The 144,179-nt window shown below is 42.7% G+C and overlaps 1 protein-coding gene across 4 annotated transcripts; it reads left to right on the forward strand.

Moving 5' to 3' along the window:
- The first annotated feature begins 2,879 nt into the window (after positions 1-2,879).
- FAM234A (family with sequence similarity 234 member A) lies at positions 2,880-103,738 on the forward strand. 4 transcript variants are annotated; one of them, XM_033914740.1, is made up of 12 exons: positions 2,880-3,182; positions 18,269-18,549; positions 35,173-35,286; positions 37,614-37,802; positions 46,262-46,392; positions 47,954-48,086; positions 61,917-62,058; positions 68,446-68,586; positions 78,465-78,540; positions 92,983-93,135; positions 96,868-96,967; positions 101,874-103,738. In XM_033914740.1, the coding sequence occupies exons 2-12, from the start codon at positions 18,285-18,287 to the stop codon at positions 102,083-102,085; spliced, it is 1,656 nt and encodes a 551-aa protein (XP_033770631.1). In that variant the 5' UTR covers positions 2,880-3,182; positions 18,269-18,284; the 3' UTR covers positions 102,086-103,738. The 4 variants fall into 4 exon arrangements, with proteins under 4 accessions (XP_033770631.1, XP_033770630.1, XP_033770632.1 ...); XM_033914739.1 differs by having other exon boundaries at positions 2,880-3,203; positions 101,874-103,737; XM_033914741.1 differs by lacking the exon at positions 2,880-3,182 and adding an exon at positions 3,287-3,547.
- The last annotated feature ends 40,441 nt before the right edge of the window (positions 103,739-144,179 follow it).

Below are 144,179 nucleotides of genomic sequence, written 5' to 3' on the forward strand. Positions count from 1 at the left end.
ATTCCCATGAGATTTGTTATAATCCAATAAGATATCTCTAGGATTATATAAAGCTCTTTTCTTTGCTTTTTTAATTATAGGCGGTGGATATTTTCTAGATATTAATCTTTGTTCCAATACTTTTGCTTCTTGAAGAAAGTTTTCTTTACTATTACATATTCTCCTATATCTTAAGAACTGAGCAAAAGGAATGCTGGTTTTCAAATGTACAGGATGCATACTATCAAATCTCAATAATGTATTTCTGTCTGTTGTTTTTCGAAACACCGATGTTGTTAATCGAGTTCCATCCCATTGCACTAATACATCCAAAAAATTGATTCTGTTTTTACTAAATGACATAGTAAATTTAATAAACTCATGACACTGATTCAAAGCTGAAGCAAATTCTTGGAGTTGTAGTTGAGTCCCTATCCAAACCACAAACACGTCATCTATAAAACGCCACCATTTTAACACATACTGAAATCCTGTTAATTTATAGATGAAAGTTTCTTCAAACCACGCCATATATAGATTAGCTATGGTAGGGGCAAAAGACGCACCCATAGCAATGCCCGAAAGTTGTTTAAAAAATTCCCCATTAAAGATGAAATAGTTATTTTTCAAAGCTATGGTACATAGTTCTTTCAGGAACTGTACAAAACCGTTCCCAGGATCATATTGAGTATTCCATAAATTGACTAGGACTTGAAGAGCTTCATCTTGAGGTATGCTGGTATATAATGCGCATACATCAAAAGTGACTAATATGCAATCTTGCAAAGTGTCAGGTTCGATGTCGTTTAATATTTTAAGAAACTGTGTGGTGTCTTGGATATATGATCTAATGTCTTTCAAATGACTATTCAATTTCATATCTATGTATTTACTTGTCTTCTCCAGCAATGAATCGCGAGCCGAAACTATCGGGCTTCCAGGGGGACATTGTATGTCTTTATGAATTTTGGGGAGAAGATAAAAAATAGGAATTTTAAAATGTTGAGGTGTCAAAAACATAAATTCCTTCTTTGTTATGAAGCCTTGTTTTAGAGCATCAGAACTTATTTGAGCGATTTTTTCAAAAATTTCTAATGAAGGATCACAATCCATTTTTAAATAAGTATCTCTTTTAGAGAGTTGGTTATTAGCTTCAGTTAGATATAACTCTAAACCCCATATCACTATTGCGCCCCCTTTATCGGCCTGTCTGATAATTATTGTAGGATCTTTTTTTAGGCATTGTAACGCTGTCCATTCTGCGGGGGTCAAGTTGTTATAATGTCTTCGATGTTTAACATTTTCATCGATTTGCTGCAAATCTTGAATCATCAAATTTTTAAAAGCTGTTATTATAGGATTTAGAGGACCAGGAGGGTTCCATTTAGATTTCGGACGAACACAGGATATATCAGGTTCTATATTAGGATGTTCATGAAAATAGGAACACAAATTTAGCCTACGTAGAAATTTTTCTAGATCTATGCGGGCTTGAAATGAATTATGAGGTGCTGTTGGAACAAAGGTCAGACCTTTAGATAAAATGGTTATTTCATCAGTTGTTAAATTACGATTTGATATATTAATCACTATTGATTCCTCTTCCTCTGGGGTCGAGTTCGTGTTCGGCCTCGATGTATCCCCCTGCCTCGAGCGCCTCTGCCTCCATGTGTTTGGCCTGTAACTTGCCTGTTTCGACCTTGATCCCCATCCAGATCTTCAGATGTAGAGGTTCCTTCATTACTTAAATTTTCAGATGAATCTCCTGATGTAGTGAATCTCACATTTTTAGTTTTATAATTTGTATTCATCCATCTATAAACATATCCAGATTGATAGTCTTTTTCATCTCTTTGATATTTTTTAAGTTTATTGGTTCTGATTTCCCTTCGTAATTTATCCATTTTATTATTTGAATCAATTAACTTATTATCAAAATCAGCGTTTTTACGTGCCTCTTCCAGTAATTCTTCATAGACTATTTTATTCTCATTGATCTTACATTGTAAAGTTTTAATCAATAGAAGCATTAGATCTAAAGAGCAACGGTTCAGAATCTGATTCCAGATTGTAATGAAATTATTATTATCTGTAAACATTTGTGGGGCTGTTCTCATTCTAAGGCCCCTCGGAATGATTTCATGTTTGCAGTATTCAACTAAACTCGCACTCTGCATCTCCATTTGAATTATTTGTTTCATAGTTTTATCAATATCTAGCCAAGCTAGATCTGTGTCATGTGTTTCTACATTTGTAGATAAGGCTGGTGGCCGAATTATAGAAAATTTATGGACGTTGAAATTCAAATCCTTTGAGTATCTTTGAACTTTGAATATTATCCTTCTAAAGAGACATTGAAGTGTGAAAGTAATTTATGATTGTACGGAGTTTTTTTTATAAACCCGTGATGAGGTGGGGAGCTTAGGGCACTTGTGTAGTCCCGGCGACCCACAATTGAGGTTTATTTTTCTCCGTTTATTTATGATTTTGTCAACTGTCCTGTACTTGTTATTTATTATTCTTTTGGTGTGAATGAATCCCTACTACAGCTTTTTATAGAATTGCATGTAGTACCAATTTTTCAGGTGCCCTGTGTAGAATGGGGCCCTAAATATACAACTATTCCATTCTGGGGACTTTGCCTAGTTTTTCATGCCACATTAGCCACTAGAGTGGGCCCACTTGTGTCTGATGAGTGGCCCAGTACCCCTCCCCTCCCCTCCTTCCAAAGCATTTCCCACAATCTATCAACTGTGTTTCTTTTAAAGAGCCACTCCTGTAGTAACGTATTAGAGGATATGGGGGAGGAGCTGCCAGTGGGAGTATTTATTTTTATTTATGTACCGTATTTATACAGGTATTAGTTTCCTTATCTGTCCCGGTGGCCTCACATCTAACGAATGTCCCTGGGGCAAAGGAGTGTTAAGTGACTTGCCTAAGGTTACGAGGAGCAGCGCAAGACTTGAACCTGCGAGTTGCCACCTTAGGGTGCTGAGATTGCATATGTAAAGTAGGGTGCAAATGCATGAGTTTACACTAGGAGACGCTGCGTAGGCTCGTCATGCCCTTCTCGCCACACGCAAAGTCTATAGTAAAGTGAGGCTCGACTAGACACAAGACGGGAATTCTCAGCACACGTCTTACGTCCTTCCTTCACTCCAGACAGTCCCGGCCGACATCAACGAGATCGAAGTTGGCCCGAGGTATCAATGTCTCCAAGCGTTGTGCGTGGCAAAAACAGACATTCAATTGTCCCCTCCCCACCCAGCACCTCTGCCTCTGTCAACCTTCTCCCATTTCCGATCTCTCTCCCTTATTCTTGTTCCTTCCCTTTTCTCTCTTTTTGAGGTCGACGTCCACAGCAGCGATTCTTCTACAAAGCTAAAGCTTTCTGCCGCGCCCTAACCCCTCCCCCCTGACCATTTCACTCCCCCCCCTCCCACCCGGTGCCTCACTGAAACAGGAAGTTGCGTCCGACGGGGGGCGGGATTCGATCATAGAAGGAAAGCTTTGGGGCTGCCACAGGTTGGTCCTCCTGTTGCCGGCGACTTCGGACTCAAGCTTGAAGATAGTGGCAGGTGAGAGTTGGCTTAAGAACGAGAGAGATAAATCGGACCGTGGATGGGAGAGGGGAGAGACTTACAGGATTGAGGAGAGCAGAAGAACAGGATTGAGGAGAGTAGAAGAGTGAGAGAAAAGGTCAGACCCCGGGGAATGGGGTCCTGGGTCTTTGAATTCGCGTGCAGAGGGGTTGCTCGGTGTGTAGACGAGCCTAATATGTGTCTTAAGTGAGCGGATAAACACGTAATGATATAAATGGGGTACTTAAGGGCATTCGTGCGAAGCTGGAGGATCTGGAGAACAGGGTGGTCTTAAGGTGCTGTGGGGACAGGGCCTTCGAGAGATTTGTAAGGTATAGAAGGTGTTTGAGATGGAGCACAGAGTAGCTGTTTGCGTTGTAAATACAGCTGGTGATGGGGGCGGGGCCGTGGGGCGATAGCTGCTTAATCTAATTTTGTTCCTTTAGAAAAATCAGGGATAATGAATATCACTATGGAAGTCAGAAAGACAATTATATACAAAAAGTAAACTGACTCCTATTGAAAACCTGTCTAAAGAGAGTGATCTAATTCTGTAGCAGGACTTTACATAGTACTGTACACGAAGAGGAAAGTGACACTGCCTATAAGATTAAATACAGACGAATAAGATAAAGAGTTTGTGTTTGGGGAATGATTAAAACATGAATGTTACTCGGGGAAATAAGGGGTTAAGATTTAAAAGCTACCTCAAAACCGTGATATACTGACTTAGGAAGTCTATCGGATGTACACCAGAGCAAGGAATGAAATATGGAATTAGCAATATATTTTTTCTATGGATTTAAATGAATTACTCTAAGAACTGTGCCTTTATGAGTCAGCAGTCAACTTTAGCTTAAGCACTAATATAAACTGACATTTGCATAATTAAAATCAGGAAGGTGGGGGCACAAGGAGGTTTTTTTGAGTGGATGAGGTTGATTCCCTTTTCCAGTGTGCATGCAAGACTTATTCTGGCTTCAGATGGGGATCTGAGGCTTTTTCCTCCTATTGTAAATGCTAGTGTACCAGATTGATTTAACATTCTACAAAGTTCTGTGGTGAAATAATAATAAAAAAGGATATAGAAACTTCTAAAAAAAATTTCTTAATGAGGGGGGTGTATGTTATGATAAATCAATTGTATTGTAGCTTAAATAGTGGGGTTCCCCAGGTATCTGTGCTGGGACTGCTGCTTTTTAACATATTTCTCAATGATCTAGAGATGGGAATAACTAGTGAGATTATTAAATTTGCCGATGACCCAAAGTTGTTAAATTGCAAGAGGATTGTGAAAAATTGCAAGAGGACCCTGGGAGATTGGGCATCAAAATGGCTCATGACATTTAGGGATCCTTTTACGAAGGTGCGCTAGCATTTTTAACGCATGCACTGGATTAGTGCACGCTAGCCGAAAAACTACCATCTACTCAAGAGGTGGTAGCGGCTAGCGTGCGCTATTCCGCGCGTTAAGGCCCTAGCGTGCCTTTGTAAAAGGAGCCCTTAATGTGAGCAAGTGCAAAGTGATGCATGTGAGAAAGAGGAACCCAAACTATAACTAGGTGATTTAGGGTTCCATGTTAGGAGTAACTTCCCAGGAAAAAGATCCAGGTGTCATAATTGAGGATATGTTGAAACTCTCAGCTCAATATGCAACGGCAGCTAAGAAAGCAAATAGAATGTTAGGAATTATCAGGAAAGGAATGGAAAACAAAGATGAAAATGTTATAATGCCCTTGTATCGCTCTATGGTATGGCTACACCTCAAATACTGTTTGCAATTCTGGTCACCGAATCTCAAAAAAGATATAGCAGCATTAGAGAAGTATGACAAAATTGTTAAAAATGATGGGAGGACTTCCCAGTGAGGAAAGGCTAATGTGGCTAGGGCTCTTCAGCTTGGAGAAGAGATGGCTTAGGGGTAATATGATAAGAGGTCTATAAAATAATGAGTGGAGTGGAAGGGGCAGATGAGTCACTTGTTTACTGTTTCCAAAAATATTATATTATAAACCCATGTAACTAGTTTTTAAAGCCTAGAAATATTATAATTTCCTCATTTCTTGTTGAGGAACTTTGAGCTTCTCTCATTGAGTCAATAGAAATAATTGTCATTAGGGTCTAGAAATACCATTTTACTTAATAACATTTTGTCAGTGAGAGCTGAAAGCTCCTCAATAATGTGAACATGGGAAAAATTGATATTTACTAAATGATAAAAAAAAAGAATCCAGTGGCACTTTTGCAGAATATAAACACACATGACATGCCAAGTGGTACCATTAAAGATGTTTATAAATCTTAGAGTTTTACTGAAAACATCACCTAGGTTGACAGTTCCCAGGTAATTTCTCCTAAAACAAGGAAGTGCCAAGGCTTGAAGCTTTTACAACCAGTATGATTCCCTTATCCATACTACTTTATTATTTGTGAATATTAAGGAGATCATTCTGTAAAGTGTGTGCTAACATTTGCATGCCAGATACATAAATGTTTAGAAAGTGCTGTGTTGTATAGTTGGTGTTGTATAACAGGGATGGGCAACTCCAGTCCTCGAGGGCCAGAATCCAGTCAGGTTTTCAGGATTTCCCCAATGAATATACATGAGATCTATTTGCATGCACTGCTTTCAATGCATATTCATTGGGGAAATCCTGAAAACCCGATTGGATTCCGGCGCTCGAGGACCAGAGCTGCCCACCCCTGTTCTATAATCTGTGGCCCAAAAAATGGCAAACCGCTAGAAGACCAGAATGAAAAGTAAACCATATAACTTTTAATTATCACAATGGTACTGTGAGAACAAAATTTGTTTTAGTGAAATAACAGAAAACATAGAAAAATGACGGCAGAAAAGGGCCATAGCCCATCTAGTCTGCCCACACTAAAGATCCCTTTCCTTAAATTTATTCTCCCAGATATCCTATATCTCATCGAGTCTACCTATTCCGATGACTCTCCCCCCACTATTACCCTCTTAGAGATCCCACAGGCGCATCCCATTTATTCTTAAAATCTGGCACACTGCTGGCCTTGACAACCTGCACAGGAAGTCTATTCCAATGATCAACCACTCTTTCGGTGAAGAAATACTTCCTGAAGTCGCCATGAAATTTCCCGCCCCTGATTTTTAGCGGATGCCCCCTTGTGGCCGAGGGTCCTTTAAGAAAGAAAATATTTACGAAAGAAATTGTACCACTTTAATCACATATAGATACTGTAGAACTTGATGTTATCCCAGGACAAGCAGGCAGGTATTCTCACTAGTGGGTGATGTCATCCGACAGAGCCCCGATACGGACATCTTGAAAGCATGTCTTGCTTGAAGAAACTTAGAAGTTTCGAGATGCCCGCACCGCGCATGCGCCAGTGCCTTCCCGCCCAATGTACCGGGCGTGTCTCCTCAGTTCTTTTCTTTCCGCGGAGCTGAGAAGTTATCTTCAATCTGCGCTGACTGAATTTCAGTTTTTCTTTGCCTTCTTAACCCGCGTTTTGGTTTATTTCTTTGAATTCACTTTACTTTACTTTATTTGAAAAAAAAAAAGAAGTTCAAAATTATTTCTTCCGGCGGTTCGGCCGGCCCGGCTTCGTGGCTGCGGCCTACCTCTTTCGACATTGCAGCGTCGATTTTCCGGCCTATGTCACGGCCAATCACCGGTTTTAAAAAGTGCAGCAAGTGCCAACGTGCGATTTCGTTGACGGACCCGCATCGACGCTGCCTCCAGTGTCTTGGTCCGGACCACGTTCCGAAATCGTGCAGGCCTTGTTCCACGCTCACTGCGCGCTCGTTCAAGCGGCGTTGCTTACTTTGGGAGTCGATGTTCAAGATGGAGACTGCCAAGGATCTGTCTGCTTCTACATCTGCTGAGGTTTCGCCGGTCCGCTCGAAACCTGCATCGACGACTTCCGCATCCAGCATCGTGAAGCCGGCATCGTTTACACCGGCTGCGGCTTCCAGTTCCGCTGCGGCGCCTGCCTCTGTCTCTTCGGTTCAGGTACCGCCTTCCACTGTCCCTCCCGTGGTCATCAAGGTGCCCAAAGCTACTAAGCAGAAGCACTTGGCCGCGAAGGAGCGCGAAGACCGTGCTGGAGGACCCCCTTTCGGTGCGGATCCCTCCATATCGGCTTCGCTTCGATCCCTGCTGGAAGCTCAGTTTGTCGAGCTTATGCAAACAATGGGACCCCGGCTTATCGCCAACATTCAGGGTGAAGTCCGAGCACCGGTCCCTGAGGGCGGCCGCCCCCCTCCCCCTCCCCCTCGCCGTTCGATCTCGCTGCTCGACGAGGGGGATCGGCGGAGGGCGGCGGATGCCTCCAGGAGGGCTTCCCTTCCTGATATGCCACCTTTAGAGCCCATTACTCCTCCACGGCAACAGGGCGCTGGGACGGTCCCTGATATTCGGAGTCCTGGGCATACTGCATCGCAGGAAGAGTTCTTCCGCACTCCATACCAGACTTGGGTGGCGCTGCGTGAGTCCGCGTCCTTGCCACCTCTGCGATCCACCGCTTCGAGCCCCATCCATTCCTTAGAGGCTTCAGGGGATCGTGCGATGCACAGAAGTTCTCGCTCCCCATCCCGGCACCGGGAGGGGCATCGTTCTCGTCACTCATCTCGACACTCCTCACGTCATTCGGAAGTGTCTCCACAGAAAAAGATGCAACGTTTGGGATACTCATCGTCCGATGTTTCCCAACCGGAGGGACCAGAGTATGAGGAACCATCTACCTCTTATTCTCCATGCCGGTCTCAGCTCTCCCTAGACCCGGAGGCTTCCACTTCGTCTAGTCCGTCTCGGCGGCCGGCCTTGGCGGACCAATTGTCTTTCTCATCTTTTCTCCGACAGATGGCGGATGACTTAGATGTGACTTTGGATACTGGATCTAAATATTCTAAAGAGTATTTGGATACGATGCATTTGCCTCACCCTCCGGCGGAGACTCTTCGGCTTCCGTTGCATAAATTGCTGGACCAGACTTTCATGCGCTGTTTTGAGACACCGTATTCTATCCCTGCGGTTCACAGTAAGCTGGATGCTCGATACCGCATCGTTCACCACAAGGGGTTTGAGGGAGCTCAACTTTCTCATCAGTCTCTTCTGGTCGAGTCTTCTCTCAAGCGTTCTCACCCTTCCCAGGTCTACGCTTCTGTGCCTCCGGGCAGGGAGGGGAGAACGATGGACAAGTTTGGTAGACGAGTTTACCAAAATTCGATGATGGCGACTCGAGTGCTCAATTACAATTTTTTCTTCTCTTCCTATTTGGATTTCTTCTTGCCGGTCCTCCGCAAGTTCGTCCCTTTCATCGATGCTGAAGCTCGTTTCCAGTTTGAGGAGGTGGTGGCAACCTTGTCCCAGTTGCGCCTGCAGCTGATGCAATCCTCCTACGATGCCTTCGAGCTCTCGGCACGTGCTGCGGCCTGCTCAGTCGCCATGCGTCGCCTGGCCTGGCTTCGCACTATTGATATGGATCCGAACCTCCAAGACAGATTGGCTAATGTGCCTTGTGCGGGAGCGGATCTGTTCGATGAGTCTATCGAGACTGTCACTAAAAAGCTTTCGGACCACGAGAAGTCTTTTCAATCCATTCTGCGTCCTAAGCCTAAGCCTCAACAGTCTCGTCCATCTAGACCGCCTCAAATCTACCAGAGGCGTTATCAACCCAGACAGGCTCCCCTAGCGAGACAGCCTGCGAAGAGGCAGCCTCCACAGAAGTCTCAGCAGAAGCCTCAGATGCCGGCTGCACCCAAGGCCACTCAGCCCTTTTGACTCTCTTCCAGGGAGCATAACCGACGTTCTGTCTTCCCTTGTTTTTCCCATCGGGGGTCGACTCCACCATTTTTATCATCAATGGGAGTCGATCACCTCGGACCTTTGGGTCCTTACCATCGTAAGAGAGGGATACTCTCTTCATTTCCAACGGGTCCCCCCGGACCACCCGCCAAGAGAGTATCCTTCCAACTCGATGCAGACCGCTCTTCTTCTACAGGAGGCGCAGGCTCTGCTTCGGCTTCGAGCCGTAGAGCCGGTGCCAGTAGATCAGCAAAACCGGGGGTTCTACTCCCGGTATTTCTTGGTTCCGAAGAAGACGGGCGATCTGCGTCCCATTTTGGACCTTCGGGTCCTCAACAAGTTTTTGGTCAAGGAGCGGTTCCGCATGCTGACCCTTGCCTCTCTCTACCCCCTACTCGAGCAGAACGATTGGTTATGCTCTCTGGATCTCAAGGAGGCCTAAACTCACATCCCGATACATCCGGCCTCCCGCAAGTTTCTCAGATTTCGGGTGGGACATCTACATCTGCAGTATCGAGTGCTTCCATTCGGCCTTTCCTCGTCTCCCAGAGTCTTCACAAAGTGTCTGGTGGTGGTGGCCGCTGCACTCCGGAACATGGGTCTCCAGGTCTTTCCATACCTCGATGACTGGCTCATCAAGGCACCGTCGGCTCCAGAGGTCATTTCGGCGACCTTGACCACAATTTCTTTTCTGCAGAGTCTGGGCTTCGAGATCAACTTCCCCAAATCACATCTTCAGCCCACTCAGTCTCTCCCCTTTATCGGGGCTGTTCTGGATACCATTCAACTTCGAGCATTCCTTCCTCCTCAACGCATGAATGCTCTCCTTCTACTCTGCCAGTCGGTGTCTTCTCGCCCGTCCATTTCGGCGAGACATATGATGGTCCTCTTGGGCCACATGGCCTCTACAGTTCATGTGACACCTTTTGCCAGACTACATCTCAGAATTCCTCAATGGACCCTGGCATCTCAGTGGACTCAGGTGTCCGACCCGTTGTCCCGTCACATTGTCGTCACTCCTGCTCTACGGCAGTCTCTTCTCTGGTGGATGACCTCTTCGAATCTCTCCAGAGGTTTGCTGTTTCACTCTCTTCCCCATCAGAAAGTTCTCACGACCGATTCATCGAACTATGCCTGGGGGGCCCACCTGGATGGCCTACGAACTCAGGGGTTCTGGACCACTACGGAACGACGCCATCAAATCAATCTTCTGGAGCTCAGGGCCATCTTCAATGCTCTCCAAGCTTTTCAGCATCTGCTTCACGACATGGTGGTCCTTATTCGCACAGACAATCAGGTCGCCATGTATTATGTCAACAAACAAGGGGGCACGGGCTCGGCCCCTCTTTGTCAGGAAGCTCTTCGAGTCTGGGATTGGGCGGTTCGCCACAACACCTTCCTCAGAGCTGTCTACATTCAGGGGAAGGACAACGTCTTGGCAGACAAATTGAGTCGTCTTCTCCAACCTCACGAATGGACGCTCCATTCCAAACCCCTTCATCAGATCTTCGCTCAGTGGGGAACGCCTCAGATAGACCTCTTTGCAGCGCCCCACAACTTCAAACTGCCTCAGTTTTGCTCCAGGATCTACACTCCTCTCCGCCTCGAGGCAGACGCCTTTCTACTGGAGTGGGGGAATCGCTTCCTTTATGCGTTTCCTCCCTTTCCTCTCATCCAGAAGACTCTGGTCAAGTTAAGATCAGACCATGCCACCATGATCCTAATTGCTCCTCGGTGGCCCAGACAACCTTGGTTCTCCCTTCTACTTCAACTCAGCAGCAGGGAGCCAATACTTCTTCCAGTGTTTCCTTCACTGCTTACTCAACATCAAGGTTCACTGCTTCATCCCAGCCTGCAGTCTCTCCACCTGACAGCCTGGTTCCTTTCAACATGACCCCTCACCAGTTCTCTCAAGCTGTGAGGGAGGTCTTGGAGGCTTCCAGGAAGCCTGCTACTCGACAATGCTATTACCAAAAATGGACGAGATTCTCGACCTGGTGTATTTCCAATGCTACAGAGCCTCAGAAAGCTTCTCTATCGTCTGTATTGGACTATCTTCTACACCTGTCCCAGTCTGGTCTCAAGTCTACCTCTATACGAGTCCATCTGAGTGCTATTGCGGCTTTCCATCAGCCTCTAAAGGGGAAACCTTTGTCTGCTCATCCTGTGGTTTCCAAATTTATGAAAGGACTTTTTCATGTCAATCCTCCTATCAAACCTCCTCCTGTGGTTTGGGATCTCAATGTTGTCCTGTCTCATCTTATGAAGCCTCCGTTTGAACCTCTCAAAACGGCTCCTCTTAAGTATCTCACCTGGAAGGTGGTTTTCCTGGTGGCCCTCACGTCAGCCCGCCGAGTCAGTGAGCTTCAGGCCCTAGTGGCAGATCCACCCTTCACTGTATTCCATCATGACAAGGTGGTTCTCCATACTCATCTGAAATTCTTACCTAAAGTGGTCTCTGAATTTCACATCAATCAATCCATCGTGCTTCCAGTGTTTTTTCCAAAGCCTCATTCTCATCCTGGGGAATCTGCTTTGCACACTCTGGACTGTAAACGTGCTCTGGCTTTCTACTTGGATCGCACAAAGCCCCACAGGACTGCACCTCAACTTTTCGTCTCCTTTGATCCAAACAAGTTGGGACGACCTGTATCGAAGCGCACCATCTCTAACTGGATGGCGGCTTGTATCTCTTCCTGCTATGCCCAGGCTGGTCTATCCCTTCCCTGTAAGGTCACAGCCCACAAGGTCAGAGCAATGGCAGCCTCTGTAGCCTTCCTCAGATCGACACCGATTGAGGAGATTTGTAAGGCTGCCACTTGGTCCTCGGTTCATACATTCACCTCTCATTATTGTCTGGATACTTTCTCCAGACGGGATGGACAGTTTGGCCAAACTGTATTACAAAATTTGTTCTCTTAAGTTGCCAACTCTCCCACCATCCCATTGGGGTTAGCTTGGAGGTCACCCACTAGTGAGAATACCTGCCTGCTTGTCCTGGGATAAAGCAATGTTACTTACCGTAACAGTTGTTGTCCAGGGACAGCAGGCAGCTATTCTCACGTCCCACCCACCTCCCCTGGGTTGGCTTCTCAGGCTAGCTACCTGAACTGAGGAGACACGCCCGGTACATCGGGCGGGAAGGCACTGGCGCATGCGCGGTGCGGGCATCTCGAAACTTCTAAGTTTCTTCAAGCAAGACATGCTTTCAAGATGTCCGTATCGGGGCTCTGTCGGATGACATCACCCACTAGTGAGAATAGCTGTCTGCTGTCCCTGGACAACAACTGTTACGGTAAGTAACATTGCTTTTCAAATGAAGCTAAATGTAGAACTTGATGTTTCAAATGAAGCTAAATGCAAATAATTCTCACATATATAACAATTCATCAAACTAATAAAACTGTACAAATAAATACAAGAGTTAAAATACTTAGTCAAAATAGGCCACTATTGAGATGGCTTGGGGAAATCTACCTGCTTATTCTTAAGATAAGCAGAATAAAATCTGTTTTATTACTTGGGATCTAGCTAGGTGCTTGGAACCTGTGTTGAGTGACTGTTGGAAACAGGATACTGGGCTTGATGACTCTTTGGTCTGTCCTAGTATGGCAATTCTTATGTTAAATGATAAAACATTCATCTATCTTTGTTTTGTTTTCTCAGTGCTATTGCTCCTCACAAGACCTGGGTAGGGCAAAACTTGTCCATATTAGGCACATATTTTTAACTCCTCAGGTGTTGTGATAAGTAGTTCTTTGGATTACTTTTCATCCTGCTCTGCTCTTCTGTCAGTTTGGCATTTGTGGATCGGTTGCTGCCTTCTAGGCTTTGGGGGCTGACAATGGCAAAAGACAGACCATAATCAACTATGTATATTTTATATCGTATTCATTTTATATTATGAATGTGGGTGCTTTGTATCTCATTGGGGAATGAGAAGATATCATACAGTTGAAATTTTATGAAGTGAAATGCTAGCAGTTTTGTTGATTTTAATCATATCTTGATAATGAATGTTGCTGTGCTATGGCCATAATAAAGAAAAATGGGGAGACCCAATGATCCACCGATGAAAACAAAAACTGTGGATACAGATGTTCTGGAGATAATTTATTAAACACTGACATATAAAACCATGAAAATTCAATTTAAAAAGTACAATGATAAAAAATACTGTGATAAAAATCTAACCGGACCCTACGCGGTCCATGTTTTGGCGAACACGCCTTCCTCAGGGTTCCAATGGTTTTCAACCTCACATATAAAGAATTGGACCGAAAACAGTCTATTGTCTTTAAACATGTGAGCAAAGAACACCGCAGACAAGCTGAATTAGCAAAAAAAAAAAAAAAAAAAATGCTAAGAACGTAGGGTCCGGTTGGAATTTTATCACAGTATTTTTATCATTGTACTTTTTAAATTTAATTTTCATGGTTTTATGTCAGTGTTTAATAAACTATGGCCATAATAAAGCCACGCTGGCATGTTGTGGAAACTATGCAAAGCAATTTAAATAGCCTGGAGAGGCTCCTGGATGTCTAAATTTTGTCATTGGTGAATATTCACAGTTTAGATTCTGAGTTGAAACCTGCTAGCTTGAGGTGGAGCTGGTACTAATGGAGTTAAGTGTCAATATTCAACCAATAACTGCATAAATTGGGCTGTATAAAAAGCAGTCCTATCTTTTGCAGTTAGTCTGATGCAGTTAAGGGCTAAATATCGCACTTAACTGAATAAGGTTTATCAGCCAACATATAACTGGATATGGTCCGGCTTTGAATAGCCGGGAATTCACCCAGTGGTGGACAAAAAATACTGACTTCCACCAGCAGTTATTGGCCTGTATAAAAATGTGCATATCTTAGTGCATATTGGTAAGATAACTGGAAGGGAGGAAGATGCCCGGGGAGGGGAGAGAGGAACAGATGCCGAAGGGAACTGGGGAGGAGAGAGAGGGGAGACTATGTCAGAGGGAAGTGGAGAGAGAGGGAGGAGCAGATGCTGCATGGAAGTGGAGAGAGAGGGAGGAGCAGATGCTGGATGAAAGTGGGGAGGGGAGAGAACGGGAACAGACGCTGAAGGGAAGTGAGGAGGCGAGCACATGATGGAAGGAGGGGATAAAGAAAAAAGGGCACATGCTGGATTTGGGAAGAGGATAGAGTTAGTGAGATACTGGAAGGAGTGAGAGAAAGAGGTAGCAAGCTTGTAGGTAGATACAATGAAAGGGAAATTGAGGACTGGAAAGTAAGAAAGTAAACAAGAGGTAGAAAACAAATTGAGAAGGAAGAGCATAAAAGGAAGGGAAAGGGGGAAGAGAGAGAAATGCCAGATCATTGGGGGAGGGGGAGGAGACAGATATTAGATCTGAAGGGAGGAAAGAGATGCTAAAAAAACACCTGGGGGAGGGAGTGAGTGATGGAAGGGAAGAAGCTAGAGATGCCAGACTATGGGGGGGGAACAGAGGGAAGAAAATGGGGGTGGGGGCAGGGAAAGATTAGAAAGGAGAGGCAGACAGTTTCTAGTAGAGGCATAGAAATAGAGCAGATGCCATATGGAAGAGGCAGAGAGAAAGCAGATCGTGGATGGAAGGAAGAGGATGAGGAAAGCAGAAACTAGACAATAAGGTTGAAAAAATAATTATATTATATTTTCTTTTTGCTTTAGGATAAAGTAGTATTGTAGCTGTGTTAATAAACATTTGTAAACAAAGCCCTGCCAGCTGAATCTCTTCCTCTAGTTTGGCAGCCTGAACTCTAATTTATAAAATGACAATTGTACAGAATATTGTTTCTTTTTATACTTTAATAAAATAAGTTCAGTATAAAACGATTTGAGGCTTGTGCGGATAGGTTCATATGGTTTGCGGGGACGGAGACCAAGCTCAAAGGGACTGGGCGGGGATGGGGACCAAGCTCATGGGGATGGGGCGGAGACGGGGACAAACTTTTTCCCCGTGTCATTCTCAAGGGCAGGACTTAGCTAGAAAGAAGGGTAAAATGCCTTATTGGGGAGTTAATCAGTGATGTCCTTATGGAAAGAGAGGTCTCTGAAGGAGAAAGATCAGAGGTAAAACACTTCCCTAGTCTTGGGTTGCTACAGAACCCTGGGAAGACTTGGAATTGTAAGTAGGATTGTCCAAGTGAGATAATTGAGAGCTGGCCTAAGGTAAACCAGTATTTTGGGATGAATAAATTATTGGAGTGTGGCAAAGGTTGACCATAGCCATAGACTGGCATTAATAAGTATATGAAAACATGAGAATTAGTCTGCTAGAAAAACTGCTATCATTTGAAGTGAGAGTTATGTTGAAATCCCTGAGTCTGTGAAGAAACAGAATCGGGAACTGTGAGAAATAAAGCTTTTGTTGTATTTTTCAACCGTATCTGCCTGGCTGTTTGTGTGAATGAACAGAAATCCTGGAAGGCATACAGTCCTCTTTGCACATATTGCACACTCTTTTACAAAGAGTGCACACTCTTGATATTTTGCTCCTGAATGGGGGAGGGGAGAGAGGAGCACAGAAAAAGACAGTCTGCCTATTTATGCCTGCCTGGCTCCTCTCCTAACTATTTATCTAGTCATGCACAGAAGGACTAACATCAGCTGCTTGTTTTGCAGAAGGACTTGCTTACTACACAAACTCTAGCTGAGATCAGTGGCATGTGCCTTTTTTTTAAACTCTACATGCAGTTTTTCCTTACGTTAGTCACCCTATCTTCTATCTAAACTCTTCTTTGTCTTAGCTGTCTTTGGCCCTTATTTTGTAAGTTCTATTCATATTTTGGATGTCTGAAAACAGGCATTTGGACATCCATGTTGCATGGACATCCAAATTCCAATCTTACAAAGCCAGGATATGGGCATCTAAAACTTCAGTATGCCCATATGGCATGGGGGCATAATCTGAGCATGTTTTGGGTGGGACTAGGTAGGTGTCAAAACATGGATCTCCAATTCCAGTTTCAGAAGTAGAAGGGACATGTAAAAAAAAAAATAGGACATCCATATTTAGACGTGGTACTTGGCACATCCAGGTTTTCAGAACTAAGTTCCCTTACTCCCTCCAGTAGAGGTCTACTCAATTGGAAGTCACGGAAGGTATTTTTCTGTCCCTGGAAGGCTTGCAATTAAAAAGAAAAGGAAAATTATAAAGAACTGCAGTAGGATTTGAACAACCTCCTTTGATTCTCTTCCCTAGTTCTCAGCTGGCTGTTTTTATAACATGGCTGTTCCTTTGCTGCGACAATGACATTCATGTCACTTGTTTTGCCACATTCATAGTGTGGGCATTTCTGTTTGTAAAACAGATGTTCTTGCTGAATGTAGCTAGCACTTGGGGTGACGGGATAATCGCGCGCGAGACACCAGCGTGCCGACAATCCAGCGCTGACAATTCAGCACAAGACAGAAGCGCGCCGCCGAAAATCTTATTTTTTAAGAGCTCCGACACGGGTGTGTGTTTGGGGGAACCCCCCCACTTTAATGCATAGTGTTCGCGCTGCCGTTGGGGGTGGGGTGGGGGGTGCAACCCCCCCACATTATAGACAAAACGGAACTTTTCCTGAACAAAATTGAAAACTGTTCCGTTTTCTCTATAATGGGGGGTTGCACCCCCACCCCCAATGACAGCGCAAACACTATGCATTAAAGTGGGGGGGGGGTTTCCCCCCACGCCCCCTTCAGAGCTCTTAAAAAATAAAGCTTTCAGCGGTTCGCTTCTGTCTTGCGCTGAATTGTCGGCGCGCTTGTGTCTTGCGTGCCACTGACTATGAACCGACACTTGGACATCCATTTCTCATGTATTTTAGAACAGGCTGAATTTGGATAGACTTCTTGTAAAATACATGAAGACTAGGCATCCAGTATTTTGAGTTGTATGTCCTTTCTAAAATGCCATTCCATATGTTCACCTGCATGTATCCCTTTTGCTGTGTAAGATGTTTCAATTTGTGTTGACATTCTAAGTAACCTGCTATGCTGTAATGTGTGCTATTATTGAATGTTGTAATTGTTTGTCTAGGTCTAGATTATATCGTATGTCTTTGAATATAAACCGAGATTTGTGTAAACAGTTAAAAAAAATATTAAAATTTAAACCTACCTGTGGAAGCTGGAGTCACTAGTCAGGGGCAGGCCTGACGTCTGAAACAGGCAGCTAGTTTCTCCTGGCGGCAGCCATGGCAATTGTCCAGGCTGTTTGCCGGCCACTGGGAGGAGCGAGGAAGTGAGGAGTCAGTGGTGCCTACTTATTGCTATCAGCCCTTCCTTTGATCCCGGTCCGCTAAACCAGCTGGCAATAATGAAGACGGAAGCTGCGGGATCTTCCCCTCTTGCCTATGTCACTATAGGCTGTGCTGATCTCTATCCCCCCCCCCCCCTTCTGAAGTTACTTCTATTCTTGAGGGGCAGGATCTTGCTAGCAGCTCAGTTAAGGAAGCAGCAGATATGAAAAATGATGCATAAGTGATAAAGTTAGACCAACATCAAAAAACATAAGCAGTGAAAAATAATTTGGATCAAGTTGTGATAAGTGTAACAAAGGACACAAATGCATACATAGTTTGTATTTATATATTTATTTAGCTACCGCCTATCAAAATTATCTAAGTGGTTAGGAATCAGGCACTCAAATGTGGCCAAACCTGCATTATACTGTCGTTAAATCAATGAAGTCTTTATCTTCTGTTCAGAAAGTTAAGACATCTGACTATAGTGAAAGTTAAGCTTTAGGCTAAAATACTACCTTTTATCCAAAGACTAGCAGACAGCCTTTGAAAAGAAGTAAACTGAATGAGTCACAATTGAACAGTCCTGAGTATGTTTCTTCCCTTCTGGTCTTGTGACACTGATGTCACTCACCTGTGCTAGACGGTCACCTCGCACACTCACTTCATTGTCTCATTTCTTTATTCACAGGGCCTCTGAGCTCATCATGCATAACAAAGACTTAGAAGCAGAGATTCATCCTTTAAAACATGACAACGAAAAGGCACAAGAGAATTGCGAGCGTGCAGGAAACAATGAAGTGCTATCTAAAAAGAAGTCTGGATTATGTCAGCCTTCCCAACTGCGCACAGCTGCGTTCTTCATAACATTGTTCTTGTGTCTGGCTATGGTATTTGCTTTCTCATTTATCATACCATGTCCAGTTAGACCTGTGTCAGAGAAGGCATGGATCAGACAGTACAATGATGCAGGTGAGCTTAATGCAATGAGCTCAGCTTGCATTCTTGATTTCCATTCTTGCATGTTTTTATCTGGTTATTAGTTGGTGTGGAAATCTATTTGAACCTTAATCTTATGGCATGCTATACATGTCACTAATACTTAACAAGCTCTAACAATGTCCAGGGTGAGAAGATGGGCTGCTGCTATTTGGAGTTAACCTGACAAGTTGTACAAGTAGACTGCCTAACAATGAATAAATTACATCTCAGAAAAAGTTTCTCTGTTAATGCAGATAACTGTAGAATTGCATGGAGGTTTGTCCCCTTCCCCCTCCCTTAGATTGCTTAGTATGGTATGGAATCAATAATTGGGGAATTTTTTCAATGTGTCCAAAAATAAAGGACTGATTTGTATGTAGTGAGATCTTGGCCAAATGTAGGCAATGGAAATGAGAGAGCTGGAAAACTTTAAAGCAACAAAATGTTATAGGAAAAAACAGATGAAAGTTGGGTAGAATGCGCTGAAAGGGTGAGGGAGACAGAAAGGAAAGAGAATAAGTGGATAAGGAAGGGGAGAGGGTAGGAAAGATGGTTAGAGAAAGGGGTGTATGAAGGGAATTAGAGGCATGCTATTTGGCAAAAAAATTGGAACAAAACCATATGAACAAAGAAGGGTGAACAGGATAAGGGGTGAAAAACGTGAGATGTGGAGTGCCATTTTAGAAAGGATGTTCAACTCTGAATGTCACAAATGGATGTTCATATTGCATGTTTTTTAAAACAGGATACAACCTTAAATATTAGAGTTTTATAAATACCTATGGGAACAATGGATGTATTATCACCGTAATAATTATACACCAGATGTTAATTCAGTAGTGTATTGGGAAACATCCAAGATGGTTATTGGAGGTTACATTATTGCCTATGTCTCAGGGAAGAGGAATAAGCAGGAGGCAGAGCTCCTGCATCTCTCCGGGGAACTTCAAATGTTATGCAGGCAACATGTTGCTAGCATGGATGAAGCTGATAGATGTTAATTAAACGCAGCAAGGAGGAAAATTTATATATTTTTTTTAGCATCCCTCTGGACCGGCAGAGACAGATGGGTTTACCAGCAGGTGGAGACTGAGAACACACTGAATTCTATCAGCAGTACAAATGGGCTGTACAGTCCTTCTTAGAATCAGTCTATTCTCAGTCTCCAGGAGGTGGTAAGCCTGTGCAGTTCTGTTTAGGCCTTTAGGTTATGGCTATTGGAAGGGATAGGAGGTGTCCTTTTTTTTTGGTCCTGTTCTTGTCTGGACACAAGTTGGGTCTTGGGGGGGCCCTTTTTGTCCTGGGGGGGTCGCACTCAGGCAACTCAGGTCCCTCCTCCCCTTTCCCCCACTTCCCTCTCCGTGTTAGTGGTGCCTCAGCTGTACGCCTTGCCTGAAAGCACTGACTACAGCTTAGAGAGCCAGTTGGGTTTGCTAGCTGACTGATTTTGTCAATTGGGCCTGCCTAGCGGTTTTCACCACGAGCACTTCTTGTCTGAAGCCGAGGCTCAAGCCGAGGTTTTCAACGATGCTGACGTGTAGTTTCTGCTCGCAGCTGTACGAAAAGGAATCCTCATCAAGGTTGACTTCACAAGCCGGCAAGAGGGATTCCCCGGCGGCCGTGAGGGCAGAGTTGGCTGTGGGCAGCCCTTACCACTGACAGCTCTGAGGATTCCCTGGCAATCGCATTGGCCAGTGGTTTGGAGGCCCGGGGTTCCCTTACCGCTATAGGCAATAAGGATTCCCCTGCCATCACAATGGGGTTTTCTGGGGATTCCCTTTTCACGGTTTTACCTTTTTAGACCTCTTCAGCATGTTCGATCTTGGGTGAACTTTTTTTGGCGGGTTCTTCTTCTTTGGCGGAAAACTCTGCCATTTTGGCTGAGTCTTCTGCTGAACTCCACCTAGATTGGAGAGACAGGAACAGGTCTTTCAGACCTCTTCCTTGGTGGTGGAGAGTGATTCCTCTCTAGCCGTAGTGTTTTTCCCAGATTTTGTGCTTGCTATGTACCAGACTTACTGCATGCATTTGGCTGGTATCTCGGGGCAATCTATGCGGGTCTTGGCCACATTCAGAGGTGGGGGAGGGCAATTCCTTTGGCACCAGCCCTTTTTTTGCCCCCTCTGCCCTCACCTAAATGACAGTGTCTCTCCTGGGAGGACATAGAAACACCCTAGTGAAACTATCCTCTATCATACCTCTGTAGCGACCCCACATGTTTGTCCCATCGTCTCTTGAAGTTGAGCGTGCCACTAGCCTCGACTACCTGACATGGAAGACCATTCCATCTATCAATCATCCTCTCGGTAAAGAAGTATTTCCTGGTGTCCCCATGAAATCATCCTCCCCTAAGTTTTAGCGGATGTCCTCTTGTCACCATGGGAACCATAAGAGTAAAGATTTCCTCCTCCTCCTCAATGCGGCCCGTTATGTACTTGAAAGTTTCTATCATGTCCTCCCTTTCTCTGTGCTGCTCGAGCGAGTATAAGTGCAGACTGCTCAAACGATCTTCATATGAAAGATCTTTAAATCCTGAGACCATCCTTGTGGCCATTCTCTGAACTGACTCAATTCTCTTCACATCCTTTTGGTAATGTGGCCTCCAAAACTGGACGCAGTACTCCAGGTGCGGTCTCACCATGGATCTGTTTAATGGCATTATAACTTCGGGCTTTCAGCTGATAAAACTTCTGATGCAGCCAAGCATTTGTCTAGCCTTTGCTGAGGCTTTCTCCACCTGATTTGCAGCCTTCATGTCTTCACGGATGTCTTTCTACTTCAGTTTTTGTTAAGTTTTCTCCATTTAGGGTGTATGTAGTGCAAGGATTCCCGCTGCCAAGATGCATCACCTTACATTTTTTGGCATTAAAGTTTAGTTGCCAAGTACTGGACCATTGTTCTAGCAAAAGTAGGTCTTGTTCCATAGTGTTTTGCGCGGTTGTGCTGTTAGGTTCTGTTGCCCTGCCCACAACGTTGCATAGTTTAGCATCGTCGTCAAATAACGCAATTTTGCCTCTAAGTCCTTGAGTCAGATCCCTTACAAAGATATTAAATAGCATTGGGCCCAAGACCGAGCCCTGTGGCACTCCACTGGTCACTTTTGACGTTGTTGAGAGAGTACCGTTTACCATCACCCTTTGAAGTCTGCCGCTAAGCCAGTCTTCTACCCATGCAGTCAGCGTTCCTCCTAGTCCCATCGCATTCATCTTGTTCAATAACCTGCGGTGTGGAACACTATCAAAAGCTTTTCTAAAGTCCAAGTACACAATGTCAAGGGCCTCCCCCGCATCCAGCTTTTTTGTTACCCAGTCAAAGAAGCTTATCAGGTTGGATTGACAAGACCTTCCCTTCATAAAACCATGTTGGTGGGGGTCCCTTAATTTTTCCTCGTCCAGAAACATGTCTAATCTGTTTTTGATCATTGTCTCCATTAGTTTACAAACTATTGAAGTGAGGCTGACTGGTTTGTAATTCTCAGCCTCTGACCTGCATCCCTTTTTGTGAAGAGGAATAACGTTGGTGATTTTCCAGTCCGAGGTTTGTCTGGTGAAAGATTTATCACCAGATGAGGACCTGGGTCTTTTGGGTGACCTTCAGGACTTTCGAGGAGAGGGGGGCGACTAGGTGTCAGAGTTGCCCATGGGGAAGGACTCTTCAGTGGTCCGCATTTTTCACCAGGAAGAGTAGCAGGAACTCATTCTCCAGGTGTCTTCTGTTTTGTGTTTTGACGATGATGCTAAAGAGATCCCCCTGAATGGTGGATCCTCTTCTTCATGGGATTCGGGCAACTTCACATTCCTTTCCCATGGATCAAGATACCTGGTATATTGTACAAGCACAGTGGAAAGTCCCGGATTCTTGTTTTTTGGCTTGCGCGTTCTATGACCCGCTTGTATCCTATTCCTGATGCCAATAGTGATTCTTTACGCCTTCCAATAGTGATTCTTTACGCCTTCCAGTAGTGGATGCAGTGGTCTTAGCCATTGCTTTAAAGGCATACAGTTCTAATGGAAAGGGGCTATGCTCTGAGAGACCACAAGGACCAGTAGATGGAAACTCATCTCAAACAGAGCTTTGACGTAGCGGCTTTGGTGATCCAGGCAGCAATTTGTGGTGGTCTGGTAGTCAGGGCAAGCTTTAGGTGGGCTGAGCATGTGTTAGATAGGGATTCCAATCATTGGGCATTGGTATACCAGGAAGTAACAAAGATCAAATTGTTGTGGGCTTCAGCTAAGTCTGTGGCCTTGGGAGTGGCTACTAGACATACTTTGTGGCTCCATGGTTGGTCGACGGACCATCAGCTGTTATAGTAGGTCTCAATATGGAAAAAGCATTCAATAGCATATCTTGGCAATATCTGTTTTAGATGAATATGGGTTGAAAGGGAGATTTCAAGACTGGGTGCACAGCATGTATTTGCATCTGCAGTGCAGGTTCATCTTTCCCACCCTAGACTTTGGGGACTGTTTAGGTACATCCCTATGGTTCAGCATTCCATCTCTATTGCACTGGAAAAAGAGATTAGGTTCTTACCTTGATAATATTTTTTCCAGTAGATAGGGATGGTAGGCTGAACCCCCACCCAGCAATTTATCTGATGCACCTGCTTTATGGTCAAGCTCCATAGATAAGATTTGTTTGTCAGACTATTGGATTATGAATAGTTTGTATATAGAATTATTGTTCCTTATGGTTTTGAAGCTTCAATAAAGATATTTTAAAAAAATTACTACGAAGAAGGATTTGAGCTCCATACATGTTCAGGCTGTTTTTGTTTCTTATTTAAATTGCATTTTCTTACATTTATTGTTCCTCTAGAGCAGGGGTGTCAAACTCAATCACATAAGGGGCCGAAATCTAAAACACATGCTAAGTCGCGGGCCAAATTTTTTATTAAGATACTTAGTCTTAGTAGACGTATAGATCCTTCTTCACCCTGAGACACCATTCCATCAATTCACTTCATAGATGTTATCATATTTAATCCCAATTTCATTCAAATAGTCATTCTAGGCATAGGCAGCAGAACACTTTTTTGTATGGGGGGGCCCGAAAGTTACGCCCCCATAATAGTAGTAATTGTAATACCAGTTTTCCATTCATTTTTTATATAGGCACACAATATAATCTTATTAACAACCCATAATGGTTAACCATAGACTTAAACTACACAAAGTACACTGTATGCTTCTCAACATTCATTCCTACCAGAACACAGATAAACCCTATGCAAATATGGGACCATAAATGAATCCCTAAGATTCAAGACTCTGCATGCAATACAACCCCAGAGAAATAGAAACAAATGCATTTCTTCCTGAACAGTGCAAAATGTAGACAGCAGGTGTAAATTCTCAAAACTAATTTTAGAGTTTAGCAGGGGGTCGTGGTAGGTGGGTGAGTCAGGACTTAAGGAAGTTCCTGGAGAGTGTAATGTCAGGCGCACAGTCACCGTGGGATGCATAAAAAGGCCAGGCGGGCCGGATTTGGCCCGTGGGCTTTGTGTTTGACACGTGCTCTAGAGGCTTGCTAATATTTTTAACTACCGGTACATATTGATTGTTTTAAAGTCATCTAAGCAGCTCAGCAGATCAGACTCCTGGTTTTGGGGTATTCCCCATATGCCTCCTCCTGTTTTCTGTAGGGTTATCGCCAGCTTTCGTTTGAACTGAAGGGGGTAGTAGACACTGTGGAGAAGGAGGAGGAGTTGAAAAGCTCTGATTGACGACATCTACAGTATGCTCGTAAGCATGCCATCCTTATCTACTAGAAAAGATTATTATCAAGGTAAAAAGAACCTAATCTCTCTTTATGTATCTACTAAAAAGATGTGATGCAGAACTGTGTTCCAGCCCAAAGCACTTGCCTCAGGAGTTGCTCAATATCTTGAAGAGGCAGTGTGTTCCTACTGTTTCTGCTATTTTTACTGTCTCTTCAAGATATTGACTGACTCCTGAGGTAGGTGCTCTGGGTTGAAGTGCAGTTATGCATTGTGTCTTTCTGGAGGATATATAATAAAACGTTAACCGTGTGTTGAAATTAAAGAGGGGAACCCCACCCCCATTTTTTTTGTTTGTTGAGCAGGATTACAAGCTTCATTTATCTAGTCCTGCTGGCAGCTCCGACTGTCCTCGCTAGCTCTGGTATTAGGATCTTTAGCGCCTTCTGGTGGAGAAGCCTGTTCACTGCCCAGAGGTTGAGGCCTGCTCCAGCAGAGGCTGAAAGAAATGGAAGATCTGGATGCCTTCTGGCTTACATCCTGGCCATTAAGAGGAGATGTTTAGAGAAGTACAGTTTCTCCCTCATGTGCTGTCTATGCTGCTCGGCTCCAGGAAGTCTTCTTTGTCACTGGTTTATGTCAGGGTTTTGGCATGTTTTTGAGTCCTAGTGCAGAGAATGATCCTTGTCTCCCTGGAGGACTCTGATCTCCAATATTTTGGGATTTCTGCAGCAGGACCTGGATCAGGAGATGACTTTGAGCTCCCTGAGGGTTCAGATTGCCACTGTATCCAGTTTTCGGGGGAAAGTGATGTTCACCTTTCTGGCCTGGCATAGAAAGGTGGGCCGATTCCTGAAAGGGGTGGCACATCTGTATTCCCCTCCCTCCCCCCTTTCTTCCCTTCATGGGACCTCAGTCTAGTTCTCCGGTACCTGTTGGAGGCTCCTTTTGAATCTCTGTGCTTAGCCTCCATCGAAGACCATACTCTGAAGACAGAGTTCTTGGTGGCTGTCACCTCTTTTGTAGGGTCTCCAAGCTGCAGGCTCTGTCCTGTCAAGACCAGTATCTTTTCTTCATGGAAGACTCGGCATTCTTGTATACAGTTCTCTCCTTTTTCTGCCAAAAATGGTATCTCTATTCCATATGAATCATGAGGTATGCTTGCAGACTGGAGGCTCCACAAGTTGGATGTCTGGAGGATGCTTTTCTGGCATCTAAAAGAGATGAGGTGTTTCATCTCTAACCATCTCTTTGTGCTTTTCCATGGGCCTCAGAAGGGACAGGCGGCCTCTTAAGTCCTCCATTGCAAGTGGATTAAGGCAGCTATTAAGTCCACTCACATCTGCCAGAACCGTCTAATGCCTCATAGTCTGAAGGCCCACTCTACTAGAGCTCAGACTGATTCCTGGGTGGTGGCCTTTGAGAAGATTTGCAGGGTGGCGACTTGCTCCATTCCTTTGCTAAGCACTACAGTTTGAGTATTCCTCCCCTGCCTTCTGGCATACTTTTAATGCTTATATAAGAACATAAGAAGCTTCATCTCTAGATCAGACCTTTGGTCTATCAAGTCCGGCGATCCGCACACGCGGAGGCCCAGCCTGGCGTAATTTTTAGTCACCCATATCCCTCTATGCCTCTCATAAGGAGATGTGCATCTAGTTTGCTTTTAAATCCTAGGACGGTTGCTTCCGCTATAACCTCCTCTTGGAGGAAATTTCTTAAACTGCAGTGTGAAAAATGTAGCATCCACATAAGTATATGTTGTTAGATTTTTTTTTATTTATTTTTTTTAATTCTCACTTGTAACCTTTTAATTCCCAGTGCTTAAAGGACTGCTGCCATGCTCCATTCCATGCAGGAATGCCTTAGAAACTCAATTCAGCTATACCATTGCTGTTAGAGCTGCCCTGTGCCTTCATGGAAGTTGTTCTAACCTGTTTTCTCTCTATAAAAATGTGGGCATTCCATACTACCAATCCCAGGGCAAATAGTGGCTTCCCTCATGTCTGTCTCATCCTAATTCCTATAATTCCTGCATCATTCATGCCAGTTTACTCTTAGCTGGACTTTCATCCCTCTAATGGGCAACTCGCCAGGCAGATTAAAGATTAATCTCACTTGCCATTCTCTTACTACCTTACTCTTTTATAATCTGCACTATAGTTTCTGCTCATCTAGATTTCTCTTTTACAATGTGTTCACTCCCTCAGCCTCTCATAAGTTTTCTAACATGGGAGCTGTAGTTGTGGCCGTATGGAGTCTGCTCTTATGTTCTGTTAAGTGCGTTTTGATTTTTCTGAGTGTGTGTCCCATATAAATAAGCTGGCACGGGCAGATTATAATATAAACGGACCAGGTGGTGGTACAAGAAGTTTTCTGTATGAGAATATATGTCTTATTCGATTGTGGATTGGTCCACCTGGTACAGGTCAGGGAGGTGTTACACATGACACAGGAGCCACAAGGTTCGTGACCCAACACGTACTACCTTCTTGAGATTGCACAATGGCCCTCTTATGATTTAACAAGTTCCCAGCATATCCATATCCATAAATCATGTACATTCATTGAAGCAATCCCGAAACTCTGCATATACCCTATTTTGCATAAATGTGAAACTGTTTAGTTCCCCAACCCACTTATTGTCTCCCCTCCCTGCCATATTCTGCATAACCTCCCTCTTCCATTTCAAGATGCAGTCAGAATTCTTGGTGTACTCTTCGACTGTAAGCTGTCATTCAAGGCACAAATTGGTTCAGTCATCTACTAGGCATTCTTCTCTATGCATCACATTCATTCTTTCTGACCTTGGCTCTCACCGTCATCTCTTCGCACTCTTCTTGCTCTTCTGATATCACATCTACATTATTGCAACTCTCTCAATGCCGTTCTTCCATTATCCTTACTCAAACATTTACAGCTCATCCATTCTAGTGCTGTTAAACTCCTTCATTGTGCACAACTTATTTCTAGAGTTCTACTAGATGTATGCACTGTAGCGCTGTACATTAAAACATTCAAGAGACAGTCCCTTCTCAGTAGAGCTTACAATCTAAACAAATAGGACAAGTAGAGTTTCTCAGGCATGGTTACCTTATAGTGAGTGGGGATTAGGAGCCAAACACAGCCTTAAAAAGACAAGAACTTCTCAATATGGCAAATTTTACTATAAGCTTTAAATAATTTATTAATCAGAAGAAAGACCATAAAGTAATTTATAAATCAAACAGGCTATCTTAAATGTAATCTGAGGAATAATAATATAATAACTTTATTTTTGTATACCGTAATACCAGAAGCAGTTCAGAGTGGTTTACAGAGGAAGAGACTACACAGACAGCGATGTTACAGAGAATATTGTCAATTACATTGGTAGAGTAGTTGGATATGCAATAAGTATATCGGAGAACAACAAGGCAGGGGGGGAGTCAGAGAAATTTGTCAAAGAGATAGGTTTTGATTGATTTCTTGAAGGCTTGGTAGGAGAGTGTGTTAGAAATGAGGGTGGTTAGACATTTGGTCTTAGCAGCAGCCAGTATAGTCTCCACTGTTTCCTCCTAAGCTGAGTGGAAGTCTTCCACCTACAGCCCTACTAGTGAGGGGTGCTGTCACACCATCACATTCTCAATAGTGAAGGACAGGCAAGCCTCTCCAGTACTCCAGGGAACTCCCCGTTTCTGCACAAATTCAGTTTGATTCTTCTGTTTGTATTTCCACATAGTCTGGCCCTACATATGCTCCTTTCTTACTCTCTTCACATTTTCTGTTTTAGAATGATATTGTAAATAATATAGCTACCTTCACTGGTCCTACTGTATTGTATCAAGAATTGTGAATAAATAAATAAGGGCTCAACATTGAGAATGGGATATCCAGGTCAGGAAAGCCAAGTTTCCTTAGAGACTTTTGTAGAATACATACAGTCTGTTCTACCGTGAAAAAGGAATATGGTTCCCAATAATGATTGCGAACTGCGAAATCGTAAATAACAAAATGCTGAGTCTATGGGAAAATAGAGGTTAGGTTCCAGCAGTACATGTTATGCCTCAAAGCCGCAGAAAGTGAACAGTGGATCATATTGGTAAAATAGGGTTAGGTTCCTGCCTGGGACAGCACTTGGAGTTGTAATTCACTCTCTGAACGTTTGGAGACCATATCTGGAAGCAAATGCCTTATTGTGAGGTGAAAGCAAATAAAGCAGTTTTTTTAAAGAATCAGTCCACAAATATACAAACACAGAGGTGCGAATGGGGAATATTGGTCACAATTGATGCAACCAAAGATATGGTAAATTTTACAATAGGAATGTGCAAATAACAAGAGTGAACTGTAGAAGGATGCCAATATACTCGCATGTGTATTTAGCAGCACATACAGTGGAATAAAGAAATTAGGTTCTTACCTTGCTAATATCTTTTCTAGTAGATAGGTGTGTCAGTCTGGACGGTCGGGTAATCTCGCCATGCAGAAGGAAGCTACTCCATGTTTAGATTCCTCCTTCACCAGAAGGTTCTGCTGACCCCTTCAGTTTGCACCAAAGCAGGCAATAGTCCTATAGAGAAACATATGCAAAGGAAGGGGTATGGGGAACTTCCCGTACTACAACTCTGTTCTGCTCTGAAAATATAACAAACATGTTGAACATTGCCATTGAACAACTGAAACATTGAAATAATCATACCAAACAAAAACATTTATGGAGCTCAAATCTCAGTGTGTTATAGCAATGTGTTAGCCCCAATTTGTTATAGCAGTAGTCTTCACACTCTTAAGGTCTGACTGACATCCAAATTTCAGTATGGACTCAAACTTAAGAGATTGAGACAGTAAACAGGCGTGGGAGATAACTGACAGGGCAGGGCTCCAGAATAACACAACTATCTGCTACATAGAAACATGATGGCAGATAAAGGCCAAATGGCCCATCTAGTCTGCCCATCCGCAGTAACCATTATCTCCTTCCCCAAGAGATCCCACGTCTCTATTAGCAAGATAAGAACCTAATCTCTCTTTTTCTAGTGCAATAGGTGTGTCATTCTGGACGGTTGGGACATACAAAAGCAGACCCAGAAATCTAGGTCTGTGCCAATTCATAACACTGAGGACCCAAAAATGGAGTCCTCGTTCCTGCTACATCCACTCTGTAATACTTGGAAAGGTATGTAGAGTGGACCAAGTCACTGCCCTACAAATCTCCTTGGGGAAGACTGCCTGAGCTTCCATCCATGAAGAAGCCATGCTTCTAGTTGAATGTGCCTTCACAGAGACTGTTGATTTCCATAGGCAATGTATGCTGACAAAATAGCCCTTTTTGAATCCATCTGGAAATCGTGACCTTGGTCTGACTGGTGAACACAAAAAGATGGTCAGACAGCATGAACTCATTGACAACCTCAAGATATCATAGAAGCACTCTCCTCGCATCCAACTTTTTCAGAATCCGGTCCTTCTTCCTTGATTTTGTGGACTGGAACACCATCAATGTGACTTCTTGATTGACATGGAAAGCTGAAACAACCAACCAACAGAATGATGCGCATAGAAACTCTGGCCTCTGTGAACTTGGGGAAGGGCTCTGAAGGAAAGAGGCTGTAGCTTCAAGGTTCTTCTCATTGAAAAAATGGCCATGAGAAAGATAGTCTTGAACATTAGGGATGCTTCCTTCAGTGGATTGAATAGGGCTTGACTGATCATGTTAAGGTTCCATGATGGAAACAGATGTTTTACCAGGGGCCTGAGCCACAGTGCCCCCTTTAGAAATCTGTCTATGTCCGGATGAGACACCGAGGAACCTTTATGCTCTCAAGCCCTTAAACAAGAAAATCCCACTACTTGAACTCTGTGGGATGCCAGTGTAAGACCCTTGTCAAGGCCTGCCTGGAGGAAGGCTAACACCACCGAAAGCGGAGTAGAGAAGGGCTCTGCCTACTCAATGCACCAGTGCTGGAAAGTTTCCCATGCCTTAGCATAAGCAGAGATCATTGTAAGCTCTTTGACTCTCGGAGGAGTAGCAGTCACTGCTTCTGAGTATCCTTTCAAGCAAGAGCCGTGTCATAAGAGCAAAGCAATCCGTATCTCCTATGACCTCTAGTCCCTGAGGAAAAAGGTCCGGCTGCACTGCAGTCTGAGACCTGCACCCCTCTGCAGACGCACTAGATCTGCATATCACTGTCTGCGTGGCCAATCTGGTGCCATGTGAATGACTTTTTCCAGATGGCCTGCAATTCTGTGGATTATCTGGCCTGTCATGGGCCACAGAGAAAACACACATTCAAGAGCTTGCTCTTTGGTCAAAGCTGGACCTGTACCGGGGCCGGTGTTATTTAACTTATTTACAAATGATCTGGAATTTGGAACGACGAGTGAGGAGGTTAAATTTTGCAGATGACACTAAACTGTTCAGTTGTTAAAATGCATGTAGACTGTGAAAAATTGCAGGCAGATCTTAGGAAATTGGAAGACTGGGTGTCCAAATGGCAGATGAAATTTAATGTGGACAAATGCATAGTGATTCGCATTGGGAAGAATAACCCAAAATCATAGTTACCAGATAGTAGGTTCCACCTTGGTGGTTAGCACCCAAGCAAAAATCTGCGCATCATTGTAGACAATACACTGAAACCTTCCGTCCAATGTGAGGTGGTAACCAAAAAAGCAAACAAGATGCTAGGAATTATTCAAAAAGGAATGGTAAACAAGACTAAGAATGTTATACTGACTATGTATCGCTCCCTTGAGTACTGATTTTGTATCGACCTCATCTTGAGTACTGTGTTCAATTCTGGTCGCCCTATCTCAAAAAAAGATATAGGGAACTAGAAAATGTTCAAGGAAGAGCATCCAAGGTGATAGAGGATAGAATTCCTCTTGTATGAGGAAAGACTGAAGAGGTTAGAGCTCTTCAGCTTGGAAAAGAGACAGCTGAGAGGTGATATGATTGAAGTACACAAAATTCTGAGTGGTGTAGAACAGGTACAAGTAGATCAATTTTATTTGAGATATATATTTATTTTACTCCATCAAAAATTACAAAAAACTAGAGGACTCTTGAAGTTACAGGGAAATACTTTTAAAAACAATAGGAAGAAATGTTTTTTCACTCGGAGAATAGTTACGCTCTGGAACTCATTGCCAGACAATGTAGTAAGAGCAATTAACCGTAGCTGGTTTTTAAAAAGGTTTAGACAAGTTTCTGGAGGAAAAGTCCATAGTCTGCTATTGAGACAGACATGGGGGAAACCACTGCTTGCCCTGGATCGGTAGCATGGAATTTTGCTACTATTTGGTTTTTTGCCAGTTGCTTGTGACTTGTATTGGCCACCGTGAAGACGGGATACTGGGCTAGATGGATCATTGGTCTGACCCAGTAGAGCTATTCTTATCTTCTTTACAGTATGTTCTGTAATCCAACACCTTCCCTTCTAACCTCCTTCCCTATGGGACATGAGGAGGAGGGAGAGGCTAAGTGAATAGAACAGAATCGGATAACTTTTTTGGCATAATCAAGTGATACTTGTTGACAGTGTAATAAAAGCAGGCAAAAAATTATAGAATATTGTTAAGAGAAAAGTAAGGGTAAGGGAAGGACAACAAGGACAATAACTTTTAGATTCTGGTGCCAGTCTGTATTGTCCCTAGTCAATTTTTGGTCTGGTGGCAGGATAATACATGTTGCTGTTCAGATTCACATATTTCCTGTGTTTTGTGTTTGTAGGAATACCAGATTGTTCTTTCCAGATTGAGAGCTTTCATAACTCTTCTGTTGGTCCAGGTTTCATAATAGTGGAGAAGAGAACACTAGAGCTCCTGTAGGTGGGGAGAGTGAATGAACAAGATGATCCTTAGATTGTTCCCTCTTCTCAGCTATCAAATTATCTTTGTAAGGAATAAAATCTGCTGTAGATGATGTATTAGTAGATGGAAAACAGAACTAAATACTGCAAATACCTAGCAGTGCACGGTAGTATTAATAGTCCAGAAAGTTGAAAGGACTATGGCCTCAGAATCGGAGCCCACGCATAACAGTCACAGACTGGAAGTGATCTGCGCGGTGTATTTGCTCCTGCTCCAATCATCGGCCCACACACCTGCAATTTTTTAAAGATTTTTTTCAAGCATTTAAAAGAAATTACCACCCCACAAGACTCACTGAACACAAGAGTAATATTAAAAATAAAATAACTGGGGCTCCATTAGCTAAACATTGTCTTGCAAAATCTCATGAGTTCGGATCTTTGAAAGCCTTAATTTTGGAAGTGGTTAAGCCAAATAGTAGAGGGGGGGGACTTTAGGAGGTATTTGGCACAAAGGGAGCAAAGATGGATAAATAGGCTGGACACGCTGTACCCTGGTGGATTGAATAGATCAATGGAGTGGCACCATTTCTACTAAGAGTTACAGTGTGTCTAGTTGGCTGTTACGTCATGACGTTTGTTTACGTAATGGCTATAAAACGTAGCTGACTGCCATCTTAATCTGCTTTGAAATCTTATGACCAAGTGCAGTAATGTGAGTACTGTTTTTGCTGTTTTCTTATGGCATATGAACACTAGTGACGGTTCTTCTCTGTACAATTAATTATAAAGCTAAGTTGCTTTTTGGTCTTTTATATATATATCCTGGCTTGCACTTATCTACATACAACCCCATAGGGGTGGTAATTTCTTTTAAATGCTTGAAAAAAATCTTTAAAAAATTGCAGGTGTGTGGGCCGATGATTGGAGCAGGAGCAAATACACCGCGCAGATCACTTCCAGTCTGTGACTGTTATGCGTGGGCTCCGATTCTGAGGCCATAGTCCTTTCAACTTTCTGGACTATTAATACTACCGTGCACTGCTAGGTATTTGCAGTATTTAGTTCTGTTTTTCATTATATATTTATATACTGCTGGGTGATTAGTTTTAGGTTATGTATTAGTAGATGGGTCATGTTTGAGATGTGATACTAAAGGGTCATTCCATGTCAAGTGATCAGATTCTTGGAAAGTGCCCTGCATGACCATCACGGATTTTGATGAAACTTCATATGCAGAGTCCACCATGTCTCAAACGAACTTTGGTAAAGTTTTAGTTTCGCCTGTGAAATATTTGTGGAGATATAGCCATTTGTTTGACCCCATACCACAATGAAATACAGTACGACGATGACATTCTGACAACTTTGAGACACAATATCTCACGAGCTATGTTTCCAAAATAACTGAAACTTAGCTACCCTGCACAACTTTTGGAGCTCTATTCAGTGCTACCAATAATAATTTTTGTCGAGCGCTGAGTGAATGGCTGAATTACAGTAAACTTGGCCGAAAAAATTAGTGCTCCAAAAAAAGTCAAAGTTTGACATTACTTAGCTCCCACAATAATTGAGTAATAAATGCGAAATTTGGCGCATAATGTCTCAGTACAACGTTGTTTTCAAAAGTACAATTTCAATCTCCAAGCTCTTTCCATTAGTTTACAAATTAAGTGTAAAGTTGCTAATTTGTGTAAAAAGGCCAAAAATAGAGTATTTTCAGCCTGCTTTTACAGAAAAATACCTTTTAGAAACTCTTTCAAATCAGTCTCATTAGAAAGAGCATATTTCAAACCCCCTAGAAAAGTGGACTTCATTTTTCAACGCAGGTTAATAATGGCTGAAAAAGGGGGACAAAGTTGGGAGACGTTGCCATGGCAACAACGCCTCGCATTTGGTTTCTTTGTCAAGGTTCCAAAGCCTTTTGTTGGTATCTTTCTGGTTCCAAAGCCAATGATTAGGGTGTCTTATCCTAGGTTCCCAAGCCTAAATTGGGTATCTTATATGGTTCCCAAGCCGAAGTGAAGTCCACTTTGTTGGCATCGATTCGTTGGTATCCATTTTAAACTGAATTAATAATAATGTGGATCTGAAAAAGAAAACAAGTTGTAATTTGTGATCTGCATGCAACAAAATTATCACCTCAATTTCTAGTTAGGAATAATCATTAATTAAGAACACTATAATTGTACCCAAAGCTTGAGTAAAAATAAACAGGGAAAAACAGTGTGAAAAGTGACATAATTGTAAGTTGAAACGTAGGCCGTTGCCATGGTGACATCTCCCAACTTTGTCCCCCTTTTTCGGGCATTGATAACCTGCGTTGAAAAATGAAGCCCACTTTTCTAGGGGGTTTGAAATATGCTCTTTCTAATGAGACTGATTTGAAAGAGTTTCTGAAAGGTATTTTTCTGTAAAAGCAGGCTGAAAATACCCTATTTTTGGCCTTTTTACACAAATTAGCAACTTTACACTTAATTTGTAAACTAATGGAAAGAGCTTGGAGGTTGAAATTGTACTTTTGAAAACAACGTTGTACTGAGACATGCGCCAAATTTCGCATTTATTACTCAATTATTGTGGGAGCTAAGTAATGTCAAACTTTGACTTTTTTTGGAGCACTAATTTTTTCGGCCAAGTTTACTGTAATTCAGCCATTCACTCAGTGCTCGACAAAAATTATTATTGGTAGCACTGAATAGAGCTCCAAAAGTTGTGCAGGGTAGCTAAGTTTCAGTTTTTTTGGAAACATAGCTCGTGAGATATTGTGTCTCAAAGTTGTCAGAATGTCACTGTCATACTGTATGTCATTGCAGTATGGGGTCAAACAAATGGCTATATCTCCACAAATATTCCACAGGCGAAACTAAAACTTTACCAAAGTTCGTTTGATACATGTGGGACTTTGTGCATAAAGTTTTACCAAAATCCATGATGGTCATGCAGGGAGCCCTTGATCACTTGACATGGAATAACCCTCAACTCTTATCTTTATGATGAAGCTTACATTACCGCATGACTGCATATGTTACATTTGAAGTGGACCTATAAATGACTTATATTTCTACCATATTCTTCAGAAAACATGTTTTATTTTAACAGTGACACACAAGTTTTTGGCTGTGGAAGATGTGAATGAGGATAAAGTGAAGGATCTTATTTTCGTTTTCAGCGCTTCCAGTGGCAGCAACTTCAATAAATCTTGCTCAGATAAAGGTAACACATACTCAAGATTTATTTTTAGACTTAGAAATGTAAATACTAATTTCTGGTTATTTAATATAACCACTGACGGCTCATGTGAACTGAGTGGGGCAAAACAAAACTTACGGCTTATTTTGCCTCCATTAAAATGTCTTTTTGATCTCCAAAATGTCACGTTATCAGATTAGTATCTAAACTCCAACCAGGTCACTTCACTCGCCAAGTTGTCTGAAAATGCCAGAGGTCAGAATTGTGCTTTTATGATCTTTGAGGGCCACAAACTAATTTTCCTCTGCAGGTCAGATCATTTTTGTGCTATAAAAAGAGTTTTTAAAGAACCTGTTCATGGAGAAGCTCACCAAGTTGAGAACATCCTACATTCTCCTATTTCCTTGTTGTTAAATTGATATCTCCTTTACCTATCATGAGAAGGCTTGGTCACTGATAAAAGTTGAAAATATTTTTGCACAGCTTCCCTTTTTTACAGTTCAGTAGGTTTGGGATTTATTAGCATTTGATGGGGAAAAAAACCCTGCTTCATGACATCACTAAAGTGTTGTTTTGTTTTTCTTTTTTAGAAAGCCTTCATTTATTCTTTTTCTGGATCAAATTGTAGAAAATGTCTTCATGTATTTGAGTAATGTCCTTTTTGTTCAGGTTTCCTTCTGTGTTTTTATTTGTATTGTTTTTAATTAATTTTATTTATTTATTGCCTGGCTCTCTTACTGTGGCAGATTCCTCCTGTTCTTATTTTCTTCCAGATTAATTGGAATCAGGGCTAGGATTTGGCACCATGAACTTTCTTTCACAAGTGCATAGGACATTTTTCCCCACTATTATAAGCTTCTCTCTCCCTTGCATGATCATAGCAGCAACAGCCCTCAGCAGGGAACCCAGCCACCAGATGTCACCCTTAAGCAATGACCATCACTTCCCCTCCTCGGGGCTGGGAACTCTCTGCAGCTTCCCTATCCTCAGCCAACTCCTAGAGTGGAGAACCTGACTCTGGGACTGAAAGCGGAACTCTCTTTATGGCAGGGTACAGCACTTGCCACTAGAGCTGCCAAGCTAATCCATCTTTGTTTTTGCTTGTTTTTATTTATCGGATGTTTCTTCTAGCGTATTTTTGTTTTTATGACCCTTACAATTCTGTTGAAGTTTGTAAAACAAATAATGTACTTTCCTCCATGTTTGTTCAAATGTGTGCCCTCTAGCTGTCATCCCTCGTATTACTCTGCTTCCCTGTATGATGACCACATCTCCCCCTCCATGTTGATGCAATGTTCCTCTACCATTTTACTGGAGACTATGTACGTTAACCTGTAACCCGTCCTAAGCTTTCTGGGAGGACGGGATATAAATCTAAATACACTTTTAATAAATACAAACAAATGCAAAGTTTTGGGGTTTCGTTGTTTGTTTGTTTTTTAATTATATGTCTTCCTCAATGTTGATGTGGCTAAACTTGGCAGTGGAGTTGTAGGTTGTAAGCAGAAGGGTGGCAAGTCAAATGTGCGCAAGACAAACGTGCGTGGACAAGTGAGTGCAAGGCAAATGAGCGCAAGACATAAGCGCGTGGACAAATGGGAGCAGACAAATGATCCTTTTTTATGTGCTTGGAACAGCCCGCCCTCCCTTCACTAGCATCTTTGTGATTGGTTAAATTTGCTCCTTTTATACTTGCTCAGAATAGTCCACCTTCCTTTCGCAGAAGGGAATGTAATTAAAATATAAATGAGGAAAATGTTATATCCTGTTGTGCTTACTCGTGCAATTGTGAAGTAATAAGTAAAGAAATTAGCCATTTGGTTAACTGCTCATCTTTGTTTTATTTACTGTAAGAACTAATCATGCTTACTGTTCTCTACAGCCCAAAGGCCCACTCACTTAATGCTGGAGGATAGAGGCTACACTATTATATTGAAGGAGCAAGAAATAGAGGCTACACTATTATATTGGCTGTTACTTGTTTGAATTTATCTCACCTCTCTTCTCTGGTAGCTCAAGGAGAACTCTGTTCAGGTTCAGCAAGTATTTTCCTGCACCCAGCTTGCAGACTGAAATCACTATTGTGGGACTTATTTAAATAGCAGTAATATGCAGTAACTTCTTAATGTAGGTTAGTAAATCTAATTCCGAGGCAATGGAGGGTTAAGCTAATTGTCTAAAGGACACAGGGATTATCAGGATTTGAATCCTGGCTTCCTTAGTTCTCAGCCCTACTGCTCTATCCACTGGGTTACTTCTCTACTCTGAGAGATGCTGTAGTACCATATTGTCAATGAATGTAGTGCTGTTGGGGGCAACAAGTTAAACAAATATTTGCTTCACTTTTGCAGGCTTTTCATCACCATGTGCCTTTGTAGCTGCTTTGTCAGGTACCAACGGCAGTGTTCTTTGGGAAGAAGCAGTTACTGAAGATATCACGTTTGTTGAGTGTAGCATCAAGAGGCTTCGTGGGAAACATTTTCCTGGGTGCCTTGTCATTGGAAAAGAAAATGTGCTTATTGCACTTGATTCTAACACTGGTGAGGACTTTGTTCAACAGCATACATTTTAGGTTTTCCTAGCTTCTTAGTGCTGCTCTGTACTTGATTTCATTGCAAGCTTTCCTAAGGCATAAAATGTTTACAAATGGGATCCCAATGGTATTTGCAAATCTAGTTCTGGAAACAGAAATTTCTGGACCCGGTGGCGTACCTAGCATATGTGACACCCGGGGCCCATCATTTTTTGACCCCCCCCATCTATATCAAAAATATGAATTTTAGTAACAATCCACATATCGCACAACAAGAGTGTACCTAGGAAAAGGCAGCATCTTAAACACTGCAGGGAGCACTAGAACACCAACACATACATTGTAAAACTAAACAAGCCAGATCCCGTACAGTCAATTGATCCTGTAGTCAATGCCAACTGAAAATGTCCTTTTCATACACACAGAACAGAGATAATCACAAACTAAAAATAGAAATATGTAGACAAAAGTTAAACTGAACCGCCAAGAAACCATACTCTGCATACAATGCAACACCACAAAAACAGTGACACATGTCCCCTAATACTGTGCAAAATATAAAGACAGTAGATGTAAATTTGAAAAAACTGATGCATAAGAATCACCACTTTACAAATAAAAATAAAACAAATAATGAGAAATAAGAAAATACCATTTTATTGGACTAATCTATTTTTCAATTAGCTTTCAGAGGCCAAATCTTTCTTCAGAACAGTACAGTATACTGCTGTTATGGTATCCTGTCCTAAGGAAAGGGGTTTAGTCCAAAAAATTGCCTTATTTCCGTTTCCTATTTATAAACTTTTATCAATACAGTTACAATACTACTTGATTCTAAGTAAAGCAACAAAAAAATCTTTCTACCTTTTGTCGTTTCTGCTTTAATCATCTTCTCTTTGCTCTCTTCTTTCTGTACAGTGTTTGTCCTCTCTCCCTTCCATGCAACATCTGCCTTCTCTTTGACCCTTCCACCCAGCTTCTGCCCTCGCTCTCTGCCCCTTCCATCTACTGTCCACCCTCTCTCTCTTCCATATGGGATCTTCCCTCTTTCTATGTCCCTTCAATAAACTGTTTATCTGGGGTCCCTTCTCTCCTTTGCACATGATTCATTTCAGCTTCACCCCTCTCCATTTTTCTGTCTCCACCCCCTCCCCTATGCTTTGGCATCTCTCTCTCTCTCTCTTTCTCTTCTCCTTTCCTTCCTTCCTTCCCACTCCACACCATGGTGTGGTATTTCTATCTCCTTCCCGTCCCTCATGCCATGGCATCTCTTCCTCCCCCTCCATGGTCTGGTATCTCCTTTCCTTTTTTCCTTTCCCTCCCTCCCATGGACTTGGCATCTCTGGTTCCTCTCCCTTGTCTTCCTTCTCCCTTCCTTCCCTATCTCTCCCCAATTGGGTGCTGCTGCAGCAGCATTTCTCCCCCCTTCCCTGTGCAGCATCAGCATTTCTCTCCCCTCTTGCCTGTGCAGCATTTCTTCCCCCCCTTGCCTGTGCAGCATTTCTTCCCCCCCTTGCCTGTGCAGCATTTCTTCCCCCCCTTGCCTGTGCAGCATTTCTCCCCCCCTTGCCTGTGCAGCATTTCTTCCCCCCCCCTTGCCTGTGCAGCATTTCTTCCCCCCCCCTTGCCTGTGCAGCATTTCTTCCCCCCCCTTGCCTGTGCAGCATTTCTTCCCCCCCCTTGCCTGTGCAGCATTTCTTCCCCCCCCTTGCCTGTGCAGCATTTCTTCCCCCTCCTTGCCTGTGCAGCATTTCTTCCCCCCTTGCCTGTGCAGCATTTCTTCCCCCCTTGCCTGTGCAGCATTTCTTCCCCCTTGCCTGTGCAGCATTTCTTCCCTCCCCCCCTTGCCTGTGCAGCATTTCTTCCCTCCCCCCCTTGCCTGTGCAGCATTTCTTCCCTCCCCCCCTTGCCTGTGCAGCATTTCTTCCCTCCCCCCCTTGCCTGTGCAGCATTTCTTCCCCCCCCCTTGCCTGTGCAGCATTTCTTCCCTCCCCCCTTGCCTGTGCAGCATTTCTTCCCTCCCCCCTTGCCTGTGCAGCATTTCTTCCCTCCCCCCTTGCCTGTGCAGCATTTCTTCCCTCCCCCCTTGCCTGTGCAGCATTTCTTCCCTCCCCCCTTGCCTGTGCAGCATTTCTTCCCTCCCCCCTTGCCTGTGCAGCATTTCTTCCCTCCCCCTTGCCTGTGCAGCATTTCTTCCCTCCCCCTTGCCTGTGCAGCATTTCTTCCCCCCCCTTGCCTGTGCAGCATTTCTTCCCCCCCTTGCCTGTGCAGCATTTCTTCCCCCCTTGCCTGTGCAGCATTTCTTCCCCCTTGCCTGTGCAGCATTTCTTCCCTCCCCCCATTCCCTGTGCAGCATTTCTTCCCTCCCCCCCTTGCCTGTGCAGCATTTCTTCCCCCCCCCCTTGCCTGTGCAGCATTTCTTCCCTCCCCCCTTGCCTGTGCAGCATTTCTTCCCTCCCCCCTTGCCTGTGCAGCATTTCTTCCCTCCCCCCTTGCCTGTGCAGCATTTCTTCCCTCCCCCTTTGCCTGTGCAGCATATATTCCCTCCCCCCCTTGCCTGTGCAGCATTTCTACCCCCCCTTGCCTGTGCAGCATTTCTACCCTCCCCCCTTCCCTACCCAGCATGTCTGGCCGGTTCCCCTGCTGATAGCCGCGGGCGTATACACCTCACCGATACGCTGCTGCGTCGGAAGCCTTCTCTCTGACAGATTGCGCGAGGAGCAGACACCCGCGGCTTTCAGCAGGGGAACCGGCCAGAAGCTGAGCAACGTTGGTGAGCACCCGCAGACACCCCTGTTTACTGCCGCTGGTTAAGGAAAGGCAGCAGCGACAGAATAGGGAGGGTGGCCAGCTGTGCACCCCCTTGGGGAATGCACCCGGGGTGGGCCGCCTCCCCGCCCCCCCTTGGTACGCCACTGACTGGACCATCCCAGTGCCCCAGTGGTTGTGCTCTTTTTCACTACATGGGTAACAGAAAAATATATTCACATGGGTATTCAGTTTCCTAAAGTCAAATCTAGTGGCCAACCAGAATAAAACACCAAGAGGATAATCTTATTTATTATTCCAGAAGATTGCACTCAGCCATGCACATCATAAGACAAAAATAGAGAAAATCACGACATCTGTACATAATCACCCTAAAGGGGATGGATAAGAGCAAACCTAAAGGAGAAATAGTCACAGGATATAGCTGCTTATGGGGGTGAAAAAGGTAGAACTTTGGGCTAGATGCACTAAAGTCAATCAGTAATACCAACTGGATCGCTTTTGGCCGATTCTCTGGCTGTGTGGAGGAGCGTTCGATGCACTATCACATTTGCATGCAAATGATTTGCACGGAGGTGCATATCATTTCTATGCAAACCTGACAGATCAATAAGCAGAACCCTAACAGCAGTGACAGGGGAAGCAGCCTCCTGTCACTGCTGTTAGGGCTTCTGTTTTTTTTCTTAATGGCACAGATGCGCATATGTTACACACGCACAATCTGCCCCATTAAAAAAAGAAAAAAAGTCCCCTGTGCTGATGACCTTCCTCAAAGACCCCTTCCCCCAAAGAACTGGCACTGCAACCCCCACAGCAGCAAAAATGGCAGGAGGGATGCTGGAGGGCCGCTGCTTGAGCGGACTGCTGGGCATGATGGACCACTGGTCTGACCCAGCAGCGGCAGTTCTTATTTTCTCCCTCCAGCCTGGCCGAATACCTCCGTACCATCCCCTACCCTCTCCCAGAGAAAATAAAGGCAGGAGGGATGCCCACTCCCTCCTGCCACTGGATGCTACTGCTCTATATAGTAAAGAGTGATTATAATTCCGAGAATAGTTTACACCATGACATAGATTGCAGGAGGACCCCTAAAAGAAAGGGCAGGAGAAAATTATAACAAGAATGGTTCATTATTTTTCTATCATCACCAAGCTAAGAGAAAACATGTTATCCTCAGAATGCTGTAATTTAATCATGCTTCTTTAAATAGAATGCAGGAATTTAAAAAAACCTGTTACTGGCACATTACCATTGGAATTATTTCTTTAAGATAAGTGGTCACAAAAGACAAATTTATCTCTCCTATTATATGAGACTTGTAAAAAGCGGCACCTAGGCTGACCACATGCTGGTGTGGCTGGTAAAAAGTCTTTCTTTTAATCTGGGTGGATCTAGCCACATCCAGGAAGATTCAACCATAATTACTTTCAGCATATAGTTCCGAAGCCATGTGCAAACATCTTCTTTAACTTCAGTAGAAACATAAGACCATTACAGCATGATAAGGTTTTCAGTTTTCTTTTTTTTTTTTTATGATAAGGTTTTCAGTTTTGTACTCCCTATAAATTCCTGTGGCGCTTGGGCACAAAAATTGTTTTAAAAAGTCTTCAAAAGAATTTTCGTGCCCAAGCTCCACAGGAATTTATAGAAAGAGTGTTTCTGGAGATAGGAGGGTAAGCAAGCATTTGTGGCATCATGCCATTCTTTGATGTAATACAGTGCATGAGCATGCTCACAGTGTTCATGCACAGTGCTCCTTCCTTTTTATTTTAGATATTGTAGACTTTGTGAAGGCCATTCATATATTCCAGAAGCAGTAGATATGTAAACCACTTTGGTTGGTGGTATATCAAATGCATGATCCATATCCTTAGAAGGTAACTCTGTAACAGGGTGTCTAGGATAAACTTATTCTATACAGAAAAATGTGCACTTATATTTCTTTGTGGAATACTAGTGCAAGTGGCAGAAAACTCACATGTACCCTATAACTGGTGTAAATGTCTATGCCTACCTCCTAGTCAGACTGCACATATATGAAAGAATACTATAATTTACACACTCCACCCAAACTCTGCCCATTTGTAAGCCCGCTGGCAAAGAATGCACCATCAAATTGCAGGTTTCCTTATCATGCTCTTATTTAGAGCTATATTCACTAAGCAAACCGATCATGTACTGATCGGTTTGTGACCACTTAACTATCAAATTTCCCTCTGGCTTGATTCACTTACCTCTCCTTTGATCTGCTTGGAATCCTTGCATGCAAATGAGGTGAAACGCATGCAAATTGGACAGCGACTCTATTCACTACACCAAATTTCCGATCCGACTGGGCTGGCCGATCACCTGAAGAAGCGACTGCTGGGGGACCAGTCGAAAATGTCTTTCTGACTGGAAGCCCTGCAATCTCTCCTGCCTGCTTGCCCCGAATGCTGCCCTGCTATCTCTGCTGCTCGCCCTCATGCCGCCCTGCTCTGTCTTGATCTTCCCCTGCCGCATCGCCGTTCTCCTGCCCTTCCCCGCCCAGCGAGCCCTTGGTTTTAACCCAAAACCACGGGCTCCATTTATCTTTTTGTGAGGGCGGCAGCTGGCAAAAGCGGGACCAGCTTTTAAGAGCCACGCAGGTTTGGGTCAGTGGAGGTGGCAGCGTTTCCCTGAAGTCAAAAGTTTAAAAAAAAAAAAATTGCTGCTCCTATGGTCTGCGCGTGGATCGCGCATGCGTGAGCCGTGCAGGCAGATGGAGGCATTCCTCCGATCGCCCTCATCTGCATGTTTAAGTTTACTGAATCAGTCGGACCTGCCGGGATCGGGACCCGATCGGGCAGGTTAGTGAATCCAGCCCCTAGGTCTTTCCTGCGTGCTAAGGCCATTTTTACCTCCACTGGAAAACTGCTGATTTTTTTTTTTTTTTTTTCCGTAGTTAATGGCCATGTGCTAATGTTTCAACCAGAAAAAGGACTTATAAAGAAAGAAGTCTATAGTATACAGCAGTACCCTCAGATACCTGTATTGTTAAATCATTATTGATTTCTATGAACAGCGCCATTTTCTGCCAGATAAACTAGAGAGCAGAGCTGCCCACCAATCGATACGACCCCCGAGGAAGCCGAAGATTCGGCGAAACGGGTCCCATTGGGCTTTAATGATATTACACAAGAATTGATAGCACTTCAAGATAAGTTCTGTCTTAATCTTTTTTCAGTTACACTGTAGCACTTTATATTTTGGATTGTTTGCACTAAGCATTTGCACTTTAAACAAACTAACGCAGAACCCAATGAATGATATCTTTCACCTGTGTAACCTGTTCATAGAAATCAATAATGATTTAACAGTACAGGTATCTGAGGGTACTGCTGTATACTATAGACTTCTTTTTTTTTTATTCTTTATTCCTTTTTAATCATTCAACAGGTGTACAAGAAAAATCATACATAGTCTCAGAAACGACACTTGATAAATCCATCAAAACAATAACAATTGTATATATATATATAAATAAAAACCCATAACCCACCCTCCCTCCCAACACTATTTTTCTTAATTCATTTTACCCTCTCATAAAGTGTACAAGAATTATAAGAAACAACACTTAGTTAAACACTTGAAAAACTTATCATTATCCTCTATTGACTTAAAAGAAATCCTTACCCTACCCTCCCTCCATCCCTATTATTAATTTTATTTATAGACTTCTTTCTTTACAAGTCCTTTTTCTGGTTGAGATATTTGATTTACGGACTTGTTTCCATTGTAAGCTTTTTGCATGTGCTAATGTTGCCATTAGCACATGAGCTCTTACTGCCATCCGTTTTGTAGGTGGTAAGAGCTCACATGCTAATTAGCACATAGTAATGTAGTTGTACTAATTGATTTGCAGTGTCAGACCAACTCTTGCACTCCCCCCTCCCAACACACACTGCGAAAAAGTCAGAAATATGGTTTCTAGTGCAAAAGGGATAGTATTCTGAACCAAGAGTCTTGCATCCACTTCTCAGTTATTCCCATACACATTGGGCTAAATTCAAGAAAGTGTGGCAAAAGTTTGGGTGCTAAGAATCAATTCTATATCGGCAATTCTATATGCTGTTTTGAATTTTGCAGACCCCCTGTCCTGTTTTCTTAAGATTGCCATTGTAGAATACGAGCATATATCTGCATTTGCTGCCCAGCTTTAGGCACAAGCACTTGAGTCAACCAGATGGCTGGTATAAATGAGCGCATCTCAGAGCAGTAGTCTTTTATATGCCTTAGACCTGCCCCTGTATCTGATCCATTTGCAGTTACCTGCTATTAAACTTAGATGCTAATTTTCAAGAATAGCACCTAAGTGCAAGTACATGTAAAACTGTAAATTACTGTCAGTTAAGGTCCATAATTCAAATTAAACATAAAATAAAACAGAATACAGATAAGCTGCAATTCAGAGATGAAACGGAGTCATGTGAAATTTCCAATTAAATTCTTACAGAATTCATTTAATGTGCCCCATTTCCTAGTAAAATTAGCAATATTGTTTTGTTTGAATGCTATTATTTCTTCACATTATCTAATTATACACAGATGATTCCATCATTCGTGAAAATTAAGTTTAGAGTTATCCTTCCAATTACAGGTAATGTGATGAATAGCTAGAGCAATTATAGTATCAAATATTTTGATGAATATTCATGGAATCGAGATATCTGGGTTTCAGGAGCGCAATATGATGGATTTATAGGCGATAGGTAAATTGTTATCCATTTGAGTTACAGAGAGTATTCTGGTCCATATGCTCGACCAGTATAATTGTACGTTAGGGCATTCATAAAGGAGATGTAAACAGTACCGACATAACCCTGAAGAAACTGAATGTGTAATCTTGGCAATTTTAGCAGGGGTCCAATAGTCCCTATGCAAAGTAAAAAATGTAGATTGACAGATCGAGTCATCCTTTCTGATGCTGGACATGCTATGAACACTATAGGGTACCAATAATGGCATTTGATGGCCAAGTGCACACTAGAAACCTCCTATCATATGGCTTTTTCAGCTGCATACTGCTCAAATCAGCAGAGTCAGGGGTCATGCATTTTATATACCACCTTTCTATGGGGCAAGCAAAGTGGTTTTAAACATTATATACAACTCGTATTGACTCGTATTGACTCTGTTCCTATTGGGCTACCAGTCTAAGTTTCATTTTTTACCTGGGGCAATGGAAGATTAGATGACAGGGAGCCACAGTGGGAATCAAACCAGGCTCCTCAGGCTCTTAGCTCACCAAACTATTAAGTTAGTCAAGTACAGGTAAGAGTGATATCCTATAACCAATCATACTCTATGGCTGGCAGCTAGGATCCTTCACACTCCCCTGGATTCTATAAAATTGAGCACACAATTGTATGCATAAGTTATTTAACAGTGTTCGTTACATGCCTAATATAATTCTTAAATTAGGCATTAATAGGCTTAAACTAATAATATTAGTATTATTTTGTGTAAATTTGATGTATTATTTTTGAAAAATAAAAAACATATTTGAAAGAAAAAAAATAGAGAGGATGACTCACTTGCAGGTGTGTATTGGTCTCCCCCTTCCCCAATATTTTTCAGCGCCTGGCAATAATTTTAAAACAGTAATGTTAGACTATTGGAAGACAGAAAAGAGTAGAGCAGAGTGAAGTGTGCTCAACTTAAATAAATCTCTTTCAGGTAAAACCTTATGGAAGAAGCCTAGTCATTTTGGAGTTTATTCCTCTGTAATGTCTCCATTATTAAGCATCCCAGATGTGGATGGGGATGGGATCCAGGATATACTGATTTTTACTACAAATCAAGACAAGGTAGTTAATTTTTAACTAACTGAGAACTTTTTCCCAAAAGTTTCAAATATGGAGACATTGAACCAAGTGCCAGTATAAGAACATAAGAACATATCTAATGAATGTGATTATAGTAAGGGAAGTATGTGGAATTACAAGCTCCATGCTTTAAACTAAACCTTAAGTTTAGGTACCGCATCCTCTCCATAATTATAGAGCGCAGCACGGTTTACAAGAGTTTAATAAAGGAAGGAGTAGCATAGAAGGGTTAGATGTTGAATCCAGGGGGGAAGAGAACATTACAATTTTGTGAAGAGCCTAGTTTTCAGATGCTTACGGAATAATTGGAAGGAACCCAGATTCCGTAGTGGGGCAGTAAGATTATTCCAGAGCTCTGTGATTCTGAAAAAGAGAGATTTGCCCAATTTTCCCACATAGAGATACCTTTTAACAAGGGGAAGGATAGTTTAAGTTTTTAGGTGGGCCTGGTGGTGGCAGGGCTTGAGGAGTTCCAAGAAAGAGGGATTAGTGGAGGGAGGATGCCGTGTAGTATCTTAAAAGCTAGGCAGGCGCATTTGAATGCTTTGTGTTGTAGGTACCTATAGTGGCATATGCTTCATCCATGTCTTTCTCTTGGTTTTGCATGCTTATACAAGCCAAGTTTTGGAAATGCAGAAAAGCTTTACACTGCTTGGGAGTATGAAAATGTAGGCAGATAAAGCCTGTCCAGTCTGCTAAGTCACAAATTAAGTTCTACATACCCTTCCTATCCTTTAGAGCAGTGGTCCCCACCATGCCAATTGGGTTTTCAGGATAGCCCTAATGAATATGCATGAAGCAGATTTGCATGTCTGTTGCTTCCATTATATGCAAATCTCTCTCATGCATATTCATTAGAGCTAGCCTGAAAATCTGATTGGCCTGATGGTCCTCCAGGACAGGGTTGGGGACTACTGCTTTAAAGCAGGAAAATAATTATTCCTAAACTACTACTGTTTAGTATACATGATGCCTAGGTAGAAGGTCAGTACTTGAGAGGTTGGAAAAACTCATGATCATGAGCTGTGCATTTTCCAGCAGTCAGGGTTTGTCAGATTGAAGCTAAATGGGAGGATAGGGAGTTCAGAAGTTGAGTCAACACTTTGCCTTTTTCCACAATTTACAGAGTTGTTGTTAACACAGTCTGTGATCCAGTAGATATCTTTTACCTGTGGGGGAAAACTCTTGGATTAGGGAGGGATTTACTTTTTAAAATTATGAAGAGGAATTTCTTCAACTAACTCTACTTGAAATTAACTTTTCAAAATACTGTACTGATATAAGAACATTGTGATGTTCTATTTACCAAAATGTAATGTACATTTACAATCTATAGATGACCTGTCTGACATAACCAAAAAAAGCCAAATGAAATAACTGATTATTGTTTTGCAGTTCCTTGTGTTTTTATATGTCTTTCTGATTGGCTTACTATTTTGGTAGTCTGTAGGAGGAGAGCAATTGTCTTCATCCTTGATGAAAATTGGTTGAAAAATTAATGTCTTTCAATCCATTTATTTCTTTATATATTTTATAATTGTAGATTCAAGGATACTTCTATTCAGGAGGAAATGGAGATATCATAGGGCAGAATGGAAGCCTGAGCCTTAATGGAAAAGCTGGATATTTGCTGCATGTCACCAAGTCTGGCTCTCACTACCTTCTCTTTTACAAGGGTAATTGAACCATTCCATTATAGTATCTCTTTTCACCAAAACAGAACTGTTTCATTCTGTAGAGAAAGATTTTTTTTTTTGCTATCTCTGAAGAAAACTGAAAATGAATTTTGGAGGGGTGACTGTAGTTTTTGAGTCTGGCAGATAGCTGAGCACAGCATAGGCTCTTCCTTTTGCTGATGCTTTAGAACAGAGGTGCCCAATAGGTCGATCGCAATCGACCGGTAGCTCGCCAAGGCAAAGTGAGTCGATCAAACCAGGACTCACTTTGCCTTGGCGATCTATCGGGCCGATCAGTCTTCCTCTCCCTGACGTCCCTGAGAGGAAGTTCAGGCCAGCCAATCGCTGCCTGGCTGGGCGGAACTTCCTCTCCGAGGGCAGAATTGACGTCGGGGAGAGGAATGCTGGTTGGCCCGAAGCAGGGAGAGCATGGGGTGTCGTCGACTTTGGGGCCTGTTATCCATTGGTGGCAGTTTGGGTCCTGTTCCCCGATGGCAGTGGCTTGGGGAAGGGCAGGGAGAAAGAAAGAAAGGGGGCAGGCAGGGAGACAGAAGGAAAGAAGAGAAACAGAAAAAAAGAGAGAAAGAAAGAAAGGTCAGGGAGAAAGGAAGAAAAAGTTGGAGGGAATGAGGTGAGGAGGAGAGAAAGCATAAAGGCTGAAAGAAAGATTGGATGCACAGTCAGAAGAAGAAAGTGCAACCAGAGACTCATGAAATCAACAGACAAGGTAAGAAAAATGATTTTATTTTAAATTTAGTGATTAAAATGTGTCTGAATTTATATCTGCTGTCTATATTTTACAATATGGTCCCCTTTTACTAAACCACAATAGTGGTTTTTAGCGCAGGGAGCCTATGAGTGTCGAGAGCAGCGCTGGGCATTCAGCGCAGCTCCCTGCGCTAAAAACTGCTATTGTGGTTTAGTAAAAAAGGAGGGGGTGGGTATTTGTCTATTTTTGTATGGTTGTTACTGAGGTGACAGTGCATAGAGTCATCTGCTTTGACCTCTTTGAAAAAACCCCGGAATAGGAATGATAATTAACAATTCTATGCGTACAGTGTGCGTTGTGTTTGTTTAAAATTTTATTGTTGGTAGATCATTTTGACTTGGTCATTTTAAAAGTAGCTCACGAGTCAAAAAAGTGTGGGCACCCCTGCTTTAGAAGTACTCTAAGAACACAGCCTGTGAGCAGAGCAGAAAAAGGAGAAAAACAAAGTTCTTTATGATCCCTCCGTCCGGCACAGAACGGATGGGTTTATGCTCCTCTGCCAGCAGGTGGAGCACATTGACTTTGGACAGTAGTACAAGTGGGCTGTGCAGTCCCATCTACAATCAATCTGTTCTCATTATCCAGCAGACCGAGGTGGTAAGCTTGTGCAGTCTTTCCCTTTTTTAGTGACAGCCTGTTGGATTTGATTAGTGGCCTTTGTTGTCCCTTTTTGCTGTTTGGACAGAGCTTGGGGTGATCCTTTCAGGGGTCCGTCTGATCTTGGGGGTGCCACACTTGGATGGCAGAGTCACTCCTCCCTTTTTTCTCACCTCCACAATTTTTTTCTTAGTGGTGCCTCAGCTGTACACCTTGCCACAGTCGGGCAAAGACTATAGCTTTGAGAGCCAGTGGGGTCTTCTCTCTTGTCCATTAAGGTTTTTAGTTTTTTTTAAATTTTTTACGAAAGTCCTGAGGCAACTGGTCTGTAAGGAAGCTTTCAATTAGCTTTAATTGCTTTTTATTGCTAACCAGTGGTTTTCTTTTCTCTCCATAGTGGTTCGCAATGAGACTTTAAAGAGACTGAAAAAGTGCTCATTGTGTGCCTGATGAGCGGTGGATGTATGAAGTGGTGCATGAAGTGTTCCGGCTGCTGCAAGGGGAAATTCTCGTCGGCTTTAGGTGCCTGTGAGCAGGGTTCCCCTTCGAGTGCACCGCTCATCAGCTGTAGGCAGGGGGGGAAACCCAGGCTTCCCCTACCACCTACACAAGGATTTCTCCAGTTGTCGACGGTCAGGGAAATAAGGTTTCCCTTACAGCTACAGCAGCTGCTGCCTGCTGGACCCATTCAGACGTCTTTGCTGCTATAGACCTTGGGTGAGATTTTTTCGACAGGCTTTTCCTTGGTTTTGGCGGGAAGCTCTGCCTGTGGTCTCAGGTGACCTCTGAGTAGCGATTCACGTGCGTGTGCTGCGCTCTGCGCCAAGAGGTACTTAGGAGTAATGTCAATCACTCATAAATTACCAGTTCAATATTAATTAATTTATTAATGTTAATTTTGCATGTCTCAGAAATCATATGTGTGATGGAGTCCCATCAGGCGTGAAAATTGCACCTCTCCTGATGGTCTCTCTGAGTCTATACTGGTCCGTTCTTTTATATTTTTCAGTATGACATCACACTTGTCAACCAATCCATTAACAGAGGTTGTCCTTAGATTTGGACAAAGGAAATTCCTTTACATGTTTTTCAAACTCAAAACAAAGTTTTTAAAGTCATATTTTTGTTTACATTAATTTCCAAATATGCATAAACCCATTATTACAACATAGCCAAAGAAAACTTTAAATCTAAACCTGCTTATCTGTTTTAAGAGAGCCTGAATTCAAAAATGTTGAAAAGTTCTTGTCTCTCCCTGTCAGCACAGAAAAGGAGGAGGAGGGGCTACCCCCCCTGCTCTGAGCTTTGCAAAAACTAGTACAGTGCCTTTGGCTCTAACTTAACCATTTCCAGATGTTGCCTCAGGATTTCTCCTTAGAGTTTCTTCAGGTTCAAAATATATAAAATATTAGAAATTAAGTACACACCATTCTTTCACACATCATTCATTCGGGGCCCCATTCACATACAACACAGTATATTACATTCATACTTAATACATGTTATATCTCAGTTTGGAATATGGAGTCTAATATGCTCTTCCTAACCAGCCTAAGCACATGTGTTATCAATTTGCCCATGAGGCGTAAGGCGGGAAACTGAACAAAGAACCAGAGAGGACAAAGAAAAGCAGAGAACCAAGATGGAGTTCTTAATATCTCTATGTATGTATGTATGTTACGCATTACCTAATTTCCTCTATGATTCTGCCCCACCTAACACCTCACACAAATAGTGAATTCACCTTTTCCTATGCTATATATCGGTTTCCTGGTCTTTTGTTTATTATCCTGATTTTTTCAAAGTTTTAAATTTGTTTGCATGTATATAAGACCTTCTGATCAGAACTAGGCAGGTCTCTGTCATGTCCTGCTAACGCTTCTGTGTAGTATGTGGCAACCCAGGCCTCTTCACCTCCCTCCTGTTTTGGAGAAACAGGAACAGGTCGTAGGTATGCATTCTGCACCTGCAGTGAGTACTTTTTTGGCGGCGGGGGTTTTTTGCCACTGATTCTGTTTTTGCTACTTGCAGGTAGCTAGGGGTCCTGCTTCTTCCCCAGGGGTCTCTGATTCTTCAAGGGAGTCTTTCCCTCAGCATGTGCCCCCATGTCGTCGTTCCCTCCCCCCCCCCCAGCCTTCATCCAAACGTCTGTGGGTTTCTTGGGACAAGGATTTTTTTCCTTGCTGACCTGGTTTCGCCTGATGAGGATTTGGACCTTTTGGTTGACCCTCCAAAATCCTCTTGGGACAGATGATGCAGATGGTGGGTTTCTGAGATGCCAGTTGGCGAGGATGCTTCGGTTGTGCACATTTTTCTCGATCTGGTTCTTTCCGTGCTCGTTCGTCCTCCCTTTGAGCCTCTTGGCTCCTGCACATTGAAGGACCTTACTCTTAAGGCTGTGTTCCTGGTGGCCATTACTTCCGTTAGACACATCTCTGAACTGCAGGCCTTTTCGTGTAGGCCTCCCTTCCTGGACTTCTCTAGGAGCAGATCGTGCTATGGCCAGTAGCCTCTTTTTTTCTTCCTAAGGTCGTTTCTCCTTTTCATGTCAACCAGTCCGTTGCCCTTCCGATCTTGTGTAGTTGGAAGGGCTCTTTGGAGCAGAGGCAGTTGCGCAAATTGGATGTTTGTAGGGTCCTTCATACTTAGATTCAGCAGCCCCAGGAGTTAAGTCAGTTGGATCATCATTTTGCCCTTCTCACAGGTCCTCGTAAGGGGGACAGTGCTTTTAAAGCTACAATTGTGTGCTGGATCAAGGAGGCTATCACTTCAGCATACCTTCTTCAGAAGAAACCTGTTCCAGATTTTCTCAAACCTCATTCTACTCAGAGTCAGGCAGCTTCTTGGGCTGAGTCTTCTCTTGTTCTTCCGGTGGATATCTGTAAAGCTGTGGTTTGGTATTGTCTCCATTCTTTTGTTTGCCACTACCATATGGACGTTCAGGTACGTCAGGATGCGGTGTTTGGTGAGTGTGTTCTTGTGGTGGCCGATTGGGGGTCCTACCCATGATGGATACTGCTTTGGTACGTCTCATCCATTCTGTGCCAGTCTGGAGGGACTAAAAGAAAGAAAATTAGCAGGTAAGAACCTACCGTATTTTCACGCAGATAACGCGCACCCGTGTAAAACGCGCACACGGGTATAGCGTGCAGAAACCACGATTTTATGTACAAAAACTTTTGTATACCGCGCTCACGGGTATACCGCGCATGCAGCCCGACTGTCCTTTCGCCCGCCCCGACTCTCCTCTGGCCACCCCGACTCTCCTTTCGCCCTCCCCGACTCTCCGTGCGCTGTCCCGACTCTCCGTTCACCCTCCCTGACTTTCCGTGCACTGCCCCGCCTCTCCGTGCGCTGTCCCGACTCTCCATTCACCCGCCCTGACTTTCCGTGCACTGCCCCGCCTCTCCGTGCGCTGTCCCGACTCTCCGTTCACCCGCCCTGACTTTCCGTGCACTGCCCCGACTCTCCGTGCGCTGTCCCGACTCTCCGTTCACCCGCCCTGACTTTCCGTGCACTGCCTCAGGCCGCGCCCTCAGGTGGGACCTAAGGCTCCAGGGCCTATTCTGATTGGCCCATGCGCCTTAGGCCCCACCAGTAGGCGGAGCTTTGGGACGGATGGGCCAATCCGGCCTCATTCCGTCATTGGCTGCCTGCCGGACAGGCGGGTTTGGCTTCCGTCTGTCCGGCCAACTACCAAAGGTACGGGGAAGGGGGGTGGGGGTGTCGTGGGAGTCGGCCAGGGGGGTCGCGGGTCGGCTGGGGGGGCGGTCGGAGGTTCTTGGGGGGGGGGCGGTCGTTGGAGGGAGGGGGGTTTGCGTCGAGGGCAGGAGGGCCTGGGATCCCTCCTGCCCGTAATGTAGTGTGGGGTGGGGGTAGGGGGTCGCCGTGTCCAGGAGGGTTTGGGCTCCCTCCTGGCCCGATATTGTCGGGGAGTTGGGGAGTCGGCCGGGCAAGAGGGCTTTGGCTCCCTCTTGCTCCGATCGTGGGTGCGGGTGGGAGCGCGTGCGAGCGGTCGTTCAGGGTGGGAGTGCGAGCGGTCCTGCTGGGGGGGGTGAATCGGGCGTCGGGCGGGGTGGGAACTATGTAAAAAAAATTTTGTATACCGCGCTCACGCGTATAACGCGCGAGGGGTATGCGCGGTAGGTAAAAACGCGTATAACGCGCGCGTTATATGCGTGAAAATACGGTAATTTCTACTTAGCTTGCTACAACAAAGTACTTTACACTGATGGAGTACGGGATAATTGGGTTGTGCTTCCAGAGAAAGTTTACTTGGCTGTAGCCATGGACATGTTTAAGAGGAGCTTAGATAAATTCATGAAAGATGTACAATTGCCATGATGATTTTCTTTCTTTTAAGCACTAATCTCGATATTGCCTCTTTGGAGCCATGAAGGATATTGTTCTTTGGTACAAACTTAATTGCAGATCATCACAGGAGAGTTGCAAGAAAGCTGACCAAAGAAGATTTACCAAGATACATTTGTCACCCTTCAATCTAACATCTTATGATAACTGTATTAATAATACTGAAATATTGAAGTTGTTTTCTTGCACTTTTTTTTTTATGCCCTGGCAGTTCTGTTTGCTACTTTTTCTTCCACCTCAGTCAATACTAGGCTGGAGGCTCCATGGGTATGATTTAAGTTTAGCCTCCCATATATCATTTCAAGCAGCCAACTGTAAATAGGTGGGACACATTGTAAAGGAGGACTAGTCTAGTCTGGGAGCTCTCATTCACATTGCTCAGGGATTTTTGTTTCCCTTAATTTGTATCACTCCCCCATTCTTCCCAAAAGGCATATAGATGGACCAGTATATCTACAGTCTTGGGTTGGAGGGTATATAATATAGCTCCTTTCAAAAGCTAACAACCTTGAACTTATAATTGGCTGTCTAGGTGTCACTCCACATGATGGCCACAACTCCTTCCTACCTTCTGGGGCTGTGCATCCCTAGCCTCGGCTCACCTGGGAATCAAACTGGGGCCCAGATGCTCTAAAATCACTGTTACAATCATGTGGATTGCTATGATGCCAGTAAATTGTCAGATTTGAAAGTGATCGGTGTTCAAACAAATTTGCATTCAAATGTGGTTGACGGAGGCCGACAGAAATCCCATCTGATCAGTCGTTGGAGTAAGCGATGGGACAAATGTGCAGAATAGTCCATGGAAAAAGGCATGAATGTGCACATGAGCCTTGATCATAGGTGTACCTTATAGGAGCGCATCATAGGTGCATGTCATAGGAGGGGCAAAATGTGAAAACTTTTTTACACTACTTCAGTGGAACAAGTGTTCCTTTCATGCAATCGACAGCCTGCTTCAGCAGAACAAGTGCTCCCTTCATGCAATTAGTAGCCCCCTTCCAAATATGATGAACTTCTACCTCGCATACGATGGGCAACCTAAGCTTTGATGCAAGCATCTCAGATGCACCTTCAACGCATGTGCCCAAACAGAGCTGTATTTTTTAACACTAAAAGCACCTCCCAGACCAACTGGTAATTTTGGAGCATTAATTCAGCACTTCATTTTGTGCATCATCAGGTGATGTCAGAGCATAGCTCGTAGTTCTCTCTTAAATATTATTAATGACCTTGTTCTACTGCATTTACATAGCAGAGTCAGAGACTGCTAGGAAGCATATAAAAAATCATGGTGAAGCCATTATCCCAGGACAAGCAGGCAGCATATTCTTAACGCATGGGTGACGTCACCGACGGAGCCCCGGTACGGACCTTTTTAACTAGAAAGTTCTAGTTGGCCGCACCGCGCATGCGCGAGTGCCTTCCCGCCCGACGGAGGAGAGCGTGGTCCCCAGTTTCTTCGTTTCCGCGGAGTGAAGAAGACGCATGTGTTTTCAATGGCCGTTGAAAAACTAATTTTTGCCTTCCCGCTCGCGTATTTTTTCACTTTTTTTCCTTTTTTCTTATCGGATTCCCTTTATTTTTGTTTAAAAAAAAACCCAAAACTCATCGAGTTTTCCTTTTTGATAAAATGCTTCTTCACTAAGGTTTAGCATCAATCGTTAAATGCACGGTAGGTTTAGAACATCGGGGCCTGGGAACCTTCCACATGGCACACTAGACTGGCCTGTCACTTTTTGAAATTAATACATTTAAAGGAGGTATATGTCCATGAATGGTTATCCTTTAGATGGCCCGCAGGGCAAATCCGGCCCATCGCTTCTTTTTGTATGGCCCGCGAGCTAAGAATGGATTTTGTAATTTCAAATTCTTTAAAATTTCAAAGTACGTGCTATAACGGCTGACAGCCAAATTTCAGAGTTGCAAGATACTGCATGTGGTGCTCCTGTAGCTCCTCTTTCTCTCACTCTTAGTGGCCTCTGCTGTGATGCCATATGGACGCAGTTACAATTTGGCAGCGTTTATAGTACTACGTGTATCGCTATTCTGCTCGTGCTGTTCTATTGTGAATCTGTAACAGTTCTCTGCATCGTTTATCATTCTCATTTTATGACCAGTGCATATCCATATCCAATATTTCATCGCAACACAATTTCTTTACGAAAATGAATATCTCATTTATTAGCCAAGGAAGGAAAGCCGTTCACTGATGGCAAGTTAATTAAATCATGTTTAATTGTTGCAGTCGAAGAAATGTGTCCAGAGAAAATTCCTTCAGATTCGTCTCCTCTGCTCCCAGACGAAGATCTCTGGAGGGGCTATCTTTTACCAAATTCATCAGAAATATGGGAAAAGACTTGCCTATTAAGTTGACCTTGAGCCTAGGGTAGAGCTCTTAAAGGCTTTGGATTTTGACGAGCCTCCTAAAGAATTTCTTAAGTTGCCTCTTCAGGAAGCTCATTTTAAGAACTGGGAAATTCCTCTTTCCACTACTATAGCCCCAAAGAAAATTGACACTCTTTATAGGATTCAGTCTGCTCCTGGATTTGATAAACCTCAATTATCACATCAGTCATTGCTGGTTGAATCTATTCTTAAGAAATCCTCTAGCTCCAGAGTTTATATTACTGGGCGTGAAGGTCGCACCGTGGACAAATTTAGTAGATGTCTGTATCAGAATTCTTAACGAATAGAGTTATGAACTACAGCTTTTACATGATGTTCTACCTTAAACATCTTCTTAAGAAGTTAGCTGAATTTCAACAGTGCATTCCATCGGACCTAAGGGACTTTCAAGATACCATTCACAGTTTATTTCAAACACAAAAGTTCATGGCATGATCAACATTTGATGCTTTTGATGTATCATCCAGAGCATCAGCATTGTCTATTGCCATGAGATGCCTGGCATGGCTAAGAGTGTCTGATATGGACATTAACGTTCAGGAACGTTTGGCAAACATCCCTTGTCTCAGGGAAGAACTCTTCGGAGATGAAGTTGAGGATGCCACTCAGACTTGCATGACATGAGCAGAGTTGGACTACTCGCACTAGCTCCAACGCTAAGCCACAATCATCTAAAAAAACATCTCGGTGGCCTGCTTAATATGCTCATAAGAGGCATTATCCCACCACTTCAGCTTCTTTCAAGCCACCACCACAGAAGAGGCAGAAACAACAAAAGCCTCAGAAATCTCAAACTTGCAGCTCCCTAAAAACCAGTCAAGTCTTACTGACTTGCGTTTGGAGAGCACATCCAACATTCCCTCGTCTCAACCTCTTCCACAACTCATCGGAGGTAGACTTCTGTTATATTATCATTGTTGGATTCTAATCACCTCAAACAACTGAATGCTCAAAATCATTCAAGAGGGCTACTCTCCATTTACCATCATGCCTCCAGACAACCCTTCAAGAGAGTCCTCTTTCACATCACAGCAGATATCCCTTCTTCAGGAAATCAATGCTCTACTTCTAAATGCCATAGACGTAGTACCCTCTTCTCAGAAAAATCTGAGGGTTCTACTCCCAAGTATTTTCTAATTCCAAAGAAGATAGGAAGTCTTCGTCCCATTCTCGACCTCCGAACCCACAACAACTATCTAGTCAAAAGTTTTGCATGCTATCTTTGTGGGCTCTGTACCCTCTTCTAGAATGAAATGACAGGATGTTGTAACCACACTGCTGCCTTAGGGCTCGGCAGCACCCTCTGAGGTTACCAACGAAAGTACAATAGCGTGTGACCCAGGCTAGAATCACCCTGCAGGTTTTCCACAAAACTTAATCAATGATTCAGACACAGTGGGTAGTATGGCGAAAGTGAAAACTTTTACTTGCTCAAAATCAAAAAGTCAAGAATGGCATTCAGTTCAAAATAAATAATCAATGTCCCAAATGAAAACAAAAATAAAGTCAGAGGAAAACTCGGACAGCCTTCAGGATTTGTCTTTCCCAAACAAACAATTCCCTCCGTGTACTGCCTTATCACAGAGCAGCTTTATTTTACAACTTTCTTTTCCAACAACTGCTCAGCAGCACTCGGGTAAGTTCATAGTGTTCAATGATTCTCAGAGATAATCTTATTCACTCCCACTCTCTGGTCAAACATACACAAAAATAAAGCCTCCAGCCTGAAATCTGTAACAGGACTGGGTAAAGAGGAGTCTCTTAAGCTTGCCATCAAAAGCATACCAAATCGCTTTCAAACTTCCCTCCCAGGTCTTGGCAAGCTTCTCCCCGCTCACTCTTAGCTTCAAACAATAATTGTACAGTCCTGAAAAGTCTTTACCAGTGACTAGGAGCAGAAAAGAACCTAGCCACAAAAATGAGGAAAACAAAACTCACAGTGACTCAGCACAAACTCAGAATCAGGAGCTGCCAATCCTCATGGCGTCCCTTGCAGCAGAAGGTGGTGTGGACCTCAGCTTCTTCCACACCGGGGTCTAAGGCATTGCCCCACCTTGACAGAAATGCCTAACTTGGGAGACTTCTTATCTCCCTCTCACCTCCTTTCCCAAGAGCAAACTACTGGCTTTTTAGGAGAAGGAGCCACACCCTGCTCTACCTGAGCCTGTTCACAACTGTGCTACTCTCCCTGGCTCCCCCCGGTGGACGCCAAGGAAATAACATGGACCAGAACAGACACGGAGCCTGGCTGGTCACAATGTGCTCTCTTGACCTCAGAGGCCTACACGCATATATCCATTCACCTCAAACACAGAAAGTTCCTACGGTTTTGGATAGCTCATTAAAGCTTCCATTACAAAGTTCTGCCTTTCGTCCTTGCTTCCTCTCCAAGAGTGTTCACAAACTGCCTGGTGGTGGTTTGTCGGTTTAAGGTCTTACGGGTTGCAAGTATTCCCGTATCTGGACAATTGGTTGATCAAAGCTCTATCACCTTAAGCAGAACATTCAGCAACTTGGTTAACAATAGCTTTCCTTCAACTTCTAGGGTTCCAAAGTCTCACCTTCAACCCTCTCAGATATTAGAATTCATAGGAGCCCTGCTAAACACTACTCTTATACAGGCAACCTTACTTCCAATCGAGTGTCCACTCTCCAGAGCATCTCAGCAAGACAAATGATGCATGTTATGGGTCACATGGTATCAACTGTCCATGTTATCCTCTTCGCTTGATTTCACCTAAGGGCAGCTCAGTGGACCTTGGCGTCACAATGGTCTCAGGCCACGGATCCCTTGTCCCAACGGATCAGTCACCTCACCACTTTGTTGATCTCTTTGCTGGTGGTTGAACTCAGCAAATCTCTCCAGAGGTTTATTACTTCACGTTCCACCACATCAGAAGATTCTCAAGACAGACATGTCCATGTATGCTTGGGAAGCTCACCTGGATGGTATCAAAACTCAAGGTCGGTAGTCTCATTGAAAACAGGTATTCCATATCAACTTGTTAGAACTCAGAGCGATCACATTTCAAGATCACATTTCCAACCAAGACTTCCTTGTTCGAATAGACAATCAAGTAGCAATGTACTACATCAACAAGGAATCCAAGCACATTTGGAATTGGGCAATTTCTTGCAACATATTTCTCAAAGCCATATATGTGCAAGGCAAACAGAATGCCCTTGCTGACAAACTCAGCAGATTTCTCCGACCTCACGAGTGGTCTTTCAGCTCCGCAGTCTTGCGCCATATCTTCTCTATTTGGAGGATGCCTCAGATAGACCTGTTTGTGTCTCCCTACAATCACAAGGTACCTCGCTTATGCTCCAGATAATACTCTCCTTATTGTCTCGAAGCAGATGCTTTCCTTCTGGACTGGACTGACAAGTTCCTCTATGCATTTCCACTAATCCCATTCATTCTGAAGACATCAGTCAGGCTCAAACAAGAGTCAGCCATCATGATCCTGATAGTTCCTCGGTGGCCCATGCAACCTTGGTTTCCCCTTCTACTTCAACTGAGTGCCAAGGATCCAATTCCATTGCAGATCTTTCCATCTCTACTCAAACATCTCTTTTTACATCCCAATCTGCAGTCACTGCACCTAACAGCTTGGTACCTCTTGGTCTAACTTCAACAGAATTTAATCTTTCTGACTCGGTACAAGCCGTCATAGCTGCTTCCAGAAAGCCGCCTATTCAGCAATGCTATCAGCATAAGTGAACACGCTTCATGTCGTGGTATAACCTCCATGACTTTCATGCTTCATCCTCGTCTGTTCCTTCAGTGTTGGACTATCTTCTCCATTTATCCAACTCTGTACTTAAGACTATTTCAGTCAGAGTTCACCTCAGTGCTATTAGTTCTTTCCATGCTCCTTTCAACAATAAACCTCTTGGCACTCATCTGCTTGTATCCTGGTTCATGAAAGGCATTTTTAACTGCAAACCTCCGCTCAAGCCCCCTCCATTTGTTTAGGATTTTAATATAGTCCTAGGCACTGTGATGAAACCTCCATTTGAACCACTGGCATCTACTCATCTTAAGTATCTCACTTGGAAAGTGGTCTTTTTGACTCTATCACTTCTGCTTGTCGAGTGAGTGAACTTCAAGCATTAGTTTGCAACCCGCTTTTTACAGTATTTCACCATGATAAAGCGGTTCTCAGAACTCATCCAAAGTAGTCATGAAATTCCACCTGAATCAATCCATTGTACTTCCAGGATTTTTTCCAAAGCCTCATTCTCATCCTGGAAAAATTGCTCTTCACACATTTGACTGTAAGCGTTTCTTTGCTTACTACAACATTCAAAGGACTCAGCCACAAAGGGCTTCACCTCAACTGTTAGTCTCCACAGATTGTGCATGCCTGTAACTAAGAGAACTATTAGCGGCCTGCATTTCCTTTTGCTATGCTCAGGCTAGGCTGCAGCTTGAGGGTCGTGTAACAGCACAGAAAGTACAAGCAATGGCAGCGTCAGTAGCTTTCTTATGTTCCACTTCCATTGATGATATTTGCAAAGCAGCTACTTGGTCCTCAATTCATATATTTACATCTCACTACTGTCTGGATTCCTGCTCCAGATGAGATGGTCTTTTCGGCCAAGCAGTGTTATAGAATTATTTATTTATTTATTTATTTTAATTCTTTATTTAAACACTGCATTTACAACCCAAAGAACAGACATCTAGACAGGGCACAGTCCATCAGCAGAACTCATGGCCAACTTTCCATCCCATTTCAGTATGCCAGGGAGATCCACATGTGAGAATGTGCTGCTTGCTTGTCCTAAGATAAAGCACAGTTACTTACTGTAACAGGTGTTATCTGGGGACAGCAGGCAGATATTCTCACATCCCTCCCTCCTTCCCTGGTTGGCTTCTAAGCTTGCTTACGGAACTGAGGAGCCACAAGCTGACGTCGGTTGGGAAGGCACTCGCGCAAACGCGGTGCGGGCAGTCTTGAAACTTCGCAAAGCTTAAAGTGCCAGTACACTTTGACACTGTCTGTACCACATGTGAGAATATCTGTCTGCTGTCCCCGGATAAAACTTGTTATGGTAAGTAACTGTGCTTTATCAGAGGATGGTATGAAACACAAAGACCATATAGCGCCATTGTGTGCATCGGAAGCTAAAATACTTCCCTGCTAAACCAATTAGAACTGGTTTAGCATCGATCATTAAAAGCAAGGAAAGTTTAGAACTTCGGGGGATCAGTCCTTTCCTCAAGAAAAAAAAGTTTTTGCTTATATAAACTCAGCCCTTAGAGGGGAAAATTGCAGTAAGTGCTCATGTGGTAATTTTTTTTTTTTTTTTTTTTTTAAATTAAGAAAAGGCAGCATTAGCACATTCATAAGATTAGAAAAATGCCACTTTTACAGCAGCAGTAAAAATAGCTTTAGTGTGCAGGAAAGACCACATAAGGGCATGTTGAGGCCTGTTTTTTATCACAACTTAGTAAAAGGACTCCTTTTAGTGATATTGAGTTTTAAATAAAGAGTGAAGCTTTTGTTGCGCCCTGATAAGGTGGTGTTGCACATTGGCATTTTAGATAATGAACCAGATAATGTCTGATGGGACTGTTTACAGACATCCTTTGAGCTAAGGTGACTATGAAACCATTAGAATAAAAGTAAGAATAAACGTTTCTTTTCTTAAACAGGTGCTTTTTTTTCCCACAGGACCTTCTATTGATGGTTATGCCCTGGAAAATCTTTATACTTTAGCAACTGGAATACAAACTAAAGTTGAAACACTCAAACAAGATCCTGAATGGGAGAAGAAGATGAATAGTGCAGGATATGTATCTATTCCCATTTCCAGGTATGTGCAGTGCCTAACTAACAAAGTATCTGCCAAGTGCCTGTTATATTATTAGTAAAGGAAAAAATGATATGGAATGTTTGGAAAGTGTTTGCTTGCAATGGAAACTGCTGATTAACGAGAGTGCTGTTACCTAGGTAAATGGGCTGTCTGAAAACTGAGCACCCTTTGCTCAGGTACACCTTGTGATCAATAATGTGTGTTTTTATCTGAAGGGAAAGATGAGTGAACTCAGAAGAGAGGAAGGCTGAGGAAGCAGAAAATGTACCCACTGGAAAAACAGGTGTAGATCTTTGGGTACTTTCCCGTTGGAGGGAGTTCAAAGCTGTGATTTCTAAAGTGTAGTTGTACTTTCTTTTTGATAATTGTTGCAATAAAAGTACCAGCAACAGAAGAAATGGAGTGGACAGCCTTATTCACGGAGAGGTTTTGTTGTTCTGTTTCTTTTGCAACAAAAGTACCAACAGACTTTGCATGTGCCTGCATGGTTTTGAAAATTGCCCTATTGATGCTTTAACTGACAGTAATTAGGCAATATTTTTATACTTACCAGTTTCTGGATCTAGAGGCTGTGATAGAAGAGGCTGAATTGAATTTTTTAAATTTAATATTCTTTTTATTGAAACCAATGAGAAGTGCAAACATCCGTACAAGAACAATAATTTTGCAATAATGGATCATGCCCACCTTGGTCCCAAGCAGTCAACACCTCCCCTTGATTCCCCCCCTCCCTTCCTAATCCTCTGTCCTCCCTGTCCCCAAACAGAAAAAAATAGACTAAACCCAAGATTCAAGATTTGACTGTTACCTCTCTTTAAAGCAGACCACAATATCTCTAGGCTTATTTCCTTGCGGCAAAGTTAGGGCTCTGTGAGCTTCAGAGCGGCCTTCCGAGTCTGCATCAAGAAGTAATAACGCAATTTGTTGCGTTACCTTTTCACAGTTCACAGTATCAGCAGACTCTGGTATACCCCAAATTCGTAGGTTGGATCGTCGACTCCTATTTTCTAGATCCTCCAGTTTATCATAGATGTAAACCGGCTGTGCTTGTAAATCTTTCGATCAGGAATCCACGGCAGCCAACTCAATACGTTGATCCTCTTAAGGAAGTTTCTACCTCCCCCACACAAGTACCAAGGTTCGCCATTTCAGAGCGAAGATCGTTAACTAAAGTGGTAAATTCGCCACGAAGCCCCTTCATATCCATACAAATTTCAAGTTTTAAGTTTTATTAGGATTTTTATATACCGCCTATCAAGGTTATCTAAGCGGTTTTACAATCAGACATTTTCTCAAGCATTTTCCCTATCTGTCCTGGTGGGCTCACAATCTGTCTAACGTACCTGGGGCTATGGAAGATTAAGTGACTTGCCCAGGATCACAAGGAGCAGTGTGGGGTTTGAACCCACAACCCCAGGATGCTGAGGCTGTAGCTTCAACCACTGCGCCACACACTTTAAAGAGCTCCCAAACCTCCAACAAGGGGTTGGGCAGAGAAATAGAAGAAACCTCTTCTGCAACAGGAGCATTTACAAGCGGCGGAGCAAGCAGTCTGCTCCCAGACTGTGCCATCTTGGAGGCCTCCATGTGCAGCGGTCCAAACGCAAAATATTTCAGTGCTTTGCGGGCAGAGTGAGCCATACTAATAGCAGTAAAAGCTACAAGGCAAAACCAGCAAAATCGCCACTCGAGTGGGTTGAAATCGCGAATTAGAGAGGGTGAAATGTAAGATTAAAGATCAAGGCATACGGAGCTGAGCAGTCACCCATCCATTCAGCTCAGTGATGTCACTTCCTCCGACTGTTACTTCTCAGAGCTAACATATTCATATAGGAAGTCCACACTTGAAGGGAAAGACTTGAAGGGAGCTTGTTTCTCCAATACCACATGGAAGGAGGCAGCCCAATCAATGATTCAAAATACATTTCTTCTCCACAATGTAACTCTTGCTCAAAAATTATTTTTTTTCCCTAGCTGGATACATATGCAAAAGAGAGAAATGGCTGTATTTAAGTTGTGTTTTTTTTTTACAAGAAGTAAGCAACATTTTTCCAAAAACCTTGAATTATTGGACACGCCCACAGACTATGCTCTTAAGAGCTCGCTGCAGAATGACATTTTATAAAAAGCTATGTGTCAATACTTCTCATGTAATAGGCTTGGTTTTGAGGGACATAAGCCCGCAGCATAATACGATGATGACACTTTTGCAGTTCTGCACTACCCACCACAGCTAGTATACCCTTAAGAGCCCTTAGCAATATAGGTAATGACAGATTCCAGTTCAGGTCTCTCTGCCTGTTCTGTAGCACACGGGAAACATTCCTGGGAGGCTGTAACTTAAGCAAGCCCTTATGGAAATAGGAAACCATTATTCTGGTCTCCGCCGGCACCTCCAGGAATTCCTCAAACCTAGTCCCAAACTCCCAGGACCGGGAGCCCACTGGGTAGGACCCCACATGTCAAATTTGCTGATGGGATCCCTCTAGCAATCACTATCTCATAAGAAAGTAGTGTACCCTCCTCCTGAAAAATATGACACAGTTGGAATGTGCCCCCAGTCCTCCACTTGATGAAAATAGAGGGTGTAAGTCTCGGCAGAAAGGTTGCACCAATGGCAGCAACACACTGATATGTGGATCTTGACTCCAATGAGAGAGGACTTGTTTCCACACTGTCCAAAGTGGATGGAATAGCACACTCCCTTGAGTGGATTGAAATATGTCCCGAAGTTTAGCATGTAAGAGATACAGGAGGTGCATAGGATAAAAATAGTCCCATTCTAAGGCCACATCAATAAACATGTCTGAATCAAACACCCAGTCATGAATAAGGCAAGCCTGATTATATAGATGGATATCCAGTATACCCAACCCACCCCTGGCCCAATGTCCAACCATGCTGGCCCACCGTAGCTTAGTCTTTTTCCTGCCCCAAAAGAACCTCGAGAGAAAGAGTTGAGAGCTTGAATTTCTTTCTTCAAAAATTTACAGGGAGAGTTTGAAAAACATAAAGCCACTTGGGGACCAGGATCATGCGAAAAGATGGATTCTATCCATCAAGGACAGCGGCAACCCTTCCACCTCACCAAATGGGAGTGAGTATCTGCCAATAACTTACCAATATTTAAACAGTACAAACGCGTCATATCCATAGATAACTGGACTCCCAAGTGGTGAAAAGAGCCTTCTGCCCACTTCAAAGGAAATTTTGCTCCCCAAGTCCTGCGTAGGGAATCCAAAGAAGCTAAAGCCTCTGACTTCCCAAAGTTCAGAGCAAGCCCCAACAAGTCTCCATACTCCCTCACTCTCCAATAAAGTCAGCAATGACCTAAGCGAGTAGGAGAGAAACACCAGTAAATCATCTGCAAATGCCGCTATCTTGAAATGACTAGCTCCAAGTTGTAATCCACTAATCAGGGGGGTTCAACGAGAGCACAAATAGTAATGGGGATAAGAGACATCCCTGTCTAGTCCCCTGGTGTGTTTTAAAAGGCTCCGAAAGTATCCCATTGACCAGAATCTGAGCTCCCAGATCACAATACAAAGTCTGAACTTCGCTGTGCTCAGGGCTTATGGGGTGGGGCAGGTTTCAAGTTTTAATATGTATTTGATTAATTGCTTATCGTTTTTACTAAGCGATGTACACTTTTCCAAAGCCACCAAAATCCTGTAAATATTTTTAGACATGGGGCGTTCCCGCACAAAGGCCGCTTGTTGTTCCGATATCAAGGATGGCAGTACTCTAGCCAAGTGATTAGCCAGAATCCTTTGCCAAAATCTTAGTTTCAAAATTGAGTAGGAATATCGCCTATAAGACTCTGGCAAAGTCTGATCTTTACTGGGCTTCGGAAGTACTATGATGTGAGCCATGTTAAGATGTCTAGGTAAAAAACTCTTTGCCACCCCAAGATTAAAAACCTCTGCGAGTAAAGGGGCAATCTCCTCCACAAACAGCTTATAAAACTGTTTGCAGGTCGTCGGGGTCGGGTGCCTTCCCCAAAGAGCCATTCCGAATGGCCCAATCAGTTTCATCAGAGGAGATAGGCTACTCCAAGGAACTACGTTCTTTATCAGTCAATCTTGGCAAGTCCAAACTGTCCAGATAAACAGTTCCATCCAAGGCATCCGTATCAGAAGCATACAATGATCCTAAAAATTGACCCATGATTTCACAAATGGTCTTAACGTTTATGATGCAAAACCCCTTGGGAATCTCATAATATGGTAATGCCTGTCCACTCCATCCTAGGGTTTCCCAACCATGCCAGGAGGTGGCTGCTTTTATTGGCAAAATGGTATAGCTGAAATTTATGGTAAGCTGAGGCTTTTTGAGCTCCTCGATATAAATAGCTCATTCAACACCTTAAGTTGCAGTACCGCGGAAATTCCAAACTGCTGCTGCAAACTAGTCACCCTCTGTTCCAACTGCAAGATTCGTTACGCCTTGCCCATTTCTGATGAACTATGTAAGCTAAAATGTCCCCCATTAACACTGCTTTCGCTGCCTCCCAGTAGAGGATAGGATCATTTCGGTGCACTTGATTATTGTATTGATAGTCTTTCCACTTCTGAAGAAGATACTCCTGAAAGCGTGCATCTCTATATAGATAGCAAGGAAATCTCCAACTACTCTTCCCTCCCCTGGGATCTCCCCAACACCACTGTAACTGCATCCAAGCATGGTCCAATATCTCCATAGGTCCCATCTCTATCCCACACACCTCCGGGAGCAGTTGGCGGGAAATCAAAATAAGGTCTATGCAGTAAAGGGTATCATGTGCCCGGGAGAGATAAGAATAACCCCGTTCCAAAGGATGCAGCACTCCCCACACATCCCCCAAGTTTAAAGTGGTTTAAAAAAGAGAAGGTCCTGTAATTGACTTAGATGTTTCTCTGCCCACTGTTGACTAATGACCCCAAAAATTCAATGGTAACATGTGGAAACGTCTTTCTGAAAATTCATCTAGAGTGGTATCTGGTTTTCTTCCTTTAATGTGTGGTTTATAGGGCAGATATTCTCCTGATGAAGGTGGGTGGGGGGGATGGAGTAGAGGAAGAGCGAGAGAGAGGGGCATCAATTCTTGCAGAACACTTCTAGATTTTGACTCATAATGTGATACATTCATGGGCATGTTATATTGGTTTTATTTCATAGTTCAGCAATTTCAGTGCATTAGACATATGTGCATGTTATATGCATAAAAATATGGTAATTGTTTGTCTCTAGTTTTTACCAATGTCAGTGTATTTGTTTTTAGTAAGACTTAAAGTATTAATTTTGTATTCTCCTATTGGCCCGATTATTTTGTATGGACATAATTTTACTAATTACCCTTTTCTTTTTCTGGAGCTGAATAGTGACTGTGTGCTTTTTTATGGCTTGTAGACATAGTAATATTTCTAGGTTTGTACTTTGTATCAGCAGCCTCAGCCTAGACCTTTATAGATAGCAAATATACATTGCTCATAAAACAGAGCTGTTTATTTTTTCAAGCTATATGTTTATAAAATGGCTGCTCCTGCTCCATGTGCAAGCAAATGCACATGTACTCTTGCATGTCCTTATAGATATTTTACAAAAGGCTCCACGTTCAGCAGAACCTGTTTCAAAATAACACCAGAACTGTCTTGGATATTTGAAATCTAATGTACATGTTCTATATGAAATAGGCCTTCATGTGTTTTTAGGATAACCTGTGAAAAGCGCGCTGGATTTTGGTGCGCCGACAATCCTGTGCCAACAATCGCATGCACTACGTATGCGTGCCACCGCTCCCGCAGCTTTCAAGCCATAGCGTTAGCTCTGTGTGTGGGGGGATCCCCGCACTACATATACAAGTCCTCGTGTTCCCAGGGGGGGTGGAGGGGGGAACACCCCCCTCCACTATACTGAACCCCCCCCACTCCACTATACTGAACCCCCCCCCCACTATACTGAAAAACTCCCGACCACTGAAAACTGAGAGGAAAACGGGAGTTTTCAGTGTACTTGGGGTTCCCTCCCATCCCCCCGCAATGGGAGCATGAGGACTTGTACATGTACTGGGGGGTTCCCCCATACCCCCCTCACAGCGCTACCGGTAAGGCTTTAAAGCAGCAGCACACTTACGTCCTGCGTGCAATTGTTGGTGCGCCTTTGTCGGAGCACTTATGTCCTGTGCTCAGTTGTTACGGTACCGATTTTATAGAATAGGCTGAAAATAGGCACCTATGTGGCCTTCATACCTGTTATAAAATGACCCTCCAGATTTACATGAGAAAAATCAGCTTTCAATAGAATCCAAAGTTATGATATTATTTATGTCTTACCTGCCATTGCCTTGCTTATAGTTAAAGGTGTACCTTACCATAAGGAACATTATTAAATTACTCTTATTTACTTTAGTTCCGAAGATATTCGTTATCTTGTGAAGGTACCAGGAGATGCACCTGAAAATCTTCTAGTTGTGACATCTAATGTGTCTCAGCTGCTGGATGGACAAAGCCTTCATACCCTATGGACTGTCAATACAGACAATGTTCTGAGGTAGGTTTAATAATCTGTTCAGCAAAAGTTTTTATCTATATTATGCCAGTTAAATCACAAGTTAACAAACTTGTTAAAGTAAAGCGGAAAAAGTATTGAATAACAGAGGAAATAAAATTATCACAAAACATTAACAGATTCTTCTTAGACCACAATTATTGAGGGTGTAGCTATTAAAAGAAAAGGAGGTCATAACATTAAGCAAACAGGAAAGGCTCTCATGCATTACCCTATTACTTTAACATACCCACAATTAACTTAAATCATTCCTGTTGTGATCTTCTTTTAACTCCAAAAGGGATTTCAACTGCTCGGGTTGAAAGAACATAAGAACATAAGATTTGCTGCTACTGGGTCAGACCAGTGGTCCATTGTGCCCAGCAGTCCGCTCACGCAGTGGTCCTTAGGTCAAGGACCAGTGCCCTATTTGAGTCTAGCCTTACTTGCGTATTATGTTCTGTTCCAGCTGGAACTTATCCAACCTTTTCTTGAATCCCTGAAGGGTGCTTTCCCCTATAACAGCGTTCCAGATTTCTACCACTCTCTGGGTGAAGAAGAACTTCTTTACGTTTGTACGGAATCTATTCCCTTTCAACTTTAGACTGGAGTACGGGTCACTCCAACTGCACTAGGGAAACAGGATTTGTAGAAGCTGTGAGGGACTGCTTCATGGAGCAACTAGTCAAGGAACCGACGCGAGGGGGTGCTACTCTTGACCTCATCCTAAACGGATTAGGGGGGCCTGCAAGAGGGGTAGAAGTGGGAGGACCACTAGGCAACAGTGATCACAACGCGATCAGATTCACATTAGAAAGGGGGACACCCATAGTAAGGAGGACCACAACAACTGCGCTCAACTTCAGGAAAGGGAACTATGTTGCTATGAGGGAAATGGTGAGGAGGAAGCTCAGAAACATCTTTAGGATGGAGACTGTAGGAAGCGCCTGGACCCTATTCAGGGATACCCTGCAGGAAGCACAAAGAATGTACGTCCCCAGTTTCAGGAAAGGCTGCAAGAACAAGCGGTCAAAGGACCCGGTTTGGATGTCAACTGAAGTAAAGAGGGCAATAAATGACAAAAAAAGTATCCTTCCGGAGATGGAAAAAGGACCCAACGGAGGAAAATCACCAGGCGCACAGGAAATGCCAAAAGGAATGCCACCGAGAGGTTAGAAAAGCAAAAAGGGAATACGAGGAGGGGCTGGCCAGGGAGGCAAAAAACTTCAAGGCATTCTTCAGTTATGTAAAGGGGAAGCGACCAGCGAGAGAGGAGGTGGGGCCGTTGGATGATGGGGATAGGAAGGGAGTGATTAAGGAGGATAAAGAGGTAGCTGAGAGGTTGAACACGTTCTTCTCGTCGGTTTTCACGAGTGAAGACACATCTAATATACCGGACTCAGAGGAGCTCATGAGTGGGGAACAGGCCGAAAAATTGGATCACATAGAGGTAAGTAAGGAGGATGTCCTCAAACAGATAGACAGGTTAAAATGCAGCAAATCACCGGGCCCGGACGGGATCCACCCAAGGGTTCTGAAGGAATTAAGACAAGAAATAGCGGGCACAATCCAGCATGTTTGCAACCTATCCTTGAAAACTGGAGAGGTACCAGAGGACTGGAAATTGGCGAATGTCACACCTATCTTCAAGAAGGGATCAAGGGGTGACCCCGGGAACTACAGGCCGGTGAGCCTGACTTCAATTATAGGGAAGATGGTGGAAGCTATGATCAAGGACGGCATTTGCGAACACATCGAGAGGAATGGCCTACTGAGAACTAGCCAGCACGGATTCTGTAAGGGAAGGTCGTGCCTAACGAACCTTCTGTACTTCTTTGAGGGAATAAGCAGTCGGGTGGACAATGGGGAACCCATAGACATCATTTACCTCGATTTTCAAAAGGCTTTCGACAAGGTGCCACATGAAAGGCTGCTTAGGAAGCTATGGAACCACGGGGTGGGAGGGGATGTGCACAGATGGATCAAGCACTGGTTGTCGGGTAGACTGCAGAGGGTCGGAGTAAAGGGCCAATATTCTGACTGGCGGGGAGTCACGAGCGGTGTGCCACAGGGATCGGTGCTGGGGCCGTTACTCTTCAATATATTTATCAATGACCTGGAAAAGGAGGCAAAGTGCGAGGTTATAAAATTTGCAGACGATACCAAACTGTGCGGTAGAGTTAGGTCCAGGGAGGAGTGTGAGGACCTGCAAAGGGACCTGGACAAGCTGGAAGACTGGGCAAACAAATGGCAAATGCGCTTTAACGTGGAAAAATGCAAGGTCATGCATATAGGGAAAAAGAACCCGTTGTTCAACTACAAATTGGGGGGGGCATTGTTGGGAGATAGCAGACTTGAGAGAGACTTGGGTGTGCTGGTGGATGCATCACTGAAGCCATCTGCACAGTGTGCAGCAGCCTCAAAAAAAGCCAACAGGATGCTGGGCATCATAAAGAGGGGCATAACAACCAGGACGCGGGAAGTCATCATGCCATTGTATCGAGCGATGGTGCGTCCACATCTGGAATACTGCGTTCAGTATTGGTCGCCGCACCTCAAGAAAGACATGGCGGTACTTGAGAGAGTCCAAAGGAGAGCAACGAAACTGGTAAAAGGGCTGGAACACTGCCCATACGCCGAGAGGTTGGATAGGCTGGGGCTCTTCTCTCTCAAAAAAAGGAGGCTCAGGAGAGATATGATAGAGACCTTCAAGATCATGAGGGGCATAGAGAGGGTGGATAGGGACAGATTCTTCAGACTGAGGGGGACAACAGGTACGAGGGGGCATTCGGAGAAACTGAAGGGAGATAGGTTCAAAACAAATGCAAGGAAGTTTTTCTTCACCCAAAGGGTCGTGAACACTTGGAATGCGTTACCGGAGGAAGTGATCAGGCAGAGTACGGTACATGGATTCAAACAGGGATTGGACGGATTCCTGAGGGATAAAGGGATCGTGGGATACTGAGAGAGGTGCTGGGATGTAACACAAGTATAGAAAGCTAACCAGGTAATAAGTATTGAAAGCCAACCAGGTCGTGCATGGGCAAGACCGGAGGGTGAGGACTTTGATGGGAAGATAGGACTTTAATGAGAAACCAAGGTGGCAAGGGGCCCCTTCTGGTGATTCAGACAGGTCGTGACCTGTTTGGGCCGCCGCGGGAGCGGACTGCTGGGCAGGATGGACCTATGGTCTGACCCGGCGGAGGCACTGCTTATGTTCTTATGTTTAGCGAGACCAAACAGATAGAAACACATTCTTGTCTTTTAAAAGTTGCCATCGTTTGCATTTAAAGAAAAGCTTACCATTCTTCCAAATGCTCTCAATAATAAGGAATTATTCATTGATTGGAGCTTTTAAATAAGTAAGTTGAAGAAAAAGTTAGTGATGAGAGGATATCCTACAAATGTTTGTGCACAGTGTATACAAGAGAGCTCATTCCGAATGCAAGACACAAAGATGCATTGACTGCATTGACTGGCTGCATTGACTGGCTTCAGTTCCAGGATTGGTTTCCAGTCTTCTGAGTCGGGGGAGGGAGTTTTTTTTTTTTTTTGTGGGGGTACTATGAAGTATAAAGAGTATCTGCCCAAACTTGAGTCTGCAGGCAGAATGGGTTCTATGGTTTGAATGGCTAGCAGCCTGTCCACCGATGCTCAAATTCTGACCACTTTTTCTGGTTGTCCAGTTAATTAATCTATGAAACAATCCGCCAAAGGGTAACTGAATTCTAGTTGGTATCTATTTCAGATTATGTCCCTCACCCAGCAGTCCGAGCTGATAAGTACCCATGCCTCCCAGAACTCCATTAGCCTTGCTCCTATCTGTGGAAGTTCAGCTACAGTCCTGGCATCATTGGGACTTCTTGGAGGCTGCGGCAGAGCGTGGCCTGGGTATGTCCCTAGAATACTGTATCTTTGTCTATAACCCTGTGCTGCTCTCTGGGCAGAGAATCCAGAGTACTGATGAAAGCGCCTGGAGCCCTGAAAACTATTCCAAGTAGACCCTTGAGAGTTCTGAGGTCTACTGTCCAGAATTTTTTTAGGATGATGATCAGCCACACTGACCATAAGATCATTCAAACTCTTTCCAAAAAGCATCTGCCTCTGAAAGGAGAGACTGCTTAACCCTTTCAGGACCATAAGGATCGTAGGCCAATTTTTGTGGTTTTGACGACATTTTTATGGTAAAAAGGGCTTGCAGATGCCAAAAAATTGATTTTTTTTTTGTGAAATATCATTATTTTTATTTAAAAAATCAAACTTCTGGCTTATGGACAGTGTGGCAAGTGAATCTTCTCGTCAATCTGGCAACGACGCTAATGAATGAATGTCGGAACCAGTTTGTTTACATAAAGGCAGTATCATATGGAATCCGTACATATCAAATTTAGAACTGTAGACTATCCCAATCAAAATTTATAGGATTTTAAAGTTATGGGACAAATATGTCCCTTGGTCCTGAAAGGGTTAAGGTGGCTTTAGAAGCCGAATCTCCCACCCACTGTCAGATCTAAAGTGTTCTGTAGGCAGAGATGGAATAAGCTGAGACTTTGCTCAGGACTTTAATAATGTCATACTGAGCATTTGCCTCAGTCAATCCCTTCCATGGTGGCAGATTGTAAAGAGCAGAAAAAGTGCTAACAGTTCCTAGTAAATGCAGTCTTTGACACTGAGGAAGTAAATCTGAAAAGCATTGGCGAGGGGGAACATGCCAGAAATGAAATCTACAATGCAAGCTAAGTTTGATTTATATAATCAAGACTATAAAATGTATGAAGTGGCAAAGTAGTACAAAAGCTAATTATAAACTGACTATAGCAAAATGAATCAATGAGGATTTGCAGCCACATGGAGCTATGTTACTCTAGTGGCAATCTGAAGATATCATATAAGTAAACACATTACTGAATCCGATATAAGTAAATACAATACTGGAGAAATAATCGGAAATATTTTCAACTCTCGAGTGTGAATATGATTGTGCTGTTCAGTCAGCCATCTGATGATGCAAATAAGGCATGAGTTCATTGACAAATGGAACAAGATTCTCAGTAAGTAATCTTTGGATTTAATGTTGAGCATTGAAAAGAGCAGATCGGTTATAACAAATATAAAAAAAAAAGCTTGAGAAAGCTTGAGAATGATATTTGATCTTTAAAGGATAACATTTTAGAGAAATTTAAGCAACAAAATTGTCAAATGAGCGCATTGAGAAATTCAGAGAATATTAAAAAATGTAAATTTGAAAAATTATTCAGGGATGAAAAGGATTATACTAATAATAGGGTATATCTTTGGATGCACAAAAAAGATAATGATGACAGCGTTCCAAAAGACGTCAGTCCAAACACAGACAAGGAGTTGACAAGCAGTACTAGTTCAGATACCAGTACACTAGTGATTCATGGAAATTTTTTTAGATGCAAGATCTGGAATACAAAGGGGAACCGAGGAGGGAGAGTTCAACAAAGGAACAGACCATGGACATGATCACAAAGAAAGAGGAATATGTGATTTATTAATGTATCCAAAAGAGAAATAAGTAAGAAAGAAACCATCGTATTGTCCAAGGGCTTCTCACTTGTGCCTACTGTTTTGTGTGTGTGTGTGGGGGGGGGGGGGGTCCATGATTTTCAATTCAATGTTGATTTGGAGAAAGTTTTTAGAAATTTGGAATTGAAAATATTTTTTCATAACCAAGAAAAAGTGTGTGTAGATTATTCCACCAAAATCATTTTGGAAAGCTCCAGGACCTATGGACATGGCATTAATTAAGCAAGTTCAAACAATTAGTTTTAAAGGATGTTGAAGAATTGAAAACTGAAAGTAAACATAAACAAAGAAATAATTTGATAGCATCTGAAAGAACAGCATTGATTGAATTAAAGAAAAAAGACAACATTGTTATAAAAAAGATGGACAAGGGAGGGGCAATATTCATCTAGGGTTTAAGGTAACTGAGTGATTTAAGTACATTCAAGAAGCTAACCTTGGACCCTACTAAGCATTTACAATCCATTATGTGGAAGACCACAAATGATAGTATTAGAGAAGGTTTTTTGACATTGAAGGATAGTAAATTTCTCAATAAAATACATCCTGTAGTTCCTGTACTCTATTTTCTGCCCAAAATTCACAAAAATATCACAGATCCCCCAGGAGACCAAACAGATAGAAACACATTCTTGTCTTTTAAAAGTTGCCATCGTTTGCATTTAAAGAAAAGCTTACCATTCTTCCAAATGCTCTCAATAATAAGGAATTATTCATTGATTGGAGCTTTTAAATAAGTAAGTTGAAGAAAAAGTTAGTGATGAGAGGATATCCTACAAATGTTTGTGCACAGTGTATACAAGAGAGCTCATTCCGAATGCAAGACACAAAGATGTTGATGACACAATGACGTGTTTTAAAGCATTCTACTTCCGGTTTTGCACTAGCAAACATCATTAAAAAAAGATGCAAACACACCCTACTTTAACTACTAATAAGGTTAGGATTGCTTTTTCTCATGGGAACAACCTGAAGGAAATTCTTAGTCTAGCCTGTGTGTCAGCATCAAAAAAAAAAAGCATCAACATCAGTTTTTACAGGTCATTACAGATGTGGTTTTTATAACATTTGTGAAATAACTTTACAAGTGATGGAACTTCTAGTTGAGCATTATGAGAGTCAAACATATATTTTGGGATTTACAATGTTGCGTAATTGACACTGTAGGTAAGAGCACAAAAAGGGGAGATCGAGCAGCCATTATAGAAAGAGAAGAATCCAAATGGATCTTTAAATTGAGTTCAAGGGAACCTCGTGATTTTAAATTCACACATTGATCGGAGACCCTTTTATTAAAAGATATATTGGAGGTGACAAAGATTTTCATTGTACTTCTGAGGGATGACATCATTTCCTTGGATGTATTAAAGGACAATGGCGCCTGATGTATGCAGAATTTCCGAATATCAACTTTAAAGTGAGCAGACCATGAGTTGCATGGAAATTAATTTTTTGGTTTGTGATCAATATTTTACTTTTGAAGATTCGCATATGATGGATATGCAGTATGCTTGTGATGAAGCGCTCACACGGGAGTGAAGTGGAGATCCCCGTTGGGCTTAAGTGCTGCTACTTTTCATTTATTTTCATTTAGTTGGATTTATTCCAGGTGCTTGCTGATTTAGAGTTTGAACTTAACTTTAAATCACTTTAAACAAGAACTGGAAGTTTTTACCTGATGCTAATCATTTCAACATGGGTTTCGTTCTAACTTTAGCACTGAAACCCTATTGACTTCTCTCCTTTTAGAAATTCAACAAATTTGTCTCTAAAATAAATGTTCTATTTTACTTCAGTTTGATTTATCTGCAGCGTTTGATGTAGTTCATCATGATATTCTTCTTCAGCTACTTTCAGACATAGGTCTCCATCAGGTAGTTTTGGATTGGTTTTCTAAATTTCTTTTGTATCATTCCTATTCAGTGAACTTTGAAGGTAATATTTCCGACTCTTGGCAGCCTCCTTGTGGGGTTCCTCAGGGTTCCCCACTCTCTCCAATCCTATTCAATCTTTTTATGACCATCTTGAACATCTTTAAGCTGTCAACCTGGGAAACTTTATTCACTTATGTGGATGATATTTCTATAGAGATAGATCTGGACATTACTGACCTAGCATCTAAAGTAAACCTTTGTATCTCTAAACTTCAAGCCTGGGCTCAGTCTGTCCGGATGAAGCTTAACACAACTAAAACCAAATTATTATGGTTAGGTCCAAAATTAGATTGTCTTCTTTTTTCTGTAGCTTTGGTTTCTGGATTCTCTCTACAAATTGAGTTTTCTACTAAGATTTTGGGAGTCCTTTTTGACTCCTCTCTCTCTTTTAAGGATCAAAGTAACTCTGTGGTCAAGAAATGACGTATGCTAATCTACGTATGCTGAGGAAGGTTAGACATCTTTTTAATCATCATCATTTTTCTATTTTAGTTCAGTCAATTATACTATCTCGCCTTGATTACTGCAACGTTATTTACCTCAGCATTGCAAAAATCTGCCTTTATAGATTGCAATTGATTCAAAATACTGCTGCGAAATTGATTTTTGGGAAACGTAAATTTGACCATGTGACTCCGTTGCTTCAGGGTCTTCATTGGCTCCTAGTTTATTTTAGAGTTCAATTTAAATGTGCTTGTGTTGCTTTCAAGATCCTATATGGTATCTTTACTCCTCTTATTCCTTTATCTTAGAATGTCTACAGATTCTCTTTTGCAAGAGGCATCCAACAATTTAAGTTATCCCTTCCTTCCAGGAAAGGGACATTTTCTCAACTTTGGAATGATCTTCCGCTTCTTTTAAGGAGTTCTGGTTCACTTTAATTTTTTTCCGGAAATCTTTAAAAACCACTTTATTTGCTGAACATTTTGAAAATTAATTTTCTTGAAATTTTTTCATTATTCCTTATGATTTTTTTCTATTAAGTTAACTATTATAAACCGAATCAAGCTTTCTTAGAATGATGACTCGGTATATAAAACCAAGCCTTAGATTAGAGATCTGACCCACAACAGTGAAAGGTAGTAGACAATAATAGGAAGCCTTCCCTTTGCTAGTTTTCATGTAGATTAATTCTGATCAAAGCAATATTTATATTATTTTGGTGTTTCCATCTTTTTTTATTTGCACATCACAGTACAAATTAGTTTTTTCAACCTTGGCTAGAGCCCCAGAAACCTTTAAAAATTGCAAATTCAGGCAGTACTCACTGTCTGTGCTGAGTTAGCCTGCTGCAGCTGTCACAGTAGCTGGAAATGGAGAACACTGCCATGTGCTCAACATACCAGACCATGTGCTAGGATCTTTGGGCTGCCAGTCAGACCAAAGTCCGTCCAAGACCTCAAGCCCCACAGATCCACATGCAAGCAGCTGGAGAAATTTACACAGCTGGCACCCATTAAGCCCTGTTGGACCAAAACCGGGGCCAAACAGCTTGCACTCAAGCTCCTAATAAATCAGGATGCGAGCTAGCTTCAAAGGGAAAAGACCCTGAGCTCCACAAAATTCAGTGCAGACCGGCTGGACAGGAACCCTGAGGATTATCTTGTCAGCGTCAGACCTCTGACCCAGAGCTGCCCCAGGGTCACCAGGGACACCTCCAGCATCGAAAAGCCTCAAACTCGGATAAAACCCCCAAAATAAAAAATATCAGAGCAGATTAGAATCGCACCTTCTCAACTCACAGAATGAAAAAAACTGAAGAGAGCTCTACAGCACTGGGGAAGGAGATAGAGCTGAAGAATGTAAATTTTATCCTTCTGCAATCAACTTGAAATAAAGGAATATTACCTATTATCAGGACTCGTATGTCCTTTGCACCTGAAGTATAGATAGACATTCATATGTTTAAATGTTATAAACAATATTTGAGAAGCAAACTTTTATTTTTTTCCAGGGATAAAAAAACTTCTAGTACAAGTGGTCATAATATGGGATTCTAAAGAGAGAAACTAAATTGTGACATCAGAATACAGTATTTCTTCATGGAAAGGGTAGAGGATGCAAGTAACAGCCTCCCAGCAGTGGAGACAAACTAGCAATAGAATTAAGTAAATCATGGAATAAGCACAGGGTATCCTTTAGTTGTGAAGAGGAAGACAAAAGGGGTCTAAAGCAATACAGCAAGAATTAGTTGGATAAATGTAAATGGGCCTTATTGAAAGTCATGCTATGTTTCTCTGTAAAGAGCAGTGTGTTTAGTCTTCTAATTAAGGAATGTTTGCATTTTTCTGATGGTGCCTGATCAAAGAGAGGGCTCATAATATCTGATAAATCATATTTTAAAATCACTTTCTGCAGTGATTTACCATGACCTTCCTCTCTGCTCTTATTTAGTGAGCCCACGTTTGGTTATTATAAGAAGACTCTGAGTATCATCATTGAAACTGGTGCTGAAAACAACCGAAAGAAGGTAGGAGCAGGTCCTTCTGGGACCCAGAACTAAGAGGCAACCTTCTACAAATTGTCTAGCTAGCTCAGGATGCCAAGTATGCCCTGACCAGCTGGTTTCATAGGGTATCCTCTATGTATGAAATAGGTCTGCATATTTAGACAGGAGAGACAAGATGTTGCAAATGCACAACATAGAGTAAAACCATATGCCAACAAAGACAGTGAAATAATAGTTGCATTAGTACGCCTAGAATAAATAGCGCATGTAAATAAGAAATATGCTTTTATTATTTATTCTCAGAGGACAAGCAAGACATAGTATATTCACATGTGGATGATGTCCTCAACTGATCCCATTCTTTAACTTCTAGAAGACTTTGATAGGCCTCAACCACAAATACCCAAGTTGCATGGAACCCACAGTTTCACTTTCTCCGCTGAGCTGAGAAGATGTATCTTTTGTTTCTAGAGTGATTTATTTCTGCCAGAAATTTTGTCTTCATGCTTCTTGGTTCTAGAAACAAGTAGCACAGGACTTTTTTTTTTTTTTTTTATAATTCATTTTTATTCCCTGTCCCATTTTTGTCTGTTTGGCACTTTTTCATTTATTTATGGCTTGAAGCTACTTTAGGCCTGAGCTCCCAGTTGGAGCCATTAAAAAAACAACAACACAAAAACAAGCAAACCCTTATTCCATGATTGAGCTGTTTTGATTTTGCTGCATGATATCCCAGAAACCTGCCAGTGAGTTTAAGCAGTGGACAAACTGTCATAGGACCATGTTTATGACTGACCCATATGATATATGCCTAAAATATCTGGGCTCTGACTATAAATCCTCTTAATTCTCTTTTTGCTCAAATGCAGAAAAGAACTAAAAAAAAAAAAAAAAAGCCTTGTGTGAGAGGCTTTTCAGCATGCAGAATCCCAATCCATTGATATCAGCATCTGACATTAAAAAGGTCTCCTCTGCTTTGACATTGCGTGCCATGTATCTGAGGACAAGCATGGATTCTATTTCATCCTTGTTGGCAATGAAGGACTCTGATGCTGGGCACTGAGCGAAAGCAAAGAAGCACCAGAATTGCTCCTCCTTAAAGCTCAGTGCCAAGAGTTCCAGAGCACTGGCATCGCCAAGATGACCACTCCCCCTACATAGAAGCGGTGTTGATGCGCCAGTCTCCTTGAAGCTGGATCCCCACCTCTAGTTTGGCTTTGACATCTTTGCAGACTTTCCACACCTGTACTGGCCCCACTTTACTGATGCCTGCCTTCAAAAGGAGATAAGCCTTCTTGTGTTGACAAGCAGTCAGAATATGGCAGTAGGCCACCAGAATTGGCATGGAGCATTGAGCCATATACTTGGTAGGAAAAGACAACAGTCTGGCACACAGCTTTGAATCAGGCTAGCATCGGATACCTTCCTCCTTGATTTCTGGGAAGGTATTCTGTATGTGAGTCCTCTTATCCCTGTAGTAGGGAAGACTGCTGAGACTCAAGCAGGATCAGGGAACAATATTTATTGTAGTATATTGACCAAGGCAGATCTGGTTCCTCCTTCTTCTGGAGTTCTCTGAAGAACCTTGGAATATTTTCTGACTGTCATCACTCAGAATGAGAGGTTTCTTCTACATCTTAGCTTCTAGGCCCTGGCCCTCACAGTTTAGATGTTGAGAACATAGAATTTGCTTTCCTTCAGCTGCCTGAGGGTGTCTTCAGAATCCTGCTTGCTTCCAGGAAGGATTCCACTAAGAAGTGTTTTAGTTTTAAGTAGAAGTTTGCTATCTGGTGTCCAAGATCATAGCATAAGAGTTGCCAAAGATCCATCAAGCCCAATTACCTGTTTTCAGCCGTGGCCAACCCAGGTCACAAGTACCTAGCAAGATCTCAAAGAGTAAAACAGATTTTATAATGCTTATTCTTGAAATAAGCAGTGAATTTCCCCAAATCCATCTTAATAATGGCTTATGGACTTTTCTTTTAGGAAATTATTCAAACTTTTTTTAAGCACTGCTTAGCTAACTGCTTTCACCATATTCTCTAGCAATGAATTCCAGAGTTTAATTACACATTGAGTGAAGAAATATTTTCTCCGGTTTGTGTTAAATCTATTACTTAGGAGCTTTATTGTAGTTTTGGAAAGAGTAAACAAGCAATTCACATCCACCTGTTCCACTCCATCAGCATTTTATAGACCTATATCATATTTCCCCGATCCAGGCTGAAGAGCCCTAGCCACTTTAGCCTTTCCTCATAGGGATGTCAGCCTATCTCTTTTATCATCCTCTTTGCCTATACAAAAATCACTTGGATACCTTCTGTACCTTTTGAGTCTGGTTTAAACACTGAAGGGTTCACCTTGGTGCAGTTAATGCTTACCATTACCAAGTATGCTGTACAGTCTCTAGATGTTTGTTTCATGAGAGGTTTGCTGTTGACAAAGCCCCCCTCTGACTGTGTGCCATGGGACCTCTACATCGTCCTCGCTCAGCTGATGAAATCTCTTTTTTGATCTACTTGATTCCTATCATCTGAAGTACCTTACCTGTAAGGTCTTAGTTTTGATGGCAGTTACTTCAGCTTCCAGTGTCTGAGCTGCAAGACCTAGTAGTTGATCCACCTTACACAAAGTTTCACCATAACAGATAATTCTTTGCATGCATCCTATGTTCCTTCCTAAAGTGGTGGTGGCATTCCATCTTAATCTGTCAATTGTTTGCCAACATTTTTTTCCCAAAGCTTCATGCCCTTTATGGCAAAAGCACTGCACACCTTGGACTGCATTTGAACCTTAACCTTTTATTTGGAGCAGACTACAACCCATAGACAGTTTTGGGGTCTTTTGACCCAAACAAGAAGGAACAGCCATTGATAAATGCACTTTATACAACTGACTGACAGACTGCAACTCTTTCATTTATGCCCAGGCTAGGCTAACTTTAGAGGGTCATGCCATGGTGCTGATAGTAGCCCACTTAGCCTCCTTTGAAGAAATTTGCAAAACTGCAACATGGTCTTCAGTCCACACATTCACATCTCATTACTGCTTTAATCAGAATACCTAACATGATAGTCAGTGCAGTAAGTGGTTCTGCAGAACATTTTTAGAGTCTAGACTCCACCTCTACCCTCCTAGGCCTATTCTTTTCTGTTCCAGGTTGTATCTCATATCAGGACTTTGGTGGTTAGTGTTGTTGATTCTGGTTGGCCTTACTGTTGACTGTTTTTCAGTGAGCCTGGGAGCTAGGGGGATTCCCACATGTCCTTGTCCTTGGAGATAGTGAAGTTACTCATCTATATCAGGATTTCTCTGAGGACAGCAAAACAAGTATTCTTACATACCTCCCACCTCCCCTAGGAGTCGCATTCTTTATGCTTTTTTATCCAATTGTGGGTCCCAGATAACTTGGCAGGTGGGAAGGCACTTGCACATGCACAATGGAAGCCTGCCAAAGGCTCCTAGACAGAAAGCTGGGCAGTGTCCGCACTGATGGGAATGTCGCCTATGTATGAGAATACTTGTACTGCTGTCCTCGGAGAGCACCTGCTACAGGTGAGTAACTTCTCTTTCTAGATGTATTTTTACAACTATTATTAAACTGTCTTTGTTGACATACGGTTTTACTCTGTCTTATTGATTAAAAAAAAAATAAAAAAATCTGCATGCACTGCCTTCATTGTATACAAATTTATCTCATGCATATTCATTATGAATATCCCGAAAATAATACAGGTACACAATCCTTTTATCTGAAATCTCTGACACTGAACATATTTTGGAATTTTTCAGATTTTGGAATGGTAGTCGAGAAGATCAGGGATTAGGAGCCTAGTGGAACTATTGCACAGCTTATCAGTACTAATTAGTAAATACTGATCATTTTCTACTTCTCACTTACCCAGAGGAGAATCCGCAGCTCTCTTGGGTTGACAGTGTTGTCATACTGGGCTAGGTTTGGCACCAGATTTGAACTTTGGTGTATAGACAACTTCCATGAAATAAAATATTTGTTTTTGGAGCTTTTCAGTTTTCAGAATTTCAGATCAGAGATTGTGTACATGTACTGACTATGAAGTATTTGAAAACAGGGTTGAAGACATGTGGAACCTGTGAATGGAAAGGGGTGTCCCTCAAATTCCTCCTTGTCTCCTTTATTATTTAATGTGTTGGTCATCATTGGGGATGCTATTAGAAGACAGGGGCATTAAAATCTATAGCTATGCAGACATCACAATTTTACTACTTACAGCTCAGTCTACTGAAGAAACTTCCTTAGGAATCAGAGATTGTATTAATTGCACTGAAAACTGGATCTCAAACTGGAAGTTCCTATGATAACACTTTAAAACAGTGTAACCCCAAATTCAGTTTTGAGTATAGTATTAAAATTTGGAGAGTTATTTTAATGCTTGATTCTCAATTCAACGAGTTAACTAGAAAAGCAGTCTTCCTTCTAAGAAAACTTTAAAATTTGCAAGTTCTTAGAGTCTTTAGCTTTTCGTATGGTTGTTTAGAGCCTTCTCTTGCCCATATTGATTATTGATTATATGCAAGATATCAGAAAACATTTGTTAAGAAAATTCAGATTATCCAGAATACAACCAATTGATTTTTATTTTTATTTTTTTTGGCTTGTACACATCTGCTAGTAATACTGCATTCACTACCCTTTGAGACCCGGATTAATTTTAAGGACTCCATTATGGATTTAAAAATTTTATTTGATTGGAGAGCACGTGATGACATGAACGAGTGAAGACGTCTCCTCGTTCGCTCCGGGGCAGCCCTGCTAAAGTTTTTAAAACTTGCCGATCCCCTGACACCCGATCCGCGTGAGGGATCCCTAAACGGTTTCAACATTGTATGGACCGCTACCTTACCAGGTCCCAAGAACGCATGCAGCTGAAATCGGCACGAAAAGAAAGGGAGCGTGCCCGACCGACAGATACCAAGATGGCGGCGAGCCCCGCGACGGCGGTCTCTGGCCTCACTGAGTCGGCCCTGAATGACATCAAAACGGCGCTAGCGCAGGTTTTGGGGCCTCAGATGGAAACGCTTACTGCCCAAATGTCAAACATTGAAACGTTAATGGCAGCAGCAGCAGCGCGCACGACAGAACTTGAGAGGAGAGTGTCAGACCTGGAAGACTCCTCTGCTGCCCGGGACACAGATCTTGGCACGCTGCAGGCGCAGGTTAGAGCTCAAGCTGATAAACTCGATGATCTGGAGAACAGATCTCGCCGCTCTAACCTGCGTCTGATGGGCATCCCCGAAACACTGCCGGATCGCTCGCTACTGGAGCAATTGGAGGGCTGGCTGCAGAAAGAATTTGCTTTGCACCCTTCGTTGGGGCCCCTACACATCGAGAGGGCTCATCGTTTAGGCCTCAGACCCGGCCTGGAAACACGCCCACGTGTGGTGATCCTAAAACTTCTAAATTACCAGCACAAGGTGGAAATACTTCGCCAATACAGAAACCTGAAAGACAACTTGAAATTCGATGGTAACCTGGTTCGCATTAGCCAAGATTTTTCTGTGGCTTTACAAAAACGGCGAAGACCTTACTATCCCCTATGTTCTCGCCTGGTTGATTTGAAGCACCGTTTTCAATTTAATTACCCAGCTCAACTGAAGATTCACTGCAATGGAGCCTGGAAGTCTTTCCAGACTCCGGAGGCTGCGGATGACTATATAAAACAATTAGCGGCCCCGAGGGAGTGAGCGGACTGCACCTGGTTTGACTGCCGGCTGGACCGAGCCTGCGGCTGCTGTAGACAGCTGGGCTTCGTTCACTTGAGAACTGAATGTCTTTTGACTTTAAAGGCTGGGGTTAACATGCACAAGTTAGGGCTGCCCCGGAGGGGTCATTTTCAGTGACTCTAGCTCCCGTATGGGGAATTTTGGGTTCGTATACAGGGAAATTGGGGTTGGGGACTGTTTTGAGGCAGCAGCGGTGGGGTATACTGATATGTACAGCTTTGTTTTCTATGCTTTAATGACTTTCTTCCAACTGAGTGGATGGTTTGACTGGGGGTTGCTTATTTGTCCTTGGGGTGAGGCTGGGCACCCTGGGACTCCTGTTTTCGGATGGCGCAGATATCTTATTGGGCGGGAGTTAGCTCCTTATGGGTGATCGTAACCTGCGCATACTTTCCTGGAATGTATCGGGAATAACCTCACCAGTAAAGCGTACTAAAATATTGACGCAACTGAAACATCACTCTGCAGACATAGCTTGCTTACAAGAGACTAGGCTTACTGATAGTGAACATCTGAAGCTCAAGAGAGGCTGGGTTGGAGAGGTACATAAGAACATAAGAACATAAGCAATGCCTCTGCTGGGTCAGACCAGAGGTCCATCGTGCCCAGCAGTCCGCACACGCGGTGGCCCAACAGGTCCAGGACCTGTGCAGTAATCCTCTATCTATACCCTTCTATCCCCTTTTCAAGCAGGAAATTGTCCAATCCTTTCTTAAACCCCTGTACTGTACTCTGCCCTATTACGCCCTCTGGAAGCGCATTCCAGGTGTCCACCACTCGTTGGGTAAAGAAGAACTTCCTAGCATTCGTTTTAAATCTGTCCCCTTTCAACTTTTCCAAGTGTCCTCTTGTTCTTTTATTTTTCGAAAGTTTGAAGAATCTGTCCTTCTCTACTCTCTCTATGCCCTTCATGATCTTATAAGTCTCTATCATATCCCCTCTAAGTCTCCTCTTCTCCAGGGAAAAGAGACCCAGTTTCTCCAATCTCTCAGCATATGAGAGGTTTTCCATCCCTTTTATCAAGCGTGTCGCTCTCCTCTGAACCCTCTCGAGTAACGCCATATCCTTCCTAAGGTACGGAGACCAATATTGGACGCAGTATTCCAGATGCGGGCGCACCATCGCCCGATACAATGGCAGGATAACTTCTTTTGTCCTTGTTGTAATACCCTTCTTGATTATGCCTAGCATTCTATTTGCTTTCTTAGCGGCTGTTGCGCACTGTGCCGTCGGCTTCATTGTCATGTCCACCATTACCCCCAAGTCCCTTTCTTGGTTACTCTCATTCAATAATATCCCTCCCATCGTATAGTTGTACCTCGGGTTTCTGTTTCCAACATGCAATACTTTACATTTCTCAACGTTGAACTTCATCTGCCATCTCGCCGCCCATTCCCCCAATTTGTTTAAGTCCCTTTGCAATTCTTCACATTCCTCTTTTGTCCCAGCTCCACTAAATAGTTTTGTATCGTCCGCAAATTTTATTATCTCACACTTCGTGCCTGTTTCTAGATCATTTATGAATATATTAAATAGCAGCGGCCCGAGCACTGAGCCCTGCGGAACACCACTCGTGACCCTCATCCAGTCCGAGTAGTGGCCTTTCACCCCTACCCTCTGTTTCCTACCCGCCAACCAGTTTCTGATCCATCTATGTACGTCTCCGTCCACTCCATGGTTCTTCAGTTTCCGGTACACTTTGCATCTTCACCGGGGAAGAAAGCCGGGGTGGCTATATTGATTCGCAAAGGTTTTTTGGGTGTAGTGCAAGTCCTGCGATGCAACCCCCAGGGCCGGTACATCTTAGCGAGAGTGGAGGGACCTGGTGGGACATTTAGGTTATTGGTGGGCTATGGTCCCAATAGCTACCAACATGCATTTTTTCAAAACTTGGTGAATATTTGTGTGCGGGATCCGGATGACCCCTTAATTTTGGTGGGTGACCTGAATCAGGTACACAATCCGGCTATGGATCGCTCTGGGTTGACAAAAGTAACTGGGGTGGGGCAAGCCAGGGGCATTCCCTATCTATGTCGAGCCTTGGGGTTGGTAGACCCCTGGAGATTGCTACACCCGACGGAACGTGACTATACACACCAGTCGAGAGCTCATGGCACATTTTCCAGAATTGATTACATACTACTTGCCGAGACATTGTTTGCTAAAGTCACGGAGGCCTCGATAGGTCCACTCGAAATATCAGACCATAATATGATCTGGCTTGATGTGTCAATGGGTGGTCCTATAGGTCCCGGGCCGGGATGGAGGTTTCCCTCTTACTTGCATGCCGACGCTCACTTTAAAAAATTTTTACTTGAAAAGTGGGAGGCCTACTACACGCACAATGCCCAACATGTGGCTCAGCCAACCCTATTTTGGGACACAGCTAAGGCGGTGTTGCGTGGAGATATTATTGCCTATGTCGCGACCAGAACCCGTCGAATCGCTTATCACATCATACATCTCGAACGGCAATTAGTGACAATAAAACAAGATTTGCTGCGAGATCCCTCCGAGACCAACGGCGAGGCATATAGGGCGGTGTTAGTGGCACTCAATTCCTTAATCCATGAACGTACTAAGAAACTCTTATTTTACCGTAAATTTCAATTTTACAAACATGGTAACAAGGCCGGGAAATTGCTTGCATCCATAACAAGAAGCTGGAGGGGATCTAGATATATCCCCATGATACGGGAGAGTTCTGGGAATTTTTTAACCTCCCCTGGAGATATCTCAGCAGGCTTTCAGAAATATTTTGAGGCCTTTTATGCATCTCCTGGCCCATACGCGGGACCTGATGTACATGACTATCTTACAGACGCAGGATTACCTCGTCTGACAGCTACACAGATATCCAGGTTAGATCGCCCATTACATGTCCTTGAGGTAACCCAGGCCATACAAAAATTGAGATCTTGCACGGCACCAGGACCAGATGGCTATTCACCCGAGTTTTATAAGATTTTGTCCCCTGCTATAAGCACTTCCCTGTTGGATTATTACCTATCCATTCAGGAAAGTGGGGCTTTCCCCCGACATTGTAATGAAGCCCTGATTACGTTGATCCCGAAACCATCTAAGCCGCCTGATGAATTTGAATCCTATCGGCCAATCTCATTATTGAATGTTGACGTTAAAATACTGGCTCGAATTTTGGCTGATAGGTTAGCCCTTATCCTGCCCTCAATCATTGTGCCTGAACAAGTGGGCTTTGTTAGGAATCGACAATCTACGATTAACGTTCGCCGGATACTCTTGGCTTACTCCCGCGCACAACAGGAACAATGTCCGGGCTTGCTAGTTGGACTTGATGCGGCTAAGGCCTTTGATAAAGTTCATTGGCATTACTTGTTTCAAGTCTTACAACACATAGGGATCCCTGCGAGCTTCATGTCCTCCGTGCAAGCTCTATATGCTGGCCCGACGGCCTCGGTGCTGGTTAATGGAGTGCGATCTCACCCGTTTAAAATAGGTAGGGGGACCAGACAAGGTTGCCCCCTATCTCCGTTACTGTTTTTACTATACTTAGACCCATTGCTACGCACCCTACAAAGAGATGATGTTCTCATAGGGCTATCGGAGGGTGAGTCACAACTACGGGTGCTAGCCTTTGCAGATGATCTCTTACTCGCACTAGGTGACCCCCATAGCTCTTTACCACGGGCATTGGAAATATTAGATGAATTCCACATCTATTCGGGCCTAGAATTAAATAGGCAGAAATCTTTAGCACTTCCTACACTATTAGAAGTACAACAGACTTGGCCAGGAGCTTTTCCTCTGAAGTGGGCTCATTCTTCTTTGACATACTTAGGAGTGATTATTCCCAGGAATTTAAATAACTTATACACTGCTAATGTACTACCCTTGCTTCGTCGAACCTCTAGCACCTTGCATGGCTGGCGGAAACTTCCTCTTTCCCTGTCCGGCCGCATAGCCCTCTACAACATGATGTTACTGCCACAATGGCTATATATGCTACAAATGTTGCCGGTTATGTTAACTACACAACATATTGCTCTCCACAGGTCACACTTGTCTAAGTTTTTGTGGCAGGGTAAACGAGCGAGGATTGCCTTGGCCAAACTAATGCTGCCGCCAACACAAGGGGGGTTAGGATTGTTATGTATAGCCAGATTTAATCTTGCATGTCAACTACGTCATATCCATGATTGGTTTTGCAATACCATAGATTTCTCATTGCCTGTGATTGAATGTTTTTCTTTTCAGCCCTACCATTTTAGCTACCTTCTTCATGCTCCCAGGTTGCCGGACTTACCACAGTTGCAGTCCCACCCGCTGTTGCCAGCAATGCGTAAAGCCTGGCAATCGTTATGCAAGCTCTTACAGATTTCTTCATGCACTACACCATATCTTCCTATAGCTGGCAATGGGGACTTCTTACCTGGCTTGGATTCCACAGTGTTTCGACGTTGGTCTCGTGCAGGCCTTACCTATGTGTTCCAGACATTACAAACTTCTGGCTCTCCAATCTCCTTTGAAGACATGCAAGCGAAATTTCGTCTACTGTCCACGGACTGGTTTGCATACCGACAACTCCAACACTATCTACATGCTTTACCTCTGGCGGGGCTACGAGAGGACGTTCAGGACAACTTCCAGGAGGCGCTCTCCCTTACAGCTCAAGAGTCCATACCACTTCGTTCCTATCATAAGTGGCTACAGGAACGAGCAGGTGACTTGGACTTCGCTTGCTTGGCTCAAAAGTGGACAGCTGACCTCCAATTACCCATTTCGGCCGACGTGATCCGAAAGGGCTTGTGTGTTGGTAGGACCACGACTGTATCCGCAGTAGAACGGGATCGAAATTACAAGTTCCTTTTACGAGCTTTCTACACGCCAAAGAGGACACACATGATGGGGCTTGGTGCGAGCCACAGTTGCGGAAAATGTGCTTTTCCTATGGCATCGTTTGGACATATGTTCTGGTCCTGCCCTAGGATATCTTCCTTTTGGATACAAGTGGTGACTTGGGTGGCGCGCCTTTGGAGGTGTTCTTGGCGGCTACACCCCAGTTTTATCTTTACTATGCAGATTCGATTTCACCCGCCAAAACCAGGCTGTGCAGCCTTCCTCCGTAAAACAGTGTTGCTGGGACGGAAATGTATCTTACTACAGTGGATATCGTCTCAACCCCCAACCATTTCACAATGGAGAGCATTGATGTTACAACAAATGTTATTAGAACGCAGAGAGATTGTGGATATGTCGACCAAACCTGGACGTCTGTTCTACTCCTGTTGGTACCCCTTTAGCGTAACTTTTACTCCTTATGTTCAACACCAAATTTGGACTATTTGAATTCTTGCTTTGCATTTTCCTTTACTTTGACAAATTACCGCTGCTGCCGGGGTGGGGGGGAGGGTGGGGAGGGTGGGAGGTTTGGAGGGTGGGGATTGGATTTCTGTTATATTCTGAAAAGCGCTTTGTTATGAACCTTGTTATCCTTGTGTTATTTAATAAAAATGATTAAACATTAAAAAAAAAAAAATTTTATTTGATTTAGCTCCATCTTATTTGAGCAACATGATCACATTTCATGTAAAAAAAATCTCTTTAACTTTTAAATGCCCACCTTCCTGAGTCCCAAAAGTTTAAAGTGTAGAACTAGTTTTTCTGCTAGTTTTATCTATTAGGCATTTTATTTGTAAAACTTCCTACAATATTTTACTGGCCGATTATCAGAATGGCTCATCGTGCACTCATCGTGATCTTTTACGAGCTTCCTAGCAATCTCCGACTCTGCATGCAAATGTAGTACAATGAGGTCATTAATATTAAAATAGTAGTAAAATGGACTGATTAATATTTAAAAGAAGCACTCCAGGCGATTCTCTTATCATTGCTGGGTGATTCCCTAACCTCGTTGTGCCACATTTGCAGGCAGATTTTTCCAGCAGGGTCTGAGCTGTCATAGCCTCACTTTCCGGTCAGTTCCCCAGACTAGCACAAAGCTGATTTGTTTTCAGATCCGCAATTCATCAAGTCACTAGGACTCGAACACGAGTCAATGGCACCTAACAACAACAATTGTGGAATATAAGAATGATTGTAAAGTAAAGAAGAAGGTATAGAAAAATCCATCAGTTTTGTAGCAGAAGGGAAAACAATGTCCAAAAGCATCACCATGTTTTTTCTGCATTTTAACTACACCATCATATTCATCGATGGTGCTGTCCCCTTCCAAAACTATCTAGTTCTCTTTTGAGGCTGTGTAGGGCCTGATTTTCTTGTTCTTTGTCTATGGGGTAAAAATGTGGTGAATTGGATCCTTAAGTGTTGAGCTATTAGTGTTTCTGTTGACAAACCTTTCTGTAGTTTCACTATTTTCTATGTAAAGAATTTCTTCCTCTGAAGGTGCTGAAATGCATGTCTTCTTTGCCTGGGTAGATGCTGCTCCTTTGGTTTTAGGTGATAGGATGAAAGGGGTTCATTGATACCTCGCTGTCCTTACAGCACCTCTTGTACACCGTCTTGAACTGAAAAGGTACAACAGGATATAAATAAAGCTATTATTATTATTATATATTTCCAAAGTGGAATTCACTCTCCTCCACCATCAGTTTTTCTATGTTGAATCGATTTTTATTTTCAAATAACAAGAAACAATCACACATGCCCTAACCTTTCCAGCAGAAGAAACAGTCAAAAACAAAACAATAGATCCAACAATCCCACCCCTCCCACCCCCCATCCCCAAACCCCCTATGCAAAAGCAGAGATAGTGAACTGCAGTAGGCTTGGACTCTGATAGCCCACCGCTAAAAACAATGATTAACTCCAACAAGGAGAAAAGGAAAAAAGAAAGAGAGAAAGAAAAGAAAGAAGAAGAAAGAGAAGTATACCTGGCGCCCCGCAAGATGGAGATCAAGCCTGGTTCTCCAAAAAATCACAAGGAATTTAAAATGTCACTTCTAGCCCGTGGTGATAAGGAAAATAGATAAGAATCCCAGGTCCGAAGAAACTGGCGCTTTCTTCGCAAGCTAAGAGACGCATCCTTTCGCTCCAGCAGCAGCAGAGCATGCAAACGATTTCGCCAGTCCCAAAAGGAAGGTAAAGTTTCCCAAATCCAAACAGATAGAATTACCGTCTTCCCCAAGACACCCACCCTTCTCATAAACTGCCGCTGACCCGAATCTGATAAACGGAAGGCCTCATACTTATCTAGCAGGAGTCCAGCTGGAGAAAAAGCCAATGTAGTGCCTAACACACGCTCCACATAAGATATAACTTGACGCCAAAAATGTTTGATTTTCACACAAGTCCAAAAGGCGTGAAGAAACGAATGGGGCAGCTGGAGACATTTGGGGCATAAAGGAGAATCCGTGTAACCCGAATAATACAATTGGCTCTTCGTGAAATATCCCCGGTGAAGTACCCTGAACTGACACTCCCGCAGATCCGCATTAACAGAGATTCCCGGGATTCGTGCAATCAAGGAAGGAAGATCCAAAGCGTCTCGCGCTATCCCCAGATCTTGACACCAACGATCATGTAGGACAGCCCGATCGGGCGAACCCAATAAACGATGGAAGTCTTTATAAAGGCCCGAAACTGTAAACCCATCTTCCAAATAGGGATCCAACAGTGCCGCAAATTTGTCTTCAATAGGAAAGGCCAAAGCGGTCCGGGGGAGGGAACGGACGTAATGCTGAAGTTGCCGAAACGCCAGAAAGTCGCCCGCTGTAAAAACCCCCGCCCGGACCACAGCATCCCAGGATATTAAAGAGCCATCCTCCTGAAGAACATGGGTAAGTAACGTGAAATCCCGGGATGCCAGCTTACGAAAACTCGCATTCTCCATGCCGGGGCTGAATTGTAAATTCCCCTGAATAGGTAAGTATCTAGTAATCGAGGGAGTACCCTTCCATGAGTCCAACACATAAGACCAAACAATGCGGAGCGAGTGCAACAACAAGCTCCCCCGGAGGGCCGCCGGTAGGGCAGAACGGGGCGCATGCACCAGAGACAAAATATGCCAGGGCGCAAAAAATTCCTTCTCATAGGCTTTTAGAATAAAATCCTGACGATCTGAGAGCCACTCTCCCAGAAATCGCATCAAACAAGCAGCGTTGTACAGCCGAAAATGTGGCCACCCCAGTCCCCCTCCACCCCACGCTCCCAACAGATAACGCAGCGCCACCCGAGGTCGTCTTCCCCCCCAACAAAATCGAGAAAGCATAGAGTGTAGTCTAATAATATCTCGTTTCAAAAGCCAGAAAGGAAGCATCTGCAATGTGTAAAGCCATTTAGGAAAAAGGACCATATTAAACAAATCAGTTTTTCTAATAAATATAGCCCCAGACAGGACAATCTATTGGTATGCCTAAGTCCTCTTGTTATTCTGTATTAGTCTCTCTTTTTTTTTATACTCTGTATAACATTTTAGTATCAATTTTGATAAGATGCCCATAATTTTTGCTCCTTGGATAGTTCACCCAGCTTTGCCCAGTTGTTATGGACTCCCAGGAATGGACAAACTGTTAGTTTTGAAATACCCTAGAAAGGACACTGTTTAAGTCTTGGGATGGTTGGACAGTATGATCTATCTTAAAGCTTGCAGGGGTGGAAGATGGAGGACCTTTTCTGGGTGTGTCTGTGAGCCTCACTGGAAGCAGTATGGCCAGCTGGAAGGACAATAAGTTACTCTGTGCCTTTAAAAAATTTTTTTCATAGGTCGTTATCCTGAGTATTGCTTCTGGAAAAGTGCAATGGGAGACCGAATTGGAATCAGAACACCAGAATCCAAAGCTAGCAGTATTGCACACTGTGGATAGTGAATCCATCTTTTTGTTCTGGGGCAACGCCCAAACCAGCAGTAATGACACGGTATGCAGAAGCTTTACTTGTCATGAAATGCAGATATTTTATATAATATATTTGGGGCAGAATTTTGACAGTTTTTGTGATCCATGCTTGCAGCATATAATTAAATTTCTACAAATTTAAATACTATAGTGTAATGCAGCTCAAAAGAATGAGAGGAATGCTAATTTCACTCATTGCCAAGGGTCAAATTTGGGTCAGATTTTTCCTAGACTTTGAGCAGGTAAGGCAGCATTCACTTGTCCATTTGAAAAATGATAGCATATATAAAGAATTAGCATGTAAAGGTTAAGATTTGGCCTTCAAAAATAGAATGATTATTTGTATATATTCACTTATTTCTTCATTTTTAAGTACAAACAGAAATATTTGCATTCTGAGCTGGCCAGTATATTTACATAGTGTCACTGGTATCGGGTCTTTTGTGCAAATGGTGTTCTAGTGCAATGCGTCTAATGGTTCTGAACCGTAGGGCCTTGTATCTGAACCCGTAAGTTGCTTGCAGAAAACTGTCAATCATGTTTTCAACTTCACCTTCTTCCCTGGGAGCTGTTCCTGCCCCCTCAATTTTTCTGCAAGCAAGTTGCTCAGAAATATTTCTGATCTGATCTTCGGTTATGCCTGCCAGTCCCCCCTCCCCCCCTTTTCCCTTCCTGGAATCTTAACTCCATATTGCAGGGTCTCAGCAGATCTCCATATGAGCTATTGCAGAATGCTTTCTTAAGACGGTATTCTTGGTGACGATTACATTGGCAAGACTGGTCTCCAAGTTGCAAGCTCTTTCCTACAGGGAGCCTTTCCTCAAGATTACAGAAGCAGGGATCTCTGTAAGCATGTTTCCATCCTTACCGAAGGTTGTCTTGGTCTTCCACATTAATCAGGAAGTCAGTCTGCCCACTTTCTCTCCTATGGGATCGAGGAAAAATGAGAGGGCATTGCATTTGCTGGATATCAAGCATGCTCTTGTATCTCAAAGTTACCAAGAGTTTTCTGTATCAGAACATCTTTCTCCTGAACAGTTATGTGAAAAAATGGAGGCTTGTGTCTAAAGTCTCGATTTTCCAGATGTATCAAGATGGTCATTTCCTCTGGACTAGAGAATGACACGGTGGTTGTTTCCCGCGGCTAGCCACCAAAACGGGGAAGAAAAAATAGTGGTCTCTGCGGAGACGGGGACAAAGCCATTCACCGCCCCATGGAGCGGTGAATGGACTTGTTTCCGCAGTGAGGCATTCAAGGATCGCGCAGTCCCCACCCGCCCGATCGCAGCGTTCGGCCATCTCCCTCCCTCCACCTCATCTTTGATGTAGAGCAGGGCCGGCAAATTGGACAGGCGCAAAAAAAAAAAAAAAAAAGCCTCCTTCCTTTTCCCCTGCTCTTACCGCCATGCTGCATCTTGTACACAGTCTGCTGTTTTGTTTGTTTCTTCTGCAGCTGCTAAAGCCGACAGGAAGTCTTTCCGATGTCAATTCTGACGTCGGAGAGGATATTCTGGGCCAGCCAATTGCTGCCTGGCTGGCCCAGAACGTCCTCTCCGACTTCAGAATTGACGTCGAAAAGACTTCCTGTTGGCTTTAACAGCTGCAGCAAGGCGGTAAGTGCAGGGGAAAAGGAAGGAGGCTTTTTTTTTTGAGCGGCAGGGAGGCAGCAGGCTGGCTTCGTATCACTGCCTGTTTTTGTAACACTGCCTGTTGCTCATTGTACTGCAGCATCTGCATGATTATGTGCTCAGGTGGGCATTTTTAGTGTGCACAGTTGACCTGATTCGAGCTATAGGTGAACATGGGGACACGTCATTCATTGCAAGGGAGGACAAGTCAATTGATTTATTTTATGTTCTGTTTTTACTACAGGGCAGAGGCACTGAAACAGATTCTCAGTGCAGTAGTAGTAGTGGCAGGACTCTCTTCTGTCTTTATGGTGTTTCGCAGTACTGAGGCTTATATGGATGCTGCGGGGACGATGACGGGGCGGTGAATGGGATGGCAGTGACGGTGACGGGGCGGTGAAGGAGATGGTGTTGACGGTGATGGGGCAGTGAAGGGGACGGTGAGCTGGGGACGGGGCGGTGACGGGGACAGATTTTTTCCCCGTGTCATTCTCTACTCTGGACTATGGTAAGCAGCCACTGATTGCATTGAAAGCTCACTCCACCAGAGGAGTTGCTACCTCTTGGGCAGAGACTAGGTTCTACAGGGCAGATATAGCAGCCAGAGAAGATGCTGCTTTCGGGTCTTCCATCATGAAGGCAAGTTCTGTGGGCCCACCCTAGATTCTGGGGACTGCTTTGGTACGTCCCTATGGTTTAGGACCACTAGACACATTGCACTAGAAAGAAAGATTAGGTTCTTACCTCTATCTTCTTTCTTGTAGATACAAAAAAGAAAAGAGAATGTTCCAGACAATGTATAGTCTGCTAGATAGTGGGACATGCAAGCAGCTATGAGCTCTTTATAAACTTAGGGCTGGTTGCACACATTTTGTATCTCTTTTTATAATGGATGATTGAATGTTGTTATAATTATTAGTAATGTTTTTTACAGAGTAGAACAGAATTGTACTGTCGGGGATTACTCCCAATTTCCCTCTTTCCAGTTATGTCTTTCATTACAGTACCACTTGATTGCTTTCTGGGAAGGAGATGGACTTGAAAATATAATTGACAAGTTTTCTGCAAGCAACTTGCAGTTTCCGCTAAAAGACTCTACAGTTCACAGCCACTAGACACATCTATAAGAGAGATTATTGAGGGGGAGGGCCTTGGGTATCTGAGCCAATCAGGGCCTTAGGATCCTCCCTCTGGTATCCTTGGAGAGGCCTTAGGCATCTGAGCCAGTCAGGTCCCTCCTGGGAAGGGGAAGGCCCACCATTTTGCAGTGGTGGGACTGGGCATCCCTTCTGCTGTTGACTAATTGCCAGGTATGGGGGGCATCCAATGGCAGGAGCGGAGCAGAGGAGGGGAAGGTTGGTTTTGTGGGATGGGGGCTGCAACAGACAGGAGGGACTGGGTATCCCTTCTCCTGATTTTGGTTGGCGCACACACACACACTGGCATACCGACAGGTCTAGCACCTGTTTGCTTTTCTAGATCAGACCTAGATCGTTCGGATGCTTGGTTTTAATATTAATGACTTCATTTGCATGCCACAATTGGAAAATGTAGGACCGCATGGAAAACCAGGTGGTGAGAATCGGGTCAGCAAATACGATCGGTCACTAAACCAGTAAAACCAGTTCAGCAACGATTGTTAGACGATTGGAGGCGTTAGTGCATCTAGCCCTGAGATTTAAGAGGCACTAAACATTGTGATGTTGATTTGTCTGTTTGGAATTTCATAAGTACAAGTATTTCACCACTATTGCTCATAGTGAAAGCTTCTTTGTTCTGCTGATAATCAGCTTTTTATCACACTTCATTTTGACTCCCTTGGAATTGTTTTGGGGGTTTTCCAAAGAAGTTTTCATGAAACGTGGTCCATGTTGGGGACCTGGAACCTTATGTCTTTGGAAGGTTTCTTCAATTTATAATATCCAGCTGGCTTTTTGAGATGAATTCATTAAACTGGATTATTAATTTGTAGTCTCTAGACATCTCTGAGTACAATTAAATGTGATTTACAGTTTTTCCAAAACATTTTTCATTTATTCCTAGTGGAGGTTCTACTTTTGTTCATACCAGTTATTAATCAAGATACATAGAAGAATCTAAATCCCACTGTTTCTTCTTCTTTTCAGGAATTGTCTTCAAGTCAGAATTTATACATGTTTTATCATTTGTACCCTGAATATCTCCTGCAGCTGAACAACAGCACCCAGAGTATTGTGGCCTTTGATGGTAAGTTTATATCTAAGATCTGTGCCACTGAAGACTTTCCCATGATTTGGAGTCTGTAAAAAAAAAAAAAAATTAACCTAATAGGTAGTTCCAATGGACCTCAAAAATAAAAATGGAAAAATACTAAGAGCTCAAAAGTGTTTGTATTGAAGACTCCATTGGAGTTCAGTAGAGGGGCCTCTGGACTACTAAGAAAATAAGATCAGGATGCTGAAATTCAGATCCTCAGTTCTGGAATTTAATCTTTATATAGGCAATCAGGGGCTGCTAGATGAGCACTGCAGGCAGAATGCAAGAATATGAAAATACAAGCATGAGCAGTCCTGGACTCAAGATCAAAAGTGGTCCTTTTATCTGATAGCTTATCTTGATTCAAAGGTTTTACTGTAATTGAGTTAGCAGCACACAGTGATTTGTGAAATCTAGATAGGAATCTATTTGGGAAAAAATCATAAAGGTCAATATATTGCTCTAGTTCAGGGGTTCTCAACCCAGTTTTGGGATGTACCCAGCCAGTCAGATTTTTCAGGAGATCCACAATGAAGATATATGAGAGAGATTTAGCATGCAAAGGAGGTAGTGCATGCAGATTGACTGGCTGGGTGTATCTTGAGGCACTGCACTTGAGAACCCCTGTTCTAGTTCCAATTTACATTAACTATGCAAATTGTAGTCTAGCTAGCCAGCATCAAGGTAAAAAAAACTATATTGTTGAGTCCTGTGTTTCCTCAACTAATGTGGAGAGTCTCTTGAGGCAGGTTAGCTATACAAATTTGACCTTCAGACAGTCAGCAGAACAATTCCAAGATGTTAGACAGGGAATATTTTATTATGCCTAGAATGTAATGGGCATTCCTCAGTCCTGATAGCATTTGGGCCTGGCTGAGAATAGAATTCATTCATTCATTCATTTCGTAAGTGGTTTACATTCAGGTACTTTATCATATTTCCCTATCTGTCTTGGTGGACTCAAACTCTAGCTAGATAAGAAGATAAGAAACGCCTTCACCGGATCAGACCTTAGGTCCATCTAGTCCAGCGACCCACACACGCGGAGGCCAAGCTAGGTGCTCCTTGATGGAGACCTTGATTACCCGTATCCCTCAATGTGATTTGCAAGAAGGTGTGCATCCAACTTGCGCTTGAATCCCAGAATAGTAGTCTCCGTCACAACCTCCTCCAGGAGAGCATTCCAAGAGTTCACCACTCATACGAAACAGGACTTCCTGACATTTGTCCTGGACCTGCCGCCCCTCAGTTTCAGTCCATGACCTCTTGTTCGTGTCACATTTGACAATGTGAATAACGATGTTTATTGCTCTATTTTGTCGAATCCTGGGTAGAATTTTCTAGTTCAGGGAATCTTCCTCCCATTAAGACGTTTTTCCAGTCTTATCAGTTCCTGTAAATGCGGATTCTAAAACTATACATAATAACCATAGCCCATTGTCGCATAATGGAAAAGCAAAGGGCTGCTTTTTTGTGATTAATCAGGCCAGATGATGAGAGGGATGCTAGGAAGAATTCTAGCCAAACCCCTTAACTGATGCAAGGTATCTTCAGAGTCACTAAGCCAACTGCAGTCACCTGCATTTCCTGCAGTATCCATAGTACTAAAGAGCAGTGCTTCTTCTTAAAACATGGTCAATCTCACTGCAGCATCAGGTCCAGAATCCTTTGCTTTCAGGACCTATGCTTATTTGATTCATTAAGTACGCAGCTCCATTTGATGGGATTTGGGCTCTAGTGCCTATGATGCTTATTTTAGAACCTCTATTTATGTTTTGGATGTTTGAGAACCAGCATTTAGACAATAAAATTGCATAGATGTCCAATACTAATTTTATAAACCAGAACATAGGCATCTAAAACTTCTTGTTCATCTTTATGGCAAGGGAGCATGTTTTGAGTGCTACTAGGTCAGGGCCAAAAGATGGCGTTTCCCTTGTCTTTTTTTTTCACCTTGATTGATTGCCGCAAGGTGATCATTGTGTTGGCATAACTCTCCACGGATATGGTTGTCTTGTGTGGCATGAGTTCCCGAGGCAAAAGTCCTTCATCATCCCAGAAGACAGTTATCATGACCTTGCCTGCAGATTTTTCTGTCTTGAACTTTCTTGGGGTGGGGGATGACTTGTGCTTCCACTGCACTGACTCCATTTTGTATTCAGGATCTCTGTAATAGACCCAAGTCTCATCTCTAGTCACCAAATGATGAACAAAATTTTCTTAGTCTTCTCAGAGCATCTCCAAGTTCTCCTGACAGCATTGGAGCCTTGTGGCCTCCTGAAATGGCATCAGCATTCTTGGAACCCATCTTATACTAACCTTGGACATGCCCAGCTTTTCATGAATTATTTTCCAAACTGTATCTGCCAAGATTCCCATTTCTTCAGCTGTTCGGGAAACTTAATTCATCTGTCTGACAAAATTAAATCATTGACTTTTTTGCACATTTCTGTGGAAGTTGCTTCCATAGGCCATCCAGTGTGAGGGTCATCTTCAATGGACTCTCTACCCCCACTTAAACTGCTTGCTCCAAAATTTTACTTTGTAGAATGACAGAGCAGACTCACCATAAACTGCACCATAATCTCCTTTGGCTTTATCCCTTCTTTTGTGAGAAATTTTATCACTGAACAGTACTCCAAATCTAGCAGTTTCTTACTTGATTCACACAAGTACTCTCCTGACATCCTATTACTTGGAATCTTAGACGTGCACTGTGCCTGAGTAACCTTGAGACATGTCGCAACAAGCACAGACTTGTTTCAACATGCTTGCTACTTTCTTTCAAACTCAACTAGATAAATGATTGAATGTCACTCGTATATGGTAGTGGAAGGCACTAGTTAGAAAACTCAAAGTAAGCAGAAGCCACAATTATTGAAGGAAGGACTTGGATATAAGCAAAGCGAAAAAAGGGGATCAAATGGAAGGGACTAATTTAAGATCCCATACCATATGTGTTAAATATTTACCAGCAGATATTTCTGGGTGAGAGAGTGGTTCTAGTATAACAGATAGAATGCAGGAATGAGATCTTGCTGATGAGGCTGCAAAATCAATAGCAAGAATCCCAGAACTCAATAGCAGTTAAAGCCACCAGTGCTTCTGAACTGCTTAATTTTACTGTATGATGCAGACTGTATGTGCTTTGTGATCATTATCTGCCATCATACTCTTCCTTCAATAAATAATCGCTAAGACTTAAGATATGTAGCTTGTCAAATAGAATTATAGAACCATGCATCAAAATCCTGTGCCATGAACACATCCTAGGGTGAGAGCCAGCTTGGAGAGCTGTGTTGGAATGTAAACTTCGATAATCCTTTGTGCTTGGCTGCAGGACACACAAGCGAAGAGTGTTTTCAAAAAGGCTGTGTGTCCTTTATGAGGCCAGCATGAGCTTTGATGAAGGAACATGATCATGAGCTTTTATCAAGAAAAGAAATTTGTAATTCTAATCAAAAGGCACTGTCAGCAAAAAAGCACAGCATTTAACAAAGAAAGACAGACTCCCTAGATGATACTCTGTCCTCCATGCATGCAGAAACATTGCCTCTGTCCTGGAGAGGGCTATTAGCTGTTGCTTGTCAGGATAGCAGAAGCTCCTCAGAATGGTCAAACAGAAATAAGTTAACAAGGAAGTTGAACTCAAGAGACTACAACTACTTCAAAACACTGTTTCCAGACTGCTTTTCAAGATGAATCGGTGCAAGAGGGCAAGTCCGCTAATAGAACAACTGCACTGGCTGCCGGTGAAAAAGTGACTCCAGTTCAAAATAGCCTACACGGTTCACAAAGCAATCTATGGTAAAAACTCAAATGGATTAACTTCTGATATTAGAGTCCCACATTCCTTCAAATTAGGAGCATTGCAGCGCTTCAAATTAACCTTACCATCACCTGAACACGTTTGACAAAAGAACACGTTTGACAAAAGAAGATGTTTGAGGCTACCTTTGAATACCAAGGACCTCTTATCTGGAACAAACTGCCAATATATCTAAGGCAACCCACTACTTACCTTGACTTCTAGAAGAAATTAAAGACCTATCTCTTCTCCCTATAGCCATCTCCCTACCTGTCGCCTCTTCCCTTAAACAACCACATGATCTGACACAAAATTGTTACGTCAAGAACTTGATCTATATGTATTGTCCTATTGTAAGCTGCATAGATTCCTTGTAGAGAATTGCAGGATACAAGACATTATTGTATTGAAGGTAATATCTTCATATTGGATTGATGTAACACAATTACGACTAGTGTTCCAGAGCTGTTCTGCCTTTGCAAGGTCAGTGCAGAATGAGCTAAAAATGTTGCCTGAATGTACAAATAAATTTATAGGCTGGTACTTTGATACAGATTTGATACTGATTTGTAAAGTAAAAGGGTATTTAGTGATTTTGGAGGGAGGGCAGGGGAGTGAAGATAGAGGCAAGTTTAGAGAAGGGAGATAAATGGAAACAGCAAAAAGACTATTGTCGGGTAGTAAACAAGGAAGCCAAAGCCACAATTAAATTTCTTTGTGTTGTTTTTTTCAAAATATTTGGCTATTTTATTTTCAAAGGGCTTATGTTGCTGGACAGATTTTGACTTCCTTGTTTAGAATCCCCCTTCCCTCCCCTCCATCTCACACATTTTTCCAAGACAGACCTCTTCATCAGGATATTAAAAGGGAACTGCATAACTACCTGAGAACACAAGGCAGTTGCCCTGGGGAATGCTTCCTTGTCCATTATCACATTTTTGCTCATGCAGTATTTCTTCCCATTCAGTATTCCCTGAAGACTTAATATGTTTCTTGAAATTAGGAAAACTGTTCTACCGTTTATATTTGTACCTTTGAGATGTACAGCTAGACTATTGATAATGTTCATTACATGGATTTGTTTTCCAGCTCTTTTGTTTGAAAATAGTCGACATGCCGGCTATGCACTGTTGACGGGTCCTTTGGCAAGTGATGCTCCGGGAACTGTGACTGTATCAAAGCAGAAACTGAAAGAAGACATCACAAAGAGCAGAGTAATCCGACTGGGTCATAAGGATGGTCGTGGTGACCAGGAGATCAGAGGCCTTTTTTCCAGAGTGAAATACAGCAGTGATTTATGACACATTAACCCAGGACGCAGCTTTACTGCAAAAGAACTAATAGTTAACAAACAAGCTGTAGGTGATTTTTTTTTTAATTGGTCCAGCCAGTAGTATAGCCAACACTGATTTTTGGGTGGTGCCCGAGGTTAGGTGAACACTAAGCAGTGTGTATGCTGACATCTTCAATTTTCTCTTTGTTAGCCTATATTACTGCCACTGGGTGGGTCTGGCACCAAAGCAATGGGGCTGCAGCCCACACATGGCTATAACCCAGCTTAATATTGTGCCAACTGGGCATCTTTTTGGATATTACCTGTAATCTTCTGGCTCCAAACCAAGGAACTCTACTGTGAAGTTAAAGGAGCAGCTCTACTAGCTTAGCTAGTAGAAAGCCCCTATTTACTTTAGCATAGTCACTTGGATCCATGTCACCATGCCAAAATAGCTTTTCTAGTACTATGCTTCCTTTACCAAATTCAGGTGCACAGGACTGAGGTTCTGATCCTGCTTTGTAGAATTTAGTTGGATTTGTGCACACCGCAGAGATCATGCTTTCAGACCCAAGAAGGGAGGAAAGACTACTGTTGACCAATGAATGATATTAAGGTGTTGATCAGAAGAGATGCCCCTCTCCCAGCCCTCAGATTGGCCAGGGTTCCTAAAGCTGCCCAGATATGCCATTGGAGAAAGGGTGGAGGGAATGGGTAGTTTCAAAGATGGAGGGCAGTAAGAATGTGATTTTTTTTTTTTTTTAAGTATTGTTAGTCCAATAAAAATGATCTCACCTACAGTTGTTTAACTTTTAGCACTCTGTATCCAAATGGACTAAGACAACAACCACATACTTTTGCTCAGAAATAAGAGCAAAGAAATGCCTTATTGGAATGCCTTTGCTTTTAAGACCCTTTAGGATCACAAAAGCAAGAGAACCACTTAAATGCTCCTCACTGCTTCAGATGATTTGCTGTTTTTGTTTTCAATTGAAAAATCAGTGTGTGATTGCAAAATGTTTAAGGGGGGAAAAAACCCTAAAACAAGTTGTACAGGGCAAGATTTTGACCAAGTGTACCTTTTAAAATCAGCAATACTGTAACGCCCACAGAGCAGCAGAGCAAATGAAATTCAGGTGCTGAGTAACTAAGAGTAAATCATTTTTGACAAAGGAGAAACATTCTGCATTGTCAGTATGAGCCTTGTATAACTTCCACATTATATCAGTTTACTGCTGAAAATGTTTCTTTGTGTGTTCATGTACTGGGCAGGAATAAACTTAGCCATCAAAAACAGCAAAAACTATTTGGGGAATCGAACAAATAGAATTCATTGTTCTGTAATCATTGAATCAGATTTTTCAGTGTGACCAAAAGTAACAGTGCACCAGAACCTAAATGTGCAAAATCTTTGGTGCAGTAATTAGTAAGAAATACTTTCCCAGGAAAGTTTATTTAAAAGATTTCTTAACCGCCTATTCCTAGGCAGTTTTACAAGGAAAAATATACATAAAAGAAAAACATACAAAAAACAAAATTTATATAAACAACAAACATTTCTGATCCCTTTCTGCATACGCCATGGAGGGAATGCACTCAGGCTTGAAGAGAGGAGGAGCTGCAAAGACTATGGGGTCCACTGATTATGAGGATTCCTGAAGCTTCTTTAACATGCCATTACATGGTAAAAGAAATACATGACTGACTTAGGGCTCCTTTTATGAAGGTGCGCTAAGCGTTTTAGCGCACGCACCGGATTAGTGCGCACTAGCCGAAAATCTACCGCTTGCTCAAAAGGAGGCGGTAGCGGCTAGTGCATGCGGCAATTTAGCGCGCACTATTCCATGCGTTAAGGCCCTAGTGCGGCTTTGTAAAAGGAGCCCTAAGAGTCAACAAAAAGTTTAAACATTTTTCAGAAACGTTTCTAAGCTTAATTGCACATCTAGCTGCTCACAACCTCCTATCTGGACAAGTTAGAAAGGGCAAGGAAAGTTTCGGGCAGTAGGCTTAAAATACTAGGGGGACCACAGGGAATTTGCAGCGAATTTCAGAGAGAAAGAAGAGTTGCTATCTTGTAATGGACATCAGGGGCAAGAAAACATGATACATGGAGCTGACATCCAACAGATGCATTATGCTGGAGCTTTCCTAAGCTCAGAAAATCCATTAATGCTCCCTTGAGCATGTGCAGATGATCCACGCTAGTCAGGATCTCAGCAATAAAGTTCATGCCTTAGCTAGCAACAGTGATTTCTTTTGGAGGGGCAGAAGGAAGGGTAAGTGTAGTTGTGTTCCCCTCTGTCTGTGGAGAATCCCGGTTATAAGTAAGTTACTCCACTTTTTTCACAGACAAGTAGGGGAGATAGACACATTGCATAGTCCCAAACTGTGGCCTGAGAACAAAATTAAGTAGCTAGAAGAGATGCTTCATGCTTTAGTGGAAGAACTTGGAGCAGAAAGGTCATGATTAGCTGCCTGCACAAAGGCAGTCTTATGCAGACAGAGTCCAAACAGCACTTATAATCATATGGCTGCTTTACGGATGTCCATAAGGGAGGTTGCATTGAGATTGGTAATGGAAACTTCTTGACCCAGAGTAGAGAATGACACGCTCCATCCCTGTGGACTCTTTCCTCATTTGCATAAACCTCAAACACTTATGATTTTATGTTTTTATTAATTATAAAAAGGGACAATATTCTGTGCAATTGTTTATAAATCGCAAATAGATCCTTCCATTTAAATCTCATTTTGGTACAACCTTACCAAAGATACAGTAAGATGCTTGAGCAGCTGGGCATGTGATGGAAGGACATTGTAGATCAGGGATCTCAAAGTCCCTCCTTGAGGGCCGCAATCCAGTCGGATTTTCAGGATTTCCCCAATGAATATGCTTTGAAAGCAGTGCATGCAAATAGATCTCATGCATATTTATTAGGGAAATCCTGAAAACCTGACTGGATTGCGGCCCTCAAGGAGGGACTTTGAGACCCCTGTTGTAGATGGTAGGAGTCCGATCAGCAAACAAAGCTCTTGTTGCCACATAAAAGACAGATAAGACACAAATGATATCATTTAACAGTAGCTCATTTAAATCCAAAAACAGTTTCTGTAGGTTTTTTTTTAAATCATTGAATTCAGTTGCCAATTGTCTTAAGATGTTAAGTTTTTACATATTAATACTAGTCTCAAGTTTTTAGAGGATAACACAGGGACAAAGTTTGTCCCTGTCTCTGCCCTGTCATTCTGTAGGTCAGAGCTTGTGGACACTAATCTGACCAGGAGGCTAGCAGTTGGATTAATTATAACAGAAGTAGAGAATGACACTGGAACAAATTTGTCCCCATCTCTGTGGGATCTCTATCCATCCCTGTGAGTTCCGTCCCTGCCCCATCTCTGCAAGCTCTGTCCTTTAACATCATAAGTGTTCAAGGCTTGTGCAGATGAGCTTGCAGGGATAGGACAGGGACAGATCCTGCGGTGTCGGGGACAGATTTGTCTACATGTTATTCTCTAAACAGAAGGTAATGCAGTTTAAAATCCAGGCAGAACATGTACACTTGGCAGTGGGCATGCTCAGGTTATATTGGTTGCACAAATCTCCCATCTTTTAGTGATTCACAAGTTCATAGTTCCCTGGAGATAGTACAGAAGGACACGTCTGCAGTCTAAAGTTGGAGGGTCTGCTTCTCTTGACTGGAATGAGGTCCAGGAGATAAGGCAGGTAGAATAGGGATTGCTTTAAGATGGAAGTTCAGTACTACCATGGAGAGGAACTTGGTTTAGGTATTGAGTACTATGCTTTTGGAGAAGAACAGGGAATAATGCTCTAATGCTTAAAGCTCACCAACTCTTCTTGTATGGGATATAGCAACATGAAAGATGATCTTCTATGTGAGATACTTGAGGAAGGTGAGATCCTCTGAAGCAAATGAGGATGACATTCAGGCCCAAAGCTGGAGGAGGTTCGTGAAGGGATTTTGTATTCGAAACTCCTAGAAAATGGGGAGAGGGAACTTCGTTCAGATTGTAGTAGGCCACAGTAGCTGACAATGCATATAGATATTGTCTTAAGGCCTTAGAGAATTGAAGAAGGTAAGACAAAACTCTTGTCATACACCAACTTCTAAATGTTTTTTAAACATGTGGCTCTCTGAGCCATTGTGCTCTATTCCTGATAATCTTTTGCTGGACGGATATTTTTATTTATCCAGCCTCAGGCACCCTTGGGTCATTATCCAAAACTAGCTCCTTTTAGGCTGCAAAAATTGTATTTTCTGTTTTCACTGTTATTCCTTTTACCTGCATTTGGGTCTCACCGTTGGATAATTTATACCTCTAGGTTTTGGGCTAGCTGAGACAAACTCTGAAATGTTCACCCTTAGAGTAGAGAATGACACGGTGGCGGTTTACCCGCGGCCACCGCATTTTAGCCGCGGGTCACCCGCCGAAAACGGGGAAGAAAACTAGCAGTCGCTGCAGCGACGGGGACAAGGCCATTCACCGCCCGCGGGGCGGTGAATGGTCTTGTCTCCACAGTGAGGTATCAAGGATCGCGCGGTCCCCGCAGCCACCGCCCGCCCGTAGCATTTAGCCAGCTCCCTCCCTCCACCTCACCTTAAATTTCGAGTTTTCCGAAATTTATCTTCTCCTCTGACGCAACCGGAAACAGGAAGTTGCAGGAGAGGAGAAGTTTGATTGACTCGCGCAGCCGCACGTGCACGGATTTTTGAACACGTGCAGCTCGGAAAAAAGGAAGCCGGAAAACTCGAAATTTAAGGTGAGGTGGAGGGAGGGAGCTGGCTAAATGCACGGCTTTTTGAACGCGTGCGGCTAGGGAAAAAGGAAGCCGGCAAACTTGGAACGAATATAAGGTGAGGTGGAGGGAGGGTGGGGGCTGCTGGACCATTCTTCATTACTTTGCCATACTAATTCCATTCTATGTTAGGTGCCACGGACTCAGATTCGAGTCCTAGCGATGATGAGTTAAAGATCCCAAAAGAAGCCAACTTCTAAATCCAGTGGTTAGAGCTACACTACACTCCTTGTGACCCTGGGCAAGTCACTTAATCCCTATTGCTTCTGACACAATGGGCAGTTCCAAAGACCAAGACTGGCCAGTGTCAAAGACAGGATGCTGAGCTTGATAGACCCTTAGTCTCCACTGTTTTTAGTGATCAACAAAGTTCTATGTTTCTATAATCACCCTAATTCTGTTATCATTGGACTAGATATTCAAAATGATTTAAATGGCCAGGACAGGCTCCTGGCTGTTCAAATCATCTGTCCAGGGCTAACCAGGCATTTTCAATCTTCATGTTCAGCCCAAATGGTGTCACACAATTCAGCAAAAATACCCAATGTTGTTCCTCATAATTTAAATATTGCTCATAGAAGGAACAACATTGGGTATTTTTGCAAATGGAAGTTGGAGGGTTAATGCCCTTGAAACAGCCAATTGAGTGAAACATGAATTCATGCTGGGACACAAGATAGGTTGAATTTGTTTTGAATTTAAAAAGAAAAATGATCAATGAAGAATACTATAATGGCAAGAAAATATAATGATAAAACAGCAACTAATTTTGCCTATTTTTATATATTAAAAAAGTACTACATAAGGTGAATGTCCATATTGCTGTCTGTTGTTCTGCTGAGCACTGGCATTGAAACAGCAAAATGCATTTATTGCATACTTGTCCTCTGTCGGAAACATTATGGTGGTATATTAGTTGTGTTAATAAAAATTTATAAACAAAGCCCTGCCAGCTGAACATCTCTTTCTCTAGTTCAGCAGCAGGAACTTTGATTTATAAGAATGGAATACGCTAAATATTAGAGTACTAAGGCTTATATGGATGCTGCGGGGACGGTGACGGGGCGGTGAATGGGATGTCAGTGGCGGTGACGGGGCGGTGAAAGGGATGGCAGTGACGGTGACGGGGCGGTGAATGGAATGGCGGTGACGGGGCGGTGCAGAGGATGGTGGGACGGGGCGGTGACGGGGACAGATTTTTTCCCCGTGTCATTCTCTACCTTAGAGATCTTGTTTGTTAATTCACCTAAATAATCACTCAAAGGAGAATTCCACTCACCTTCCTTGCTCACAAAAATCACAGTCTGTGTCATAATAAAAACAACATTCTTGTAGCACCTCAGGAACTTGTACAGCTCTAGACAGGCATGTGCTGTTGTAAAAGAGGCTATGAAGATGTTGATGTTACCCGATAGTGCACCGAGCTCCTTTTTTATGCTTGCAGGTGACATAAGCCATATCATCTATAAGATTGCACAAAAACATTGATGTATTCAGGCAAAAACAGGTACATGTACTACTCTTTCACGATGCTTATGGTAGGTAGATTTCCTCTTTGACCAAACTTCCCCCCCAGAGTTTAAGAACAGTTTTGCAATTTTCTTTTTGCAGGGTTCACGCTTATCTAATCAATGCATTAAAGCATGCATTCTTTCTGATAGAAATCTTAGATGGACTTGTTTTGTTCTGCATCAGTATACCACTGGGAAATCCCCAATGCTTCCTGCTTTTGACACAGATGCATGTTTATCTATTCTGCATAGAGCTGAGTTGGTGTCTGCTCAAAATACCAGACCTCATAGATTTCTCCTACCATCGCAATAGCTATTTCCAGTTCTATGGTACACCATGTTCCCACCAGGGCAGTTTCTCAATCATTGTGGACACATTTTTTCTTCTGACCTTTCTCAGCGCACGTGCTGCACAAAGGAAACACAAGCTTACCGTGCAACCTAATAGGTAACATGGGGAAAAAAAAGAGTCCATATGGGAGGTACAGAAGGTCAGAGTAGCCAGAGAGGGAGGAACCTGAAAGTTTTGTAGATGATTTATGGATGACCGACCGAATATTCTTTTAGTTTTGTTGATAAAAGGGTATAGTCTGGTAAAATCATAGTAGTATATTTTCTCACTCTGTTTAGCTTGATAGTACAGACCAGGGATAGGGAACTCCGGTCCTCGAGCGCCGTATTCCAGTCGGGTTTTCAGGATTTCCCCAATGAATATGCATGAGATCTGTTTGCATGCACTGCTTTCAATGCATATTCATTGGGGAAATCCTGAAAACCCGACTGGAATACGGCTCTCGAGGACTGGAGTTCCCTACCCCTGGTACAGACAGACCAAGTTCATTCTACCTCCAAAAAAAGCATCCTGAGGAACTAAAGGTTTGGGTAACATGGCTTTGCTCAGAAAGGCTGAATATTCCCTGTCTGTTTTAACCATCCTGTCCCTCTCATGTTCCCAAAGGCTTACAACATTAACTCCTTTCTCTGTGTTTTGTAGCTGAGAAATTCAAAGGTGGTGCCCGTTAGTGGTGCTCTCTTGCCTTTTCAAAAGTTAAATGCTGGAACAGGTAGATTCCTCTGTGTCTTCACTCCATTCTGTTGCACAGTAAACTTAGTGTCTTTACCTTTCACACTAAGTCCTGCATTCCGCTAAAATGAATGAGAAAGCATGGTTTATGTTTAAATGTGGGAAAAACAGAGGTAATGTTTGTTGGAAGGAGTGATGAAGAGCTGTGGCCTTATTCCTGAAGTGTTTTGGGGGTGACACTACCTGTGCGGAAAGAAATGACTGTTCTGGAGGTTGTTTTGATTTCATGTCTGACCATGAAGCTGCAAATAGTGAAGACTGTTAAGGCATGTTTTAACCAACTTTATATGCTCCATTGTTTAAAATCATTGATTTTGTCTTCTGATTTTTGGACTGTTGTCAGAGAATGATTATGTCTAGTTAGACCAGGGGTGTCAAAGTCCCTCCTGGAGGGCCGCGATCCAGTCGGGTTTTCAAGATTTCCCCAATGAATATGCATGAGATCTATGTGCATGCACTGCTTTCAATGCAAATTCATTGGGGAAATTCTGAAAACCCGACTGGATTGCGGCCCTCGAGGACCGACTTCGACACCTGTGAGTTAGACTATTGTAATGCTCTCTATTTGGGAATTTCGAAAAGAGGGAAAGCGTTACAATTGGTACAAATGCCATAGCTAGGTTAGTAACGGGAGTTGATAGGTTGGCACATATTACGCCAATTCTGAAGCAATTACATTGGTTACCAGTTGTATTTCGGGTGCAACATAAAGTTGTTTCTCTGGGTCACCAGACTTTACCATCAAACACCATGGTACTTTTGACAAGTTGGTGGCACTCTATAAGTATAATAGATCTTTCCGATACAAAACTCAAAAGCTATTAATTCCAATAGAGCAGGGAAATTATGCAGACACTAGAGCAATGACTTTCTGTATTGCTGGTGTTAAGATGTGGAATGCTCTGGTGGGTTAATTGCAGCTGTTTGTAAACCAGTTTCAGTTTAAGAAACAATTAAAAACTCAACTGTTTGTTACTGTATTTTTTGTGATTTATTAGTCGGCAGTTGAAGAAAAGAATCTGCTTAACCATGTTTGCTATTGTAATCTTGTGATTTATTAGTTGACATTTGAAGGGAAGAAATTGTTTAATTATGTAGATTTTATGGCATGATTTGGTTTTACCTTATGTATGTTTTAATTGATGTAAACCGTTTAGTTTTTTATAAACGGTATAAAAAAATTTTTTAAATAAATCTAAAATAGCTCCCACTCTTTTCAGTTGCTGGACAATCTGTTTCATGAAGAAATTGTTCATTTTGTCTAGGAATTATACCTCCCTAGCACTATTTGACAGCATTTATCCAGTTGGTATTGGAGTAATTAAAATTATCCATTATTATAGTGTTGCCAAATTTGCTAGCTTTTCTAATTTCTCAAGAATTGTAATCCTCATGCAAAAATCCTATAAAAATGCAGGTCACAATATGTGCTTTTGGTTCTTTAAGTATGTATAGCATCAGGACCTTTTGCAGCTCCTCATGGCTACCTCCAAGAAGCAGCAATCCTAGGTGACAGTCTGGCCCTTGCCTAATGGTTAGGCTGGCCCTGAGACAGCATGGATGGAGAAGGCTAGTTTATTTCTTTTCAATACAGCTGAAGGGCATATAAGCTGTCCTGCTTGTTGATGTAGATTAGAACATTGCAACTTGGTTCCAAGGAGAACAATTTTTCTTGCAGCCAGAGCTTCAATGTCTGTATAATATAACCAGCAGATTGATATTTAGCGCATGTTCTTGGTTCTAAAAAGTTTGGGTGTGGAGATGGATGTGCACACCACAACCCAGCAGTGATGAGGGTTGCCTGATGTTATCTGGAGTAGTCATCCTTTGGTGAGGCTAGCCACCATTGTAGGATCCTTGTGACGATGACTGGGAGAATATTTATGAGAGGCTGATAATGTTGGTTCCAATGCAGTTTTAGATGCATTGTAAAGGCTGTATGTGCAGTGTGGCCAAGGGTAGAACATGTATTGTGGCTACCATGTGACCTAATCTGAGGATGATGTGGATAGTCATCATGTACAGTGTTAGTGTGCAAGTTTGTCTGCTGAAAGCTATGCCTTGGTTGTTTGAGCATCCAGGCACCTATATGAAGTAGACCCTATGGCATGTGGTGACATTTATAACAGATGATTCAGTGGATGAACTAAACCAGGGAAGACCACTTTGTCTCAAAAGTAATAGCTGAAATTAGCTTTCATAAACTACAAATGATTGTAGTTTATGAAAGCTAGAAAGAAGACAGGCAAAAATATCTGGTCAAAAAGATGGAGGAGTAGCTCTCTATGTAAGGATTGATATCCAAGCGACTGAAATGCAAGGGACCTGGGGAGAGGAAGAAGCAATATGGATCGCTCTGAAAAGAGAACATGGAACTTCTATCTACATGGGTGTAATCTATAGGCTTCCAATTCAATCACAGCAAATTGATAAAGATCCGATTGTAGATATCCAAAAGTTTGGAAAGAAAAAAGAGGTGCTGCTGTTGTGAGATTTCAACCTGCCGGATGCGGACTGGAAAGTTCCATCTGTGGAATCGGAAAGAAGTAGGGAGATTATAGATGCCTTTTAAGAGGTTCTGCTCAGAGAAATGGTGACGGAACCCATGAGGGAAAAAGCGATATTGGACCTGGTCCTCACAAATGGAGAGAGTATATCTAATGTACGAGTGGGTGCTCACCTGGGAAGTAGCGATCATCAAACGGTTTGGCTTGATATAACGGTTAAAGTGGAGGGCAGCTGCACGATACTAAAAGTCCTAGATTTCAAACATAAGGACTTTAATAAAATGGGAGAGTACCTGAAGAAGCCTCACTTCAGTTGTTGGAAAAATAATGGAAGTGCTGCTGAAAGAAAGAATAGTGAACTTCCTAGAATCTAATGGGTTACAGGATCTGAGGCAAAATGGCTTTACTAAAGGTAAATCGTGCCATATGAACCTGATTGAATTTTTTTGATTGGGTGACCAGAGAACTGGATCGAGGACATATGCTGGATATCATTTACTTAGATTTCAGCAAAGCCTTTGACACAGTTCCTCATAGGAGGCTCTTGAACAAACTTGAAGGGCTGAAGTTAGGACCCAAAATGGAGAACTGGATTAGAAACTGGTTGCCGGACAGACGCCAGAGGGTGGTGGTTAATGGAATTCGCTCGGATAAAGGAAAGGTGAGTAGTGGGGTTCGGTGCTGGGGTCAATCATGTTCAATATGTTTGTGAGTGACATTGCTGAAGGGTTAGAAGGTAAAGTTTGCCTTTTTGCAGATGATACCAAGATTTGTAGCAGAGCAGACACCAAGGAAGGAGTGGAAAACATGAAAAAGGATCTACAAAAGTTAGAGGAATGGTGTAAAATCTGGCAACTTAAATTCAGTGCAAAGAAATGCAGAGTAATGCATTTGGGGATTACTAATCGGAAGGAGCCGTATATGCTGGGAGGGGAGAGGCTGATATGCATGGATGGGGAGAAGACCTTGGGGTGATAGAGTCCGAAGATCTAAAGGTGAAAAAACAATGCAACAAGGCGGTGGCTGCTGCCAGAAGGATGCTGGGCTGTATAAAGAGAGGCGGAACCAGGAGAAGAACACAGGTGTTGATGCCCTTGTATAGGTCGTTGGTGAGGCCCCACTTGGCGTATTGTGTTCAGTTTTGGAGACCGTATCTGACGACACAGAAAGGCTTGAAGCAGTCCTAAGGAGGGTGACAAAGGTGATAGGAGGTTTGCAACAAAAGATGTATGAGGAGAGACTGGAAGCCCTGAATATGTATACTTTAGAGCAGGGGTGTCAAAGTCCCTCCTCGAGGGCCGTAATCCAGTCGGGTTTTCAGGATTTCCCCAATGAATATGCATTGAAAGCAGTGCATGCACATAGATCTCATTCATATTCATTGGGGAAATCCTGAAAACCCGACTGGATTCCGGCCCTCGAGGACCGACTTTGACACCTGTGCTTTAGAGGAAAGGAGGGACAGGGGAGATATGATTCAGACATTCAAATACTTAAAAGGTATTAAGGTAGAACAAACTCTTTACCAGAGAAAGGAAATTGGTAAAACCAGAGGACATAATTTGAAGTTGAGGGGTGGGAGACTCAAGAGCAATGTAAGGAAATTCTTTACGGAGAGGGTGGTGGATGCCTGGAATGCGCTCCCGAGAGAGGTGGTGGAGAGGAAAACAGTGACTGAGTTCAAAAAAGTGTGAGATGAACACCAAGGAACTAGATTTAGAAAATAGTAAATGTTGAAAAACTAAGGCCAGTACTGGGAAGACTTGCATGGTCTGTGTCTATATATGGCTGTTTGGGGGAGGATGGGCTGGGAAGGGCTTAAATGGCTGGGAGGGTGAAGATGGACTGGAGTTAGCTTTGACTGAGACTTCAGTAGTTGGAACCTAAGAACAGTACCTGGCAGAGCATTGGATTCTTGCCCAGAAATAACTAAGAAGAAGGACCCCCCCCCAATAAATTTTTAGATTGAATCAGGTTGGGCAGACTAGATGGACCATCCGGGTCTTTATCTGCCATCATCTACTATGTTACTATGTATCTGGAAAAGTTAAGAGAAGCTGGTCGAGTAGTCAGGAAAGCAAAGATGCAAATGGAAGAAAAAAAGAGCTCAAACAAAAAAAGAACCAACAAAGTCTGCAGTGAAAAGGTCAAAGACAAAAACAAGGGAAACTGCAGTGACATATACAATGATACAGGCAAAGTTTATTAATTTGATTGCGGTTAAAAACAACATCTTAAAACTAAACCACGGGACCCAACACGGTCTGTGTTTCGGTACAAGCCTTCAGGGATCCTAATAAACCAAAAAGAGTGGGAAAAATGAAAATCAAAATCATACAGCTGTATCTATAAATACATAAACATATTAAATAACAAACAGAAAGAAGGGTGTAATCGAAAGGGATGTCTAAGTCCATTTACGTCCATCTCACAAGTCGTCCAAAGTTAAAAAGAGCCTAAGACACATTTTCGAAAGATACGTCCAACTTTTTTTTACTTTTGAAAATCATCTAATTATACGTCCTGCCGATCTGAACATCCAAGCCACTAAATCGTCCATCTTTATACCACATTTCCATCCAACTTTTCGTCCAAGTCCAAAACACCTAGAACAAGTCCTGTTAGACGTGGGAGGGGTCTGCAAAGTAATGGACTGCACACCCAGACATGCCACCTAAATAGTGGGGTACCTTACAGGGCACTGCTATGAACTTCACAAAAAGGGTGCCATGGCTTCTCCTCACAACAGCTCCCTTATAGGTGACGGTGAGCCCCCCAAACCACCTCCAGAATCCCCTAGACCCACTTATCTACCACTCCAATAGCCCTTATGGCTGCAGGAACCACTTATATGCCATTAAAAAAAGGTTTTGGGGGTGTTTAGGGCAGTGCACATGTTTAAGTATCAATGCAGTAATTACAGGGGCTTATGGGCATGGGTCCTCCTCTCTATGGGTCCCTAACCCACTCCCAAGATAACTTAAGCTGCTTCTGGGCTGGACGACTAGGCTTTCCTATGCCAGGCGGGCCAGGTGATGATGGTCTGGAGGCTGAAATTTAAAGTTGTGAATAAAATTTCTATGGGGGTGGGGGGGTTGGTGATCATTGGGATAGTGTGTGGGGTCTGTGTTATGTGTTTGCAGTGCTTATCTGGTGAGTTTAGGTGGTTTTTTTGTGACTTAGACCATGTTTTACATAGTCTAAGTCACAACGTCCAAGTTCTGTCGATCCTGGGCTGTATAACTTTCGGTTATACATGCTGTAGGACTAAGGCCCACGTCCCGCCCAACTTCCGCCCTCGACACGCCTCCCGAAACACCCCGTTTAGCTTTGGACGTTGAGCAGCACTATGAAGGCCTAGGTCATTTAGAAATACGTCCAAAACCCGTTTTTATTTTCAGCGCTTGGACGTTTTTGAGAAATGTTCGTCCAAGTGCTGACTTAGGCTGGTTTTTGGACGTTTTTCTCTTTCGATTATGAGCCCCAAAGTGTGCAAAAGAAAATTTTGAAGAAATAAAATTTTTTACTAAAGAGATTTTTAAAGAGACATCCGGAATATGTAAATAAACAAGCCCAAATTTAATGAAAAAAGTTTTGTGCAAGAGAGAGACTAATCAAGAGAGGACTAGTAGAACCAATATACAGTACCATAAATGGATTTAACCAATGTGTGTAGGGAATTAATAAAAGAGTGATAGAACAGACGAAGAAAGAAGCTAGTGAAATCAATATGCTAAAAATATACCATAAGTAGGTATAACCAATGAATGAAGAACCATTAAATGAAAGTTAGAAAGAAAAATAATAAAAGAACACAAAGACAAAGAGCATTAAATCAGTAAGACTTACCTAGGTTAGAAAGGAATCACATAGAACCGTAAAACAAACTAAATAATGAAAGTTCATAAGGAATCAAAAATATGTTGGATATTGTATTCAGAAAAATGAGAGCTAAAAATCAATTGAACACTCAAAATGGCAAAGAAAGTGCTGGCCGTAATGCTCAAAGTAATAAAACAATTAGGCCTAAGTATAAAGACTGAGCCACAGACACAGCAGTACATCTTGGAGGAAACTAGAGAAATTTCAAACCCTCGTGATATTTGCGGCGACAGAATAAAAAACTAAAAATGGAATGAAATCAGAATGAGAAAGGTAAAGCCAAATATCAAAGCACATAAACGATAACACCATAAGTGAAGTGAACTTAAGGAAGAAACAAAATGAAAAAACGAAGGAACAAAGACTTCTGGTTGAAACTAGAAACAAAAAAGTGAAACTCGAACAAACCCCGCGGCCACAACACAAAATGAAAATGCCTAAAAGATCTTCTAAAAAACAGTGTCTTAATAAAATAGGGCAAGTGGCTAAAGGCATAAAAAGCTCATTCAAAAACAAAAAGCTAAGATAAAAAACTTACCTAAAACCTATGTGAAGACGAACGCAGAAAGGCAGCTTGTGCGTGGGTGGCTGAATATCGGAAAGAAGATGCCGCAGGAAACAGGAACTTAAATAGGCGGAGTCAAAAAGAAGAGAAGAGGATTGGATGCCATGGATCAGGAGGCATGTGCAAATGTGCACCAATAAAAATTAGTGTGAAATGATAGAACAGAGCTAGGAAGAATCACGATTGATTGTATGTGATCAATGGGGAACTAAGTGTAGCTATTATGAGAAACAAAACCAATGGATGAATGAGGAAAATAAGTGGAAAGAACTATGTGAAGATGTACCAGAAAAACGACCCCATTTAGGGAAAAGAAACAAATGATGAACAAGAGAAATAATAGTGTCTCTAATAGATGTATAGATTTAGGCTCATAAAGGATGAATGGGGACATAACAAAGATAAAAATCATACATGGAGAAAAAAATGAAGGAATAAAAATGAAAAAGAAATGTCTAAAAACTATAGAAATAATAAAGAGGAAAAAGGAAAAAAATAAGTGAATGGGAGAATGAAGGAGGGAAGGAGGGGAAGCTGAAGGGGCACAAAGTAGATTGTGAAAATTGGGGGAAATCAATGTGTAAAACTCCGGAAATAAATAAGTAAACCCTATCAAATAAAAAGACAAGTTAATAAATGAAACACATATCAAAACATCAAAAGTGTGATTAATACAACAGTAATAAATAGTAAATAAAGGCTGATGAATAAACAACATATCAGAACATTGATAATATAAAAGTACTACAATAGGTGATACAGACACATTACAATAAATAAATAAAATTGGGTTAAAAATGTATATATATACACATATATAATAAAGCTTTAAGATAATAAAAACTTGATAAGATGAATGACTATGAATAACAAGTGGATAAAATCAATTGTATGAGATAAAACAAAAATACAGTATGGGTTGCAAAGACATTCGTATATTTCTCTAACATTTAATGAAAGAATAACCAACACATGATTCTTAAAAGGGTCAATAAATATAAAAATGATAAACAATATCAGCAAACATAATTTATGAAAAAGGACGATAGTCAACATCAAGATTGAGTCCAGCTGGATTATAGTATTGATCTCAAAAATAGCTCTCTGTTCGGCTTGTAATAAAATCTGGTCAATATCACCACCTTTCCATCTTAATTTAAAGGTTTTAAAAACAAAAAAGCAGAGATCATCAATAGTATGTACTAATTCTTTCCAATGTACAACTAATGGCGCTGTTTGAACTTCTCTGAGGATACAGCTCCGATGCTCTATTATCCTAGTCTTGATTTTTCTCTTGATTTTTCCTGCATAAAGGAGTTTTCAGGGACAGGCGATAATATATACAACTTGTTCTGTGTTACAATCGCTGACAGTAAAACAGGAAGACAAGACACTTTTTTTATATATATATACATATATTAGTGATAGGAGGATGTACAAAAGTGGCATTGTGAGACACAAAGGTGAAGGGGAGGAATATGTAGAAACTGATAAAGATAAGGCTGATTTGCTTAACAAATATGTCTGTTTTGTGTTCACAGCTGAAGCACCAAGAGCGTGACCACAGAAAAAAATAGGATAGAGGGAGCGCTAGATGTGGTGTATTTAGATTTTAGCAAAGCCTTTGACAGTGTTCCACATATGTGTCTAATAAATAAGCTGTGTCCTTGGTAAGGGCCCCAAAGTGACAGACTAGGTCAGAAAGAGTGGAAGGTGACAGAGTAGCGGTCAATGGAGATCGCTCTGAGGAAAGAGATGTTACTAGTGGTGTGCCTCAGCGTTCGGTTCTTGGGCCTGTTCTGTTTTAACATTTTTGAAAGCAATATTGCTGAAGAGCTGACTGGTAAGACTTGCCTCTGTGGATGATACCAAAATCTGTAATAGAGTAGACATCCCCGATGATGTGAAAAACATAAGGAAGGACCTAGTGAAACTTGAGGAATGGTCTGAAATATAGCAGCTAAGATTTAATGCTAAGAAATGCAAAGTCATGCATTTGGGCTGCAAAAACCTGAGGGAACAGTACAATTTAGGGGGTGAAGAACTTTTGTGCAAGAAAGAGAAGTAGGACTTGGGTGTAATAGTATGTGATGATTTTAAGGTGGCCAAACAGGTTGAAAAGGCAACAGCGAAAGATAGAAGGATGCTTGGGTGCATAGGGAAAGAAATGGCTGGTAGGAAAAGGTATTGATGCCCTTGTATTAAAAACTGATGAGACCTCATTTAAAATATAGTGTACAATTCAAGACTGCACTTTCTAAAAGATATGAACAGGATGGAGTCGGTCCAGAGGAAGGCAACTAAAATGGTTGGGGTCTACGTCATAAGGCATACATGGACAGACTTAAAGATCTCAATATGTATTCTTTGGGGAAAGGTGGGAGGGGAGATATGTTAGAGACATTTAAATACCTATGCGGCATAACTATGCATGAGGCAAGTCTCGATTGAAAGAAGACTCCAGAGTGAGAGAGCACTGAATAAGGTTAAGAAGTGATTGGCTCATGAATAATCTGTGGAAATGCATTTTTACAGAAAGGGTGGTAGATGCATGGAATAGTCGCCCAGTAGAGGTGGTGGAGACAGACTGTGTCTGAATTCAAGAAAGCGGGGGACAGGCATGTGGGATGTCTTAGGTAGAGGAGGAGATAGTGGATGCTGCAGATGGACAGAGTGGATGGGCCATTTGGCCTTTATCTGCCATTGTTTCAGGGTCTCCAATTCATTTGTTTGCCAAGATTTTAGATGATGATGTTTTTTCCCTTAATAAGGAATTCATTCTTGTATGAAGCTTGTGAATTTACTTTGTGCCTTGAGTTCAGAAGCACTTTACTGTAAGTTAGAAGTGGGACAAAATTTTCAGCTTTGATTTTTCATCTTTGTAGTTATTGCCAATTCAATTATAGTTTCTTCTTGTTTTGGGGTCTGATCTTTGGTGCATTCTTATTTTCAGACTTATAAAGAATTTTTAAACCTGTATTTGAGAAGAATGGAAATAGATTTTGGCAAATAAAAGCTACTTCTTTTTTAACAATTGAATCAAATGATTGCTTTCTGAATTGTGTGAGCAAAGCTTTTCTACTTTGTTGAAAATGTACTACTAAGACTCTGTAGGTTTCACTATTTATTGGTTGTTCTAAATTGTAAGCAATGTGATATTAAATAAAATTGTTCTCTGTATACTTATTTGGTGCCTTCCAGCCTCTCTCTTTTATATATGGGTGCTTCAGTAAGTCCATTAGCCCTTTGATCTGCATGAGAGCTGCTTGCCCCTTGTAGTGGAATTCTTTCCTGGTGAGTGGTGATGGTTGTTCTCTTGTTTTAACACTATTGAATCTTCCAGATGACAGAAAAACCAAGTTGCTTATCTTTAACTGGTGTTCTCAATGGATCACAACATATGGTGAAATGTATGGAGAGTGTTGGCTCACCAGCTAAAAAAGCCTAGAAGAATGTTCTGGCAACATGCTGTAAATAACTGCACGAGGCCGGCTTTGTTGAATCCACCATAGTTTAATAGTAGAGAATGATACTAGGATAAATTTTTTTCCCATCCCCATGGGAACTCATTTTCCTGTCCCATCCTGGCAAGTTCTTTTCCTGTCCCTGCCCCATTCCTGCAAGCTCTGTCCTCATCTGCACAAGCCTCAAATACTTTAAAATCCTAAGTGTTCAAGGCTTGTGCTGTTAAGGCAGAGTTTACAGGAACGGAGCAGGGACAGCGACAAAACTCGCAGGGGCGGGACAGGGAAATTGAGTTCCCAGACTGTCTTTCAACTTTAACAGTTCCTTATATTCAGTCCATTTATTATGCTTTAGCAAATATCACATATTGGTTCTCTGTGGCCTGTTGGGAATCGGGAACCCTTAGCTTTAAGTCTCTGGAATAACTTACCCCTTAATGTTTTATGAAATGTGTAATGTATTGTTTTTAATTACTTTGTATGTTGATTGTAAACTGCCTAAGATTTTTAGGTGGTATATAAATTTTTAAATAAATATAAGATCTGAGTTGTTATATATAAAAGTTCAGAGCCAAACTGAAGACCCATTTATTCCAGATGGCATTTGATAACTCGAGTACTGAGCAGGGAGCAATGACCCTAGTAATGGGGCTTTTGACATTTTAGATCCCTCTAAGTATATGAATGTGCTCTATCTCTGGGTTGATTGTACGTTGCCTTGATTTGGTTGTGGCCAAGACCAATGATAAAGGTAGTTTTTAAATAAACATAAATATGAGATTGATTTGCATGTATGCTTCTCTTGTATATATATAAAAAAAAATCTCATGCATATTCATTGGGGAAATCTTGAAAACCCTACTGGGGATTAAAATGTTCTTCAGTGATTTTTGTCTTGCATTCTCTCTGCCAGGTAAGCTACAAAACAATAATTGTACATTTAATTGTAGGTTCTATATTATCTGACTATACAGGAAACACAATATCTCCATATCACTGCTTTCTGGAATCAAAGACAGGGGAGGACAATGAAGATTTCTGTGTAAAGACAGAGAAATCAGAGCCTGGGGCCCAAGAGGATGTAGAAGAAATAAGAGCTTGGCAGACATTTCTCCCACAGCCTAAGAACTGTTGAGAAGAAGTGCAACCCTGGTGATTGAGTGCTAGTGTGACCTGAGGTAGGAGCAGAGTGTTAGCAGAAGGCAGTTTATTTATAAAAAAAAACAAACAAAAAACTTGATACTTGGTCATCTTCCATTCCTTCCTCTAACAATCTATTTTCTTTATTCTTCCCCATCCCTATACCATATGAATGAAGGAAATTCCTGAAAAAAAATACCTTCACCAATTACCGGAATTTCAAGTAGCCTCTTTCAGGAGAAGCAGATTCCACAATTTTCTGTCTTGTATTTTCTAGTCTCTATCAATGATGGTGGATGGTAACTCCAAAGGGTCCTTACTAGAATATAATCTATCGGTAATGATAAATACCTCAGAGTACCTGATTACTATTCAATGTATTGTAAACCGCTTTGGGTGAATTCTCTTCATGAAAAGGCGGTTAATAAATTCCAATTATGGTACTTGGGTAGCTAGCACAAGTCCTTTCATATGAGGGTGGTGTAGTGGTTAGAGCTAAAGCCTCAATGCCCTGAAGTTGTGGGTTCAAAGCCCAGGCTGCTCCTTGTGACCCTAGGCAAGTCAATCCTGCACTGCCCCAGGTACATTAGATAAGACAGCCTGCTGGGACAGATAGGAAAAATGCTTGAATACCTGATTTATAATCCATTCTGCGCTCCTTTGGGAGGATGAGCTTAAAATCAATCAATAAATTTAAAAAAAATATATATATATATATAATAATTATTTTTTTTTTTTAAATAAAGGCCACAGTAACCTCCATTGAAAACAGTGCTGGAATCGGGCAGGTGATGGGGGGGGGGGGGAGGGGAGAGGAGAAGCTAGGGGAGCGCAGGTGCTTCATATTTCTTTCTCTGACTCCAAGCCCCCTTCTAAACACCTTTTTTTTTTTTAACCAGCCTACTGAAACCTTGAATTTCTTTCATCTCCCCATCACCTCTTTTCAACTTCTATATAAACCTTTAAGCTGTATATCCTCTCAACACCCACCCATCCAAATTCCCCAGTCCCTTCTACAAGTCTCGTACCCACAGTTCTTTCAAACCCCATCAATCCTGTCTCTCCCATAGCCCCTTCCAAGTACCAGCAAAGTTTCTTCAACTCTCCTTGACCCTAGCTCACTTAATAGTGGGTTTCCCTCTCTAAAGTCATTACATCAATCAGACCCACTACTTGTCTTCTTTACCCTTTCCCTTCAAAAAGGATCAGCAAACCCACTCTTGGACTTCTTTTAGCCCTCACAATTATCAGTTACAGCCTATCCTATAGGATTGTATTAGATTCATGGAAATAGGCCATCATTTATCCGTCTAACTGCAGATCCACCCAAACTCTGTACCTGGACTGCCCCATTGCCCCTAATCTAGCAGGTCAGCGAATGGTCGGTGCCTCTGTATCTTACCACTATCGCTGAATATCAATAGCCAACCAGCTCATTGGGGTTTAACTGGGCAGGAGCTTGTACTGCATGTTTATACCCTTTAAAATTATTGACCCCCCCCCCCTGTATGTTTATCTTCACTGAGGAGTACAATTTTCAGACTCAGACAGCTTATTAATACAGGTAAAATGCTTTTTAACAGCATAAATCACTTTGAAAATTGCCTTTTTTCAGTATTTTCTATGTAGAACTAGGCAACTATGTCTCAGGACTACACACACATATACATGTACAAAAATAAGCCCTGATGATGCCTAGCATATACTTTATAATTTATATGGTATATGTGTAGGCATTTTCAGGGGTGGAGACTGGGCAGAGTGAGGATCTGCTAAGGGGAAGAAAAACTTCATTGAAATATCCTACCTGCTGGCATTCAGACTTGGGAAAAGGTAAACTTGGGCTGCAGTAGATTATATCATTGTCCATCATTTTTAGTTCAGTGCTCTACTTTTTCAGCTATAAGTATAGTAGGCTCTGTTAGGGTTTTATATTTAAAAAAGTCTTTTAGTCTAGGTTAGTATTTTAGGTTGCAATTACGGAAAGTCTCTGTTTAGTGTTTAAACATTTTAAGTACAGCTAGAAAAAGTAGCCATACAGAGTACATTTTCTGTACACTTTGAAGACCCTGGGTCATGCTGCTTATATTTTTCATCAGAATTGGTTTTCTCTCTAACTATGCCCTCTGGTTGCCTCTGCTTCTAAGAAAAAGCAGAAGTGCCTTTCAGAGTTGACAGTGTATTTCAGAGTTGGCAGTTTCTAGTTAGAGCCAATTTTGCTGTTTCAGCAACCATTTTAGGTCTTAGCTGTATTGACCTTGTTTGGCCTGCTACTGCTGTGACAGGGAAATTCTCGGGGGTCTTCACCTGAGCTTACAGGACTTTTCCTCCCCTTCATCTTCCCCCTCTATATTTGCGAATTCCGTATCTATGGATTTGGTTATTCGCGATTTTTGACCAGGAAATTTTTTTTTCATTTTTTGGGCTATTTTTAGCCCTGTAAACCCCACTCCCCCCCTTAAGCCTTACCTGGTGGTCTAGCAGGTTTTCAGGCAGGAGCGATCTTCCCATGCTCCTGCCCCGTGCAGATTGCTGACAGGAAATGGCTGCCTTGAGCTCCCAAAGTCTCTTGAGCCATTTCCTGTGAATGATCTGCACAGGGCAGGAGAGTGGGAAGATCGCTCCTGCCTGAAAACTCATTAGACCACCAGGTAAGGCTTAAGGGGGAGGGGAGGGGGCTTACAGGGCTAAAAAGAGCCAGGGGAAGTGGGGGATAAGGGCAGAACCGGCCCAAATATTATTCATATTTTTTCCATATTCGCGAGCCGGCTCTGCCCCTAACCCCTGCGAATACGGAGGGGGAAGTGTACTGGTCTTTCAGTTTGGAAGTTAAAAACTGCTCTATTGTTCAGTTGCCTTTCAGTTAATAGTGCCTGATTAAACAGAAAAGCTAAAAGGGCAGATAAGTGCAGAGTAACTCCTCCAGGAGGTATAGCTGACATCACTTTCAGTTTAGAGGCACATCTATAAAATGGTAATCAAGAACTCAGCTGCTCCTTGTCCTGAAGAGGTGCTGATTGAGGATCTGCTAAGAGGAAGATAAAATCCATTGGAATATCCTATCTGCTGGCACTCAGACTTGTGAAAAGGTAACCCTGGGCTTCAATAGGTTATATCATTGTCTTTATTTTTAGCTTTTTTTTAGTTCAGTACTCTGCTTTTTTCTGCAAAGTAAGTTTAGACCATAGTGTAGCCTTTAGAAGCTCTGTTAGGGTTTTATATAAAAAGTCTTTTAGTCTAGTTTAATATTTTAGGATGCAGCTCAGGAAAGTCTCTGTTTAATGTTTATTTCCCTCCTACCCACCCACTCCCTCTATCCAATTCTTTGGTCACCCAGTCAAAGAAATTGATCAGATTTGTCTGACAAGACCTACCTATAGTGAATCCATGTTGCCTCCAATCCTGTAATCCACAGGATTACAGAAACTTTACCTTCTTTGTTTTAAAAGTTTTTTCTATTAATTTGCTTACCACAGAAGTCAGACTTACCAGCCTGTAATTCCCTACTTCTTCCTTAATTCCACTTTTGTGGAGAGGGGGCCACATCTGCCCTTCTCCAGTCCTCTGGTACCACTCCTGACTCTAGAGACTAGAAAAGATATAAACAGTCAAGCCTCGGTTTGTGAGTGTTTTGCAAGATGAGCAAAACATTCTCGCAAAACTTGTCTCGCAAACTGAGTATTGACTCGATTTGTGAGCACCCCCCCCCCCAAGAACCGGCACCCCCCGCCTGAACAACTTGAACTTACCCCCCCCCCCTGTCCAGCACACAGCCCACAGGATGTGCTGGGCCTTGAGCATGCATCTCGGCGAAAGGGAGAATTAGAAGGCCTTGAGCATGCACAGATACATACTCAAGGCCCGGAAGAGGCAGGAAGATCTTCAAGCGGCACCGGCACATGCTGTGTGCTGGTGCCAGACGGGGGATAAGTTCAAGTTGTTTGGGCGGGGGATGCCGGTTCGCACAGGGGGAGGGGGGAGGAGCAGCGCTGCTGGCCTCGGGGGGGGGGGGGGAACGTATCAAAGCAAGTTTCCATTATTTCCTATGGGGAAACTCGCTTTGATATACAAGTATTTTGGTTTACGAGCATGCTTCTGGAATGAATTATGCTAGTAAACTAAGGTACCGCTGTATTTTTAATACTTTATTTTTAGTGTATTTTTAGTGGTTTATATTCAGGTACTCGTGCATTTTTCCCTATCTGTCTCACACTCTACCTAATGTACCCAGGCAATGGGGGATTAAGTGACTTGCCCAGGGTTACAAGGAGCAGCATGAGATTTGAACCCACAACCTCGGGCTACTGAGGCTGTAGCTGTAACCACTGGGCCACACACTCTCATGGTAGATGGTATGGATGGGCAGAACCAGATAGGCCATATATGGTATTCAGAATGTGGAAGTTAGCCAGGGTGATTTATGCAGTTAGCACTGAATCTGGATATTCACCCCCCAATAGGGGGTAGATTTTTTTTTTTTTTTTTTGCAAACTTTACAAACTACTAGTGACCAAGTTATGCAATTTTTTTTATGCTGAATCTAAAGCTATTTTCAGATACTGCTTAAAGTGAATCTTACCTACATCAAATCATAGTTGAAATATATAGAAATTAAATATTTATTTGAACTACAGCTGTAGCTACATAATTGTCTTTTTCAATGCCATTTATGCAGTTAATTTAATATTAGTTAATAAAATCCAGCAGAGAGGCCATATCTTGTTTGTTTTGATTCATGAGTGCCCTGCTGACATTCTGAGTTTTAATATAATATTTCCTCCTCTCCTGATTCTACACATGACCAGCAGCCCCCAATTGTAATTTTTACATACCTTTCTATGGACTGGGGCAGGATTCTCAAAAACCCACGTTAAAAAACGACGGTCTGCTAATGCAGCCGTTTTGATAGTGAATCTAAAAAACTGAGACAGTCTCAAAAATTGTGAATACAAAGGAGGTCAGTGGATGATAGCGAAGATTTGTTAAATTTGCATGTGCTCATTGCTGGTGATAGCGATGGGCACATGTGCAGAAAAAACGCTGTCAAAAACCAAAAACAATCTCCTGATGCCCACAATCTTCTGCTGCCCTAAAATCCCCGCCGTGACCAGCTCTTGCAGCAGGAGAGATGCCCACACTCTCCTGCTGCACTAAAATTCCTGCCGCAACCACTCCGCCACGATGCAACCCAACTGCTCCCCTACTTTCAAGTTACCCCCTCCCCTGTCTCCGCCACCCCTCCTCCTTACTTCAAAACAGGTGGTCCAGAGGAGTGTGAACTTCCCCTCCACAGTGCATCTTGGGATGTACCATGGAGGGGCCTGAGGCACTTATTATCCAGGTTGTTTAAGGCCCCTCCTATGGATGCACCGGGAAGGGTCCTAAGGCTCTGATTGGCCTGGAGCCTAAGGCCCCTCCTATGGGGTGTCCGAACCAATCAGAGCCTTAGGACCCTTCCCGATGCATCCGGGGAAGGGCCTGAGGCTCTGATTGGCCCATAGGAGGGGCCTTAAACAACCTAGGCCAATCAGAGCCTCAGGGCCCTCCCCAGTGCATCCCAGTCCTCAGTAGGAAAGAAAAGAGTTCTCAAAAAAATTTTGTTTATTATTCAATATAGTTCATTGATAGCTCCATACACTTTATCTACTTTTCCTGCAATGACTAAACCTTTTGAAAATAATTCTTTTGTTTGACCTTCAAACCAGGACATAACAGATTACTTGATGTCTTCATCACTTAAACTGCTGTTCTTGGAGAGATTTCTTTAAAACTCGGAACAGGAAGTAATCCGAGGGAACCAGATCAGGACTGTAAGGTGGATGGTTCAACTGAAACCCACATTCTTGGATGGCAGCCTGTGATTGGCGGGAAGAAGAAGCATGGCAGTTGTGAGTTTTCCTCATCCTTTCTCCTTGATTGACTACCATAAAGTGATCATTGTGTTATTGTAATTCCGGTTATGGTTGTTTTGTGTCGCATGAACTCCAGAATCAAATGTCCATCATCCCAGAAGACAGTTGCCATGTCCTTGCCTGAAGATTTTTCTGTCTTGGACTTTTTTTGAGGTGGGAGATGACTTGTGCTTCCACTGCATTGACTTCATTTTGGACTCGGGACAAAAATTCACTTGATCTTCACAGAGCATCTCCAAGTTCTCCTGACAGCACTGGAGCCTTGTGACCATCTGACATGGCGTCTACATTCTTGGAACCTATCTTACACTAACCTTGGACATGCCCAACTTTTCATGAATTTTTTTCCAAACTGTACCTGCCGAAATGCCTATTTCTTCAGCTATTCAGGAAACCTTAATTCATCTGTTTACCAAAATTAAATCCTCAACTTTCTTGCACATTTCTGTGGAAGTTGCTTCCACAGGCTGTCCAGTGTGAGGGTCATCTTCAATGGACTCCCTAGCCCACTTAAACTGCTTGTACCAAAATTTTACTTTGTAGGAAGATGGGGCTGACTCACCATAAACTGCAGTCATGTGTTCATGGATCTCCTTTGGCTTTTTTACTTCTTTTGTGAGAAATTTTATCACTGTGCTCCAAATCTAGCAGTTTCTTACTTGATTTGCACAAGGACTCTCCTGACATTCTGTCTCTTGGAATGTTAGACTTGCAACTGTGCATGAGTAATGTTGAGACATGTCACAACGTGCATAGACTTGTTTCAACACGCTTGCTACTTTCTTTCATACTCAGGTAGATAAACTTTTGAACTCCCCTCATAGGACTAGAGTGGGTAGAGCAGGGCTAGATTGTGTCTTAAAATCTCCCTCTGCCCTTGTGGCACGGGACCCCATAGTAATTGCTCCGTTTGTACCACTTAACATTGGTCCTGCTTTCTGGGTGTGCAGTAGAGCATGACACAGGGACAAATTTTTCTCCATCCCTGCAAGAATTCAAGTTTCCCGTCCCATCCCCACAAGTTTTGTCACGGTCTCTGTCCCATTCCTGTAAGCTCTGCCTTAACTGCACAAGCCTCAAACACTTATGATTTTAAAGTGTTTGAAGCTTGTGCAGGTGAGGACAGAGCTTAGGCATTGGTGGAATAAGGCATTATGACATCACACTCAGCTCTAGAATGGATTTTAAAGTGTCTGAGGCTTGTGCAGATGAGAACAGAGCTTGCAGGAATGGGACAGGGACAGGGACAGGAAAAGAACTCGTGGGGATGGGTCAAGAAAATGAGTTCCCATGGGGACGGGGAAAATTTTGTCCTCATGTCATTCTCTAGTGCTTAGAGACCCCTACTAGCATTTCAGGCTGTTCTCCACTCGACATCAACGAGTGGAGCCTAAAGATACCTAATGGCATTTCAGGCCATTCTCCCCTGACATCAGCCAGTCAGGCCTTGTGATCCCTACCAGTACTTTCTTTATACCACAGCTCAATGGCTGCAATCTGTGGCCCTGGACAGTTACGGTAACTCAAGGCATGGACCCTAATGATGACTCCGCATAGCACACACATACAAAAACATATAAGGGGATCTGCGAAGGTGCAAGGCCTGGGGTAATTGCTCTGATTTGATCCCTGTCTAAGGACAGCCCAGAAGAGTTTGACATTACCACCTTTCTGCAAATATTTCAAGCAGCCTCTGGTTTGCAGGTAGCCATTCTACAGTTTTATAACCTCTTGCTGTCTGCACCAGTCCCCACATGCATCTCAAACAGTATAAGCTTCCACCACAAAAAAAAGAATGTTTTTCTGTGTTTCTTGTGTCTGTCTTTACTAGATTGTAAGCGTCAAGAGGCAGGGGCTGTTGATTATACGCGTCTGCAAAGTGTTCCGACACCTGCTTGTGCTTTATAATGATAATAATTTTACAGGATGCCCACAGTCCTGCACAATCAAGCCTCCCTCTCTGCAACACCTAGCCAGATATTGAGTCAGCAAATTCATTACTCCGAACGCTATACAGTTCACAAACCATGACCAACGGAAATCTAAACTTCTCAGGAACACTGTCTCCTTCCCCATCATCTAGAATCAGCTACTTTTATTTAAAACCTAGCAGATGTTTCTCACCTGCATACTTTACCTATAAGAAATAACTGCATCCTTGCTGAACCAGCAGTAAACACGAGGCCCAAAGTCCTGAGACCTTCCCACTGCAAGAAAACCAAGCCCACCCAGCCAACAGCCATGTGATTAGAAGCACTGATGAATAGGAGACCACAGAACAGCTCCTTATCAAATACCATAACTTTATTGTTAGAAAAGTCACCATTATATTCCATACATATCATTATCTAAAGCATTAATAACACGGCTGGGTTCCTCTTTGAAAATGTGGCCAGCCACAGGAATGGGGAGCCTGTTTCAGCACGTGTATTTGCAAATGTTTTAAACAGATGGAAATGTATCAGCCAAAGTAAACACAGAGCTTTTTTTAAAATGAAACACCTGCACTAACCTATTCTCCCTCCCTCATCCCCAGCCCCACCTATTTTTGCTAGCAGGTAGCCGTGGGCACACTATGGCAAGAGTCTTTTTACCCACACTGTATGCATATGTGTGTGTTGGGGGGAGGGAAGGGATGTTTCTGAGGGTAAATCATTTTTACCCATAAAACTCCCATACAAACATGGAAGGGCATTGTCGAAAAGTCAATTGAAATGTTTTGCTGATAATGTCCAAAAAAGCCATCGGCCTGACAGCCATTTTTGAACAGGAAAAACGACCAGGTTTCCTGTTTGAACATAGACTATACAGTGGCATAGTAAGGGTGAGTGATGCCTCCCCCGCCCCTTCCCTTTCTCCATTCCTTTTAAACTTCTCCGGCATGAACAGCATGCTGCCCACGTTGGTGTCGGCTCCCTTTGACGTCACTTCCTAGGTGCGGGTACCGGAAGTGACATCAGAAAGAGCGCTAAAAAGGTACAGGAGAGGCAAGGGGCATGCACGACAAGGAGAGAATCAGGTGTGTGAGCGAGTGGAGGGGGGGCAGAGAGGGGTGCTACCGCACCCTTAGGCAGACCGCACCCTGAACCTCCTTACTACGCCACTAGGCTTTAAGAGAGATGTCAGCCTGAAAGCATCTAAAAAGAAGAGCCATTTTTGAAAATGAAACATCCAACTTTTGGATGCCAAGAGAGCAGGCACAAAAATGTCTGTCTGGCTCACAGACATCCCTGCAGCGCAGAGGGGCAGCCTAGTGGTCAGTGTAGTAGACTTTAAACATTGGCACCTGGGTACACATCGTACCATAGCTCTTGTATGATTACTGTGGGCCCTCCAGGAATAGAAACCCCCCAATCACCTTCCAGCCTGTAGGTATCTCTTATATTGGTTGGTTCTGGAGGGCTCACAATTTCTACAATGAATGAAATAAGTAGAGTGGGGTACGAACCTGGGTCCCCTTGGGTGCATTCTAATGCAGTGATCAATAGGGAAATCCAGGGACCTGCTTTCTGCTCTGTTGGGTTATGCCCATAATATCTGCAGTTGTCAGATAACCTGGTATACACTGTCACTTTCGCTTAGGGTGTGGGAGGGAGCCAGTGATCTCTGGGGATTAAAGAGGGATCATGCCTTAATTCTTCCAGTGGCCATCTGGTCAGTCAGTCAGAGTACCTTTTTGTAACTTGGATATGATTGAAACAGGTCTAGGCAAAAATGTCCTTTTCTCTCTTGAATGATTCTTCCTGTTCCATTATCACAGAAAGACATCCAGCTTTTCAGTCTGGCCTAGTCCCACCCATACCACACCTCCAACACACCCAGTGGCGTAGTAAAGGGGGGGGTGGACCATCTCAAGCACCGTGTCAGTGGGGGTGCTGGCACCTCTCCGCCCCACCACACCCTGCCATGCTCGTTCCATCCCTCTCCCCCACCCCATACTTCTCTAACTCTTCGTTAGCGTGAGCAACTTCTACCTGTTGTTCACGCCAGCCTGGTTCCCCTCTGTATCACTTCCGGGTCACAGGGCCAGGAGTGACATCAGAAAGAAATCCAAAGCTGGCTTGAGGAGCATGCTGGAGAAGCCACTCATGCTGCCAAAGATTTTAGAGGTATCGGGGGGGGGGGGGGGGGGGGGGAGGAGAGGGAGAGCACAAGTGTGGAGTGGGGGCATGAAGAGGAGGGCGCAGGGGGTACGCAAGGGGATGCCACTGTCATAGCCACCTCCTACCCTTATTATGCCACTGAACACATCCGCTTGCTATATGAACTCAGTAAAAAACGTCTCAATTATACCTTTTTAAAAATTGCGATTTAGACATTTTCGGATATTTTTCTGGCCATTCTGAGACATCCATAGTGCTGCTTAAAATAGTGTTGCTGTGTTGTCAGTGATGAACACTGGCTGTGGCGGGCCCAGGTGACCACACACTGTGTGTGACTGAACTTTTAAAGTCCTCCTTTGAATTGTGCCACTGGAGACCATGACGCTAATTTTTAAAAAGGGTTCCAGAGGTAATCTGGAAAATTATAGACTGGTGAGTCTTGACGTCAGTGCTGGGCAAAATGGTAGAGATTATTATAAAGAACAAAATGACAGAACATAAATAAGTGTGGCTTTATGAGAGAAAGCCAACATGGATTTAGTCAAGGGAAATCTTGCCTCACCAATTTACTGCATTTCTTTGAAGGGGTGAGCTGGATAATATTGTGTATTTGGATTTTCAAAAGGAATTTGACAAAGCATCTCATGAAAGACTTCTGAGGAAATTAGAAAGTCATGGGATAGGAGGTGATGTCCTATTATGGATTAATAATTGGTTGAAAGACAGAAAATAGAGAGTAGGTTTAAATAGTCAATATTCTCAATGGAGAAGGGTAAACAGTGGGGTTCCCCAGGGGTCTGTGTTGGGACTGCTGCTTTTTAACATATTAATGATCTAGAGATGGGAATAACTAGTGAGATAATTAAAGTTACTGATGACACACAGTTGTCAAATTGCAAGAGGATTGTGAAAAATTGCAAGAGGACCTTGTGAGACTGGATGACTGGGCGTCAAAATGGCAGATGACGTTTAATGTGAGCAGGTGCAAAGTGATGCACGTGGGAAAGAGGAACCCGAACAATAGCTATGTGATTCTGTTATCTGTGTTAGGAGTCACTGCCCAGGAAAAGGATCTAAGAAAGTGTAAATGGTTCAGGATATTTTGAAGCCCTCAACTCAATGTGCGGTGGCAGTGGCTATGAAAGCAAATAAAATGTTAGGAATTATCAGGAAAAGAATGGAAAACAAAGATGAAAATGTTATAATGCCCTTGTATCACTCTATGGTATGGCCGCATCTCGAATAATGTGTGCAGTTTTGGTTGCCATATCTCAAAAATGATATAGTGGAATTAGAAAAGATACAGAGAATGGCGATGAAAATGATAAAAGGGATGGAACGAATTTCCTATGAGGGAAGGCTAAAGTGGCTAAGGCTCTTCAGCTTGGAGAAGAGCCAGCTCAGGGGTGATATGATAGAGGTCTATGAAATAATGAGTGGCGTGGAAAGGGTAGATGTGAATCACTTGTTCACTATTTCCAGGATTAGATGGCATGCGATGAAGCTACTAAGTAGTAGATTTAAAACAAACCGGAGAAAATATTTCTTCGTTGTCGGAGAATTCCAATCAGCTTAGCAAGGTTTAAAAAAGGTTTGGATAATTTCCTATAAGAGAAGTCCATAGACTATTATTGAGATGGCTTGGGGAAATCCACTGCTTATTCCTAGGATAAGCAGCATAAAATCTGTTTTATTACTTGGGATGGCCACTGTTGGAAACAGGAAACTAGGCTTGATGAACCTTTGATGCTCCTTTGAAAAATCTGTATATTGAGGCTCTGGTTTTCTGTTATTGTTGCATCTGAATCCTTGCTTTGAAACTGGAATGTTGAATTCTGCTTGGGAATGCCAATTTATAAAATGATTGAGAGAGGTTACCACTCCAGGAAAAATTTCAGCAGCTTTCCTGCATTATGGACTCAAACTGGCAATACCCAACTCTTCCCACAGGAGGGAGCTCCAAGCCTTAATAACCATGAGTTGTTGGTCACTTGCCATTTGCCCAGCTCTGCAGTTGTTTTGAGGGTCATTCAAGGCAATTACAGCAATGCAGGGAGAAAAGTGAGATCAAATCATGCATGGATGTAACTAAAGTCAATCAGGAAGTCAGTAGCAGAGCAGGGATTAGCACCCTGCCTTTCCTGGCTTCTAGCCCCAAATATTGATTTCCTCCTTCCAGGTTCTCAGTATATTCAATGGAGTGATATAGGATGGGTTTATCAGAGGAGATTGAGGTAACAGGAGTCGCCAGATAAGGGCGACAGATCTGAGGTTACAGAGAAGTAATTTAAGGCTCAGGGGAGGTACCACAGATTTATTCTGCTCATGAAATGCTATATTGTTTTTTCTTTGCTGATTTAGAAACTGATACAAATATTTACCTTTTTAATGCATGGGACTGTGAAAAACAACATAAGTGCAATGCTGAGAGGATGAACCCTGAGCCAAGGTGGAATGAAGAGCAAGGCATGTGACAACCAGGACTGATTATTTCTGGTGCTATGGACTCAGGTTCATTTTAGCTGTCCTGATCTGAAGAAGGAGGTTTTGGCCTCCAAAAGCAAATTTAAACATATGTTAAGTTAAAAAGATATCCCTTCATTTTCCTTTTTTATCAATTTCTATTTATTAACTTTTACTTGGGACAGTCTCATGATTTGCTATGGATACAGATAGGTCTGCTTCTATCTTTCTTAGGGTTCTGAAGTGCTGTCTCTCTGCCAAAGTGACACAGCAGTTGACTTAAGGGCCAATCATTCCAACCCACCTGGCCATTTTAGCTCATCTCTTGATGTAGCTGAGGATATATAATCTTGCAATTAGCTGTACAATCTCTCTGCTGCCTTTAGGCATGACAGATTTTTTTAAAAATATTTCTCATATACCACCTGTAAGCTCAAAAGTTATTAAAGTTTAGGGTTATCAAATTTTGCATCAGCCCCATTCCACCCCCTGCCCCATTCTGCCCCCACCCAGCTCCACGCAAACCTCATCTCTTTGGGCTGAGTCTGGAGTACATTTGCGCATGCGCAGATGTAATGTGATGACATCATACATACGCACGCATGTATGTAATGTCACCGTGTTGCATTGCACTCCAGACTCGTCCCCGATCTCAACAGCTTTTCAAAACATGGACAAAGTGCTGGGTTTTGAAAAGCCATCTGGATGCTCGGACAATCCTCTAAAAGAGGACATCCAGGTAAATCCATACGTCTGGTAACCCTATCAAAGCTGTGTACATTCAGTACATTAAGAACATAAGAATAGCCTTACTGGGTCAGACCAATGGTCCATCATGCCCAGTAGCCTGTTCTCACGGTGGCCAATCCAGGTCACTAGCACCTGGCCAAAAACCAAGGAGTAGCAATATTCCATGCTACTGATCCCCCATGTCTTTCTCAATAACAAACTATGGACTTTTCCTCCAGGAACTTGTCCAAACCTGTCTTATAACCAGCTATGCTATCCGCTCTTACCACAACCTCTGGCAATGGTAAAGTGTCATGGTGTCATCAAGAAGGCTTTAGATACATAGGAGGATGGAGTAATACATGGACAAACAATATTGTAATGATGGGCTTTACCTTACTATGGAAGGAAAAAGAATCCTAGCTGAGAAATTCAGGCAATATGTTTCTAGGCATTTAAGCTAGAAGGTGGGGGTTGCCTATGTATGCAGATCGCTTCCAGTAGCTAACCCTAGTAAAAGGCAGGATATGATGGTAGTAAAGATACCAATGAAAGCAACAATATTAGCAATTCACTTCATAGTAATGCAACAGGAAATGAGATGAAACTAAAAACTATACAAAAAAATTGAGATTGTCACAGAATGGTAGCTGGAAAGCAGTGACTACAAACGTTCACAGTCTAAGCAACACCTATCAGAATCTGCAAACCCTGATATTAGAGGTTGACTTAGATATTGTTATCACAGAGCACTGGTTCAGTGATTATCATAGATGGAACGCAAACATACCAGGCTATAATCTTTTTAGGAAGGAAGAAGTGATATAGATGCTTTGAAAAGAGAAGATGGAATGTCTATCTATGTGGGTGTTGTCTACAGACCTCCAATTCAATCACAGCAAATTGATAAAGACCTGGTTGCAGATATCCAAAAGTAGGGAAAGAAAGGGGAGATGATATTACTGTGTGATTTCAACCTGCTGGATGTGGACTGGAAAGTTTTGTCTGCGCAATCAGACAGAAATAGAGAAATCATGGATGCCTTTCAAGGAGCTCTGCTCAGACAAATGGTGATGGAACCCATGAGGGAAAAAGTGTTACTGGATTTGGTGTTCACAAATGATGAAAGTATCTCTAATGTCCGAATGGGTGCTCAAAAGGTTTGGTTTGATATAACAGCTAAAGTGGAGGGTAGCCACATAAAACTCTAAGACCTGGATTTCAAACATGCGGATTTTAGTAGCACAGGGGAGTACCTGAAGAAATAGCTGATAGGATGGGAGGACATAAGGGAAGTAGAACAACAGTGGTCCAAGCTGAAAGGAGCAATAAAAATGGCTACTGACCTTTATGTGAGGCAAATAAATAAAAACATGAGAAAAAGGAAGCCGATATGGTTCTCCAAACTAATGACAGAGAAAATAAAGGCAAAAGAGAAGGAATTCATGAAATATCTAATCTAATCTAAATCTTGGATTTATATACCGTGTCATCTCCCCAAAAGGAGCGCTACTCGGTTCACATAAAAAAAAATCAATAATCAAAGTGAAAGTAGTTAGATTAGAGAGAAAATAACTCATTAATGATGACCCTCATCTGACATCCTAGAGAGAAGATAGAAAATTGTTCTAAGGAAAATTAGTTAAGAACTGTTAAAATAACAGTGTTTTCATAGATTTATGGAAAATCTGGAAGGAGAGAAGAATTCTAACCCAAGAGGAAATCCCATTCCAAACCGTTGTAAAAGTATATGAGAAAAATCATGTAATATTACCAATAGAGGAATCAAAGACGTAAATAGCCCATGTATGATTTTAAAAAACATAGAAGAACATTTAAACTGTAATCTAAGGAGCCAGTGAAGATTTCTCAAAAGAGGAGACACATAAAATTTTTTACCAAATATTAGCTTTGCTGCCATATTTTGGATTAGTTGTAACCATTTTAGATTCCCCTTACTCAGGCCTAGAGAAGGCCAAGAGAAGGAGTACTGGACAAAATTGAAAGAAGGCAAGAAAGAGATACATCTTGCGAAAGCGCAAGCAGAAGATCAAATGGCTAGAAATATATTTTTTTTAAAAAGGGAGACAAAAATGTTTCAGGTATATTAGTGAAAGGAGGAAGCCAAAAAATGGAATCATGAGACTGAAAGAAACTATGAACTGCTATGTGGAGAGGAATGAGGAAAAAACAAATGTGTTAAACAATTACAAAGGACCGAGGTTGGCTGGCAAAATTACACGTTAGAATGGAGTGGATACCGCGCCATTCATGGAAGAAAGTGTTTATGAACAACTTGAAAAATTGAAGGTGGACAAAGCCATGGGACTGGATGGGATCCATCCTAGGACACTGAGGGAGCTCAGAGAGGTTCTGGTGAGTTAAAGACTTGTTCAATAAATCCTTACAGACAGGAGAGGTTCTGCGGGACTGGAGAGGGAACAGATGTGGCCCCCTCCACAAAAGTGGTCACAGAAATGAAGCAGGAAACTATAGGCCAGTAAGCCTTACTTCAGTTATTGGAAAAATAATGGAAGTGTTGCTGAAGGAAAGGATAGTGTATTTCTTAGAATCTAATGGATTACAAGATCTGAGGCAACATGGCTTTACTAAAAGTAAATCATGTCAAATAAATCAGATTGGATTCTTTGACTGGTCGACCAGAGAATTAGATTGAGGATATGGGCTAGATGCATGGTTCCTCATAGTAGGCTCTTGAATAAACTTGACGGCCTGAAGTTAGGGCCCAAAGTTGTGAACTGGATTAGAAACTGGTTGATGGACAGACACCAGAGGATGGTGGTTAATGGAATTCACTCAGGCGAGGGAAAGGTGAATAGTGGAGAGCCTCAAGGATCAGTGCTTGAGCCAATTTTGTTCAATACATTTATGAGTGACATTGCTGAAGGTTTAGAAGGTAAGATTTGCCTTTTTGTAGATAATGCCAAGGTCTGTAATAGAGTGGACTTCCTGGAGGGAGTGAAAAACATGAAAAAGGATCTGCAAAAGTTAGAATGGTCTAACATCTGGCAACTAAAATTCAATGCAAAGAAATGCAGAGTGATGCATTTAGGTAGTAGAAATCTGAGGGAGCCGTATGTGCTGGGAGGTGAGAGGCTGATATGCATGAATGAGGAGCGGGACCTTGGGATAATAGTGTCTGAGGATCTGAAGGAAACAAAACAGTGTGATAAGGCAGTGGCTGTAGTTAGAAGGGCGCTAGGCTGTATAGAAAGAAGAGTAACCAGCAGAGGAACAGAGGTGTTGATGTCCTTGTAAGGGTCATTGGTGAGGCCACATTTGGAATATTGTGTTCAGTTTGGAGGCCGTATCTGATCAAGGATATGAGAAGACTTGAAGCAGTCTAGAGGAAGATAATGAAAATGGTAGGGGATTTGCACCAAAAGGAGTAGAGGAGGGCAGGGGAGATATGATACAGATGATTAAATACTTGGAAGGTATTAATATAAAACCAAATCATTTCCATAGAAGGGAAAATGGTAAAACTAGAGGTCATAAATTGAGGTTGTAGAGAAGTAGATTTAGGAGTAATGTTAAGAAATTATTTTTCATGGAGAGGGTAGTGGATGCCTGGAATGCCCTCCAAAAGGAGGTGGTGGAAAGGAAAATGGTGATGGAATTCAAAAAAGCATCAGATGAACATAGAGCTTCTCTAATTTGAAAATGAATGGTACAAACTAAAGAATGGAGGCTAGTACTGGGCAGACATATGGTCTGTGTCCCCTATATGGCGATTTTGTGTAGGATGGGCTCCTCTTCTTGCTATCCTTGGAGCCCTTGGCACAACGTATACGTCAAGATTCGAGCCTTGAAGGTCTTCGTGTGGGGTCCCACGAATTCCGCATTAGTCTATTTGCGGACGACATGCTTCTTTACATTAAGCATGCGGACACCAATATGCCACGTCTTATGACGCTTATACAACTATATGGGCGTTTTTCGGGTCTTAAGATAAATTTTGAAAAGACGGAGGCTCTTCTGCTTGGGACATTGGGTACACCACGTTGGACGGAGACCTTGGGTGTAGGAGTGGCCCCTGGGAAACTTAAATAACTGGGAATCATGTTGTATTGTGATCCCAAACTAAAAGACGTAATAGCGGAGCCACTTCGACAGATATGCAACCTATCCTTAAAAACCGGAGAGATCCCGGAGGATTGGAAAATAGCAAATGTCACGCCCATCTTCAAAAAGGGCGCAAGGGGGGACCCGGGAAACTACAGGCCGGTGAGCCTGACCTCAGTCCCGGGAAAGATGATGGAGGCACTGATTAAAGACGGCATCTGTGAGCACATCGAAAAAAATGGGCAGCTAAAACCAAGTCAACATGGCTTCTGTAAGGGTAGGTCATGCCTCACAAACTTATTGTACTTCTTTGAGGGAGTGAACAGCCAGGTGGATAAAGGGGAATCTATAGACATCATTTACCTTGACTTCCAAAAAGCCTTCGACAAGGTGCCACATGAGAGACTGCTTAAAAAGATATGGAACCACGGGGTACAAGGGGAGGTCCACCGATGGATCAAAAACTGGCTGTCAAACAGGAAGCAGAGGGTTGGCGTAAAGGGCCACTACTCAGACTGGAAAGGGGTCACGAGCGGAGTTCCGCAGGGGTCGGTGCTGGGACCGCTCTTGTTCAATATCTACATAAATGACCTAGAGGCGGGAACTAAGTGTGAAGTCATTAAATTTGCAGATGACACCAAACTATACAGCAGGGCTCAAACCAAGGAAGACTGCGAGGATCTCCAAAAGGATCTAACGCAGCTGGAAAAGTGGGCCGAAAAATGGCAGATGAGCTTCAACGTGGGGAAATGCAAGGTCATGCACGTGGGGAAAAAGAACCCGATGTTCACATACAAAATGGGGGGAACACCACTAGGGGTTAGTAACCTGGAGAGAGACCTGGGAGTGATGGTAGACGCAACACTGAAGGCATCGGCGCAATGCGCCACAGCCTCTAGGAAAGCAAACAGAATGCTGGGTATCATTAAGAAGGGTATTACAACCAGGACGAAGGAAGTTATCATGCCGCTGTATCGTGCAATGGTACGGCCGCATCTGGAGTACTGTGTCCAGTACTGGTCGCCGTACCTCAAGAAAGACATGGCGGTACTTGAGGGAGTACAAAGAAGAGCAACCAAACTGATAAGGGGAATGGAAAATCTCCCATATACCGACAGATTGAAGCAGTTGGGACTTTTCTCCCTGGAGAAGCGAAGACTTAGAGGAGACATGATAGAAACCTTCAAGATCCTGAAGGGCATAGAAAAAGTAGACAGGGACAGATTTTTCAAATTAAGGGGCACCACAAGCACAAGGGGGCATTGGGGGAAATTGAAAGGGGACAGGTTTAGAACAAACGCTAGGAAAGCGAAACTGAAACAAGATCCTACCTGTTGGAACTGTTTGAAAGAGCCTGGAACTCTTGATCACATGCTTCTTCACTGTACTATGGTTCATTCCTTTTGGATTCGTATCTGGGACACCATAAAATCTATTACCAAATGTTCAGAACCTATTTCCATGGACATTATAATCCTTCGTTCTCAACACCCTTGCTTCGCACTATCAAACTGTCCTCCCAAACTCATTGACACCATGTTTGTGACAGCTCTTATGCACATTTTAAAAAATTGGAAATCATCTACATTACTAGACTACACCTTTTGGTGGAACTCTTTGAGCATGTACCATAAATTCGAATCATATGCATATGAAAAAAACATGATATCTCGTTTCTCTACAAAATTGATGCGAAATAAATCACCTTGGTCGTTCTTGGATTCATATGTTCATTCTGCCTCGTAGACACTTCTACCCCTCTCTTTTTCTCCCTCTTTCTTTCTCCTTCTTTACCTTTCTTTTTTCTTTTACTTCATCCTCACTTTCTTTTTTCTTTTACTTCATCCTCTCTGCTTATCTACCCTTTCTATTTCTTTTCTTAGCAGTTTCAAATACTCTGAATGCTTCTTAATAATTTGTTATATGCAAATGAATGCAATTACGGTTTCTTTTGTTTCTACATCAATATTTCTTATTCAATTTTCATGTACTTGAACTGCTTTCTGTATATTATTTATAATATTCAATAAAATTATTGAACTCAAAAAAAAAAAAGAACAAACGCTAGGAAGTACTTTTTCACTCAGAGGGTGGTAGATACATGGAACGCGCTCCCAGAGGCTGTTGTAGACAAGAAAACACTAAATGGTTTCAAAGAAGGTTTGGATAGATTCCTAGAAGAAAAAGGGATTGGGGGGTATAGATAGGTATAGACCATTGCTCAGTCAATGGGCCTGATGGGCCGCCGCGGGAGCGGACCGCTGAGCAGGATGGACCTATGGTCTGCCTCAGCGGAGGCAACTTCTTATGTTCTTATGTTCTTATGTTCTTATATACAGCCAACATCACTACCGCGCTTGGTAAGATTAAAAATCTGTGCCACCGATGGCGTGCCTTGCCATTGTCCCTTATGGGTAGGGTTGCGTTGGTCAAGATGGTGCTCTTCCCTAAGTTATTATACCCTCTTCAGACCATTCCTGTTTGGGTGTCCTCCTCTGATGAGCGTTCATATCTCGCTACTATTAGATCTTTTATTTGGCGAGATAGGGCGCCCATAATTAGTTTTTCCAAACTTCTCCGAGCCAAGCAGCATGGCGGCCTAAACATCCCTGACCTACGTGCGTACAATGTGGCAGCTTTATTTCGATGGATACACTCACATTTGGCACCTGATTCCCGCTCTCTTTCTCCACCTACCAGTCTCTTGGAAACCTGTTGTACCCCCCATCTCTTTTTCCTCATTTCTCCATGGTTGTTCTGGAGGGAGTTCTGGCACCCCCTCTTCCTCCCTTTCTTCGTCTTTCCTCCCTTTTCTCTTTTCGTTTCGGAAGGCTTGGGCATGGTGGCGTAGGAAACAGAAACAGATGCCCGGTTTCTCCCCTTTTCTTTCTCTTCTTCGTAATCCTGATTTTCCTCCTGGTATGACACGCTTATGGGGTCTGTCTGACAGAGGAGAGAGAGATACCACTGTGGGGGCAGTTTTGGACATTGGGGGGGGGATCTTTCCTACATTTTCTCAGGTCCAGACACACTGGGGTCTCCCATCTCATCACATACATACATATTTACAGCTTAAGCACTATATTACCCCTCAGATTGCTCGTTATACTGGCCGTTGGGAGAGTGGATCCCTTGACAACATTTTACTGGAGACTCCATCTTCCATGAACACTATTTCTCGCTAGTACTCTGCCTGCCGAGATCATCAGCCCGAGTTGGTATTGGTGCCACTTGCCAGGGATTGGTTCTCTGAGCTGGGTAGAACTGTTACCGTACAGGACCTGCATATGTTTTTTCAGAACATTTGCATATTGGTAAAAGCAGTATCTCTTCAGGAGACACAGTTTAAGATTCTCCATAGAGCGTACATAACCAGAACCCGTGGGGTACGCATGCACTTGTGGGCTGATGCTCTTTGCATCCGTTGTAACACAAATCCTGGTACATTTCTTCATACCTTTTTTGAATGTCAAGCTCTTACGATATGGGGCCGGATACATCACTGCCTTGAACAGGTACTTCAATGCACTTTTGTTTGGAATTGTGTAGCACTTCTGCTAGGGGACGTCCAGGACTTAACTCAACAAGGTATGGACTTCCCGGCTCAGAAATTTATTCTGCATGCTGTTCTTCTGGGCAAAACACTTGTACTGCAGCAGTGGTCCCCGCCTTCAGTTTATGGCTTGCTAGAATGAAGATGCAAGCCAGATTTGAACTTGACTCTTATTCCTCCAGATCTCAACCTGTGTGGATTGCTTACTGTGCTCTGTGGGAACGTTTATTGGCTGTTTCCCCTCCTGCCCCCGCACCCCCATGATTTTGTTTTCCTGACATGGAGGGTTTGGGTCCTTGATTGCAGATTGCAGATTGTAGATTGAACATTAGATCTCTTGTGTTCTGTTTTTCCTTATCATAATATGCCTCTTTGTTGACAGCTGTGGTGAGCCTCGATCATCGTGAGCAATGTTTGCTTTGAACCTGAATGGATGTGTGTGAGTGGCGGACTGTCTGTGGGTTTGTCTGTTGGTATGTACGATTGTGTTGGTGAATCGTTTGGGGATTCCCATTTTTCTCGATATTTCCTTATTAAGTAGAAAATGGGCACGTGTGAACCATGTCTTTGTACCCTCAATGCAATTGTTGTATATGCAAACTATTTCTGCCCACTAACAATGTTTTTTGTTATTTGATGTTTTGCATATTTTGCATACTGTACATGGTTTTGACTGCCTAATAAATATGATATTACAAAAAAAAAAAAAAAAAAAAGGATGGGCTAGGGAGGGCATCGATGGGAACTCCAGTAACTTGGAACATGAGAACATTGCTGGGCAGACTTTACGGTATGTATCCTGCAAACAATGAGGTGGTTGGATGGGCTGGAGTTAGCTTTGACAGCAACTCCAGCAGTTGGAGCCTAAGGATAATACCGGGTGGACTTTACGGTTTAAGGCCTAGAAATATCAAAGAAAAAAATGACAATTTAATTTAACCATGAATTTATAAAGGCATGTAACTAATGGGCAGATGGGATGGACCATTCAGATCTTTATCTGCTGTCATTTACTATGTTACTATGAGTTGGTATCAGTGTTCCCTCTAAGCGGGCGGGTGTTGTGAGCAAACTTTTTTCACCGTGAGCCAAAAATATCGGGCGCCAGCAAGTTATGAGCCAACTCGCCCGATTCTCCTCTCGCCGCCCTGCCATCTGCCGTACGCCTCTTCCGATTGTGCGCTGTGACGAGAAACGTGTGCGCTGCGATGTAATATTTTGTGCGCCAGCGCAGCTTAGCGGGAACACTGGTTCAAATGGTTTTATTTATTTCCCCAAATTTATTTTTGTTATACGCATTGAAAATATTTGATATTGCGTTTAAATCAAAATCTCAATAAACTTGAAACGAGTGCCCGTGAGATTGTGGGAGGGTTAAATACTCAAAACTTAGAAGTTTTTGCTACGCCAGCTTTCTGGTATCTTTACATACAGTGGCGTACCTAGCATATGTAACATCCGGGGCCCATCATTTTTTGGCACCCCCCCCATCTGTAAGAAAAACATGATTTTTAGTAACAAACCACACGTCACACATGAGTACCTAGGAAAAGGCAGCATCTTACATATTGCAGTGAGCAGTACATCAATACACCCATTGTAAAACTAAACAAGCCAGACCAGCACAGATCAATCCTACACCGTCAATCCTAACAGAAAACACACAGAACACAGAAAACACCTTCGCCTAGTAAGGAATATGTAATCACAAACTAACCCCTCCCTCTTTTACAAAACTGTAGTGTGGATTTTAGCTACGGAGGTAACAGCTCTGATGCTCATAAAATTCTGAGCATCAGAGCTGCTACCACCAAGGCTGGTGCTAAAAACGCTTCACAGTTTTGTAAAAGGGGGGATAAAATAAAAATACATAGACAAAGGTTAAATTGAACCAGCAAGAAGCTGGACTCTGCATACAATGCTTCACAGAAACAGTGACACATGTCTCCTAAAGCAATAAATAAATAGAAATTTTTTTCTACCTTTGTCTTCTGTGGTTTCTCCTTTCCTCATCTTCTTGTAACTCTCTTCCTTCCATCCACTGTCTGCCGTCTCTCTTCCCCTATATGGCATCTTCTCTCCTTCTATGCCCCTTCCAGAAACTGTATGCCTCCCCCTTCCATCTCTCCTTTCACCCCATTGGTCTGGCATCTCTCTCCTCGCCTTCCCTCTCCCACACCTCTCCTCATAGTCTGGTATCTCCCCTTCCCTGATTCTCTGGCATCTCTCTCCTTTCCTTTTCTTCCATCTTTCGTTCCCCCTCCATGCTCTCACATCTCCCCCTTCCTTTTCCCTTAGACTGGCATA

The sequence above is a fragment of the Geotrypetes seraphini genome, chromosome 11 (genome assembly GCF_902459505.1).
Source record: "Geotrypetes seraphini chromosome 11, aGeoSer1.1, whole genome shotgun sequence".
Taxonomy (NCBI): domain Eukaryota; kingdom Metazoa; phylum Chordata; class Amphibia; order Gymnophiona; family Dermophiidae; genus Geotrypetes; species Geotrypetes seraphini.

Bases quoted from the DNA above. Each gene is read 5' to 3' on its own strand.
- FAM234A (XM_033914740.1), top strand. From the start codon at position 18,285: ATGCATAACAAAGACTTAGAAGCAGAGATTCATCCTTTAAAACATGAC. The intron at 62,059-68,445 runs GTATGTGCAGTG...TATTTACTTTAG, and splicing joins GTATCTATTCCCATTTCCAG to TTCCGAAGATATTCGTTATC. The intron at 78,541-92,982 runs GTAGGAGCAGGT...TTTTTTTCATAG, and splicing joins CTGAAAACAACCGAAAGAAG to GTCGTTATCCTGAGTATTGC.